The 124,622-nt window shown below is 43.3% G+C and overlaps 2 protein-coding genes across 18 annotated transcripts; both read left to right on the forward strand.

Annotated features, from left to right (window-relative positions):
• Positions 1-2,347: 2,347 nt before the first annotated feature.
• On the forward strand, positions 2,348-100,938 carry LOC138800925 (leucine-rich repeat flightless-interacting protein 2-like). 16 transcript variants are annotated; one of them, XM_069983152.1, is made up of 22 exons: positions 2,348-2,949; positions 71,170-71,256; positions 74,349-74,366; positions 76,940-76,987; positions 77,437-77,481; positions 78,588-78,638; positions 80,126-80,182; positions 81,049-81,111; positions 82,722-82,805; positions 84,047-84,091; positions 84,238-84,297; positions 86,445-86,522; positions 86,939-87,043; positions 87,292-87,327; positions 89,202-89,327; positions 92,012-92,083; positions 92,267-92,437; positions 93,300-93,392; positions 93,629-93,721; positions 94,253-94,345; positions 96,244-96,355; positions 97,183-100,938. In XM_069983152.1, the coding sequence occupies exons 1-22, from the start codon at positions 2,860-2,862 to the stop codon at positions 98,625-98,627; spliced, it is 3,072 nt and encodes a 1,023-aa protein (XP_069839253.1). In that variant the 5' UTR covers positions 2,348-2,859; the 3' UTR covers positions 98,628-100,938. The 16 variants fall into 16 exon arrangements, with proteins under 16 accessions (XP_069839253.1, XP_069839259.1, XP_069839257.1 ...); XM_069983161.1 differs by having other exon boundaries at positions 2,349-2,571; XM_069983153.1 differs by lacking the exon at positions 2,348-2,949 and adding an exon at positions 59,365-59,699.
• On the forward strand, positions 96,547-111,760 carry LOC138800926 (leucine-rich repeat flightless-interacting protein 2-like). 2 transcript variants are annotated; one of them, XM_069983170.1, is made up of 7 exons: positions 96,547-96,637; positions 105,650-105,699; positions 106,684-106,783; positions 107,518-107,592; positions 108,713-108,792; positions 109,157-109,261; positions 110,507-111,760. In XM_069983170.1, the coding sequence occupies exons 2-7, from the start codon at positions 105,670-105,672 to the stop codon at positions 110,615-110,617; spliced, it is 501 nt and encodes a 166-aa protein (XP_069839271.1). In that variant the 5' UTR covers positions 96,547-96,637; positions 105,650-105,669; the 3' UTR covers positions 110,618-111,760. The 2 variants fall into 2 exon arrangements, with proteins under 2 accessions (XP_069839271.1, XP_069839272.1); XM_069983171.1 differs by having other exon boundaries at positions 96,568-96,648.
• The last annotated feature ends 12,862 nt before the right edge of the window (positions 111,761-124,622 follow it).

Consider the following 124,622-nt stretch of genomic DNA (forward strand, 5'->3'; position numbering starts at 1 on the left):
CCAAAAATCTCTTTATGTAATAGTCTCCTAAAAGGAGCGTTTCCCAGCTGTAAGGAGAACTACAAATTACAGCAACTCTTTAATGTCTGTAGTTGCTTGAGCATGCTTTCCAACATAGGGAAAAAGAAAATAGTATGCATATAAGTGATAACAGTGCAGTTAGATCTAGTACAACTCACAGGGGACGTCTTCCCTAATCATAAATGTTCATTCTTATTTGCCAACGCTTTCTTGCTAGATAAATATCTTAAAGCAAATTGCTGCCAATTAGTATATCTTTGAAGGCCAGCTCTGTTTCTTTAGGATATGTTCACACTACGTAATTTTCCGGCCGTAGCGCGTTCCGTGAATAAGCGGCCGGAGGCTTACGTAGTTTGCGTACAATGGAAAGTATACGAAGTACGGCTGCACAGTTCACACTACGTACGAACTTACCCCCGGATCGTATGCGGCGGCATAAAAAATGAACCAGACCATTGTTTGCGGATGAAAATGCCGTAACTTACGCCTGTAGCGTTACATGCGGTCCCGTACGTAGTGGTGATTTCTTCATTTTTGCAGCTTTTTGTGCCGATCCAAAAGGTTCTGTGGGGTGTCCGGGGCTAGGCGAAGATTTCCAAGTAAAAGACCGCTGTCAGAGCGCTACGTAGGGAGCTCGGGAAGCGTAAGTAGACTTCGGGCGTAAGTTCGCGGTCCGTACATAGCTGGCCGCAAGTAGCGTAAATCTCCGGCCGGAGTTTACCGCGTATATGTCCGGCCGCGAAAATATGCGGCCAGACATATACGCAGTGTGAACATAGCCTTATTGTGTATACTAGTCTTCTTCTAGTATACCTTTCTAGAATCTAATCTTCTATTAGTATCCTATATGAGTATCAGTGACTTGATGTGTGCAGAAAGGCATAGGGGATTCCTCTAGGTCCCATATGATTCCTACTGAAATACTCTTTTCTGACATCCCAGAGATTCTGGAAACATGATTGATTTTCCTTTTCTTAGTTTTAATTTTTGTATCCTATGTATAATGCCTATTTCATGCTCAATTTAATGCTACCTGCTATTGCAGGGGTAGGGAACCTTGGCTCTCCAGCTGTTGCAAAACTACAACTCCCATCATGCCGGGACAGCCAAAGCTAAAGCTTGTAAAGAGAGCGCCAATGCTTATAGTACTATATGCCACCCTGCACAATAGAAGAGACTGACTTATATATAATATATATAAATAATAAATATATATATATCACGATTCTATTATTATTTGCAAGTATGGCTCCCTGTTAAACACAGGATACAATACAAAGTCCTCCTGCTCACCCACAAGGCTCTCCACAGTGCTGCACCTCCATACATCTCCTCCCTCATCTCTGTCTACCGCCCTACCCGTGCCCTACGCTCTTCTAATGACTTACGATTAACATCCACCTTGATCCGCACCTCTCACTCCCGTCTCCAGGACTTCACCCGAGCTGCACCAGTTCTATGGAATGCACTACCCAAGACTGTCAGACTCACCACCAATACACAAAGCTTCAAACGTGCCCTCAAAACACATCTGTTCAAACAGGCTTACCAGGTTCCCTAATTTTGACTCAACCCTCAACCCCTCCTCCACACACACACACACACACACACACACACACAGACACCTCCACCACCACACACACACAGACACATACATACACGCGCACACACACACCAAGCATTTAAGCACTTAGACCTGTGCATGCAGGCATTGGCTGGTGACAGGTTCACCCCCCCTTACCCGCACTGCCTTATTTATATAGATGGCCGGACCATAGTAACAATGATGCACTTTGCCCCTCTGCCATTTTGTCTCGCACCCTCTCCTGATAGTGTGTAAGCTCATGCATGCGAGCAGGGACCTCACTCCTCATGTATGGATAATTATATGTATCTCTGTAATGTCGATTTTTTGTCTATGTATGTACCTCCAGAATTGTAAAGTGCTGCGGAATCTGTTGGCGCTATATAAATAAAAATTATTATTATTATTATTATTATTATTATTATATAAATGCACAGATCTGTCTTTATGTTAGGTGGCACAAGACACTATTGGCAGGTAGGTGGTGTGCTCAAGATGTATTTGCACCAGTCTTCAAGGAGCTTCAAGGTCTTCTCATCTATATACGTGTTCTATATGGTACATACAAAACTAGTACATGAATGAATCGGCCAATAGATAACGTGTGAATGTCTGTATAGTGCACATATCCTCCCCCTGCACTGTCATTCATCCACTCCCTCTGATGTCAGCTGCAGAGCTTAGGGGGAGAGAAGAGGAGGTGAGAGGAGGGAGAGAAAGAAGGGGAGTACCCTGCAGAGAGGAAGAACATCTGACCCATTTCCTTTTACAATCTCACTGCTAGGAACAGTAGCAGAACAGGGATAGTGTAACAGGAGTGGGTTTATAGATGGTGTTTATTAGGAGACATGACAGTCAGGTATCCGCATACAGAGCTCAGCAAACACTAAGCACCATCAGCAGGATCAGTGGAGGACACACACTGAGACAAGGACAAGAGAGGCACAAGCACATGTATTCCAGCCGTAAGTACAGCGTATATCCAGACACGCATTGGTGTAAGCAGACGTAATTCCATAAGGGGGTTTGGTGGGATTTCACATTCCAGTTACGCAGGGTACATAGACGCAAACACAGCCTTTAGGTACCTGGGTGAATAGGAAAAATAGATATCAAAATCTGGTGAGAGCCCTCTGCAATGCTACCACTGCTATAGTGGACAGCTCTCTTGCTGAAGGTTTACCTGGAGGAGGCTGCATGTGGAATTTGGATTGATCTCTTCTGCTTTCCCAAACACTGATACCTCTGAGGAAATGGGTACCCAGGGCCCTGGAAGAAAAAGACACCCCAACAGGGAAAAACTTTCCGCCGAGGACCATGCCTTAAATCAGATAGCTCGAGAGGTGAGTGACGGCCGCCATTGATAATAACAGATGTTTATATCATATGTTTATAAATATTAGACAATGTTGTGCAATAATATAATAAAATATTCAAAACAACCACTAAATATATACACCGGGTCCTCATATCCTCTAACAGATAGCGCTATGTAATAGTCATAGCTAACAATATACAACTTTATTTAGAACCTGAGATCACATAGTATACAGCATGCATGCTTGTTCATCTCTGGCAAGTACAGGGTTAAAGGCCATATACCAGGAATGACTGAGCCCCTGGAGAGCTCTTCTTTCTTCCATTGTCACATGTCCAGACTTTGGCAGGGGTCTCTCAGCTGTCATGTCACCTGGTGCTCCTGTCAGGAAATGAGATGCCCCAGGCCTTCTGTCCCCAATAATAAAGCCAAGTTAACTATTTGTTTACTTATTGATAATTACCCACCCCCATGTCTAAAACAAGGCCTGACATAAGGAAGCCTGGGGTCACCCTATTCAGTAGTTACAAAGTTGTTATAGCCTGAGAAATGGAACACAGATGACCAACAATGTGTACTCCCCCATGATGGCTATGTGATGGGCTAGTATGGTATAGATGCTAATAAATCATACTAGTGTCCAGAAGCATTGCTCTAGGTCCACGACTTCTCCTTCTTTGTCATGCACTATATATAAATATATATTTATAGTTAGACCAGATCAAAATGTAATCTAGCGTAGAGAGCTGGGGTATAGAGTGGGTAGCCCAGAACGCTTCCTGCTGGGACATTGCCTAAAATAGCCTTGTGTGTAAAGCCAGCTCTGGGTCAGGGCAGATGGCACACCAGCATCTAGCTATAAACTCTGATCTGTATCATCAATCTGATTTAGTAGCTCTGACAACTTAACTAACTACAGCTGAGTCTTAAGCAGCTGCTACAATATGGAATTAAGACCTATGATCTGATGTTATTCCATCTAGCCGCCATATTCTTTTATATTATAGGATTTATTTTCCTGAGAATTGTGTCGTTGTTCATAAGCTGCATTCCATAAATCCAGTATTAAATAACAATGAGGCTATGGCAGCCCCATGTGACCTCAATACTTAGAGTCCATGGATATGTGGTATTTCCTGTCTACAATAATACACCAGGATAATGCTAGCTCATCACTCTACGTTTCACCCACAGCTTCTTCTTGTCTTTTTTTGAACTTGATGGACTTTCTTTTCCCAAAGTATATAATTTTGTATGTACTTATTGGGTATGAAGGCGTTCATACTGCTCATAGTAAATGCACTAGGGGTGCATTCACACGTACAGGATCTGCAGCAGATTTGATGGTGCAGATTTAAATCTGCAGCAGATCTGCAGAAGATCCGCAACAGATCTGCAGCAGATCCGCAGCAGATTTGATGGGCCAGAGTTAGGGTGCGTGCACACTACGGAATTGCCGCGTATAACCCGCGGCGTATTCCGTCGCTTGTCCCCGCACGTGGCGGCGCGCTTTTCCGCCCATGCCATAGACACTATTCTGTGCACGGGCGGATTCCGTGTTCTGTCAAAAGAATTGACATGTCAATTTTTTTGACGGAACGCGTAATCCACCCGTGCATAGAATAGTGTCTATGGCATGGGCATAAATGCGAGCCGCCGCATGCGGGGACGAGCGACGGAATACGCCGCGGGTTATACACAGCATTTCCGTAGTGTGCACGCACCCTAACTTTGCATTGAATCTGCAACTTCAAATCTGCGCCATCAAATCTGCTGCAGATCCTGTACGTGTGAACGCACCCTAGAGGTGGGAAAGAACAATTTCTAATTTTACATGGCTATAGATCATGTCACTCACTGATACTGTGCATAAGTACATAATAGTGACCTCTAGTCATTGTATGTTATCTGCTTCACATACCAAAGTAGTCCTGGGGCTTCACTAGGTGGCTTTATCTAATAGATTCTCAAAGGGTTGGTGCTGGAATTTGTGAGATTCTCTGGAGAGGTACCTAGGCCTGTACACTGATCGGCAGTAAATGCTAAGCCTTCTATCTAATATAGTGTAGGTCCCCTTGCACTGCCAAAACAGCCATGACAGCCATTGAAGTACCATATAAAGCAGAAATGAACACACTTCACAAAAGTTTATGATTTTCAATTGCTTATGACTTCATTTTTCATTCATATTTTTCAAGGACAATTACATGTCTCGCAATTAGTAAAGTCAATTAAACGTTACATCACCCAGTGGCAAATAGTAGCAGAGTCTTTTAACATGCGTCCTTGTTCAGCTTGTAGCCATCAGGACGCAGTTCCCGGACAGGAGTAGAAGTCCAACTTCCATGAAAAGTATGCCGAGGCTTAGGGCCCTATTACACGGGACGATTATATAAAAATCTCTAGATCGTTTGGATTTAAAGGATTACGTGTAATAGCGGGCAACGATTTAATGACCAACGAGAAATCATTGATCGTTTGATAGAAACTTGATAGACCTATTTGCATCGTTGATCATTCACAAATCGTTCGAACACCGTTCGGTGTAATAACACGTCGTTCGGCTGTTCCAGGAAAGGACGAGTGCAAGAACGACCGTAAGTAATGATCATCGTCCAGGGCAGTGAGGCCGCCAGAGCCTGAGAATGTAAGTAACCACAGGAATAGGAGATTAACTCTTTCACTGCCCTCCATCAGGGCTTTTACATTTAGAAATCCTTACAACTCCTCTATGGCCTCAGACCACATGTGGTATACGACACCAAAAAAATTGCATCAGATCCTATAAATCCCGCAGCCTGCAAAGATCGTCCTCCATGGATTAGACTTGTTTCTCCACTATATTCCACAAATACTTGTTTGGACTGAGATTTTCAGAAGTTGGAGACCAAGTCAACACCTTAAAGTCATTGCCATGTTTCTTAAAGGTGTTGTTCAGGTGTTGTCCAAGATTTGGAAAATAGAGCTGACTTCCTCCAGGAACAGCGCCTGCCTTGTCCTCAGTTTGTATGTGATATATTGCAGCTCAGTTCCATTGATTTGAATGGAGCTGAACTGTATTACCACACAGAACCTGAGGACAGGTTGGAAGAAAGTGGCTAGGTTTCTCTAATCCTGGATAATCCCTTTAAACCTTTCCTGGATAATTTTTGCTGTGTGGCTGGGCATTATGCTGCTGAAAGAGGTGAATGAATGCCACTGCCATGAATGTGTGTACTTGGTCTGCTACAGTGTTTAGGTAGACTACATCCACATGAATGCCAGGTAATAGGGATTCCCAATAGATTATTGCCCAGGGCATTACACTGCCTCTGCCGCCATAGGGCATCCTAAGGGTCCTATTACACAGAGCGATTTTTAGTGATTACGACTAATGATAAATGATCGCAAACAAGATTGTTTATCGTTAACCTGAAATCGTTCACCATATTACACAGAACGATGGTCGTTAGATACTATCGTTATTAAGATCGTTATTGCGGTCGTTATTATGATCGTTTAGGGTGCGTTTACACAGAGAATAGAGAATAGATCCCTGTCTTTCCTTTATAACCTGTTCCCTGTTTATAGTCTGTTCCTGGCCTTGGCTTCAAAGATCTGTCAGATAAATCTCTCTGTGTAAATGCACCATTATTCCTTCTGATCTAAAGGAAAACAATGGGCAATGTGCTATTACACTGAACGATTAGTGAAAGAATGCGGAATTACAGTGAACGATTAGCTATAATTTTAGGTTCAGATCTAAATCAATAATCAATGACATACAAACAATTTTTCAATCGTTGCCTGCAATTACACAGAACGATTATCGTTTAAATTCGAACAATATAACGATTTTTTGCACGATAATCGTCCCATGTAATAGGGCCCTAATACCATCTCTTCCCCAGGTAGGTGACAACATTGCACCCAGCAATCTACATGACCTAAAAGACAACATGAGTTGTGCCACTGGTCCCTAATCCTGTTCCGATAATCATGTGCTAATTGTAGACACTTCTAGCTCTGAACAGGGGTCAGCACTGGGATTGGTGTGCGGCTATGCATCTCCACATGCAGTATTGCTCCACATCTTTCATTGCCGGCATTACCTGAATATAGACATATAGATATAGTATACTATAGCTATATATATATATATATATATATACAAGCCAGACCACTGCTTTTAGAGTAGAGTGGTGGTTGGTAACCTACACAACAAGCTGTCAGGGAGGGAGGGAAAGGGCAGCTTATCATGAGAAGGAGGCAAGTTTACTAAATGAATGTAATTGCCAAATTATATATGGCCAGACGAACCCTACAAATATGTTATTTGTGATGGGAATTCCCCTGTAAAGGGGGTGTCCAGGAAAAAATGCATACTTAGCCGTGCTGTCAGGGCTGCAGGGGACATGACAGTAATGTAAATGTACCTGTCCCACTCTTCCACCACTGCCAGTTTCTGGGCTGCCCACTCTGCACTGCTGTCATTGTTTTGGAAACATCCAATGACGTCCCATTCCCATCGGCATAGAGTGTCCATTTCTGGTGGGAGGGGCACTTCATCAAATGTTTTCAAAACACTGAAAGCGGCGCAGAGTGGACGGCCCGAGAACCGTCAGCGGTGGGGGAGCAGGACAGGTACTACAGAGCCATAAGGATATAGTGTGCCACCATATGGTGGCGCATTATGGCTACTATATCATTGCTCCATACACCCCAGACATTGTGCAGAATAGTAATACCCTTGTTTGTTTAGACCAGGGGTGGGGAACCTCCGGCCCGCGGGCCGCATCCGGCCCCTGAGACCTCCCGATGCGGCCCGCGGCTCCCCTGTGACACGCGCTGCTCTGGAGGAAGGAAGGAGCCGGCGCACACAGCATCCTCTGTGACAGCTGCCGTGCTGTCTGTGTCGGCTCCTTCCTCCTCCAAAGCGGCGCGTGTCTTCAGTCTCCTGCGGGCCGCGCGCGATGACGTCATTTCATCGCGCGCCGCCTGCAGGAGAAGACCGGCACAGAGGACCTGGGAGAGAAGAGGATCTGGGCGGAGGTGAGGTGAGTGGGATGTTTATTTTTTTTTATTTGGGGGTTAAATAGGCTACCAGGGACATGACTGATGGGGGGGGATAACTAGGCTACCAGGGACATGACTGATGGGGGGGGATAACTAGGCTACCAGAGACATGACTGATGGGGGGGGGGGAATAACTAAGCTACCAGGGACATGACTGATGGGGGGGGGGGGAATAACTAGGCTACCAGGGACATGACTGATGGGGGGGGATAACTAGGCTACCAGGGACATGACTGATGGGGGGGGATAACTAGTCCACCAGGGACATGACTGATGGGGGGGGGGGATAACTAGGCTACTAGGGACAAGACTGTTGGGTGTTTACTGGTCCACCAGGCATATGACTGTTGGGGGTTAACTGGTCCACCAGGGACATGACTGTTGGGGGGGGGGGGGGATAACTGGGCCACCAGGGACACGACTGTTGGGGGTTAACTGGTCCACCAGGGACATGACTGTTGGGGGTTAACTGGTCCACCAGGGACATGACTGTTGGGGGTTAACTAGGCTACCAGGGACATGACTGTTGGGGGTTAACTAGGCTACCAGGGACATGACTGTTGGGGGTTAACTAGTCCACCAGGGACATGCCTGATGGGGGGGATAACTAGGCCACCAGGGACATGACTGTTGGGGGTTAACTGGTCCACCAGGGACATGACTGTTGGGGGTTAACTAGGCTACCAGGGACATGACTGTTGGGGGTTAACTAGGCTACCAGGGACATGACTGTTGGGGGTTAACTAGTCCACCAGGGACATGCCTGATGGGGGGGATAACTAGGCCACCAGGGACATGCCTGATGGGGGTTAACTAGGCTACCCGGGACAAGACTGTTGGGTGTTTACTGGTCCACCAGGCATATGACTGTTGGGGGTTAACTGGTCCACCAGGGACATGACTGTTGGGGGGGGGGGGGGGATAACTAGGCCACCAGGGACAAGACTGTTGGGGGTTAACTGGTCCACCAGGGACATGACTGTTGGGGGTTAACTGGTCCACCAGGGACATGACTGTTGGGGGTTAACTAGGCCACCAGGGACATGACTGTTGGGGGTTAACTAGGCTACCAGGGACATGACTGTTGGGGGTTAACTAGTCCACCAGGGACATGCCTGATGGGGGGGATAACTAGGCCACCAGGGACATGACTGTTGGGGGTTAACTGGTCCACCAGGGACATGACTGTTGGGGGTTAACTAGGCTACCAGGGACATGACTGTTGGGGGTTAACTAGGCTACCAGGGACATGACTGTTGGGGGTTAACTAGTCCACCAGGGACATGCCTGATGGGGGGGATAACTAGGCCACCAGGGACATGCCTGATGGGGGTTAACTAGGCTACCCGGGACAAGACTGTTGGGGGTTAACTGGTCCACCAGGGACATGCCTGATGGGGGTTAACTAGACTACCCGGGACATGACTGTTGGGGGTTAACTGGTCCACCAGGGACATGCCTGATGGGGGTTAACTAGGCTACCAGGGACATGACTGGGGGGTTAACTAGACTACCAGGGACATGACTGTTGGGGGTTAACTAGGCCACCAGGGACATGACTAATGGGGGTTAACTAGGCCACCAGGGACAGGCCTGATGGGGGGTTAACTAGGCTACCAGGGACATGCCTGATGGGGGGTTAACTAGGCTACCAGGGACATGACTGAGGGATTAACTAGGCTACCAGGGACATGACTGATGTGGGTTAACTAGGCTACCAGGGACATGCCTGATGGGGGTTAACTGGTCCACCAGGGACATGCCTGATGGGGGTTAACTAGGCTACCAGGGACATGACTGGGGGGGTTAACTAGGCCACCAGGGACAGGCCTGATGGGGGTTAACTAGGCCACCAGGGACATGACTGTTGGGGGTTAACTAGGCCACCAGGGACATGACTAATGGGGGTTAACTAGGCTACCAGGGACAGGCCTGATGGGGGGTTAACTAGGCTACCAGGGACAGGCCTGATGGGGGTTAACTAGGCTACCAGGGACAGGCCTGATGGGGGTTAACTAGGCCACCAGGGACATGCCTGATGGGGGTTAACTAGGCTACCAGGGACATGCCTGATGGGGGGTAACTAGGCTACCAGGGACATGACTGGGGGGTTAACTAGACTACCAGGGACATGACTGTTGGGGGTTAACTAGGCCACCAGGGACATGACTAATGGGGGTTAACTAGGCCACCAGGGACATGCCTGATGGGGGGTTAACTAGGCTACCAGGGACATGACTGAGGGATTAACTAGGCTACCAGGGACATGACTGATGTGGGTTAACTAGGCTACCAGGGACATGCCTGATGGGGGTTAACTGGTCCACCAGGGACATGCCTGATGGGGGTTAACTAGGCTACCAGGGACATGACTGGGGGGGTTAACTAGGCCACCAGGGACAGGCCTGATGGGGGTTAACTAGGCCACCAGGGACATGACTAATGGGGGTTAACTAGGCTACCAGGGACAGGCCTGATGGGGGGTTAACTAGGCTACCAGGGACAGGCCTGATGGGGGTTAACTAGGCTACCAGGGACAGGCCTGATGGGGGTTAACTAGGCTACCAGGGACAGGCCTGATGGGGGTTAACTAGGCTACCAGGGACAGGCCTGATGGGGGTTAACTAGGCCACCAGGGACATGCCTGATGGGGGTTAACTAGGCTACCAGGGACATGCCTGATGGGGGGTAACTAGGCTACCAGGGACATGACTGATGGGGGTTAACTAGTCCACCAGGGACATGACTGATGGGGGTTAACTAGGCTACCAGGGACATGCCTGATGGGGGTTAACTAGGCTACCAGGGACATGGCTGGGGGCGTTAACTAGGCTACCAGGGACATGGCTGGGGGTTAACTACAATAGCAGGGGCACTAGGCGAACAATACCTTGCCTTGCCCTGGGTGCTGCAAACCCCCGCTACTAACTGCCGCGCACGGTATGCGGCCCTCGAATGATTTTATTAATGCCCGACCGGCCCTCGACATGGAAAAGGTTCCCCACCCCTGGTTTAGACAATTATACATGATCATTAAAAACAATGCAAATGTTGTTTGCAGTTGATGACTATTCATACATTACAGACGTCTACTACGCCTTATCCTTTTGCTCTTTAGGTATTAATAGAAGTCTTAATGAGAGGAATAATATCTTGCTGATTGCTTATTAGTGATTTCCCTGTATACACAAGGCTTTGCCGCCTACAAAACGCCTTCACAGCATCATTTACGCTGTATTCTTTACTGCAGTCCTTCAGCTTTACTAGGCAGACTCTACATAGAGTAATGGAGGAAGACCCTGCACATCATAAAAACCCTCAGAGATCAGAATAGAATAAATATATATATATATATATATATATATATATATATATATATATATATATTAAACTTTACTAATCATGTCTTACGGGTCTGGTGTGGGTTACAATCCTCTCATACAGAAAGATTAAACTTTATATAGCGGTAATTTGTCATCGTTTGAAGTAAACCAATTTGTTAAGTGGAGTCTCTTATAGTTATTGAAAGCTATATTGACATTGTCCCAACAGAGCAATACAGTAATGGTACTCCAACTGCTGGAGAACTACAAGTTCCAGAATCACAGCATTTCAAAATCTTTCTAGCACTTGTAGATACTGGCCAGTATACAGCGCTTCCATGTCTGTTCTACAGCTCAGACTGGTCATTTACACTAGTGAATCTGTAGACTTCTAGCCTCGCCAGCTTGTAACCTCTTGGACTAATAAGGTAAATGAGTGGAGGCTGGACATTGAGCTATGCATGGCATGTACTGATAGAGACAGCTGGGCCTCTTGGTCAGTGTGTCCCTAGTGACTAAGCCGTCCTCGGCACATAAGACTTTCTTCTATATACATATATTTTTATACATTTTATATGCTATGTTTTTACTGCATAAAAAGCTTCATGCTTTCCCCTGCGACCAATAATCTTGCAATATCGTTCTTTCAGAACAGTTGTGGGATTTGCCCCATGGTGTTTTTGTTTTAGATTAGAAAAAGCACAGCTACTTTCTTGCAAAAACAGCCTCCCCCCTGTGCTCAGGTTGTGTGTGGTATTAGGCTTCCCTGGTGTTTTCTCATTTTAGTTTATATTAGTACAGGCCCTGCTGTGAATTTACAAAACTGCAAACATAAACTAGACTGAAACATACCATACCATAAAGCATCCATTTCTTGACCTTTCAGTGATCACCTATAGTTTGCTAGGGGACTTTACAACAAGTGGTATATTTACACAGACTGGCCATGTAATGCATGCCAGGCCCTCAGGAGAGTGATGCCATTTTGGCTGCGTTCTGCTCCAGCTGATGGGTATGAATATAGAAATCTGGTTTTAGGGAAAAAAAATTCTATATCACACAATCCTGATGAGAGCAGTCACTTAGTTGCATTATGCTTTAGATGTGTTTTGTAGGGATAATATGGCAGCATTATATGGATTACCGTTTCATTGGTTGGCTGTTGTTAGCAAAACCAGACATAAAGATTGACACATCTTGGCCAATATTTCAATTCTTTATATTCAGATGTGCTGAGTATGTTACAGCGTTATGCTATGTTCACACTTAGTTAAAAAAAACAGCCAAACAGCAAAATGACGACCTCAAAATGACAGCGACATTTTTTATTTTACATAACGGACAGGAAAAACGTAGTGGGAAAATAGCCATACATTGTAAAAGGCTATGGACACTTTTGGACATATTTTTTATTATATTGCATGTAATTAAAGAAATGAAAAAAAGAAAAAAACATCTGGTTTCAACAAAAATGGTTACTGTTTGGCTGTTGTATATCGTATAATACAATGCAGGCTGCTCAATGTCATACAGTGCCGACTATATAAGTGGTGTGGAACCTGCGGTCCTTTAGCTATTGCAAAACTACAAAGTCAGCTTTGACTGTTCAGACATGATGCGAATTGTAGTTTTGGTAATCTGTATGCCACCCGTATTGTTCACTGACGTCTATGGGCACCTCTGTGCTGCAAATACAAACTGTGTAGGTATAGCCCCTACTTGTTTGTGGAACAGATTGTGGCCCTCAAAAGTAAAAGACATGGACATGTGTACGTGGCCATAGGGGTCAGTGGGTCCTACAATGTTTGCACTTGTGGCTTTATAGTTGGGGATAGTATGCAGTTCTTATCATACTTTAAAGGAGAAGTCAGCGAAAATTTTTATTTAAGTATTGTATTGCCCCCCAAAAGTTACAAATCAACAATATACACTTATGGAAAATGCTTATAAAGTTTTTTTTTTCCCGGCACGAACCCGAGTCCCAGAGCTGTGCGGGCTGTGGCTTCTGGAGAGGATGATGGCAAGGAGACACTGAAGGACAGAGGGCACTGGAGGGACACTGAGCATCCCTCTGCCATCATCCTCTCCAGCAGCCACAGCCCGCACAGCTCTGGGATTCGCGTCGTGACATCACCATTTTATCCAGGAAGTGACATCACCATGTTATCCAGGAAGTGACATCACCATGTTTTCCAGGAAGTGACATCACCATGTTATCCAGGAAGGTACATCACCATATTATCCAGGAAGTGAAGCCTTGATGCAGTAGTAAGTGCAGGGAAAAAAACACTTTTTAAGCATTTCCTGTAATAAGCGTATATTGGTAATTTGTATATCTTTTGAAGGGCAATACAATACTTTCACAAAAATCCTCGCCGGACTTCTCCTTTAAGCATAGTACATTGTAGAGAGGGTGCCTCTGTCTGGTTTATGCTGACAGGTTCCCTTTACCCGCTTCCCTTATTTACATAATACCGACATAATTACACAATTCCCCTCATTAAATCCATGATTGCTTCCAATATTTCTCTCACTTTCACTACTGCCAACTGACAACATGTGGAATCACCCACGCTTAGTGTCATATAATTCTATGAAGGGATTGCTATACTGCAGCATTTCTGTATGGGTATCAGGTATGATATACTTATGTCCTAAGCATAAAATTCTCTTTATTTTTAAGTTATCCCCGTCATCTTGACCCTCCCTACGTAGTATAAATGCCCTAATCAGAGACTTATCAAGTAGTTACTTAAATGCCAGGCTGGCACACGTCTTTGCCAGGGAGCAGGTTGCACAATCAGAAACAAATAGGAACAGATGCTTAATCAGAATACAAAAATGCATATAGGAAAATGGCAACATTCCAAAACTCAATGCAGCTTAAGGAGTCGAAACATCACCAGTTTTCTGTATGTGTTTTAGGCACAATAAAATAAAAATTCTGTAGGTATACAGCTGCTATTTTTTATGCTATATGGGAGCGTGGATTATCCTAGTACAGCCGATGTGCGTCACTGCACATTGCTAAAGGTTTAAACTGTAAAAGGCTAGCGAGTAAGTTGTTAAAGCAAATGTACCACTTCACTTACTGAAAAATTTATTTTATACTGATCCGATCAGTGCTGTTGCACAATTCGGCCCACTCTATGCACTGGAGGTGGGCCCAGCATCCCCAGTGCTCTGATATCCCTTCCTCTCTGTGATGCGTCTCCATCAGAATAAAGTCTGGTCGTGTCACTGAGCAGAGGGGATATCGATAAACTGGGGGCGCTAGGCCCACCTCCAGTGCATAGAGTGGGCCAAATTGCAGATTGAGAAACCAGTGCAGGTGGAGGGAACCAGGAGGTGGTTTAAAGAATGGATGTAAGCTCTGGCTTCGACCAGCTAATAAAATTCAGTAAGTGAAGTGATGCATACGCTTTGAGAATTTATTTTACTTATGACTTAGGGTCCTTTCCCAGTGCATTCTCATTATGTCAGTTAATCAATACAGTATGAGTATTCCATATCATTATACATATTAGGCATCGTGCACTTGGCCTGAAGTTCGATACTACAGATTCATAGGCACTAGAGATGAGCAAGTTTATGGTAAGTTCGGGTTGGTGAAACCCCCAATGCTCGGCCATAGGCTGTATCCATGTTTTTCAGGCATCTCTAGGGCTGACCATCTACTCCATGGATCAGGAGTCAAATGCCAAATTTACTGTAAATTTGCTCATTTCTAATAGGCCCTCCATGTGCCGCCTCCTTACTGCACAGTATAAAGCCATCTTCCCACACAGCTGCTTTTTGTCTCAAAAATGGCCTCCCCCCCCCCAAAAAAAAAAAAAAAATAAAATGGCTGAAGCGATAGAACATTTGACGGACCATTCAGTCAATTTTTTTTACACTGATCTTGCTTTTGCTCTGTTCTTTTTCTGACTTTTTAGGGTACGTTCACACTTACCGGATCCGCAGCTGGTTTTCTGCTGCGGATCGGCAGCAGACCCGCAGCAGAATTCATTTAAATAACTGAACACAGCATCAAATGTGCACCATCAAATCTGCTGCAGATCTGCTGCGGATCCTGTAGGTGTGTACGCACCCTTAAGCAATAAAACAGCCATTTTACAGCTTAAAAACCCTCAAAATACTGTGTATGAACAAAGCCTTAGGTCATTCTCTTCAATGTATGGCACCAGTTTATTGAACTTTTTTCAAATGTAGTGACACAGGTTGCAAATCTAAAAATAGGAGTAAAAGTTTTGTTGTTACATTCACACTAGATGGCGCTGTTCCTTAAAGGTTTCTGTAATGTAACAGCTTTCAACAGTTCAAATTCTCTTCCCATGATCCCCCTCTGTTTCCCTTCTGGGCTTCCCCCAACTACCAGAACCACTAGACCTATGCAAGGCCGACCACCTATTCACCTTCCAACACAGGTTGGGGGTAGCAATGCATTTATGGACTCCTCTAGCTACTCACAGGCTGGGGGTGCACCACTTCACTCTACACCACCATAGCAGCTGCCCACACAGAACACTGCAGGTCACTTCATTTCATGGCTGGATCTTCCTAGCCCCAGGGTAAAATAGTAGCCAAAAATCGTGTAAATAGTATAATTAGGGTATACCAACCGTGGGTATGTCACAAACATCCCAAAGTAGTAGCCACTTTACTAGCTGTAATACCAAGGCTAGTCATGACAATGCAGCACAACCACTTTACCAGCAAGGACTCAACCCTCACTATACAGACTATACATCCCCTAATCATCTTCAAACAGGCCTATGCCAGGTGTCCTAGGATCCAATCCACCAGAGCCTTAAAGGAGTTATCCAGCGCTACAAAAACATGGCCACTTTCCCCCCTCTCTTGTCTCCAGTTCAGGTGTGGTTTGCAATTAAGCTCCATTTACTTCAAAGGAACTGAGTTTTAAACCCCAACCAATCTGGAGACAAGAGAGGGGAAAAGTGGCCATGTTTTTGTAGTGCTGGATGACCCCTTTAATAGACCTCTACTTAAGGCTCCGTTCACACTGAGAAAAACTGGCGGAAGGGATTTGGGGATTTCTTCTACCTTTGTGCAAAATTTATAGTACTTGTTAGGTGCTGTTTAAAGTGTTTTTCACAATATGTTAAGAAGGAGACCTGGTTGCGTGCTTCCTCTCTCCGTGCTGAAGAATGGACATGTTCATTCTTCAGCCCAGAGAGATGTGGCACGTGAGCCTCCCATAGACTGTCATTATGACAGGGAGGCTGGCGGGATTTCACGGCAGAATTCTCTGCCAGTTTTGCTAGGTGTGAACGGAGCCTAAGATGGGCACACTGATGTCTCCTTCTTAACATATAGTGAAAAACACTTTAACCAGCACCTAACAAGTACTATAAATTTTGCACAAAGGTAGAAGAAATCCCCAGATCCCTTCCTTTATTAGCATATCATCTTATAAGCCCCTCTAAAAAGCCTACAGTACACAATATGCATTTCACTATGCTGCCTGGTTATCCATTAGTGCCCAATAGTTATTAGCTATAAATAGTAATACATTCTGCTTGTTATATTTTCTATATTTCACTCTATAGCACAGTATGTGTCAGTATTGCATACTTGCTATGTAATGGCAAATATGGCACTGGATGTCTCACAGAAGCATTGGGAAGGGTACATGTTATTATTACTTTTTTTGGTTTTGAGCTAAAAGAAACACTGTGTCTGGGACTTTACTGTAAAAGGACTAATTCTAAAAATATATTTAATTCCCCCCCCCCTTCCTAATCTTGTCTCTGATTTACATGATGACATTTTCTAAATATGAACATAAAACACTGGTTACATAGTCTGCAATACTAAACACAGCCATAACATTACAGTACAAGGTACTTAAAGAGTACCTATCATTAGAGAAAACTTTTGACATGTCACAGAGACATGTCAAATGTTTGAACGGTCCAGGTCGGAGAATTCAGACTGCAACCAATCAGGAGAACCCGCCGGGAGAAGTCACTGCTGCTTTGCACTCCTCTCTTTGCTCTGGATGACTCTATAGACTTCCATTATGCGGCCATCGAGGTCACATAACATTGGATCGGGAGAGAATGTGTTCGGATGTGACTTCTCCCAGCTCTTTCTCCTGATTGGTTGCGGTTTGAACCTTCAGACCCTGACAGACCAAATTTTTTTTACATGTCTCTGTGACTTACATTTTTTTTTTCTAATGACAGGAACATCCAAGTCACAGAGAGGGATATATAGGTCCGTGAGCCTTTGATAGAGAGTGACCCAGTGGTACTATCTCGTATTGTAGAGGCTGGTGGAACTCATACTGCGTTCCGGAAGTAGGCCGGTTGTATTTTCTGGTCACGTGTTGTGAGGTAAAAATAATGCTGTTGTCTGTCTCCCCGAAAATATAGTTTTACTCCTCCCGTGCTGTATGCTAATCAGCAGTAACTAGTCATGTGGGCGGCGTCTCTCCCTGAACTAGTCACAGCTCCCGGGTTGTAGTCACTCCCCTCTGCGATGTAATCCCGCTTCTCTGAGCATGATTCCCAGGCCAGGAGCTTGCTACATAATTCAGAGGATGCCCAGAGAGGTGCAATTACCTCAGATCATCACATAGGGGAGTGACTACTAGCCTGGGAGCCGTGACTAGCTCAGGTAGAGGCGCCGCCCACATGACCAGTTAGTGCTGATTTGCATACAGTGCAGGGAGGAATAAAACTATGTTTGGGGGCGACAGACAATGGCAAACAATGCCTTTTATCTTACAACTCTAAATCATGTGATTGCTTCTTTTTAAGAGAAATATAACAGCAGTAGTTGAAGACCCCCCCCAACACACACACACAAACACTAATAAATGTACCCAACATCCCTTATTGTCTGTCTCAGTATGAATGTCAGGAGAGGCACCAAAGACATCACAAAAACAAAGATGAAGCAGGAACGGGGGGAAGAGGGAAGGGAAAAAGAAAAGTCACAAGATGCATTTAAAACAAAGGAGAAAGAAATAACCCAGTATGTCCAGACAATCCTAACCTACCCCCAAATAGGGACCAACAAGCTCACCAAATAAGCTAATGAAATTGTGAAACCCATTAACTGGTGTCATGGAAACAAAATACAGGTACAAATCTTGGACCAGTCATGTTTTTCCTCTTCCCAATGCTCTGCCATCCATTCCTCAGTAGAAGGGAAGGTATATACTGTATTTCAGTGACTGGGTATGACGCACCTCGCCGCTGTAAGAAGGTGATGTAAGACGCCATTCTTAGCCAGTAATCATGAACAGTAAGGTAACTTGAGGAGTACTGGGAATGCACTTACCAGTGTATGCATGATATATGTCCAGGACCTTACCCCAAAACGAGCCCACCGTGTATAGAACATCACCAACAGCAGAAAAGCATCAACAACATTGCTCAGTAATGCTAGAACGCTAGTTTTTGTAACTTTTCTATTTTGCTTGAGAAGCCAGGGAAAGCCCATAAGACAAGGTACATATCTTCTGAAATTGATTACCGATCAATGGTGCTACAATGCCAAAGAACACAACCGACCCGGGAATGAGCAATAGCGCAGGAGGCCATAATCCAAGCTAGATGCTATATATGAACTGTTTGGTAAATCAGAATTAATGCAAGACACAAGATGATCATAGTGCCGGCAGGACAATGTCCTATCGTTCATACTGGCTTGAAGTGTGTCAGCGTGTCTTTCATCCATGGATAGGATGAATACAATCCCATATCATCCCATTTTAAACCAGTGGTGTCCAGGTCCATGGTTTAGATCTGCATTCCCGAACTTACCTAATGCACCAACTGCAGGGCAGCACAGAGAGGTGGAGCTGTATAACATGTGATCAACTTATTGTACACTGTTCAGAAAGATCCAATTCATTAACCTCTTCACTTTTGTGAAATGTGTAAAAAGTAGGACCTTTGGCTGATGCTTTTGGGCGCCATTTCTTGATAGGACCTTTTGACAGACTATTGGTTGACTGGTACAAGTACACATTAAGGCCTTGTGTTTAATTACAGCGGCCAATCGCATTCACTACCATGTAATCCTGGCCGGACTGTATACACATAGAATACACTCTAGCCGGGAAAACTCACATGTCTATTTTGTGAATAGCGGCTGCACAAAAAAAACTGTGCAGACAATGTAAAGTACGGCTCCGGCCGTACTTTACATAGTCTACTATGGTAAATTAGAACGTGGGCACATCCGAATGTGCCCGCATTCCAGTTCCAAAGAAGTGATGTTCACCCGGCCCATACTGCAGTACTGGCCTGAGTGAATTTTACAGACAGCAGCCATTCTGTGACATGGCCTTGTCACAGAACGACAGCTGTCTGTGAAGTTCACCCCGGCCGGTACTGCAGTATTGGCCCGGTTAACATGACTTCTTTTTAATAGTGGACAATGTAAAGTACGGCCAGAGCGGATGCATAAAATAGAAATGTGAATTTTTCTGTGCAGCCGCATGGAATCCTGGGATTCCATAGTAGTGAATGCGTGTGTGTGAACGAGGCCTAATATTGTGTTTGTAAAACATTTAATATGCATTATAACCATGTACAGTACATACATCCTCCAAGGGTAACGTTTATGACTCCCCATTCACACACCTCTGATGTAGGTCATTGTCCAGCTGACTTAATAGATTTTGAGTCCTTGCTAGGATTTATATCTGTGGACAGATGATTGTAATCATTCAGACATTGTAAAGCAGGACAGGGTGACTTTGGTTAGTAAAGAGTCATTGATACAAGCTTACAGGAACATTGACTCACAGTGAGTAAGAAGTGTTCCAATGAGTCATGTGTGTTACTAATGCATAGGAGATCCAGGTCACAAATAAATAACTTAGGCAACATGTTACTATCTATCATGTCATTGTTCAACAGGGCCTATAGTTGTGAATGCAATGCCGTATAATACAGGTTATGTAGATCATCTAATATAAAACAGAAGTTCATTTGCAAATAGAATTGATTAAAAAAATGGGTCTCTTTAGCCCCTATATACTTGTGTATCTCTATAATCATGATCCTGTAGCCGTACTGTCCTCTAACTGTCCTCTACTTTTTGCTAATGCATTCAGTCCAATGGAAAGGATACAGGACAGAAGCACTATAGGGGTGCACTCAGCATATGGGCTTTGCAATATTTAGCCATGGAGACTATGAGCTGCCATACAAGGGGCTACTTTTGCAGCTTAAGGGCCCGTTCACACTGTGAAAAACAGGCGAAAATTCCAAGCGGAATGCCTGTGGGCGGACTCTGCTCAGGATCCCCCCTGCTATCTGTTTCAATGGGATGCCTTGCACGCCTATGCTTTCCGCTCAAAGAATTCACATGTCATCCCATTGAAACAGATAGCAGGCGAGATTCTGAGTGGAGTCTGCGGGCGGAGGTTCCGCTCGGAAGTTCCGCCTGTTTTCTGTAGTGTGAATGAGCCCTTAAGCTAGGTTCATACACAGGAAAATTGATTTTTTTGTGAAATTAAAACAATATGTGAACAGATAAAAAAACTGCTGTATTTGGCAAAAGCAGGTCGTAAATATCGAAAAGGTTAATTATTTGTATGATTGTAATTAATTACGGCCATTGTTCTATACAGTGTGTGCACTACCAGACAATTTCCCATTGACTTTAGTAGAGCACATTATTTTATTATAAATACAGCTGTATTATGACCTCAAATTTATGGCTGTATTTTTTATTTTATTTTATGGTGTGCAAACATAACCTTACTGTGTGCATGAGGTTTTCTGCCATAAGAAGTAAATAGACACGAGTAACAGCGACATAGTGCTCTTACTAGGACCCTACACAGCAGAATGCTTAGGGGTTGGAGACTGATATGGGAGAATGGAAGACTGCCATACACAATATAATAGCTGCAATGTTAAAGCGACTCTGTACCCACAATCTGCCCCCCCCCCCCCCTAAACCGCTTTTACCTTCAGATAGCTGCTTTTAATCCAAGATCTGTCCTGGCATCCGTTTGATAGGTGATGCGGTTATTGTCCTAAAAAACTACTTTTATGGTGCGTTCACACCTACAGGATCTGCAGCTGATTTTCTGCAGCAGATTTCATTTAAATAACTGAACATAGCATTAAATCTGCTGCAGATCTGCTGCAGATCCTGTAGGTGTGAACGCACCCTCAGGGTAGGTTCACACATACCGGCTCTGCAGCGGATTTCACGCTGCGAGTTTTCTCCTCGCTCCTCATTGAGCCGGGAGCGTCACACACAGCCGCGGCACCAAGCAGGTAATGTATGCTCGGGGGCCGGGCTGTGGGCGGGGGGTAAGGGGCCGGGGCTGCGGGCGGACGGCGGAAGGGGGGGTAAAGGGGCCGGGTCCCATACACGCAGCGGAAATGCAAATCCAGTACGTGTGAAGCTACCCTCAAGCTTGCAGCCCTGTGTCAAATTGGCGTGGCCTAGAGTACCCATGCCTTAGCATTGTGACACCCCTCTGTCCCTCCTTCTCGCCCTCTTCTTCATTAGGAATGCCCCTAGAACAATTTCTGCTATTCATCCCCTGTGTGAGCACGGCACATGGGCTGGATCGTTATGGCACCTGTGCAGTGTTCAGACAAGTGAGGAATAAAAAAAATCATACCCAGGGTCAATCATAATGATGAGGAGGGCTGGGAGGAGGGACGGAGAGGTGTCGCAATGCTAAGGCATCGGTACTCTAGGCCACGCCAATTTGACACAGGGATGCAAGTTTTAAAGTTATTTTTTAGGACAATAACTGCATCACCTGCTGAACGGACCCCAGGACAGATCTTGGATTAAAAGCAGCTATCTGAAGGTACAAGCGGTTTGGGGGGGGCAGATTGTGGGTACAGAGTCGCTTTAAAGGTTATAGGGTGGCATGGTGGCTCAGTGGTTAGCACTGTAGTGGGTTTCCTCCGGTTTCCTCCCACACCAAAAACATACAGATAAGTGAATTTCGAGCACTATTGGGGACAGGGAGCAATAATTGGCAATACTATGTGAAGTGCTGCGGAATCTGTGTGCGCTATACAAATAAAAGCATTAGTAGAGTGTTGTTGTACTGTGTTAGCCATAGAAATCAGTAGAATAGAGAAGAAATCAGGCGATACCTTTTAGAGGATAACGGAGTATATTTGATTGTCAGTTGGGATGGGCCGAAACTGCCGAGGTTCGGGTTCGTATGAACCCAAACGCTCGGCATCAGATTCCCGCTGTCTGCCCGCTCCGTGGAGCGGGTGGATACAGCGGGAGGACCGCCTGGAAAACTGGGATACAGCCTATGCCTATGGCTATGGCTGTATCCCAGTTTTCCAGGCTGTCCTTTCGCTGTATCCACCCTCTCCACGGAGCGGGCAGACAGTGGGAATCATTGCTGAGAGTTCGGGTTTGTACGAACCCGAACCGAACTACGGTTCGGACCATCCCTAATTGTAAGCTTTTGAAAGTTTCTTTCATCAGACATGATGTTATACAAAAAAATCACAGACATATACACACTAGACAGAGATCATCAGACTGAAAAAAATCACAGACATATACACACTAGACAGAGATCATTAAAGGATTTTAGAAACTTTAAAAATAACAAAATGCAATATACACAGGATCTGCTATTTACAACAGGTAAATAAACTAAAGCTGGTGAGGCATGACAAGAGGATGGTAAGCTCTTGTTGCTATCTGATTGTTGTCTGATTAATGGCCTAATAGTAATTAATGGTCTTTATAGCCAGAACAGGTCACACATAGGCCGACATGAAGCCGGCATGGATATTGAGACCATGTTGAAAGGTTTTAAATTTGAGCATTAGTTTATATGAACTAAATAACTATAGACTCTGGAAAGCTTACAATGAAATATACTCAGTTAGCCTCTAAAAGGTATCGCCGGATTTCTTCTCTATTCTAAGTATAAACTGTTTACCCCTTAACGACATCGGGCGTAAATTTACGCCCTCGCAGCCTGGTACTTAACGCACCAGGGCGTAAATTTACGCCCGATGTTTACCCGACCGCTGCGTGTAAAACACGCGGCGATCGGGTAATGATGGCTGCTGTTACTAACAGCAGACCACCATAGCTTGTCGGCACGGGGGGGGGGGGGGGTGATTAACCCCCCCGTGCCGACGATCGCTGTAATTGGCGGATTTATTGAAATCAGCCAACTACAGTGATTTTCCGGTTGCCGGGTCATCGGTGACCCGGGGACCCGGAATTTAATGATGATTGGTGCTGTCTGAGACAGTACAGTGTTTAGAGTGGGGGTGGCCACGGTGCCAGCCCCCGATCGCCGCTATTGGCCGGCCAAGCCCGGCCGGCCAATAGCGGCGATCAAGGTAAAAATAAATATTTTTACTTTGATCTGCACACCTCAGTCGGTTAGCTGAGGTGCGCAGATCAGGTGTGTGTGGTGTGTAGTGCACCATACTCACCTGATTGCGGTGTCTGATGCGGCGAATCGGCGATCCGGTGGCTTCCGCTTCTCTCGGCGTCTTCGTTCGGCTCTTCGGGTATTCGGGAACGCTCGTATCTTCGGCTATTTCCGTCAGGTACGTAGTACTGCCCCCTAGCGGCTGGTTAGTGTATATCATACACTAATCAGTGGCTTTGGGGTGAAGAAATAGCTTTTTTTTTTTTTTTTTTTGCGCCCTTTCGCCGCTGAGTGCTGATCAGCAACTCCGCTTTTTTGGAGTAGGGGTTTCCCCCCCCCTTTTTCCCCCTTTTTCTTCTATATCCAACCACCACTGTTTGCTGATAAGTACCGCACATAAGTGCGGCATTTATCAGCAACTCTTTTTTTGACGTAGGTTTTTTTCCCCCCCTTACTGTGAAAAACACGTAAAACACAAAACAACACACTACATTACCCCACATTACATTACAATACATCTAATAAAGTTTTATCCTACACCACATTACATTTACATACCCCCCATACCTCCCCCCTACCCCAATCCCCGTATAAAAATGTCACAGAAACGGTTTTCGGTGGAAGAGGCGTACGCACTTATTGCCTCTGACACCGAAACAGCCAGTGAGGATGAATGGGGGGATCCTTCATTCCTCCATTCATATCATCCAGTGATGATGATTATCCACCACAGCGTCCAAGGAGGACGCCTCGGGCTGCCCCCTGTCATCACATCCCGCCCCCTGCCCCCCAGACACGTCATCCCATCCCACCCCCCGTCCCCCAGACAGGTGACCCCATACCGCCCCCCGTCTCCCAGACAGGTGACCCCATCTGGACCCCAGACCCCCAAAATCATCAGCCCTGGATTCCTGGCTTTATGGCAATGGCGGGAATCCAGGTTAACCCCACAGGTCTCAGAGAAATAGACTTTTTCAAGCTCTATTTCTCTGATGACCTTGTAAATTTGATGGTGGCGCAAACAAATCTGTACGCGCAACAATTCCTGGCCCAGAACCCCTCCTCTTCTTTTGCTAGGCCCATGGCGTGGACCCCTGTGGATGCAGCTGAAATGACAACATTTTGGGGGCTCCTGCTGCACATGGGCCTAGTAAAAAAAAACACAATGCGGCAATACTGGAGTGGGGATATTATATATAATACCCCACTTTACAGAATGGCCATGGGACGGGTACGATTCGAAACCCTCCTAAAATTCTTGCATTATAATGATAATGCAAGTTGCCCCCTGCGAGATGACCCCTCATATGACCGACTGTACAAAGTACGGCCGGTCATAGAGCACTACTCAGCCAAATTTACTGAGATGTATATCCCAGAGAAATACATCTCAGTAGATGAGTCCCTCCTGAGCTTCAAAGGAAGACTCCATTTCCGCCAGTACCTTACCAGTAAGAGATCACGGTATGGCGTGAAATTCTACAAACTCTGTGAGAGTACCTCAGGGTACACTTACAGTTTTAGGCTGCGTTCACACTACGTATATTTCAGTCAGTATATGTATATTTCAGTCAGTATATTTCAGTCAGTATTGCAACCAAAACCAGGAGTGGATTAAAAACACAGAAAGGATCTGTTCACACAATGTTGAAATTGAGTGGATGGCCGCCATTTAATGGCAAATATTTGCTGTCATTTTAGAACAACGGCCGTTATATTGAAATAATGGCCGTTATTTACTGTTATATGGCGGCCATCCACTCAATTTCAACATTGTGTGAACAGATCCTTTCTGTGTTTTTAATCCACTCCTGGTTTTGGTTGCAATACTGCCTGAAATATACGGACTGAAATATACGTAGTGTGAACGCAGCCTTAGGCTGGGTTCACACTATGTATATTTGAGGCTGTATTTGGTCCTCATGTCAGGTCCTCATAGCAACCAAAACCAGGAGTGGATTGAAAACACAGAAAGGATCTGTTCACACAATGTTGAAATTGAGTGGATGGCCGCCATATAACGGTAAATAACGGCCATTATTTCAATACCACAGCCGTTGTTTTAAAATAACAGCAAATATTTGCCATTAAATGGCGGCCATCCACTCAATTACAACATTATGTGAACAGAGCCTTTCTGTGTTTTCAATCCACTCCTGGTTTTGGTTGCTATACAGCCTCACAAATACAGCCTCAAATATACATAGTGTGAACCCAGCCTTAGAGTATATGAGGGTAGGGACACCCAAATCCAGCCCCCAGAATGCCCCCCCATCATCGGAGTTAGTGGGAAGATCGTTTGGGAACTGATCTTACCACTGCTGGATAAAGGTTATCACCTGTATGTTGATAACTTTTATACCACCATCCCCCTGTTTCGGTCCCTAGCTGCCCGAGCTACTGTAGCTTGCGGCACGATCCGAAAAAATCAAAGAGGCCTACCAAGTCACCCTGTTAGAGAAACGATGAGAAGGGGTGCGTGCAAGGCCTATGCCTGTGAAAACATGTTGTTGGTCAGATATAAGGACAAGCGCGATGTCCTTATTCTGACCACAATTCACAGGAATAGCACCACCCCTGTCACTGTACGTGGTACCACAAACGTGGTGAACAAACCTGATTGTATTCTAGACTACAATCAGTATATGGGAGGAGTTGATCTCTCAGATCAAGTCCTCAAACCATATAACGCCACGCGAAAAACCAGAACGTGGTACAAAAAGGTGGCCGTACATCTGGTACAAACAGCGATGTACAACGCTTTTGTGTTGTACTGATGTGCCGGCCACCTGGGGAAATTCCTTGATTTCCAGGAAGCAGTGATCAAAGCCCTGATATTCGGCAGCCACGGAGCGGGCCCCAGCGCTTCTGGATATGAAGGACCCCGTATCGTACAGGGACAACATTTTCCAGGTGACGTCCCCCACACTGGAAAAAAGGGGAGATCCCAAAAGAAGTGCAGAGTGTGCCACAAAAGGGGGATCAGGAAGGACACCATTTACCAGTGTGACACCTGTCCTGATCGCCCCGGCCTCTGCATACTGGATCGCTTCAAGGTGTACCACACATCATTGGGGTTCTACATTATCTAAATTCTGTCCCTTATTCTTATTTCAGGGGTCACGTTGATCCAGGGATTATTCTGATCGCCATTATGAAGTCGGGAAGGAATTTTTCCCTGTGATGAGGCTACTGTTTTCTGCCTCACAAGGGTTTTTTGCCTTCCTCTGGATCAACACAGGTTGAATTTGATGGACACCTGTCCTTTTCAACCTTATAAACTTCTAATTGGCCCAATACCCCCAAATTAATTAAAATTGTCCCTTTTCCCCAACTAAATAGGCATGGCCCCCATTCCCATTAGAGGATGCCATGATGCAATTAGAAAGCCCCTGTGCGGCCAGGACGGTACAAACCCCCCACAAGTGACCCCATTCTGGAAACTACACCCCGTAAGGAATCTAACAAGGGGGGTAGCGGGGATATGGACCCCTAGTGACGGCCACATTAGTGCTGTGAAAGTGAAAAAAATAGTATTTTTCATCTTCACAGCACATGTTCTACATATGTGCCCGTCACCAGTAGGGTCCATATCCTCACTGCACCCCTTGTTAGATTCCTTACGGGGTGTAGTTTCCAGAATGGGGTCACTTGTGGGGGGTTTGTACCGTCATTTGTAAATGCAACATGGCCTCCATCCTCCATTCCAGCCTCTAAATGGCGCTCTGTCCCTTTGGTGGCTTGCCCTGTGCCCATATGGCACATTATGTCCACATGTGGGGTATTTTCGTACTCAGGGGGAATTACCCTACACGTTTTGCATTTATTTTCTCTTTTAACCCCTTTTGGAAATGAAAAAAATCAAGGCTGAACCAACATTTAGTGTAAAAAAAATTATAATTTTTACACTAAATCATTGATCTAGTCTTTATTTTTTCATTTTTACAAAGGGTTAAAAGATAAAATAAACACAAAATGTGTAGAGCAATTTCCCCCAAGTACGGAAATACCCGACATGTGGACATAAAGCGTCATGCGGGTGCAGGGTAAGCCTCCTAAGGGAGGGAGCGCCATTTGGCTAGAATGGATGGTGAATGCCATGTCGCATTTACAAAGGCCCTGTGTTGCCAAGACAGTGGAAACCCCCCCAAAGTGACCCCATTCTGGAAACTACACCCCTCAAGGAATCTAACAAGGGGTGCAGTGAGGATATTGACCACTTGATGACGGGCACATTTGTGCCGTGAAAGTGAAAAAATGAAATTTTTCACTTTCACGTCACATTGTTCCACATTTGTGCCCGTCACCAGTGGGGTCCATATGCTCTTTGCACCCCTTGTTAGATTCCTTGAGGGGTGTAGTTTCCAGAATGGGGTCACTTTTGGGGGGTTTCCACTGTCTTGGCAGCATAGGGTCTTTGTAAATGAAACATGGCCTTTGAAATCCATTCCAGCCAAATCCAGCCTCCAAAAGCTAAATGGCGCTCCTTCCCTTTGGAGGCCCATCTTGCGGCCGCATGGCACTTTATGTCCACATGTGGGGTGTTTCCGTTTTTGAAACAAACTGCTCTACACGCTTTGAGCTTTTTTTCTCTTTTAAACCCTTGTGAAAAGGGAAAAAATCAAGTATAGACCAACATGTAGTGTAAAAATTTTTAAAATTTTTACACTAAATCATTGATCTAGACTTGGTTTTTTCATTTTCACAAGTGGTTAAAAGAGAAGAAACAAAACAAAATGCGTAGAGAAATTTCCCCCGAGTACGGAAATACCCCACATGTAGACTTAAGGCACTAAGCGGCCGCAAGACGGGCCTCCAAAGGGAAGGAGTGCCATTTGGCTTTTTGGGGCTGGATTTCGGTAGAATGGATTTCGGCGGCCATGTTGCATTTAAAAAGTCCCTGTTCTGCCAAGCCAGTAAAAAAAACCCCACAAGTGACCCCATTATGGAAACTACACCCCTCAGGGAATGTAACAAGGGGTGTAGTGAGCATATGGACCCCACTGGTGACGGGTACAAATGTGGAACAATGTGGCGTGAAAATGAAATATTACATTTTTTACACTATAATGTTGGTCTAGCCTTGAATTTTTCATTTTCACAAGGGGTTAAAAGAGAAAAAAGCCACAAAATGTGTAGAGCAATTTCCCCCGAGTCCGTAAATACCCCACATGTGGACATAAAGCCCCATGTGGGTGCGGGGCAAGCCTCCGAAGGGAAGGGGCGCCATTTGGATTTTGGAGGTTGGATTTGGCTGGAATGGATGATGAACACCATGTCGCATTTACAGAGCCCTTGTGCTGCCAAAACACTGGAAACCCCCCACAAGTGACCCCATTCTGAAAACTACACCCCTCAAGGAATCTAACAAGGGGTGCAGTGAGGATATGTACCCCTGGATGACGGGCATATATGTGCCGTGAAAGTGAAAAAATGAAAATTTTCACTTTCACATCACATTTTTCTACATTTGTGTCCGTCACCAGTGGGGTCCATATCCTCACTGCCCCCCTTGTTAGATTCCTTGAGGGGTGTAGTTTCCAGAATGGGGTCACTTGTGGGGGGTTTCCAGTGTCTTAGCAGCACGAGGGCTCTGTAAATGCGACATGGCCCTTGAAATCCATTCCAGTGAAATCCAGCTTCCAAAAGCCATTTGGCGCTCCTTCCCTTTGGAGGCTCGCCCTGCACCCAAATTGCGCTTTATGTCCACATGTTGGGTATTTCTGTACTCGGGAGAAACTGCACTACACGTTTTGTGTTTTTTTCCTTTTATCCCTTTGTGAAAATGAAAAATTGAAGGCTAGAACAATGTTTTAGTGTAAAAAATACATTTTTCTTTTTTCACGCCATATTGTTAGGAAAATCTGTGAAGCACCTGTGGGGTCCAAATGCTCACCACACCCCTTGTTACATTCCTTGAGGGGTGTAGTTTTCTAAATGGTGTCCCTTTAGGGGTGTTTTTTATGTTTTGGATCCCCAGAGCCTCTGCCAACCTGAAGTGGTACAGTCAGAAATGACCAAATATAACGGAGCCATTGAAATTCACTAGGCACTCCTTTGTATCTGAGGCTTGTGGTTCCGTCAAACAATGCATTAGGGCCACATATGGGGTATTTCTATAAACTGCAGAAACGGGGCAATCAATATTGGGGTGCATTTCTCTGGTAATAAGTTTATAAATATGAAAAATATTGGATTACAATAAAATCTCTGCACAGAAAATTTTAATTTTCAAATTTCTTACACACTTACACAGTTTCTGAAATGGGGTGCTTTGTGGGGCTTTCTAACATACAGGCCCCTCAAATACACTTTAAACCTGAACAGGTCCCTAAAAATATCTGATTTTGAAATTTTACTGAAAATTTCGAAATTTGCTGCTTATGTTTTAAGCTTTCTATTGTCTAAAAAAAATGAACCATAGTTTATTAAATGCTGCCAACATAAAGTAGACATGTTGCTAATGCTATTTAATGTATAATTTATGTGGTATAACCACTTTCTGTATAAGCAAAAAAGTTTCAAAGTTGGAAAAATGCATTTTTTCACAATTTTTCACGTTATTTGGGGTTTTTTCATAAATATTCGTTATAAATATCGACTCCAATTTACCCGAAATGTAAAGTACAATATGTCACAAGAAAACAATCTCAGAATCAGCCGGATAGGTAAAAGCATCCCGAAGTTATTAATGACTAAAGTGACACAGGTCATTTTCATAAAATGTGTCTCTGTCAATAAGGCCATTTCAGGCTCTGTCCTTAAGGGGTTAACCATAATATTTTTAAAAACCTTATATTATTAAACACACACAATAGCAGCTTGTCCCAGGTTATAGAAAATGATTGCTAATCGGACGCTAAGCTGATTGCTTCTACAATTGTACAAATAATCCCTAGCAGACAGCCTGGATTACAGGTTGTTGTTGTGAGTTGATCCACCCTGAGCGGCATCTCTCTGTATGCCGGGAATGTGATGAAATCTGCACAATGTTACAGCAAGTCATACTTTTCCCTTGATTCCTGATCAAGCACAATGGCCTGCTGGTGTATACTGTAGCTTGTATACATACATCCATCCATATATTCTTTTTTGGACAATTTCTGATCGTGTTGTAGCAGTTTTTAATAAATTGAACAAATTATTAAATTATTAGACCAAAGGAACTGCATCTTCAATACAACCATGAGACTTCCACAGGGGGGCTGTGTTCACACTACGTATATTTCAGTCAGTATTGCAACCAAAACAAGGAGTGGATTAAAAACACAGAAAGGATAATAATAATAATAACACAATGTTGAAATTGAGTGGATGGCCGCCATTTAATGGCAAATATTTGCTGTTATTTTAGAACAACGGCTGTTATATTGAAATAATAGCAGTTATTTACTGTTATATGGCGGCCATCCACTCAATTTCAGCATTGTGTGAACAGAGCCTTTCTGTGTTTTTAATCCACTCCTGGTTTTGGTTGCAATACTGACTGAAATATACGTAGTGTGAACGCAGTCGGGGGCTATGTTCACACTACATATATTTCAGTCAGTATTGTCGTCCTCATATTGCAACCAAAACCAGGAGGGGATTAAAAACACAGAAAGGCTCTGTTCACACAATGCTGAAATTGAGTGGATGGCCGCCATTTAACAGTAAATAACTGCTATTATTTCAATATAACAGCCGTTGTTCTAAAATAACAGCAAATATTTGCCATTAAATGGCGGCCATCCACTCAATTTCAACATTGTGTGAACAGAGTCTTTCTGTGTTTTTAATCCCCTCCTGGTTTTGGTTGCAATATAAGGACCACAATACTGACTGAAATATACGTAGTGTGAATCAGCCTAGCAGATTTGAAGTTGCAGATTCAATACAAAGTAACTCTGGGCCATCAAATCTGCTGCAGATCTGCTGCATATTCAAATCTGCGCCATTAAAATCTGTTGCAGATCCTGTATGTGTGAACGCACCCTTAAGGGCCTATGACACGGGTCGTTAGAGGAGCAAACGAGCGCTCTCGGCGCTCGTTTGCTCCTCGTTCCCCGCTCGCTGCTGCCGCCGCTATTCAATGCGGCTGCAGTGAGCGGGTGAGTGCGGGAGGGGGCGGTGGGGAGCTGCGGGGGGGCTGCCCAGGGGATCGCTGATTGTCCAGGCAGCCCATAGGATATAGCAGCGTCTGCTGCCGACGCTCCTATTCAACGGAGCGACGGCAGCAGATTGCTGCTATATCAGTCGCTTGTTTTTCAACATGCCGACATGAACGAATACGGACGATAATCATTCCGTGGAATAGGGCCTTTAAGCTATGTTCACACTACGTAAGTTCCGTGGAAATCACGGCCGTTGTATCAACGGCCGTGATTTCCACAGAACTTACAAAGTGCTGTAGGCTGGAGGAATCCCTGCCGGAGAGTATACACATGATATACACTCCGGCCGGGATTCCTAGCGGCGCCGTAGTTCAGTGAATATCAGCCGCAGAAAACCCTGTCAGTGCACACTATGGAGTGAGCGCCTCTGGCCGCATGCTCTGTAGTGTGCAGTGGGGAGTTCTGATGCCGGTGTGCACGGATGCGCCTGCATCAGAACTTAGCGGCGCTAAAGATCATCCAGCTGGTATTGGAACGGCCAGTCTCCTACATAATGTGAACATAGCCTTATATAGCACTTACAATAAAAAGGGAAATTTATTTTTTTCATATAAAATCCCATAAGGCTATGTTCACACAACATTTTTTGGCAGTTTCGCGAACCTAATGTAATTAAAAAAATATATATTCATTAAAAACGTAAAGGGTGACATTTATGAAGACCGGAGTACATAAGGCACCTCCCTACGCCGGGGTGTAGATCTTGGTAAATCAGGTGCAAGAAAACGCCACGCCTCCTCCCCACCTTACCATGCTTCCCCCTCCCCACCCACCCATTGGGCTAATGGGGGATACAGCAGGCGTACACCAGGGAGAAGGGGGAAATCTGTGCAGGATTGTTAAATGTCCCCCATAATGCTCAACAATTGGGAAAAAATCCTTTATAGATAGTTGTCACATACTGGTAAGGACTTGATAAAAGTCAAATGACTCAGGGCTCTGTTGCTGGTATATATAAGGATACCATCAAAATGTATTCCAATATACGTATACCGCACCACAGCCATATTACAGTTTTATAGACCAAACAGAACCTGAAACAATATGTAATTTTATACCAAAGTGTACACAAAAAACACTGATTCTCTCCCAGAAACAATGTTACTAAGGGAGAAGACCTATGTATATATAGAAAAACAATAAATGTCTGAAATATATGGGCCCACCTTTAGGGCCCTATTACACGGGACGATTATCGTGCGAAAAATCGTTATATTGTTCAAATTTAAACGATAATCGTTCTGTGTAATTGCGGCAAGGATCGAAAAATCATTCGCATGTCGTTGATTTAGAGCTGAACCTAAAATTATCGTTAAGCATTCGCTAATCGTTCGCTGTAATTCCACATTCATTTGCTCAGGTTCCGCATTTTTTCACTAATAGTTCAGTGTAATTGCACATTGCGTATTGTGCCGGGATCAGAAGGAGTAAACTATCATAATACCTATCGCAATAATCGTAGTAACAATCGTATCTAACGATTATCTGTGTAATATGGTGAACGATTTCAGGTTATTGATAAACAATCTCGTTTGCAATTGTTTATCGTTAGTTGTTAATCGTTAAAAATCGCTCTGTGTAATAGGACCCTTTGTATCCATATCCATCAAGGCTAAAGGCTCAGTGTCCACCTCTGGACTGCTGCTTGTGGCTGCTTGAGGTGGTCGCAAAGCCAAAAACAGCAGTTTTTTGCAGGTTTATGCATAAAGGCCCTATTTCATGGAACGATTATCGGCTGTATTCGGCGCATATCGGCCGTTACAGCCGATAATCGTCCCATGGAATAGAAGGCAACGATCATCCAACATTGTTCATATCGGCTGATCGTTGCGTTGTTTGTCTTTCAAACATGTTGAAAGACAAACGACTTCTGCCGTCGATCCGATCTGCTTCCGTCGCTCCGTGGAATAGGAGCAGCGGCAGCAGACCGCTGCTGTATGCTTGGGCTGCCCGGACGATCTAGCGATCACCCGGGCAGCCCCTTGGCACCTCCCCGCAGCCCCTCCTGCACTCACCCACTTGCTGATGCTGCGTGGAATACCGGTGGCAGCGAGCGGGGAACAAGGAGCAAAGCTCGTTTGCTCCTCTCAGTCGGCCCGTGGAATAGGGCCTTAATTCCCCTAGAAGATATTGGGGGTTCTGTAAACAGCACAGCACTGCTATTACACTGCTTCCATAAATCAGACATGCATATGCTAACAGCCTGTCCTGATAACCAGAGTAATACAGCCCTTTACATGCAAATGTTATAATACATGAAAAGGCATCATCTGTATGCAGGGCCGGCCTTAGGGGTGTGCGACCTGTGCGCTTGCACAGGGCGCATCTCTCCTAGCCCGCTGGGGGGCGCTCTGGCAGACAGTTGCACACCTAACTGTCTGGCAGACAGACGTTCTGTCTGTCTAAAATGAATAGAAAAAAGGTCAGCTCACCAAAAATGTAGGTAATGCGTGCTGCTGTAATTCCCCAGGACTGGAGCGCGTGGAGCAATATTGCGGGCCGTCTCCCGTGTAGACTTAAGTAAAAAAGATGATGGCTCCCAGCTCCGTAAAAGTATATTTAACTTTATTGTACAAGCATCTTAAAACAAAAAACAATCAGGCTAAAAACATAAGCGCCGACGCGTTGCAAGGTTATACCTCTTAATCATGGCAGTTCAAACAATATAATAGCCTCCTTTTTATAGGCAAGATGCTAGTCTCCATACCATGGACCGCCTCCCGGGCGTCACCTGTCCAAGGTGGAGATCACATGACTTTCTTTCAAAAAGGGGGGAGGGAGGGGAGACCTGAATAGGATCATGTAAACAGTAATACATTTAATATATATAATATAAATCCGATTTTAGGTTAAGACCTTTTGGATAACGTGTATTTAAATACAAGATCCAATAGGCTTCTCTTTTTCTTAGGATCTGTACCCAGTCACCTCCTCGTGACGGTTTATTAACCCTTTCTAAGGCACAGATAGAGAGGCCCATAGTATCCCCTCCATGACATTCTCTAAAATGTCTGGACAAACCTGAAACTGATTTATTAGTGCCTAACCCACTATGTGCACGAATGTCAGCTATGTGTTCGCTAATCCGTGTCTTAAGCATCCTTTTCGTTGACCCAACGTATTGTAACTTGCACGATGTGCATTCTGCCACATAGATGACGTAAGTGCTGGCACAATTAATAAAGGATTTGATATTGAATACGTGTCCCGTACTATATGAAGTTACTGAAAGTTGTTTTTTATTTGTAAATTTACATAGAGGGCATCTTTGTCCTCCACATTTGTGGAAACCCGTTGTCGTCAACCAGTTCGTGGTCTTTCTAGGGGCATTTATGGTATTAAGATCGCTTGGGGAGAGTATATTACCCAAGGTTTTGCCCCTTCTTGCCACGCATCTCACTCCTGTAGAGAGTAATTTTTCACATTTAGGGTCTTGAAAAAGCATGGGAACATATCTTTTTATAATATTGCTTATTTGTCCAAATTGGGGGCTGTAAGTTGTTGAGAATGTGAGTTGGTTGTCCCTAGATGTATGGGCACCATTCACATTTTGATCACTATTGTTTCTGCTAATCCTCCGTTTTTCCCTATCCTCCAGGTGGTATGATCTATTATGTGATTCAGCCACCCGTCGTGCCCTTTCAATGATGGAGGTATTGTATCCTCTCATTCTAAGTCTGCCGGTGAGTTCCTTAGCCGCTTTCTCATAGTTGGCATCTGTGGAACAATTTCTGCGAGTTCTAATGAACTCCCCCACCGGCAGATTTCTGGTGACATGACTGGGATGACTGCTACTTGCCTGTAGTACACCATTACCAGATGTAGGTTTTCTATACAGGCAAGTAGAAATCTGTCCATTGTTCAGACTCAGTTTCAGATCCAGGAACGCAATGGATTCTACATCAAACTGGTGGGTAAATTTTAAATTAAAAGTGTTGCCATTAATATATCTAACAAAATCGAGTGCATGCTTCTCGCCTCCACGCCAAACCAGGAGGAGGTCGTCAATAAATCTGCCGTACCATAAAATACATTGACTGTACGGATTATTAGAATTGAACAAAACGACCTCCTCCCAGTAAGCCATAAATATATTGGCTAGTGAAGGCGAGAAGCATGCACCCATCGGGCAACCATTAGTTTGCAGAAAGAAACGATCTCCAAAAGAAAAAAAATTATTTGTGAGTAGGAATTCTACCACCAATATCAGATAGTCACATAATGTTTTGTCATATTTACTGTATTTATGTAAATGGTACTTTAGAGCCACAATGGCCATGTCATGGGGTATGCTCGGGTAAAGGGCTACTACATCACATGAAAGCCATGCCCCTCCCTCCATACATGGTAGGTGTTCAATCGCTGCCAATAGGCTTTTACTATCTCTAATAAAGCCTATTGTTCTTTTTGCTAATGGTTGAAGATATCCGTCTGTCCATTTACAAAGGCGTTCCAAGAGAGATCCAATGCCTGCTACAATAGGGCGAAATGGAGGGGGAAAGACCCCCTTATGTGTTTTGGGGAGTGCATGAAAGATGGCCATGACAGGGTATTCAGGAATGAGATAACGTTGTTGTTTAGAACTGAGAATGCCTAACTCAACTCCTGTATCTACTATACTTGTGAGTTTTTTAGTTATAGTGCTGGTGGGGTTAGAGATTAATTCTTTATAGGTCAATGAGTCAGATAGAATTTTTTCTATTTCCCTTATATACAAGCCATGATCTAATACTACTACAGACCCACCCTTGTCTGACCTGCGTATCACAATGTTAGAATTATGTGACAATTCACACAGTGCCTGTCTTTCCCCCTTGGTAAGGTTATCTCCATTGATCCCCAAACCAGACTTATTTTTGAGAACAGTGAGTTCCTCCTCTATTTTATTTTGGACAATATCCATGATTGGTGCCCTGGAATTAACTGGATAGAAGTCTGGGTTGGGGATGGCAGAGTGAGGCAAACTTCTGACTGTGTTCCGATCACAAAAGCCCTGAGCTTTTAAATCCAATAATGTTAGCACAGACATTTGCTCACAAAAAGACATGGATAGGGGTATATGATCTTGACCTATTTCATTTAAATTATTCACATCATTGGAAAAACCTCCCGTGGCCTCCTCTTCATTATAAACATCAACATCTATCTCCTCGTTCCCCAAAAAGTGTCTTTTAATTGTTAGTAGACGCATAAACTTATTAACGTCCTGCAGGGTATTATAGAGATCAAAAGTCTTAACAGGAACAAAGTTTAAACCTCGTGACAGTACCTTGATATGATCGTCCTGTAAAATGGAAGCAGACAAGTTGTAAACGTCCAATGAACCGCTGGTCTCTAGTGTCTCTGTCTCCTGGATGGGTTTTCGCGTCCTGTGTTTTCTCCCCGCCCTCCGGTGGGGTTTTGTACGTTTTTTGGAAAAGTATTGGTTTCCTGGACTCGGGAGCGAGTGTTCGGGGGATCCTGCTGAGTATAGTTAGAGCGGCCTCGCCCTCTAGATTTCCTCCATTTAGGTGGAGCATGGTGGTGCACAGGTGGAGGTGAATCGTCTGGTTCCGAATAGTCTGTTTGTGTGTCTGACGTGTCTCCGTCTGTTGTATTGAACGAGACATTCTTGTGCATTTTTTCTTGCGAAGATTTTTTTAGGATAGATTGTAAAGTCCTTTGTTTCCTTCTTTCCTCCCACCATGTATACACCATATCAAGTGAGTAGTCCTTAGAATCCCGCTGGAATTTAGCTTTTTTGGTTTCAATAATTGAATTTTCAAATTCCGTCAGATTTTTATTTGTTTCAGACATTAGGTCCTCATAATTTTGTTTTTCTTTAAACTGTTGTAGTGTATCCTCTATTTCTTTTATTGTTTTATCCAGGGTTTCCAATTTAGTTTCTCCTTTGGAGATTATAATGTCCATTAATGTAAATGAGCATACAGATAGAGCGTTATTCCACTCCACAACATAGCTCTCTCCTTCTTGTGCGTTCGGTGGTTTTTTAACACGTAGACCACGGGGGATCATTTTTCTTTCCATATATTCCTTTAACGTCATAATGTGCCACCATATTTTTAATTGTTTCATTTTAGTTTTTTCAAAGTTCCAAATAGTTTTTCTCATTTCATCATTGGATTGGCTGGTTGCACCTCCGGAGAACACGTCCGCTATTTTTTTGCGGCGTTCCACGTTGTCCAACGGTGTTTGTGAAGTCATTGTAAGATAGATTTGTTTTATTTATTCCATATGTTAATTTAATGGGGATATCAGCTGCAACACTCTGTAACGTGGAAAAATCCTTAAGTATTCATTCCAGGTATGGTGTGCACGACATACGGCAGTATACAAAATGAATAGAAAAAAGGTCAGCTCACCAAAAATGTAGGTAATGCGTGCTGCTGTAATTCCCCAGGACTGGAGCGCGTGGAGCAATATTGCGGGCCGTCTCCCGTGTAGACTTAAGTAAAAAAGATGATGGCTCCCAGCTCCGTAAAAGTATATTTAACTTTATTGTACAAGCATCTTAAAACAAAAAACAATCAGGCTAAAAACATAAGCGCCGACGCGTTGCAAGGTTATACCTCTTAATCATGGCAGTTCAAACAATATAATAGCCTCCTTTTTATAGGCAAGATGCTAGTCTCCATACCATGGACCGCCTCCCGGGCGTCACCTGTCCAAGGTGGAGATCACATGACTTTCTTTCAAAAAGGGGGGAGGGAGGGGAGACCTGAATAGGATCATGTAAACAGTAATACATTTAATATATATAATATAAATCCGATTTTAGGTTAAGACCTTTTGGATAACGTGTATTTAAATACAAGATCCAATAGGCTTCTCTTTTTCTTAGGATCTTTACCCAGTCACCTCCTCGTGACGGTTTATTAACCCTTTCTAAGGCACAGATAGAGAGGCCCATAGTATCCCCTCCATGACATTCTCTAAAATGTCTGGACAAACCTGAAACTGATTTATTAGTGCCTAACCCACTATGTGCACGAATGTCAGCTATGTGTTCGCTAATCCGTGTCTTAAGCATCCTTTTCTTTGACCCAACGTATTGTAACTTGCTGTCTGCCAAAGCGCCCCCCTAGCTGGTCGCCTGCCCTCCCTGCATAGTGCTTGGTTTGGGGCGCTCCTGAAGCCAGACTAGGGACTGGCAAACTAATGTTCCGGGTACGTCCCAGTAAGCTCCGCCCCTCGCCGACAAGCCCCGCCCCCGGCGCCCACCGCGGGTGGCTTACTCACTCACTCATTGCCACAATGCAGCCTGCTCAACTGTGTGCCGGACTGTGTGTGTAAGCTGACCATTTTAGCACAGGCCGTGCTTCCCCATCAGTGTGATGACCTGTAACCTCTGCCAAGCCCTGTGCCTCCTCCATGCTCTCAGCAATTCCTGCAGCGTCTAGCATCCTGTGCCCCTGCTGTAAGCCTGATGCTTCTTCTATCTATCTATCTATCTATCTATCTATCTATCTATCTATCTATCTATCATCTTCTATCTATCTATCTATCTATCTATCTATCTATCATCTTCTATCTATCTATCTATCTATCTATCTCCTATCTATCTATCATCTTCTATCTATCTATCTATCTATCTATCTCCTATCTATCTATCTATCTATCTATCTATCTCCTATCTATCTATTATCTATCTATCTATCTATCTCCTATCTATCTATCTCCTATCTATCTATCTATCTATCTATCATCTATCTCCTATCTATCTATCTATCTATCTATCTATCTATCTCCTATCTATCTATCTATCTATCTATCTATCTATCTATCTATCTATCTCCTATCTATCTATCTATCATCTATCTCCTATCTATCTATCTATCTATCTCCTATCTATCTATCTCCTATCTATCTATCTATCTATCTATCTATCTATCTATCTATCTATCTCCTATCTATCTATCTATCTATCTATCTATCTATCTCATCTATCTATCTATCTCCAATCTATCTCCTATCTATCTATCTATCTATCTATCTATCTCATATCTATCTATCTATCTATCTATCTATCTATCCCATATCTATCTGTGTATATTTTATCTTCTTTCTCTCTTTCTTTCTATCTCTCTCTCTCTCTCTCTCTCTCTCTCTCTCTCTCTCTCTCTCTCTCTTTCTCTCTCTCTCTCTCTCTGCAGAGTCTGTATACACTGTGGCAATATACTTCATGTACACTGTTCTGACCCTGCTGCTGTGTATACATGCACTGTCACAGTATATATGCAGACACTGGCATCTCTTCTCTCCTTGCCTAACAGTATAACAGCTAAACAGTGCATAACTACTATCCCCAGCATACCCCAACAGCTAAAACAGTGCATAACTACTACCCCCAACATACCCCAAAAGCTAAACAGTGCATAACTACTACCCCCAACATACCCCAACAGCTAAACAGTGCATAACTACTGCCCCAGCATACCCCAACAGCTAAAACAGTGCATAACTACTGCCCCAGCATACCCCAACAGCTAAACAGTGCATAACTACTGCCCCCAGCATACCCCAACAGCTAAAACAGTGCATAACTACTGCCCCAGCATACCCCAACAGCTAAAACAGTGCATAACTACTGCCCCAGCATACCCCAACAGCTAAACAGTGCATAACTACTATCCCCAGCATACCCCAACAGCTAAACAGTGCATAACTACTGCCCCAGCATACCCCAACAGCTAAACAGTGCATGACTACTATCCCCAGCATACCCCAACAGCTAAAACAGTGCATAACTACTACCCCCAACATACCCCAAAAGCTAAACAGTGCATAACTACTGCCCCCAGCATACCCCAACAGCTAAACAGTGCATAACTACTGCCCCAGCATACCCCAACAGCTAAACAGTGCATGACTACTATCCCCAGCATACCCCAACAGCTAAAACAGTGCATAACTACTACCCCCAACATACCCCAAAAGCTAAACAGTGCATAACTACTGCCCCCAGCATACCCCAACAGCTAAACAGTGCATAACTACTGCCCCAGCATACCCCAAAAGCTAAACAGTGCATAACTACTATCCCCAGTATACCCCAACAGCTAAACAGTGCATAACTACTATCCCCAGCATACCCCAACAGCTAAACAGTGCATAACTACTATCCCCAGCATACCCCAACAGCTAAACAGTGCATAACTACTATCCCCAGCATACCCTCATAGCTTAAACCGTGCATAACTACTACTCCGAACATACCCCAACAGCCAAAACAGTGCATAACTATTACTATAAGTCCAAATTTACAGATTTTTAGTGAAATCACATCCCAGAAAAAAAATTCAAAAAGTGATAAAAAGGTCACATATATAACAGTCAGCGGGGGGCAGTGGGGGTTGTCTGGGGGGGTGGGAGGCTGTAATATTTAGTTTATGTCACTATTAGGGGGTATCAGCAGAGGCGGGGGGGTTGGGCGCCAAAAGAAAGTTTCGCACAGGGCGCCATCTACCCTAAGGCCGGCCCTGTCTGTATGAATCCGTACAATGTAACTGCAACTCTGCATAAAATTACCTATAGAGTCACAATATAGATTTCTTTGTATGCCATAATACAGATGTGTAGACGAGTCTATAAACTAAGCGGAACGTGATCAGGACAGATTTTTAGCCCCGGGCTGTAAACTAAATACATAAGCAGAAATCTACCCTGATAATCTGAGCGTGAACATAAGAACCTTTGTTCTGATTGAATATAGGAAAGAATTATAAGACGTACAAATCATCAGCCTTTCCGCAGTGTGAGATGCAATAGAAAGGTTAACAGCCTATAAAAGCTGCACAGGCACATCACAGAAATATTCTACAATGGCCACGTTCCCATTCATGCGGTCCCTGGTGGATTGTTCTAATCTATAGGTCAGCCGGTCTCTGCTGCTGCTCTTCTTCCTCCGCCACAGTGTATACTGCAGATACAGGACAGGAGCAGCAGAGACTTGTACAATCTGTTCCATTTCTGGCTTATTTGAAGGCTCATTGGGTTGTTTATGGGTGAGATTAGCTCCTTCCAGACGAGTTCATTTGCATTTTGCTACTTTCATGGATGTGTCCTTCTAATGATACTAGAATCTCCTGGGTCACATCACCAGCTGATATCTTTAGAGCTTTTTGGGTTGCTCCCTCGTAATAGTAATTGTAGCTAATCACCTACGCGACTCTCTTATATCTACATGGCAACATATCCTCTATTCAACCCCTTCAGGACCAGGCTAATTTTCGTTTTTGCGTTTTCGTTTTTTCCTCCTCGTGTTTAAAAGGCCATAGCACTTGCATTTTTTCACCTACAGACCCACATGAGCCCTTATTTTTTGCACCACTAATTGTACTTTGCAATGGCAGACTGAATTTTTGCATAAAATACACTGAGAAACCAGAAAAAAATTAAATGTGTGGTGAAATTGAAAAAAAAAAAGGCATTTTTTTTAATTGGCGGAGGATTTGAGTTTATGCTGTTTGCCCTGGGGTAAAATTGTTAAAAAATTAAACGAAAATATTTGTTTCTTTAAATTGCTCTATTACCATGCTTTTATCCTTTGGTCTATGGGGCTGTGTGAGGTGTCATTTTTTGCGCCATGATCTGTACTTTCTATCGGGACCTTACCATATGCAACTTTTTGATCGCTTTTTATTACAAATTTTGCCCTGTAATAAAAAACTTTTTTTTTTTTTCTACACACATACTAGAAGTCCCCCCTGGGGGACTTCTAGTATAACTGCTCTGATCTCTCATTGAGATCTATGCAGTAAAGATATACTGCATAGATCCATCAGATCAGTGTTCTATTGCTCTCGGCTGCTGCAGCCAAAAGCAATAGAATGCCGAGCCAGGATCAGCACCATTACGGCGCAGACCCCGGCCGTGTAAAGATGCGGGGAATGCAGCTGTCAACTTTGATAGCTGCATTTAAAGGGCTAATTAGCGGGGATAGCGGACTGCGCCTGCTAACAGTCGCAGTCCCAGACTGCAGATAGCAACCGGGATCGCGGCGGTTCAGAGCAGGGTCGACACGCGACCCCTCTCTGAACGCCCCCCACCCACATGAGGACGTACAGTTATGCCCTCATGCGGGAAGGGATTAAAGAGGATTTCTGGTAAATATAACACAAAAAAATAATTAAAGGGGTACCCCAATATCAGGTAAAAACATGCTGCAGAACCATATAGCATTGTTTGCTTCAGTTCTGAAACCACCACATTCATTTTCTTGTTGCTCTGTAATTACCCATCCTATGTTAAATTATCACCGTACTTACTGGTTGAGCAGTTGCTTAGTACTAGAATTCCCAAAATGCACTGCTTTCCCTCAGCTGTTCATCACAGCCCTCCCACCCTGTCTACCTTCCTTCCCCAACACTCTTGCAGTTCCCTTTCCAGAGCTGTCTCAGACATTGCATTACACAGCATAAGTGTGCAGCAGCTGTATTCATTTCCTCTCTGCTCCTCTGCCTGTAGCACTGCTCAGCACAAAGCAGCATGCTATAACCACACCACATTATTCCCAATAAAAGTTTATATGTGTATATGATAGGAAGATGGTGATGTAGTCTGTAAGACTTGGTAAGAGGTGGAGACATTATATGGAGGATGGGGTTTGAGTACAGAGACGAAATCCAGCCAGAACAGAGGTGAGGGTAGCTGGAGAGCAGGTAAGTAGAAATGAGCGAACCCGAGTATGAGGCATTTGATGACCTGTGGCTGAAGTTGAATGAGGCCCTACGGCTGCCTGGAAAACATGTATAGAGCCGTGTTTTCCAGGACTCTCTAGGGCTGCATCCAATGGTAGTCACATGCCCCATGCTTGGGTTTGCTCATCTCTATAGCTAAGACAACACCACACTGAAAACGATAGTGCTTCCTGTCAGAGGTGACTACAGCAAAAATGCTAAAGCCAATACAATTAGTGATAACATTATATTAGTTTTATGTCTCAGGATATATTTAAGATATTAAAGGGGTTCACAATTTTTTTCTTTCAAATCAACTGGTACCAGAAAGTGACAGAGATTTGTAATTTACTTTTATTGAAAAATCTCAAGTCTTCCAGTACTTATCAGCTGCTGTATGTCCTACTGGAAGTGGTATTCTTTCCAGTCTGGAGAGCAGGAGAGGTTTCCTCTGGCCATTTGCTACGGCTCTGGAAAGTTCCTGACATGGACAGAGGTTGCAGCAGACTAGACACCAGAACATTGTGTCTAACTGGAGAGACTACACCACTTCCTGCAGAACATCCAGCAGCTGATAAGTACTGGAAGACTTGAGACATATTAATAGAAGTAAATTACAAATCTCTGGCACTTACTGGAACTAGTTGATTTGAAAGAAAAAGACTTTTGGTGAACTACCTGTTTAATGTTCTCAAATACATGGGAAATACATGTTATTCTGTCTTCTATGTGTTTAAAGCTGACCATACAGCTCTGTCCTAAGAGATTGTTCGTATGAATGACCATGAAAACAACATGCCGGCATTGCCAATAACTTTTTTGGCAGAGGTATCTTATGTGTATGTGTATGACCACTCTAATAAGATGAGGCAGAAGATTGCTGCCACGCTCTACTATACAATATAATGTATGCCACAGTACATGGCCACAGTACATGGCCAGTGATGGTGGTTGTCGTGACACCAGTGCTAGTCCAGCACACAGGTGTGATGTTGGTACCTGCTTTGTGTTAAAAGTCGGGGATAAACCAAGCCCACGCTGAGAACCACTCTACAAGGTGCAGGGCAGTATCCCGACATACAGAGGAACTAGCCTGGATAGAACAAAAATACCAGAAGGTCTACGTATTCTATCTCGCAGTGCAGGTGAAACCGGGACACCCTCGGACACTAAGCTTCACCCAGGTAACCACGGCTGAGGCTTGTATCACCCTATAAGGATGGGAAGCTCGACACTAGGGTAGAAGGTGGTCAGACCTTAGTCTAAACCCGGGTACAAGTATTCCTCTCAAGTCTCAAGTATTCCTCTAAAGCTCCAGCAGGGCACAAGTACTACATTGAGTTGGGACTCCCTTGACAACCTCCTCTCCTCTATGCTGCTCCACTCTGTTCTCAATTGTACAAGCACAACCACAACTACCTCTGCCGTATTTCACTCTTTCAAGTATTTCCGCAGCACAGATCCAGTTAAGCACTAAAGTCTATTTGCTGCTAAAAAGTCTTATATTATTCAGAGACTTCACAGTAAAGCTGGATAAGAATGACGCTATACTTCCTCCTACCAAATGACTACTTCCTACAAGGGTGTATAAGAGACCCTGTGAGTGGTGGAAAGGAATGTGTACAAAGAAGCAGGGCCGATTCTAGGTTTTCTGCTGCCTGAGGCGAAACCTGAACCTGGTGCCCACACTGCCTCATTCCCCCCCCCCCCCCCCCTTAGCCTATTGAAAATCTTAATTAAGGTGTGTGCACAAAACCTGCAGCTTATAATAATAGGTGCATACTGTACACACAATCCTGCTCCACCATAAAGCACTCTGTCCCGACACAGAAAAAGTATCAAAGTTTCCAATTCTTCAGGGGCAGTGATCACTTGTAAAGTAGTGACGTGTGATGCATATAACAATACCTGCAAAGTGTCTGCAGTCCTGACTTCCATGCTTTCTACATCTGTGTCCAGCTATCATCTGCAGGTCATGGGGTCAATGAGGTCAGTGGTGTATAGCAGACAATATAATTTATGGCCACTCCATAAAATCTGCCGCCCCTACAAACAACTACAAAGCTGCCGCCCTGAGCAATAAACTCATCTCGCCTCAGAGAGATGAGAAGGGAAAGGATAGGTCAGAAAAGAAGAGGCTCTCTATTGGATAATAAAAGTACATAATATATAAGAAATAGTAACCCTTTGTTAGCACATAAGCGCATATACATAAAACATTGGCATCTAGTGGCGAAATTACAAAATACCTTCATCACCACTTAGCTTTGAGAAAAGAGCTTTTGCGACAGGTGGTGGGACACCCATGGTGGGGCACCACACTTACATTACACTGGAGCAGATGTATAGCTTCAATGTAGGACATTGTAATGCTATACAGTGGCACATGTTGGCCATAGGCTACAATGTAAAGAGAACTAATTATACTGTGTGGTATACATTCTATTCTTGTGGCCCGCTGTATACAAAAGAATTGTCTGCTGTACTTTTCCTAAAAAAAAAAGAGTTGATGCAAACCGTACAGAAGCCAAAATCTTTTAGCCTTGGTCAAGTAAATAGGGACCCTAGGGTTACATTTGTCATATGTATCCATAGCTTCCTTCATGCATATGCTAAATGTCCTGACATAATGACATGTAAACAGAGCCTCATTGCTTCATAGGCAGCTCACAGCATCTACAGGATCATATATGTATCTGTTAAATTTGCTTTTGGATATTTGGCCACTTTCAGGTCAGGATCTTAAACTGTGGCCCCTGGCACACATGCAAAACTAGCGCCAAACATAACTGGAGCTGGCTATGACAACAGTAGATCCCATCATGTATAATCCCTTTAAGTGGATTTCTCGGTACAAAAGTACAGCTCCTCTATGGACAGTACTGATGCATGCAAATCTGCATTCACTGAGTTCCTAAGGCCCTATTCCTATTTGAATGCTTAGTATGAGTTGTTTGTTGTTTTTTTTTATTGTTTATACTAATAAGGGATGTCCACATGAGAGGGATTATTCTGTGTGACAGCAACAGTGGTAAAAAAACTGATTAAAATACAGAAACTCCAGCTTTCCCAGCATCTTGTACTTAGTATAACGGAGGTCACCCAGCTTTCCCAGCATCTTGTTCTCAGTATGATGCTGGTCACCCAGCTTTCCCAGCATCTTATACTCAGTATGATGGAGGCCACCCAGCTTTCCCGACTTCTTGTACTCAGTATGATGGAGGTCACCCAGCTTTCCCAGCATCTTGTACTCAGTATGATGGAGGTCACCCAGCTTTCCCAGCATCTTGTACTCATTATGAAGGGGTCACCCAGCTTTCCCAGCATCTTATACTCAGTATCATGGAGGTCACCCAGTTTTCCAAGCATCTTGTTCTGGGTTGTGTTGTTCTGTTGTTGTGGGTCACTGAGCTTTCCGGCATCTTGGTCCCAGTATGATGTGGGTCACCCAGCTTTTCAAGCATCCTGTACTCAATATGATGTGGGTCACTGAGCTTTCCGGCATCTTGGTCTCAGTATGATGTGGGTCACCCAGCTTTTCAAGCATCCTGTACTCAATATGATGTGGGTCACTGAGCTTTCCGGCATCTTGGTCTCAGTATGATGTGGGTCACCCAGCTTTCCAAGCCTCCTGTACTCAATATGATGTGGGTCACTCAGCTTTCCGACATCTTGGTCTCAGTATGATGTGGGTCACCCAGCTTTCCAAGCATCTTATACTCAGTATGATGGTGGTCACCCAGCTTTCCTTGCATCCAGCATCTTGTACTCAGTATGATGTGGTCGCCCAGGTTTCCCAGCATCTTATAATCAGTGTGATGGAGGTCAGACAGCTTTCCAGCATCTTGTACTTAGTATAATGAAGGTCACCCAGCTTTCCAGCATCTTATACTCATTATGATGGAGGTCACCTAGCTTTCCCAGCATCTTGAACTTAGTATATTGGAGGTCACCCCACTTTCCCAGTATCTTGAACTTATGTGTATGGTCCTAACTGTAAGGTCCATACAATGAAAAAATATTGGGAAAATTCATTAACAAAAAAAAGTCCACACAGATGACAAGCCACTTCCCTGCAAAACACACCCACAGTACACCACACAAATGTAGGCAACTATGTGTCTAGATACACATGAGGCCTGGCAGATCCTGTATAGCAGTATGGCAGTGCATGGAGACTGCATGGCTCTGTACTGTATGGTTTGGCCCTGTGCATTAGCCCTGTAAATAAGCACACAGAATAAAGGTAATGGATCTAGGTATATCAGATAGGGACAATTAAACATGCTGCATATTGTATGTGCTGGCTATAGTGAAGCACTGGGAAATATTTATGATGCCGGCCTGTGAGAAGCAGCTAGCCGGTTTGCACCTGACGGGCACTTTATAGCATAACAGCTGTTGACCTCGAACTGGATAAGTAACCTGATTCTTTGAACTGCATGAAAACCTGTCCAAGAGTGTTGGCATCAAGCGTGATGTCATGAACAGATCATCTTGCATTGAGGAAAGTAGCTTCATAGTACAAGATTGCAAACCATAGACTGCTTTTCATGTCCAGGAAAAAGGCAACATAAGGTTAGAAACATAATACTTGTAAATAAGCTTGTGACTGCAACTTCTTCACACGACAGATAAGAATTACAGCTGTGTGAGTGTACGCAGAACATACATTGGTTTTAGCTAATAGTAGTATACAATCACAGCCATTTCCTATGTAAAAGGGGTTTTACAGGATTTTAGCATTGCAGAAAATTATATTATGGCAAAGTGAAAATGAGAAATGAGCAATAGAAAACAACAAAACAAAAAAAAGTCATATCATATTTAACACCTGGGGGATGCATATAATGCTGGCCTGGGCTACACAGCGATTCCTAGTCACACAATCAGGAACCACCATGTAATGACGTCTGGTCTTGCAACTCCATCACTCACACAAGTGAATGGGGTCATATTGCGGCCATGGCCAAGACCCCGCAGAATGCGACGTGGAGGTTTCTGTTTGCATGACCAGGCCACGTTCACATGTATATTTTCATTAAACAACCTGTAACCACGGCCATATTTCAATGACAGAGGCCTCAGCGGCATTTAACACACTGTATTTACTCCGGCTGGAATTCCATGCAGCCGCACAAAAAACTGGCATGTCAATTTTGTGCAAAATTGACAATTCAGACAATGTAAAGTGCAGCTCCGGCCGTACTTTACATTGTCTGCTATGGTTAATTGGAATACGGGCACACGCGGATGTGCCCGCATTCCAATTCCAAAGAAGTGGAATTTACTGCAGTACCAGCCGGAGTGAACTTCACAGACAGCGGCTGTTCTGTGACAGGGTCGTGTCCCACAATGGCCGCTGTCTTACAGCATCTGAAGGTGGCCTAATAGTAGATGGGAAAAGTGTCCAAAGATATATACAGTAGATTGATATAATAATACAATCACCAAAAAAGACACAGCTGTATCTATGATACATGCTACTTAAGATAAAACTTACCTTATACAATATTGAGTTGCTAATAAACTGTCATCAGAGGGGTGCTAGAGAGTCACTGTGCTGGATAGAGATTCAGTCCAAAATACACTTCTTGCAAAATACAGGATATTTATGCATTTTCTCCATGACATGGCTGCCCAAATATTTTAGCCGTTTTATAGTTTTCTATAGGTAAATTGATATGTTTGAGCTAGGTGGTGACACAAGCTTCTTAGTGTAGGGCCACTATTAGGCTATGTTCACACACAGTAAGAGACCGACCGGGTCACGGAACGGCCGGTCTCTAAAAAGATCATCCCGGATGATCTTTGCAGCCGCAGAGTTCTGATGCGGACGAATCCGTGCGCACCTGCATCGGAACTCCCCACTGCACACTATGGAGTGAGCGACCGGAGCCGTCCGCTCCACTGTGTGCATTGACATGTCAGTTTTCTAAGGCGCCGCGAGAGATCCCGGCTGGAGTATATACTATGTGTATATGCTCTGGCCGGGATTCCATAGAAAAAAAGGCAACATATCTTTTCGTAAAAAGGACAGCCATTGTTGCCGATTGCAACAACGGCCGTACTTTTACGAAAAGATACGTAGTGTGAACATAGCCTTACACTGTATAGGATTGTGCAGCAGAGGGCTCTTTCTTTTAGCATGGGCCTGATGATACGTCAAAAGTTATTCTTCATGACAGTGACTCTAATACACAGGCTGATTATCACTAACCAGTGTTACTAGGAGTGCATATTTAGCCCATAATCGGCCTGTGTAAAAGGACAAGTGATCTTTTGTGCGGCCAGTAATTTTTATCAGCCACGTATCTCTCTGGGTAAACGGGAGATGTGCAGCTGATAACAATGCATGCCAATGACTGCACAAACAATACAGTGATTCTTCATGCAGCCCAGCCACATGATTAATTGTGCATGTAAAGCGCTGTGAGCGCTAATCGGCCCACATTTGCGGCAGTACATGGCAGCATATAGCACTGTGTAAAAAGGCCCTTAGAGTAGAATTATCAATGTCAAGTTGGCTGGTTGCATCAGAATTTTGAGTCAGATTTTGGCACTTTTTTGGCCATTTTTAGGTTTCTCCAGAGATGTTCGACTGGGTTCACATCAGGCCCCTGGCTGGGCCACTCAAGGACACTCACATTGTTGTCCTTAAGACAGTCCTGTGTTGTCTTGGCCGTGTCTGCGTGCTTAGCATCATTGTCTTGTTGGAAGCGAACAGGGGCAGTAGATGTTGAGACCCCACCAATTTGGAGAATGATCCATGAGGAAGTGCATTTCACTCCCCGGACTAGAGAATCTGGTTTATTACAGTCCGAGAGTCCTTTAGGTGATTTCATATGCGGCTTTCATCTATCTTTTACGGAGTAGAGGCTTCTTTCTGGACAGTCTGCCATGACGTTCAGATTGGAGGCTTTAGTAATTGCTGTCTTTCTGGAAGTTTCTCCAATCTGTGCTCAGGATCTTTGGAGCTCAGGTCAGTGACCATTGGGTTCCTGGCCAGATCTCTTACCAAGGCCCTTCTCTCCAGGTTACTTAGTTTGTGGGGGGTATTTGTCTCTAGTAAAAGTCCTGGTTGTTTCAAAAGAATTAAGAACGGCACTGTGCTCTTGTGAACAGAATTTTTTTGGACCCTTTCCCAGATCTGTACCTCCATACAATTCTGTTTCTGAGCTCTATAGGCAGTTCTTTCCTCCTCGTGGCTTGGTTGTTGCTCTGATGCATGGTCAGCCGTGAGACCTCATATAGACAGTGCTGTGTCTTTCCAAATCCTGTCCAATCAGCTGAATTTACCATCATGATGTAGAAATATCTCAAAGGTGATCAAGAGAATTAGGAGACCCCAGTAATAAGGAATGGTATACAGGGCTGTATTAACAGCTGCTGCTGCCCTGGGCACTAGACCTGAAGACGCCCCATCTTCACGCAGCTATTGGCGATACCAGACCTGACCAATACCACCATACCCCCCACCCCCTGGAAAAGACACCAGATTTACTGGCAAGTCTGAACGGGAGGAGGGAAACTAAAAAAATAAAACCAAAAAAAATATTTTTTTCTGTCCCCCTGCTCCCTGGTGCTACCCGCCTGTAAGGTGCTGCCCTAGGCACCGGACCACGGGTGCCTAGTGGTAAATACGGCCCTGATGGTATATTATAAATGATTAGTACATTTGTTAAATTTATACTGAAATTACAAAAATAAGAGAACCGTGTAAGGTAACGCATGCATATATGAATATGGAAAGTCAATACTGATACTAATAAAATTATAAATTTTCTGCTAATTCCATTATTTAAAAAAATTCTGGACTCCAAAAAATATTAAATATTATTAAAATCATACTGTTAGTTTATTAGGCAAGGCATAGCAAGCGGCATATCTACTGATGTGAATTTAGGAGTGTTTTATGTTCAGACTAGGGATGGTCCGAACCGAGTTTGGCTCGGGTTCGTACGAACCCAAACTCTCTGTAATGATTCCCGCTGTCTGCCCGCTCCATGGAGAGGGTCGATACAGAGGGAGGACCGCCTGGAAAACTAGGATACAGCCATAGCCATAGGCTGTATCCCAGTTTTCCAGGCGGTCCTCCCGCTGTATCCACCCGCTCCACGGAGCGGGCAGACAGCGGGAATCTGATGCCGAGCGTTCGGGTTCATACGAACCCGAACCTCGGCAGTTTCGGACCATCCCTAGTTCAGACATTTTATTCCAATTAATAGAGTTGCTGTTGCCTGAATATTCACAGGACGGTGGAGAACAGCCTGATGTCACTATGTTACTACAGTATCTTTGCTATTACTACTTACTTATTATACATGAGCCATTTATGGAGTCCTAGTTGGATATTTGGCTGAGTGACTCCGCAACTCTCATCACTGATAGTACAGTAACCATTGAATTTTTTACATTTTACATCACTTCCATACTTTGCGCATTGAACATGTTGCAGACACGCCAGATAATCCAAGAAGGGTTAAATCTGCTGTCACATGCCACAGCTAGTTAATTCTTCCTGGAGTATTGCCAGCATAATCTGTCCCTTGCAGTGCCAGCGGCTCAGAGCTCTGATCTCGCTAATGTTTAGGAACAGCTCCTGACCTGGCCATATACGGTCACACACATGACATCATGAGACACCACTATGGAAACACTGTGACCTCATACACAGCAAAAATGTTCCCTTTACAATGACCAAATGTAACTGAAGCCTGACAGGCGCATAGAACAATTAACATTGAAACAATAGTCTAATAAATAGTCTTATATAGTCATACATAACCTGGGTGCCAAATCCCTTAGACATTTGTCATTGGGAAGATCACTATGTTCCACATTGTTCTAACAATTCTCTTAGTTTTTTCTGCATATGATGTTCGTGAAAAGGGATCGTAATGGCCGACCGGAGGAGCATTTACACGTTCTGTCATTACTGTATGTTTAAATGTTTGCACTACTGTACTGATAAACCTGTGGAACATTGCTGCATCACATCCAGAGCACATCTCTCGTATTAACCGGCCGTGCATAGAACGGATGAATGCCGCCTAATAGGAAGCCTCAGCCAGAAAGATGATGGGGCTGTGCTTTGGTTTTCCCAAAGAGCCCTCCCTTCTTGCCCTGATAATAACAATCAGCCGACATCATGCATGTAAGCTGATTGTTGCCTTTTATTCTGTATTTACATGGAACGATTATCGTGCCAATTTGCATGACAGTCGAATTCGAACGATAATCGTACGTGTAAACGCAGCGAACGATCAAACGACGAGCGGGAAATCGTTCATTTTGATCTTACAACATGTTCTAAAATCGTTGATCGCAAAAAATTCGCAGATCGTTCCGTGTAAACAGTCGTTCACCGATTTTTCCTATGTGCGAGATAGGCTTAGGCGATCGCAAAACGAAATTTCCGTGCGATATATCGATCAGTCTAAACGCTGATATAAAAAAAAAAACGTTACTTCGAAATCGTTAATCATACGATCGGGCAAATTATCGTTCCGTGTAAACGCAGCATTAACAGTAGCTATTACACCAAGCGATTATCGACCATAACAGCCGATAATCAGCCGGTAATCGCTTGGTGTAATAGGGCCCTTGCAGAGATTGCACAGATTTTAGTTACAACTTACACAATTTTCCTGCATAAATGATAGTGAAGCCGCACGATTGTGGAGGCCCTGTCCTTCCTGCTAACTTGCATAAAATGAAAAAAAGTTTTTTTTTAAAAAAAGTGGCGTGGACACCACAAAAAATTAGAAGTGCTAACATTATCATGCTAAATTTATGACATTACCCCAATCTGCACCCAGTGATAGGCCACTTTCACATGGCAGCATTTTATATCAGTATTTTTAAGGCCATGTTCACATCTCGCTAATGATGCCATGTTCACATCTCTAATGATGCCATGTAATAGACTCTGGAAACCGAGTTCCGGTCTAGCTTATAATAGGAGGTTGCATCTCGGGCCATAGTTCAGAAATCCTGCTCCAAATGATAAAAACGTTTATGACAGAGCTCAGCTTCACTCCATATATCATATTCTGCCCTCCATAATGACCTGACTAGTTAGTTTTGGATTGTTTGATACTTGTAAATAATCATTTGACTATACACAGCCAATATTTTCCAGTTAATATTTATGATTTTTTTTCTATTCAAATACTCTTCTATGTTATTATACGTAGACACATAAGTGTCACTGTCAATTTTTTTGTTTGTTTTTTTGCAGAAGTCAATAGTACAGGCGATTTTAAGAAACGTTTTTATTGGGTTTGTTAGGCAAATATGCCATTATCTGCATTCAAAAAGACTTTCCCCAGGTCCCCCCCCCCTTCTTCTATCTCATTCACTGCTTAGAATCAGGAAATCTCAACTCTTTTACATCAGTCGGGCCCTGTGTAATCTATGGAGAGGGGAGGAGGGAGATTAGTCACCAGCAAAAAACAAAGGATTACACAGTGGGAGCTGAGTGAAAGCCGGTATTCAGAGGTCAGAGAGGTCCGTGTTGACTTCAGAGGAGATAGCCCAGTGATGTAGCCTTAAATTATCTCTTTGTTGTCCTGTTTTGGTGCCTCATCTCCCTCCACCCCTCTCCTCTCCATAGAGAACTATGAAGACGGGGGGGGGGGGGCTTCAAACTGCTTTTTCATGATAAAAATGCATTTTTCAGCTAATAAACCTAATTACAAAGTTTCCTAAAATCGCCTGCACTATTGATTTCTGCACAAAAAGAAAATTAAACGACAGTGACACTTTAACATATCTCACAGGCATAAGAAGTCCTGCATGTCCGGCTCTAACACTGACACAATGCACAGGAACCAGTGCGATTTTACCGCCACAGTTTTGTGACCCTGATGTTTCCTTATGGGGGAAAATGTACAAAAATTGTCTAACAAATTCCCCTAGAAAAACATTGGGGTCAGGCGGCAGTCTCATCCTACAACCGAATATCATTGTGAAGCAACACAATAGATGGAACAAAGGAACTGTTATGATTGATCCTAATGATAGTATGTTTCTGCTGACTTCTGTGCCATATATATTCTGTACATGGGATATCTGGAGGAGCCTACACTTTCCTTCTCCTCCCTGCTGGCTTGTCAGGAGGCACATGTAAAAATAGCCAGGGTGGGGTGTGTGCGGGAGGGCGGCCCTCTGCCTGGCCCTCTTATAAATAGATTACTTAGGCCGGCTCCATACTGACATACAGTAGTAAGGTACACTGTATAGCTCTGAGTACAGGATCACATAGAAGCAACATGACACCCAAGGCCCAAGATAAATGCCACAATGCTGAATACCTAGAATTATAATGGGTTAATAACTGAAATCAAATAAGTAGATGCAAACTACTGCAATTAAGACTGGGTTCACACTACGTTTTTGCAATCCGTTTTTTTCATCCGTTTTTTGCAAAAAAAAAACAGATGGAAAAAACGGATGCATGTGTGTGCATGCATTTTTCCATTGAATTCCATTACAAAAAAAAAAGAAACGGATCCATTTTTTTTTACGTACACAAAAACATAGTCAACCTAATTGTGTGTCCTTTAAAAAAAATGGATCCGTTTTTTTTTTATCATGGAATTCAATGGCAAAACGGATCAAAATGGATGCACACACATGCATCTGTTTTTTTCATCCATTTTTTACAAAAAAACGGATGAATAAAACGGATTGCGAAAATGTAGTGTGAACCCAGCCTAATATGAAGAAAATGATTTGCTACAATTGGAGTGATCTTTGGGATGGAGGAAGGCTACCAGGCACTAGATCAGGGATAGGGGAACCTTCGGCCCTCCAGCTGCTGCAAAACTACAATTCCCAGCAAGCCTGGAAAGCCAAAGTGAAGCATGATGGGAATTGTAGTTTTGCAACAGCTGAAGGGCCGAAGGTTCCCTATCCCTGGACTAGATTAATACAATATATGGATCCTCGTTGGAATCTATACTGCAAAAGAGCCAATTCATGTAGACTTCCTTGTCCTACTTATGGGAATTATGCTGGCTGTGTATAGGCCGACAAGGTACTAAGACTCCAGCCTCTCGCTTCCCTTTACTCCAGGGATAGAGAACCTTCGGCCCTCCAGCTGTTGCAAAACTACAATTCCCATCATGCCTGGGCAGCCAAAGCTGAAGCTTTGGCTGTCCAGGCATGATGGGAATTGTAGTTTTGCAACAGCTGGAGGGTTTACCCCATTACATCAGTGCCCTGGACCTCTGCTGGATACAATCCAGGGCGCCATATGAGGCAGGCATCAGACCCAGCTACTAGTGACAAGTGCACAGGTCAGCCACATGAAGCTGTGAGGGTCTCTGACTATCATCACTGGACACTGCTTATATAGCACAACCGCTTATGGCTATGTTCACACGCTGTACAAACAATGGCCGTTCCGCCACAAATTTCCGTCGTTTCACAACACCTACACCCAGAATCACAGCGGAACGGCCTTTGTTTGTACATAGTGGGAACACAGCCTATAGGAAAAGAGCAAAATGTAGACAAAAAAGACGCGTGATATATCATGACCCAACACAGTGTACTACGGCCTTAAAGTGTCCAAATCATTTCAAAACCTAAATCAACAGTAGATGTGATATAAAGCAAGTTTGCCGTTTACATGTTTTTATTTTTTTATTAATTATCATGGAGAACACGACACTTCCTGCGTTCTGACTTTTTTTTTTTTCTTCAAAGGCGGAGATTTATCAAACATGGTGTAAAGTGAAACTGGCTCAGTTGCCCCTAGCAACCAATCAGATTCCACCTTCCATTCCTCACAGATTCTTTGGAAAATGAAAGGTAGAATCTGATTGGTTGCTAGGGGCAACTGAGCCAGTTTCACTTTACACCATGCTTGATAAATCTCCCCCTTTGTGCATGACTCTCTGTACTGGCTGGGACTTCATGTGTTTAGTCTCTTTTTTCCAACCAGCATAAAACTATAAAACTTTAGAAGACTGGACCTGGATACACGTAAGTACAGCTTTGTTTTACAGCATGATAACAAAAAAAAATAATAATAGTGAATGTAAATGGCAAACTTGCTTTATATCACATCTACTGTTGATTTAGAAAGTTATAATGACAGGTACACTTTAACCCTTTAAGGACGGGGCCAATTTTCGTTTATGCCATAGCACTTGTATTTTTCTACCTAGAAACCCACAGGAGCCCTTATTTTTTTGCGTCACTAATTGTACTTTGCAATGACAGGCTGAACTTTTGCATAAAGTACACTGCGAAACCAGAAAAAAATTCAAAGTGTGGTGAAATTGAAAAAAAAAAAAAAAGGATTTCTTTTATTTGGGGGTATTTGTTTTTATGCCATTTGCCCTGGGGTAAAACTGACTTGTTATGCCTGTTCCTCAAGTCGTTACGATTAAAACGATATATAACATGCATAACTTTTATTTTATCTGATGGCTTGTAAAAAATTCAAACCATTGTTAACAAATATACGTTCCTTAAAATCGCTCCATTCCCAGGCTTATAGCGCTTTTATCCTTGGGTCTATGGGGCTGTGCGAGGTGTCATTTTTTGCGCCATGATGTGTTCTTTCTATCGGTACCTTGATTGCGCATATACAATTTTTTGATTGCTTTTTTTAAAAAAATTTCTGGATTTGATGCGACCAAAAATGTGCAATTTTGCACTTTGGGATTTTTGTGTGCTTACGCCAATTACCGTGCGAGATCAGGAATGTGATTAATTAATAGTTTGGGTGATTACGCACGCGGCGATAGCAAACATGTTTATTTATTTATTTATTTTTATTTAAAACATGGGAAAAGGGGGGTAATTCAGACTTTTATTAGGGGAGGCGGCTTTTTACTAATAAGAACACTTTTTTTTATATATACTTTTAGTATATACACTTTGATCTCTCATGGAGATCTTTGCTGTATAATTATACAGCAAAGATCAAAGAGATCGGCACTCGTTTGCTTTCGGCTGCTGCAGCCAAAGACAAGCAAGTGCCGAGTCGGGGTCGGCGCCATCTTGGAGCAGACCCCGGCCGGCACCACCCACGGAGATGGCTCCGCCCGGGATCGCGGCAGTTCAGAGCGAGGTCGCCGCCCCCCTTTGAACACCTCCTGGGGACATATGACATACGGGTACGTCATATGTCCCTGAGAGGTTAAAGCAGTTATCCAGGATTAGAAAATACACAGAAAATTTCTTTATAAACAGCGCCACCCCTGTCCTCAGGTTGCGTGTGGTATTACAACTCATCTTCATTCACTTCATTGGAACTGAAGTACAAAACTCACTCCCAGACTGAGGACAAGAGGGATCCTGTTTCTGGAAGAAAGTGGCCATGTTTTTCTAATGGTGCGTTTACAGAGGCAGATTTATCTGACAGATTTTGGAAGCCAAAACCAGGAATGGATTTAAAAAGAGGAGAAATCTCAGTCTTTCCTTTATGACCCGTTCCCTGTTTATGGTATGTTCCAGTCTTTGGCTTCAAAAATCTGTTAGATAAATCTGCCTGTGTAAACACACCATAAAGCTACGTTTACACGGAACGATAATTCGCCCGATCGTACGATTAACGATGTCGGAGTAACGATTTTTCATAACGATCAGCGTTTAGACGGTACGATATATCGTACAGAAAAATCTTTTGCGATCGTTTTAAGATCGCGCGCCTGCAGCCCGGCCCCCTCTCATCCGCAGCCCGGCCCCACGGTCAACCGCAGCCCCCTGCGCTGCTCCGATCGCCACCCCCGCCGCCCCGGCCACGAGCATACCTTACCTGCTCCGTGTACCAGGTGTTCGAAATCCCCGGCTCCCCTCTTCAGTGCCTTGATTGGCTGAAGAGGAGCCGTTTGAAATTCCCGACTCCCCTCTTCAGCCAATCAATGCACTGAAGAGGAGAGCCGGGGATTTCGAACACCTGCTACGCGGAGCAGGTAAGGTATGCTCGTGGCCGGGGCAGCGGGGGCGATCGGAGCGGTGGTGGCGGGGGTGGCGATCAGAGTGGCAGGGGTGGCGATCGGAGCTGCGGTGGTGATCGAGCCGGCGCAGGGGGCTGCGGATGAGCGGGGGCCGGTCTGCGGCCGGCCGGACTTTCACGCGACGGCTGTTTACACGGAACGATCGGCGAATTTTTTGCGAACGACGATTTAAGAACAAGTTAAAAAATCAAAATGAACGATTTCTCGCTCGACGTTCGCTGCGTTTAAACGTACGATTATCGTTCGAATTCGATCGTTATCGTGCAAATTCACACGATAATCGTTTCATGTAAACGCAGCATTTAGTCTTTACAACTCCTTTAAATAGGCAAATGCACCTAAAGGCCTCTTTCACAATATGTAATTTTGATTAAACAACGGCCAATCACATTACATACTATGGAGTCCCAGTGGAGTGTACACACACTGTAGTATGTAAAAGCTTCAAAACTGCAAGCAAAGCCCAGCTACTCATAAAACACCTGTAAAAGTAAAACAAACAAAAAAAGTTCTTTACGGCAGAAAAAGATCCAAAAATAGCAAAGAAAAAAAAACATAAAATGGGAGGCTGTGCTTTATTTCTAGAAGTATGAGTCCCATAATACCGCACGGTGTGCACTGCCCTATACTAGCTTATGGCGTATGCTTACTACAATCGGATACTTTTTGGGACAAAATTCGTCGTTCAGAAAGCCGCGGTCACTACATTTGTCGCACATGCGGTAAAAGCTGCAGGAAGCCGCGCACATGCCGCAACTGCGAGAGCAAACTACTGAGCAAGTTGTGTCCGAGCTCCCCCGCGTGCAGCTGCGTCTCCTCCCGCTGAGCACGGCGCGGTACCGCAGCTCCCGGTAGCTCCCCGGCTCTGGCGGCCGCAGGTTGTCACAGGCTGCCGCCTCCCGGGAGGTGTGATGTGAGGGCTCCAGGGGGCGGTGCTGAGTCACACGGAGGAAATTACCGCCCGGGCTCAGTTCCTGCACCTCCCTGCACCGTCCCGGTCACTGGTAACCTGTGCAGCCGGTCTGGGGGAGCCCGGGGAGAGAGCACAGACTACGAGCCCTCCACCTGCCGGAGCCGGCGGCACCGGGTCACTGCGGAAACCGCTGAGAACAACGCGCTACAAGTGTGAATGAGCGGCTGGGAGGGCAGGAAGACGCGGACATGCAGGATATCGCGGACTGCCTCAGCCCGGAGGCGCAGAATGTGGTAAGAGCCCGGCCTGTCACCGGGAGGGGGGCTGTCACTGGGGGGCTGTCACCGAGCTGTCTGTGGGGCCAGCTGTCTCATCTGCTTCAGGGAAAGCCGACTGAAACCGATACTGCAGCTGCCAGTGGCTGTCACCCAGCTTTCCTAGAGTCCTGAGTGGCAAAGCTGCTAGTGACATACAGTAGGTCTCTATAGGGTGCACTGTATCTATCCTATTGGGAATTGCTATATTAGTCCTATATAGGATAGTGTATTGGACCTGTATGGGTGCACTGTAGTATCCTGCCACACCTGTAGGGCTTTGCTGTATTGGTCCTATAGGGGGAGCACTGTATCAGTCCTATATAGGGTACTATATTGGACCCATAGTGGTGCCCTGTATTGGTCCTCTAGGGGGTGTGCAACATTGGTCCTAAAGGGGAGCACTGTATTGGTCCTATAGCAGGGTGCGCTGTATTGGCCCTAAAGGGGAGCACTGTATTGGTCCTATAGCAGGGTGCGCTGTATTGGTGCTACAGGTGGGTGCGCTGTATTGGTCCTATAGCAGGGTGCGCTGTATTGGTCCTATAGCAGGGTGCGCTGTATTGGTCCTATAGCAGGGTGCGCTGTATTGGTCCTATAGCAGGGTGCGCTGTATTGGTGCTACAGGTGGGTGCGCTGTATTGGTCCTATAGTTGGGTGTGTTGTTTTGGCCCTTTAGGGGTGTATGCTGTATTGGTCTTTAGGGGTACTGTTTTAGCAGCTCTGCTTTTACCTAACATGATCTGTCACATGTATGAACAACCCCCAGAATGTTCTTTGTATGACTTTCCATTCAGGGTCACAGGAAAGCTGAGTGACAGTCCCTGTGTAAGGTTTGATACAGATTGCATTGTGTGTTCTCAGACTGATATAGACTTAGAGGGGAGGTTTAGTACAGCCCGCTCTGCCCTCCCCCATCACTTTCATAGTCCTGTTTCCTCTGCCTGTTTGGAGTTTTGTCCTGCTTCACCTGGGCAGCTGTATAAGTAACTGTCCCCCTTACTGCACGCTGGGATATTTCTTCATACAGGTGACAGGGTGGATGTTGATTTGGAGGACACAGGTGGGGGTGACCCCAGGCCTCCTCACTGTAGGGGGTGGTCATAGTTTCTCTGTCATAGTGTATCCACCCCTTGTGGTTGTGCTGAGTGTCTCTTACCTCACTGCAGCTCTCATGGTTTGTGTAACAGGAAGCTGTGTGTGCAGCAATGTGCCGGCACAGGATAAGCTGCTTCTGGCCTGGAGCCTTCTACACAATACAGAATCCTCCTCCATCCTCCATAGATTCTCATAGCATTCTCTATACCTACTTAATGAGATCACATTTTTAAAAAGTTTCTTAAAAAAAGTTTGCTGAGAGTTTCATTATGTTGCAAGGTTCCCCATCCACCCCACCTGCAGACTCTCTTACTATAATTAACATTACCAGAGTATTTCTATAACCCCAATATACTCCTCCGCTATGACAATCAGTATCTGTCACTGCTGAAGCTACATAGTAGTACCACAGTAGTACCAAGATACACGGGTAAGCCCCAGTAGTCGGGTACTGCCCTGTACCATGTATAGGTAACACACTGACTACTATCGCTTCCTGTGCTAGGCTCTGTGGTTAAGGACTGGGAAGGGGGAGTGGATCAGAGATATGCTAGGTTCTAGGGCACTGCCATAAAATCCAGGATACTCTTACAGAATCCCAAGCACTTGTTTGGAATGGGGGGTGGGCAGTCTGAAGTCACATTCCAGCAGTCACACACAAACAAGAGCTGTACGTCTGCCATAGAAGTTACAGAAAGGAAGGAACACGCTCTCTCTGCCCCTATATGTTAGTGATCATTGGGGTTGTCATCACCCAGACCCTCTCCTAACAATCACAGGGCAAAATTATCCCTTAGTACTGTCCAAAATAAAACTAGATGAGACAGGCAGAAACTGCGCCAAGGCTAGGGGGCCACACTAAATAACTACAGCTTGCTACATATGTTAAAGGGGTTATCCAATTCTACAAAAACATGGCCACTTTTCCCCCTACTGTTGTCTCCAGTTCAGGTGCGGTTTGCAATTAAGCTCCATTTACTTCAATGGAACTGAGTTTCAAAACCCCACCCAAACTGGAGACAACAGTAGGGGGGAAGTGGCCATGTTTTTGTAGCGCTGCATAACCCTTTTAAAGGGGTATGTCCACCTAAGGGCTGTATTACATGGCACAGTCTATGGCTGGGTTCACACACAGTATATTTCAGGCAGTATTTGGTCCTCATGTCAGGTCCTCATAGCAACCAAATCCAGGAGTGGATTGAAAACACAGAAAGGATCTGTTCACACAATGGTGAAATTGAGTGGATGGCCGCCATATAACAGTAAATAACTTCCATTATTTCAATATAACAGCCGTTGTTTTAAGATAACAGCAAATATTTGCCATTATATGGCGGCCATCCACTCAATTACAACATTATGTGAACAGAGCCTTTCTGTGTTTTTAATCCACTCCTGGTTTTGTTTGCTAAGAGGACCTGACAAGAGGACCAAATACTGCCTGAAATATACTGTGTGTGAACCCAGCCCATAGGAGGAAGCGAGCGCTGATCTGTCAGATTTCTCTCTGTGCTATTACACACACAGACTGCAAGGGAAGGGGGAGTTTGGTGCGGGGAGCTACGGAGGGGCTGCACGGATGATCCTCAGATGGTCTAGGCGGCCCATTGAAGTCAGCGGAGGTCTGCTGCTCCTATTACATGGAGTGACGAGCAGCAGACCGTTGCTATTGTAATCGTGATTTTTAAACCTGTTGAAAGACAACAATAAGCGGACATCGTGCATATTGGTTAATCGTGGTCTTTTAATAGATGCTATTAAAGTACGGCCAATAATCGTTTGGTGTAAAAGGGCCTTTTAGTGTTTGATATCCTATCAGTAGGATAGGGGATAACCTGCTTATTGCTGGGGCTCCCCAATTTGCAGAATTGAGGTAAAATGTGTGGCCACTATTCCATTCATTTTCTTTGGGGCTTCTAGACGGCAGATTGGCGGCAGATACAAAGAAACTGGTTCTGAAACCAAAATAATGGTATATTCTGGTATTTAGGAGCATTTCAAGCCTTTTTATCCCTTGTATCCCGGAAGGAGTCTGTTTCCGTAGACTTACAATGGAGGCCATCTCCTGCAGCGAGCCAGGGAGAGTCCTCCTGCCTATCTATGCATGGTGGGAGTGTGAACACCTAGACCAGGGATGGGGAACCTTTGTATATTTTTAACCATTGGTGCTGTAATGTTTGTATTGCACAAGGAATTTAACTCTGAAAGGTTTCTCGCACCTATGTAATTAGTGAAATCACCTGTGTATTCTGCATTTATACCTAGTAGGAGGGTTGGGCTGTAGTCTGTGAGCAAGGGCGCATGCGTCACCAGAGACTGAAGGGTGTACTGCACGATGGTGTGATTTGTCCTGTTTTTATGTGAAATTGAAATAAAGCAATAGCAGAAGTTTTACTCACAAGTGCTGGATCAAGTTGTTTCTTCTGGATGGGGAACCTTTGTCCCTCCAGCTGCTGCTGAACTACATTTCCCATCATACCTGGACAGCTGAAGGAGGCTTGGCTTTGGCTGTCCAGGCTTGATCGCAATTATAGCTTTGCAAAAGCTGGAGGGCCAAACGTTTCCAAGTCATGACCAGACCAATCAAACTTTTGCTGTGTTGCATAGTGAGGCCGGGTTCACACGCTGTAAAACACCGGCCAGGTCACAGAACGGCCAGTGTCAGTAAAGATAATCCCTACCGGTACTGCAATAGAAAGTGTGACCCAAGCAGCATTTTTCATTGTGTGAGCTGTCAGGGTTGTGCAGCCACTATTCAATGAATAGCAGCCGCACAAAACTGACATGTCAGTTTTTCCTGTGGCCTCTAAGGATCCCAGCCGGAGTATATACTGTGTGTATACACTCTGACCGGGAGTCCATTGACTGCAGTGTAACATAAATTTTCTATTAATCACAGCCATTGTTGCAAATCGGCAACAACGACCATGATTAATAGAAAATTTACATTGTGTGAACTTTTGCTACGTTTACACGGAACGATAATTCGCCCGATCATACGTTTAAATGATGCCGGAGTAACTTTTTTTGTTCATAACGATCAACGTTTAGACGGTACGATATATCGTGCGGAAATTCGTTTTGCGATCGCTTTAAGCCTATCTCACACATTGGTTAAATCGGCGAACGACTGTTCACACAGAAAGATCTGCGATTTTTTTGCAACGATCAACGACGATTTGAGAAGTTGTTGAAAGATCAAAATGAACGATTTCTCGCTCGTCTTTTGATCATTCGCTGCGTACGATTATCATTCGAATTCGATCGTTATTGTGCGAATTTGCACGATAATCTTTCCGTGTAAACGCAGCATTAGCTTAAATCTCTTCCAATAGTGATAACTCAGTGTATTGGTTTCTCCTGAAGTCTTCCTCATTGCGTGACTGCTGTCAGGTTTAATCTTGGCATGAATCAACTATGTACAAGACACAAAAAGAAGCCAACAGTTCTTGACATTGTGGTATATTGAGTTGTGTGTTGTATTAGCTGTATACAGCCTCCGCAGGGTGACGGTTGGCAGCACACATGTATGAGCTGTCTCACCGCTGTGCCCGGCAGGGTGGAGCGCTGTTTAGTTTTTGCTTCTATGCAATGGCTGAATCACTGTAGTATCTTGGCTAGTTTATTATTATTAGTTAGGTATGTATAATAACTATATGGCTGATGGAAGGGGAACATTGCTACAGTGTATCCAGTAAACAAAGCGGCTTGCTCATAGACATAATAGTTGTCAGTCAGGTTCGTACAGGTTTTTAACAACAGTCTCTCCAGCCACTTGTTATGGAGTCTTTGTCTCACACTTACGTATTTGTTGGCATTAACTTATACAACATAAAGTATCAGTATGTGTGACTAAAGTATTGTCACAATTTTGCTTTTTAAGTACAATGGAGTAACCTATGACTTATTCCAAGCAGCAGAGCGTCATGAATGCAGGACACAGGAGCCCGGATAAGTAGGTCTACTTAGTGTCCAAAATGTGACAAAATGCCGTCCCCATGGTCATACTATGTAGCGCAGATCCAAGGCTACCCCTGCAATATCTTCCCCCTGTTTCATTGCCTACTTTTATGGCGTTGGAGAAAAATGCCATTTGCATGTACTGACAATCTTGTAACTAACACAGCAAATTTGCAGTAGAATGTCTTGGATCTTCACAAGGATTATTTCTTCATATGGATTTTTTCCAACGCGTGTAAGGAGGATTGCGAAAACCCCTATAACATATACCATGGAATATTGAGGAAAGGGGTTTTCTGGGACTTGTTAAAGGGGTTATCCAGCAAAAATCTTTTTCTTTCAAATCAACTGATATCAGAAAGTTATATAGATTTGTAATTTTATGTCTATTAAAAAAATCTCAAGTCTTCCCATACTTATCAGCTGCTGTATGTCCTGCAGGAAGTGTTTTGTTTTTTTTTTTGTTTTTTTTTCCGTCACAGTGCCCTCTGCTACCACCTCTGTCTAAGACAGGAGCTCTGTCTCGGTTTTCTATGAATCCCCATAGAAAACCTCTCCTGCTCTGGACAGTTCCTGTCTCCTGCAGGACATACAGCAGCTGATAAGTATGGGAAGACTTGAGATTTTTAATAGATGTAAATTACAAATCTGTATAACTTTCTGACACCAGTTGATTTGAAAGAAAAAGATTTTCGCTAGACAACCCCTTTAATAGATAGAAACACAGTCTGAGAAGAGGCTATCAGTGGCATCAGTGTATCTGTCAGTGGCCTCACACGATGTGACTTAAAGTCCCCACAACTATCGGTAACTGCATGGTGGCATGGTTTTGGCCGCAGTGTGGAAACATAGCTTCAAGCACCCAATGGCTGTATACCTGCCTGTACTGCTTCGATAATTCTTAGTCTCCTGTCCTCCCCATACACATGAACGTTTGGCACAACCCAATGTTTCTATGTTCTCCAGGAGGAGGGGTAAGCGACAGCCAGACTGCTCTGGTGGCGGCATATTTCCAGTTGTCGTCCCCTTTGTTCTCTGTCAGTAGAGACTCGGGAGCCCCCCCTATACACCACATATACTGAAAACCAAACAAAATGCCAGTGACTGGATTGAGCTACATTGGTATAAAGTGTATGGGGACCTTATGGCAAAGCCATTGGACCCAGACGTATACTGTAAAGGGAGCATGAAGCCTTGGTTCTGTTCATTGGATAGTGGCTGGGTTACTGCAGCTCGGCTCCCATTGATAATACTAGAAGACCACACATACTACCATATTTCTGCACACTGCATATTATTGGGTTTTTTTTGTTTGTTTTGTACAGTCACTTAACAGCACAAAATATTTTTTTCTAGAGTGTATTTTCATTAGTTCAGAGTGACTCCTACACCACTGTGATAAGAGACCCCATCATGCTTTATAATACTCAGTGGCTCAACCTCAGCTATTGTATCAGAAAATGGCATACAACCTACAAAACATTGGTGGACTCTCCACTAGATTTATAAAGCAATGTGGAAGGCCCCTTTAATTTAGTCTCCAGTCCTGAACTATTTTTTTTTCTTACTAGTCAACAACAAAAACTTAAATAGAAATCTATATAAAATAACCTAGAAAAATAAGGGGTCTGCAGCATGTTTCCTGTGTGCTTTGTCCTGCACTGGGTTTGCTGTATTCTGTGACATGTAGCCCATGTTTGGTGCAGTGTTCAGGAGGTGCAGCGCTCAGTAGACATTGGCAGCCGTCCCCTCCATTTGTATTTTTGGGCGGAGGTGGAAATAGTTTATCCTAGCAACTTAAGTGCTACTGTAAAACTCCAGTCACATGGTGCAACTTTCTTATCTCCTGAGTTGTGACTTTTCTTTTTTTCCCCCTACATATTAAGGTAAAGGATATGTCACAATGACACATTCCACAGAGTCGGGGAGGACCCTCTGTTGTATGATGATGTATGGGTATCAGTTGAAGTACATTATATTAGAAAAGATTACAGCTGAAAGTTTAAAGGGGTATTCTGCCCAAAAAAAAGTTTTCATATGTTGCTGCCCATGGAGATAACATAAGTCTCCACTGTTTGTTATGTCCACTTCTGAGACGGACTCATCTGGGGTGACAGCCCGCTCAGCCAATCAATGACAATACAGCGCTATGGCCAGTGATTGGCTGAGCGGGCTGTTACTCCCAGATGTGTCTTAGAAGTGGAGGCTGGATCACTCAGCTGAGAACCCGAAGATGACATGGGAAGACACTGGGGAAGCACAGAAAGGTAAGTATAGCCTTTTTGTTTTGTTATCCTCATGAGAAGCAACATATGAAAAGTTATTTCAATATTCCTTTAAATCAACGCCTATTTTGATCCAAAGTTGAGTAATTCAGCCATTGCATTCTGCTTCAGTGTCATGTATTCATGTGTGCCAGATGCACCATAGCATAAAAGCATTAAAGACCCCAAGCATACTTTGTGTTGTAGTGCAGACCTGCATGAGGTTGAGGTGTCCCAGCTGTGCGTCTGTGTATCTGTTCCCCATCAGAGCGGGCAGTACCAGTCTCCACAAACTGGATTAATAGTGTTTGGATTAGAGGTGAAAATAATCAGTGATGATTTAGGCCAGCGTTCTCCCACCTCTGGGCCTTCAGCTGTAGTTTTGCAACAGCAGGAGAGCCACATGATGGGGAACATTGTTTCAGAATAAGGAAAACAAACAGCACCATAGCTGATCTCAGTTTACGTATGGTATTACAACTCCTGTCCATTCACTTCTGTGGGACATAGCTGAAATACTTCAAGAGGGCAAGGGTGGCGCTGTTTAACAAATAGAAGCAGCTGTGTTTTTTTTTTATAATCTTGAATAAACCCCCTTTAAGGCCATGTTCACATGGGGTATGAACATCAGGCGTGTCAAGCAGCCAATGTCTGCCATGAACATCACTTGATTTTAATTTGAATGTGGGCACATCCAGGTGTGCCTGCACTCCAATTTGCCATAGACCACTGTGTAAAGTACAGCCAGGAGCCGTACTTTACACTATGAGCACAGGTTATTTTTAGGGCAGCTCTTCACAGAACAGCGGCCGTACAAAATAGACCTGTCAATTATTTTGTGTGGCCACAGAGAACAACAGCCGTAGGGGGAGATTTATTATGGTGTAAAGTGAAACAGGCTCAGTTGCCCCTAGCAACCAATCAGATTCCACCTTTCATTTTCCAAAGAGTCTGTGAGGAATGAAAAGTGGAATCTGATTGGTTGCTAGGGGCAACTGAGCCAGTTTCACTTTACACCATGTTTGATAAATCTCCCCTATAGTGTATACTGGGTTGTATACACTACAGCCATTGTTCCATATACTGTAATGTAATTAATCACTGTTGTTTACTGAAAAAATATATTGTGTGAATGTGGCCTAAGGGTGCGTTCACACCTACAGGATCCACAGCAGATCTGCAGCAGATTTGATGCTGTGTTCAGTTATTTAAATGAAATCTGCAGCGGATCCGCAGCAGAAAATACGCTGCGGATCCGGTAAGTGTGAACGTACCCTCATTCTGATTTTGGATAGGCTGAAATACAGTACAGCCAAAATGGCTGCCACTATACCATCACTCAGCATACAGTGACAAATATGCCTGGAGATAGATCTATAACTTTACCCAACTTTCTCAGAATCAGACATAACCAAATAGTTGAGAACAATTGTGATCATGGAAAAGAAGATGAGAGCTGAAGGACCTTCTATATGGCTATACTATATCTGTGCTATACCTCTATTACGTAGTACTGTTACAGGCATACAGGGTGTCAGCAGTAGCTGTGTCATGGCAGATGGTCCCCCCGTCACTGTGCTTACAGTGCTGCTGCAGGGTTGCCACCATTATTCAGAGGTTTCCTGTGTTAGTAAAACGTGTATGTTAAATGAGTCGTCTTCCTTCCTATGGGCGTCTCTGTGAGCTCTCAGGGGCGTCTCCCAGCGTGTCTTCCTTCTGTGTTCTACCTTGTAGAGGTTTATTCTTTACTGTATAGTCTATACAAGGCTCATGATCCAGTGAATGAATGTGCAGTAAAAGGAATGATGCAAGGGTCTTGACACGTGTGTGTGTGTGTGTGTAATATATATATATATATATATATATATATCTTATGGTTTTACAGGTGCCCTCTTTAATCCAGTGAATTACTTTCAGCATTGTCGGATAACATCAGTGCTATGTATTATATGGTTATCCCACGTCACAAACTAAAAATCCCCTATTACTCAGATTTGGAAACTTGGCATTGAGGACTTCTGTATGGTGGATGATGAAGCAAGGAGTACCAGCCTCTTCCCTTCCTGCAGTTATTATACATCTGCACATTTAGTTCCTGCTTTGTGACGAGGGTTTCCGATACCCCATTCACTTGCATTGCACTGTAGTTTGCTGTGGATATTCTGCCCTAAGGGAATAGCTGTTGCTGTGCATAACAATGGGGAATTGGAAATACCCAGCAGCGGTACAAGTGTACCAGTATACCACTACTCCTGGTAAAGGAAATGATTCTGAACATACAAGTAGCCCAAAAGCACCGGGTCACCTGCAGCTGTGTGTTAGTAGTACAATAGGACATGGTAGTATTATCCTCCTTTTATAGAGCTGATGTTTCACCTGGGATTGACAACTCCATAGATTGCTATACAGCAGACACTGTGCATAAGCTGAGCCTATTCCCTGGTATAGTAGTGGGTACTGTGCCAGCCCCCTCGATACAGGATCACACAGCTGAGAAAGGTAACCTGTCACCACCTAGATGCTAATAACGTATTACACTGCAATATTGTGTTCTGCTGATGTGGAGATATGTATTGCTGTGTCACAGGTGTATATGCCCCACATACTGAAGGAAGTATGTGGGGCATATACAGTAGGAAGCCTGACAACAATGAGTCCCGGCATGTGACATGGCACTACACATAACTCTATTCGCTCCTCTATGGTCACATCTATACACCATTTAATGGTCTCCTATACAGTACTATTAAAATTTGTAGATGATGAAACAGTTTTTATTATTGTTGTACAATCAAAGACCCCAGTATGCCAGTGAGATCTGTCACCTGCTGCTGAGGTCTGTTGTGCGATTGATCCAGTCTGATTTCCATTTTTTTTGTATTCTTATGATGAAACAGAATAAAAAGTTAATGTACAATGTATGTGTCAACTTCGTCTAACGGTATGTTCACCTGGGAAAAGGTGTAGAACAGGGTGCCAGCCTTAAATCTCCCATAGACATCAGGGGAACTTGTTTTTTGTTTTATTAATGGAAGTGAATTTAAAAATGGATCAAAATGGATGCACAGAATTGCATCCGTTTCTCCATCCATCCATCCATTTTTTATTTTATTTTTTTGCAAAAATGGATGAAAAAAAACTGATTGCAAAAATGTTGTGTGAACCCCACCTTACCTGGCGGGGTATATGGATCGTATATATGGATCATGTGCTATGGAACGGACTTAGGAACTCCCAACATCATCATTTATTATGATGCCGGGAGCTCCAAAACTGTTCAAATCTTTGCATTAGTACAGTAGCACAACGATTTAAACATTTAGCTTCATTGACAGGTCTTTCCATAAACTCAAAGCTAGAGAAGACCTGCCAATCAAGCTAAGCCAGGCAGTGGAATGCAGGGTATTATCCTCCTAGACATTTCACTGGTGCTGGGCTTGGTGGTAAACTACATAGTTCGGAGAGATTAAAGCGAATGTACCATCAGGTACATTGCATAGTGTTGCATATCAATAGTACGGCCCGGTCTATTACTGAGCACCGGCCTGGGTACACGATGGTACATCCCCTTAAGCTTTCTTCCATACATACTATTTCTATATGGCCATCTAGTGTGTATAACTAGCTGTAGTCTGCTCTGTTTATAGTAGAAATATGCTTGGAACACATACAAGTGTAATAATCCAAGAAAACTCCATGTGATAATGTGTTAATAGGTTTGGCGCTTGCTAGTCCACAGATAGAATAAACTTGCTGGTCAGATTTCTACCACATTATTGTTGTCTATGCTTTTTTATGCTTTCTATGAAACTACTTTGGGGATATCAGTGATGTATACAGCCATATTTTGCATCTGGACCATAATACTCTTGCCAGAAGCTGGTCACAGTTTTTTACGTCTTTCCACATCACCAGGACTTTGACTGCTGATTCTCACACAACTGCGGTTCCATTACTGACCCCCTCCTTAGTTCATGTTCACACTGTAATTTCATTTCCACTGCCAGTGGCAGACAACTGTTCCTATATATCTTTCTGGTGTTATATGCAGAGCTTCATTATGCTTCTACATTAAGTATATTGTATAGAAGATGTTTTAAGATTTTTTCTATTTCATGTTTCCACAGGCAGAGGCGCGGTTGGCAGCCAAGAGGGCAGCACGAGCTGAAGCCCGAGAGATTCGTATGAAGGAACTGGAGAGACAGCAGAAAGAGGTGATAATATATACTACTCATGAAATCATCACTGGTTGTACACTGAGGATTATAGGAGGCATAGCTCTCAGGAGGGCAGATGGGGTGATGGCTCTGGGCCCACTAACGTGGTGGGTACATTGAGAGAGCAAAATCTAGGTGGCCAGTGCTGCAGAGACAAGTCTTCATGGTGGTCTGTTATGATTAAAGAAGAAAAGGGAAAGTGAATAACTCCAGTTGGAGAATTTGCCCCCTATAATACCTGTATTTACCTGCATTGTGATCACTTATGTAGAGCCCCTGTTGTTTGGATGCCCTTGGCAGTTTTACACACACGTTATCCAGATAGGGACCTACTTTGGCCTTGGATATGCTTTGTGCTCTCTGTTTAGTGCGGAACTCCTACCAATCAGCTGCAAACTATAAGGGAATGTATAGATAATCCAGAATGTTGGCGTGTATATAAAGTTCTTAAAAGCTACATTAGTGAAGCAATAAACCAGCACATTGCTGTTCATTTAATGCCAAGTTCTAAGTTGGTTACTAACAATACTACCTTTGGTATATCATTGGCAGTAGGCCTGTACCTGAGGGGGGAGTGCATTGTTACTTCTGCTTTTTATGAAATTAGGCAAAGAAAGATGCAGTAGAAGCTGGAAATGTTCTCTCTGATGTCTGACTATATTTATAAAGAATCCGTTTTATGTCCCTTTTTTATGTTTTATCATAATGTTTCATCCTCCGGATAAGTTTTCAATTTGTAATAGGTGGAATGCTTACACTTGATACCTAGACCATCTGTTTATGGTTCCATTCATTGTGTGTTGTGGTCTTCGTGGTTCTGGCAAACAACTTATTATCAGGGTGCTGGGCACCCCACTGATTATTTAGTGATGGTCTATATAGGCCAACTATAAAAAAAAAAAAAAAAAAAAAAAGAATCCCTTTGCTGTCAATGGCTAGTTCTACTTCCTCCTTAAAGTGTCACTGTCGTTATAATTTTCAAAATCTGAATCAACAGTAGATGTGAAATAAAGCAATTTACATTAATTTTTTGTTAGTTACCATGCTTTAAAATAAAGCTATACTTACTTGTATCCAGGTCCATTCTCTTGAAGGCAGCAATTTAGTCTTGTGCTGGAACTCCTGGCAAGTACAGTGTGTCACAGCTCAATGCGTCTGTCAATCAAATGGCGGTGTTCTCTGTGAGCGCAGATGTCTGGGATTTCCTGCGTGTGGTATTTTTTTTTTTTTTTCCCCAACCTGCACAGGCTTTGTTGTAAAATATGATAACTAATAATAATGAATGTAAATTGCAAACTTGCTTTTTTCACATCTTCTGTTGATTTCAATTTTAATGCTTTAAGTTAGGACAGCGACACTTTAAGTATTAAGTGGTACTAAAATCTTCTGGAAAGTGCTCTATATGCCTTCTTGACATATTTCAGTACTTGGTCATAAAGTTAATGGCAAATACTGGAATGTTATGGTTTGTTTACATGTCTTAAGGAGCTCCTTACCTTTATACAGCCTTCCAGAACCAAGGCTTATCTGTCTTATCACTTAAAGGAGAAGTCCGGCCAAGTACTTTTATTTTATTTTAAGGCAGGGGGGGGGGGCACATCAAAAAAATCTGGTATGTTTAGTTTTATCATTATATCCAATGGCTTTTGCTCATGTAGTGCGGGGACTTATGGGAAAGCATGAATTATATAAACGCCTGGGTGATAACACAGCGTGACACAACCTGTTGTGATATTCTGTAGTGGTAGCTGTATTTCTGTTCTGTCCTGTGGCTGTAATAGATATATACTTCTACATATACTTGTAAAGAAGATGCGATTGTTCCTGCTGCACAGCTAAGCGTAAGCCATTAGCAGGATCCCTGTGTACACACAGACATAGGGGGAAAGATACCTGTCTATATTTATCTTCTGTCTATCCAGCGCTACAAAAACATGGCCACTTTCTTAGGACCCTATTACACCAACAGATTATCTGACAGATTTTTTTAAGACAAGAGGAGAAATCACAGCCTTGCCTTTATGACCTGTTCTCTGTCTATAGTCCATTCCTGGCTTTGGCTCAAAAAAAAATCTGTCAGATAATCTGCAGGTGTAATAGGGCCCTTACAGAGACACTTAACTCTTAACACTTGTCTCTAGCTTGGGCAGGGTTTTGCTACTTAGTTCCATTGAAGTGAATGGAGCTTAATTGCAAACCGCACCTAAACTGGAGACAAGAGTCGTGTTGTCTCTGTAAAAAAAGTGGCCATGTTTTTGTAGCACTGGATAACCCCTTTAAGATCAAGGGTCGCTCTTTCTCCACGGCACAGAATGGTCCGGCTGTTCTATAAGTCCACCCAGCAACATTGTAACATGGGACTCCTTATGACCAGATGTCGAGAAACTTGTACTGTACAATACGTTCTATAGTTAGGGTAATCTGAATACAGTATGTGTTGTTATGCCAGATCCAGGAATAAGAAACACTTAACTCATTACCTGCCCATAAACAGGAAGGCCGCTAAGTGTTGTCACATTGGAGACGATTGTAATCAGGTTTACTGCAAAACTGGAAATGGAGATTTTGGCAGGACGGCCTCTCCTGCCCTTAGCCCCAAAGCTCTGGTTACTTGTAAGAGGAGTTGTCAGCACAGTCTGGTGGTGGGATACTCCAGGGTGGTCACGTGCCAGCCTGACCTGAGTTGTACTCTAAATGCTGCCAGTCCTGCCTCTATGAGACTCGGGCTGCACACTGTCTCCTGCCTTGGCTTACATATAGAAATGTCCTAGGGCTTCAAGGAGAAGCTTTACTGTGTGAGGTTACATCATGTAGTACACATATTAACACTGAGGGATCTGGTAATGGAAGAACGCAGCTTTATCTGGGACTTAGAAGCCCGGCCCTTCTTGTCGGCCCCATTGTTGGTGTAATGTATTAACTTGTTTTAGATAAGGCATGGCAAATACTGTGACGCCATTCGGCGTAGATTTAGCCTGACCTTAGCTTAGTGGTTAGGTGTCTCTCTTTTCTCCATCGTGTTTTCTATGCTTGCTGCTTCTCTCCATTTCTGACTGTCGCATTCTCTCTTTTTCCCCTCTCTCGTACAGATTTACCAGGTTCAGAAGGTAATGTTAATGACAATTTCTTCACCAAATTCTTTTATTTCCTTCTTTGCAGCCGTCTGTTTGTATCCTTGTATGTGGACTGAGTGTCCTTGTGTGAACCTTTCCCAATATCATTATTACAGATGCATCCCCTGGACCCCCACAATCCTAATAAAACAGGGGTGTACAAGTTTTCTCTAAATAATTTCTAGTCATCCTAAAAAAGTTACCACCTCTACATAGGATATGTGACAAGTAGCTGATGGGTGGTGATCTGATCCCTGGGACCTTCAACAAGAATTGGGGTCTCTTGTTATCTGAATGAATGGAGTGGCAGGATTGCCAAAGATATTCAAGCACTGTCGTCAGTAGGCCCATCATGCAGCTACTTATCAATTATTCTGTGGGTAGGTGATAGGTTAAAATCTTTGCAAAACCCCTTTAATTCCTCATACTTGTCAAGATATTAACATGCTGTCAGTGAATTTACACTTGTAGGAATCAAACCTGTATATAGCTAGTCCTGCTATCAGCTGAGAGGGGGATACTACCCTGTTTCCCCAAAAATAAGGCATAGTGGAGGATTTACAGGTTAGCTTAAAATAAAGCACCCTCCGAAAGTAAGACCCCCATGGGAAGGCGGTTGGTTTTGTCTGGTTATGCTGGTTTGTGATGACAACTACTATCAGTATGTAATAAATGTTCTCAATTCTTGTTCAACAATAAGTGTGAAAAAATAAGACATCCCCTAAAAAAAACCATAGTGCATCTTTGGGAGCAAAATTGAATATAAGATACTGTCTTATTTTCAGGAAAACCTGGTATTCGATCTAATCTAGTTAAAGCTAAGGCTACCTTCAGGTTATGTTCACTCGCTGCAGATCTGTGTATCTTCCCATTGAATTAGCAGTTTACACTGCCCTTATGTGTTAGGAAAGCTCCCAGCACAAACATATCCATAGACCCCTGTGAATCTGACCGTAGCCAGGAGTGTCCTTTTGGCCTCTGTCAGATAAATATAGGTCAGTAGAGCTTTTATTTTTCGCTGTGAGGAATATAACTATTCCATACAAAGACATGCAATAAAATATCATCAACCGCAAGGTATATACTTCTGGAAATAATAACAGCCTTTCAACAAAGGAGGCCATTGTGTGCCTGTCCAGTGGTATGTGTTAGAGATATACATTGGGAACTCCTCCTGAATATACTTCTGATAGAGACTGAAAAGCCTAATGTAAGAGGAGCCTGTGCAGCCTGGAGTGCAGGATGAGACATTGTAGCAACCAGAGAGACCTGGGGATATGTTACTAATGTATTCTAGCTAGGTGGATGCAATACTATCTACTATCTACAGATGTTAGGCTGCATTCACACGTTCTGTGTTCCGCACGGAACATGGACGTGGAATGGCTGTAACGGACTTCTTCCCCTGTAATTAGATGCTGGGAGCGGGGGAACTGTATAGATATGCGCCACACTGTAATGACAGTGCCGCGTGGCTGATTCATTACAACACAGCGCGTATCTGTACAGTTCCCCCGCTCCCAGCATCTTATCACAGATGCTGCCCAGCACGGGGGAGAGTCCGTCGTTCTGTGCGGAACACGGGAGGTGTGAATGCAGCCTTAGTAGGAGCAAGCTGTATAAAGGTTTCCAGCAGGTAAACAAGTGTCCTCATTCACTCACAGAAAACGAGAAAACGTATATCTTGATATGGTAAGTTATTAGAAAGTGGCATAACTTGCCTCTTCCAAAGGAACCTTACGGGTAGAAGTGCCCATGGTTCCATAATAAGGACTCTAAATATCCCTGCATGCCTCCATTCAGGATTCATGTAATTCCTGTTTAACTTCTTTCAATGCGAACATACACTCTAACACAGGGGTGGACAACCTGCACTACTTCAGCTGTTTCATAATTACAATCCCCATCATGCCTGGACACCCTTTGGCTGTCCAGACATGATGAGAATGGTAGTTTTACAACAGCTGGAGGGCGGCAGGTTGTGCACCTATGCTTTGATGTGTGAAGCCTGTTACATTTTAGTGATGGTGTGACCGGTTCTGCTGCAGGTGGCCCCTCCCTGCCATAGCATGCACTATATAACCTGACTCACTTATTTAACCACAGATTTTATAGCAAGTTAAGATAGGAGCAGATTTTATTGTGTCATAGAACGCATGCAACTAAGTGCAGATGGTTCTGAGACACGCATTAAAATGAGATTTTCCATTTAGGGCCATTCACCTTCACATGCAAGTATTAACTGTTCAGCTTGGACGTTCTGCGAGACTCATTGGTCTGCATAAAGAATATTGTCTGATAGTATGATGAAGTCTATATGCAAGTTCAGTGTAGTTATTTAGGTAACATGATCCTGATAGATACATTATTCTTATTTAGTGGAAAACCTAAACACCTAGGTATATGTGCACATAGAATATACATAATCTCAGGACAAAATCCATCTCCAGCTGGCAGTATTATCCATCTGTATGCTGACTACATAGCGGTCAATCAGTGTTATCCATGACTTATTCTGCTCAGTAGCTGTCCTTCTAACCTGTCTTCTTTTTTTCTTCCTCCCTTAGAAATATTATGGTTTGGATACCAAGTGGGGTGACATTGAGCAGTGGATGGTAGGAGTCCTTCAGTGTAGTCCCAGTATATTGTGTGTGTGTGTGATCCTTCTGTCTCTCTTTATTTTGCAAAGTGCAGCCAACATTAGGGGCTATGCCTCCTGCCACATACTACACAGTGATACATTTTAGGGTCACACCTGCATAGTTTTTTGCTCTTGTTTGTGCATGCTGTTGTAAAGTAACCCTTCAGGTATATGGACATTTCCAGACAAACCATTACAGCGTAAAGCCCCAGAGTGTATTGTAGAATTGGCTGCCTGATGGGGAATGCACATGAATTTCGTACCAAAGAAGTAGTGATACATCCTTTTATTTTGTATATCACCTACCTGTTATCAAAAACCTATCTCCTATCCTGTTGCCCTCTTGTATTCTTGTTGTCCTCTCTTCGCTTCTTGAGCTTAGCTGCTTCATGTTTGTCTCTTGCTCCCCCAATTCATTTCCAGGAAGACAGTGAGCGGTACTCGCACAAACCACGGAGAAACCTCCAGGTCAGTTTTTCACCTAGTTGTCGTGTTTCAGCCCACAAGGACTGTTTCCTGATGGATCATTCCCATAATGAATGTGATAATGCTGTGGCCCCTGTATATGGAGCAGCATGTACTGTATAACGCTGAGTAATACCTTCTGCGGCCTAGTCATTGATTCAAAAAATAATATTCATTCTTCCATTCATTCATTACTGACTAATCTTACGGACATGTTAATATGGCTATCAGTCTGTTTACACCCAATATAACAACTCTAATAGAAGGCAATCATGTAAACCATATTGGCCCATAACTACACGATTTATAAGCTAAAAACATCTCCTAAATATTCCAAAAAATACATTGTGGGTCAGGTCATCCAACAAATCCAATCTAATAAACAGTTGTCTTGATGATACTGGGTCTTTTTAAAATAATCCTGAATTCTTGCAGTTTTTATTTTGTCCACTAAGCCACATAATAAGCTTTCAGTTCTGATAACTTTCAGCAGTCTCCTCCCTATCATACACACAGGATTGCAATGGAAGGTGGCATATGTCTATAACACAGGATCCACCAGTCACAATGGTGTTCACCCCCCCCCCCCCTCCTTTGCACACGTTGCAGATGGTGCCTATAATATTTTCCTCTAGAAGTCAATGAGTCCCCTCCAGACTATTTTGTATGGTCCATCTTTCTAAATGCTGGTAACAAAGCAAAGCAAAAGCTCCAGCAATATGGCCACACCATATAATATCTAGGTCATACATTACTTTTAAGAGGATTGTTTGGGTCTCTGCTTTACAGTTTAATTTATTTTTATCCCTTTTTTTGTCAATTTCTTAAAGTTGTCAGCATTTTTAGCATCCAAATGTAAATTTTAAAAAATATATAAAGAATATCGGGGAAGAAGAATCTATATATAGTTTTTAACAACTGGGATTACTAAGCGTAAGAATACGCTTTCCCTATATTGAATGTATACATATATTCTTGTAAGCCATCTATTTGTAATGACCCTGGTTTACTACAGAGATTAAATCTAACAAGAAACGCAGCTCTTCAGTGATGTCTTTTTGCTTGTGCTCTGTCTTGCTTATTTCTATTTTCCCTCTACCTTACTGAAGGCTTCCGATGAAGATGATGTTATGTCTGTGACTAGCAGGAGCAGCCTGAGGGTCAGTAACCTGTGCTCGTCCTGGCCTTGTAACAATATACAGTACTCTGCATGCATACAACTCACTCACTGTGTGCTGGGTGTTTGTTTTTGTACTAACTTTTAACCTTTTAGTTATAATATGATTGTATATTATTCAGTTATGAGTAAAATCTAAGTAGGATGCAGTTTGGTAAAAGCACCAGCAGCAGAGGCACACCCTGTACTTGCCTATTTCTAAGCACTCAGTTCATGTCATGTGGATTGTGCAGAAAGTCACAAGATGAATATCCAGTTATGTGACCTCATGTATACAGTTAATCACTCTGCATGTTTGGTGCCATCGCCCTAATATATTCATTAAAACAAAGGTCTCACCCTAAATGTAAGAGAATTGCAAAAACCTATTCCTTTTATTATAGTAGTATTAAATAACCCCTAAGCTATGGGTCTCCTTTACCTGCAATTTGCCATCAACTGCTTTTTGTTAGGGGAAATCTGTCTCTAGTGATAGCTTGATCAGAATAGAACATGGGAAGTGTGGGCAGGGCTTATCATGTGCCATGTGCAGGAGAGTCGGATAAATTCTGGGCAGTGTACCTGCAAGCAGAGCCATCTCCAGGTGATCCACTCTGTTCCTAAAAATAATTCTAGCTACAGCCACAAAGATCAGGGCAGCTGTGTCTTGTGCTTACTGTAACCACTTTCTTTCTGTAGTGCAGTAGTATCTTTCCTTCTGATCACATAAAACCTTCCAAAAAGGGCATCAGTAACCCCTTCTTCCTGCACATGCCATTTCTATAGTACTGTACCGTGTAAACCATCTGCCAGCACAATGCAGCCTGTTTGGTACACTTTCACCAGTAATATGTCACTATGTTAATCTAACAAAACGTGCAGACTTTTAAAAATCTGACATGTAGACAAATTTCCTGTATAGTATTGACAGACATGTCCTGGGTCTTAAGGCTGGATGTAAAGCAATACAATCCCCTAATACTTTATATACTTTAGTAGCCAATAAGGTAAAACTACAGTGCAGCATGTGCATGTTTAGCTAGCACTAGAGATGAGCGAACCGGGGCTGCTGAACTTGGATAAAGCTCTAAGGTTGTCTGGAAAACATGGATACAGCCAATGACTATATCCATGTTTTCCACATAGCCTTAGGGCTTTATCCAAGTTCAGCAGCCACCGCTAATCAAATGCCGAAAGTTCGGGTTCCGATCGACTCGAGCATGCTCAAGGTTCACTCATCTCTAGCTAGCACCTACTCTTTGCTGTGGCTCATACAGAATTGTCACACAGCCCACCTCCTCTATAGTGACTTTTCCTTATTGCTCTGTTGATTTAGTTCATTTACCTACAATAAAACTCTGCGTTTGCAGCCACATTGTTTCAGATCTTATTGTTTTGACTTGCCCGCTTGTCTTGCTGTGTGCAGGTGTGTGTTCTGCATGCTAGGCCTGCAAACATATCACTCAGCCCTTCTTTCTCTTTTTCTAACAGACCAATGGTTACGAGGATGAATTGCTTGGAGCAGCTCAGTATAGGAAATCCAGCAGGGTCAGTGGAGAGCTGAAGATTTGCTTGGGTTATGTTCACTTACATTGAGGATGGTGAAATCCTAATTCAGCTATTTGTTTTGAGGCCTCTGTAACACTTGATAAAAATACCACATACCTATCTTAAAGAGGTATTCCGAAGTAATATAACATACCCTCTATCTGCAGGATGGGGGCTTAGCTTTAAATCAAGGTGGGGACTGCAATTCCCAAGGATCGTGCCCTGGTTGTTTGTTATGAAAGGTGGCTCCATTCATTGTCTATGAAGCTCAGCTACTTTTGGCAGCTCCTTAGATAACAAATTGAGTGGTAGCATGCTTGTGTAAGTCAGCGCTTAGTTTATAACTAAGACCATAATGGGACCCATCTGTAATCTGACACTTATCCCCTAACCTGTGGATCGTTGATAGGTTATGCCAACTCGGAATACACCTTTTAAGGAACCTGTCAGTAATGGTATGCTGCCTTCTCAGGGGGCAGCACAACGTAAGGACAGACCCGCTGTTTTCACCAATATATCCCCAATGCTGATTTGTGCTGCAGATTTGGAAAATTTTAATCCGCTACCAGGCAGCAAATAGCCTGAGAAGAGTCATTGTTGTCTGAGAAGAGTCACCGAGAGAAGAAACCTACAAATTATAGGGCAAGGAATGAGCGAAAATTCTCCAGATCTACAGCACGCATGGGCAAGGGACAAAAGACTGAAAACAGAGTGCCTGTCCCTATATTATGATGGCCTCAGCTAGGGCAGCATAACAGCTGCCGGATGTCCTCTAAATGATTAATAATAAGGCCCCTTATGTAATACTGTGACCACAACTCTGTGTATTGGTTAATGTGAGTTGTGGTCTTTTGCTTTACCTTCAGAGCTCAACAGGCAGTGGAGACACCATCCCTTCTTCCCGGGGACCCCCCAGGGATGAGTCAATGGTTGGTTCTGTGTTTTATCTGACGCTGCGTGTGGAGCTTTTATATGGGGAACCCTTTAACAGAACGCCTTTATGTGCAGAATTATAATATGATTAATATATGTTTATGCAATATGTTTGGGTTGACAATATATTAATACTTTGCTGCCGTAACCACAGTTTAACTTGCTTACTCTGTGTGGCCATAGTAAGAATGATGGACTTGCAGGAGTATCACAGTATTATTGCTGTGCAGGCCAGATACTATATAAATACTTGATGTGGTTGTTCTTGTCGTCTGTAATTGTGTTGTGTACATGGTTATAATTGTTTTATATCAGGCTGCATTCAGCCATTAGAGAAATGCTGGTATGAGGCCAGTATCATGGACGGACCATCCTTGTAGTCCAGCTGTTACTCAACTAGAACACCCACAAGAGACACTGAAATACTTTGGTATTAGCTCAAATACTAAATGCTTTGCAAAATTTATAGGGAAAGGGTGTTTCTTCTTATGAGCTAATGTGGCCTTTATCAGGCCAACTTCTAGCACTACGTTATCTACCTGTTTTAGTTCTGCATTTTCTGTATTCAGTTGCAATCACATTGATTCAACACCACCACCCAATAGATTAGGATTAATAGTCAAATTCAAAATCAAGGTTTCTCCCAATTCAACTCAACTTGTCAGAATCATTAAACCTCTTTATGACGATTGTCCCAAGGCCTTTTTCTCACGCCCCGTAATCCACAGACCATGCAAAGCATATTAATGAGGGTAGTTGGTACTAAGCGTCTCTCTTGGACTAATATAAAACTAAATATAGTTGTATTTATATAATGTTCTTTTAGTTTGCTGTTGCTAGTGCTGAATTTGGCACATACTGCGAGGGTGTCGCCAAGCATGTAGTTTTATTGAAAAGTCTCGTTTGGAATGCTGAACCGCCCTCTAATGACTGTGAATTGCTCTAAATTGATTTTAAACCTCTAATAATTCAGGTAATACTTAAATCTTCATTTGAAGTTTTTGTTGGAATAACACCTTGGTATTCTATAGGGGAAAATGGGTCGAACTCCACTGCCCATTTGCATTTTCACTGGCCATTCCAGTGTTTGGCAAAAGTAATACGCCACTTTTTTTTTTTTTTTTTGCTGTTAAACATACTGGGCCATAACAGACCCCATCAAAGACAGTGGGTAAAATGAGTTTGTGTTTGACCCAGTTGGAAAGCGCGTCTGCCATAGCACCATGGTTTCCATCGTGTTCTGCTTATACTCACAAGATGCTGAATTAACCATGAACGTCTGTCAGACAAATGAAGGCACTGTCCCTAAGGCTCCACATTCTAGCACATTGTACATGCAATGAATGTTAAGAGTTGCAGGGTACATTTAGCAGCGACTGATGGGGGGAAAAACAAACAAGGAACATCATTGGTGGCACAAACTGCATAATATGATATCACATTTACTTACAGACAATAGAGACTGACTGGTAACTTGCATACATACATTGTTCTGTGATGCATTGCATGTCAGTGTGCTTTAGAGTTGAAAGGTTAACGCTGTCTCTGCGGTATTGTCTGTGAACAGCTTCCATCTTTCATGCTTTTTCCTGTCTCCCCTGTGTAGAGCGCTTATTACTCTGACCTCAGCCTGGCCAGTGCTCCTCTTACAGCCAAGTCTCTGCAGCAGTCTGTACACAATGGAAGCCGGGTCTGTTCCTTTCCGCTTGCTTCTCCTCATTTCTGGTTGGCTTCTCAATAGTGCACTATTTTACCTATTGTAATACCTGTGTGGGTACAATACTGCGCAGTAGTGTGATCAGACGACATGTTGCAGCGTATGTACAATGCTTATAGTTCATGGATTGATTAAATGTTTGTAAGCCATAGGAGTAAATTATTAAAAACAATGGAAGCATTTGCATTTATTTCATGGTCTCCATGGTTATAGGCCGCAAAGACATCTGTAAATGGGAGTATGATTGAAGGGTCAGACTTCACAGGGTTTGTTTGTAGTCTGTTACCATGGAGACACACTGGTTTACCTACACAGGAAGATTTTTAATAAGACTATATGCACATGCTTAATTTTAACTTTTTGTTTATTTTTGTAGACTCCAGTTGATGTAATATCATGTAATAAAAAATTAAGAGACAAACTCCTTTTTGGAACATTGTGCAGCTTTCACTTTGTTTAGCTTAGATGAAGGGAATCTGTTTAGCACTGGTTGTATTGTATCCCTACTTAAAGGGGTTTTCCAGTGTTTAAAATATATCTATTTCCCGGGCCATGTAAAATTATATAAACAAAAAACTATACTTACCTACGCCAGTCTCTCACTGGTCCCCCATAGCTTTCGCTAAGCAGCTTCTGGTCCCTTGATGCTCATCTTTCTTCTGCCTCCATGATGAGATTATGGAGCAGGACCTCCCCATCCAGCTAATCACACAGAGGTGTCCAATCTCAGCTAGTAATTGCCCGAGCAGGCAGAAAAGACGAGCAGTGAAGGATCGGAAGGACAGAAATGGGAGCAGCGGTGGACTATATATTTATATTTATATTTATTTTTTTTAACACTGTTATGCCCCTTTAACTTCCTTAAACTATGGTGCTGTGTGTTCAGTTAAGTATATCTGCAGGTCATCCAGGTGTTACAGACTGAGTAGATACTTCTCCATGGATATTTACCAAGCACCCAAGCATAGCATGATTATAGAAGTCTGTTCTTCATGGATCAGATCCATGCCCATTTCTCTGGGCACCCTCCTTTATTGTTAGCATCCCATGTTGTACTGGTGCAGCACGTACCGTACGTTGCTGCACTGAGCGTACTATTATCATTGTATGTGATGTCTACATTTATACTGAAGCTCATCCTGTCATCACTGACATGAAGACAAAAGTATTTTCGTCTTCTTGGCTCACTCTTTCATTCTTTTTCTTTTTTCCAGCCATCACTATTGAACTGCAACTCTCTACCCTCCAGATCTCAGCGGGTGGGTCGATTCTCAGTCAATCCACTTAAATTCTTAGCTTGCTTTTGCCTGCTTTTAAGTTGCATTATTCCACTTGACTATTCCTTATCTTTTTATTATTGCACCCCAGCTGACTATCTGCTTTCTGTCTTCTCCTTGCCTGGTAGGGGTCTCTATACGATGAGGGTGTCACCAGTGGTAGCCGTCGATCTTCGAGTTCACGACCTGTGAGATTATTTTCTTTGCTTGTGTTCTTCCTTTATAATAATCAGTATATAATATAGCTAATTTCTGATGTATCTTTTATGTGTTGCATTTGTGAACCTGTTGGATCTTGTAATTCTAGACTATAGTTTTATAAATCCTCTTCTGGTCAGCTGTTAACCTATTGCTAGCCCAGGCAGAGCAGCATCAGTATCAACCATAAACATTAGATAAGTGTCAGCCAAACATGTCAATTTTGGTGTGACCACCCAATCATCTAATAAGTCTTGTGGCCTCCTGACTCTCAATGTTGCAGATATTGTGTGCCCAATCCTTGTGTTCCTACGGAAATAAGCTGCCACCAGAGGTAGCTTCATGCCTGGCTGAGCATGCACATGTATGGTGAGTCAGGAGAGAGTACAGTCAGCCAAACCAGTATTCAGCTGACCATGGTCTTATGTGTATGACAGCCTCAGAATAGAATATCCCAAAACAGGTCATGTAGAGCAGCGCTTCTCAAACTTTTTCTATTGGAGACTCACCCAACAGACCAAGGCAATGCCTGGGCCTCACCAGACTGACCAAGAGGATGCCTGGGCCTCACTATCTGTGGTGAAAGTCCATTTAAAAGCTGAAAATAATGCTAGGGCTCCTCTCACCCATCTCCCAAGCTCTATATACCAATAAAGCAAGTACAAAATAAGTTAATAATGTTTCTAAAATGGAGATTTTTGCCAACAGCAAAAGGACTGTGCAGATCATAGTCACTGTTGTGAAAACTGGCTCCTGAGCTGGGCCTCACCAACAACTAGGGGGCGCCTCACTGGTGAGGCCCGCCTCACAGTTTGAGAAGCACTGATGTAGAGCATATATGTATAGCAAAATAGCTATTATGTGAAATTCATATAATTTGACATCTGATTATCCAGTACTTGTTTCTAGCATAGATTTCAATATAATGTATAATATCAGAAGCAGAAAATAGATAATTATCTAGGTTTAGAAAAAGATGGCTGCTATATTCCAGAAACAGCACCTTTCCTGTCCTCAGTTTGGGTGTGGTTTTGCAGCTCAGTTCTATTATACTAAACTGTAATACCACACACAAATCTGGTAGATCTAAAGCCAGCAGGATTTGACAAATGACCGGTATGAGATACACCTGTTTTATTAAATTACTCTCACTGCATTTAGTGTTTTATTTAGGATTTTCTACCTGAAAGCTCACTACAGGTGAGTTACATTTATGTGTCTTGCACTTATAGGAATCCATTGATGCAGGAATTGTAATGCACTGTAGTTATTAGTTTGCTCTCTGCCTTAGCGTGCATGTAGTATTGAAGATTAACATAATCCTGCAGCTAGAGAGACACTAAACCCATAGTCTGAGCTCATTGAGAAAAACGTCCACCCCATGATCTGTCTCACTGCAGAAACCTTTTTCTACATATGAGAATCAGGTCGGGCTATGTACACTGCACAGTTTTTGGCCTGTGTTGTGTTTTGTTTTTTTCTTGTGTAAAATTTACCCAAAAAAGGCAATTTTATGTCCAAAACCAGTCATTATCATCATGGAATTTAGTGGTAAAACATTTGTTAATTAGTCTGCAAATATTACAGATGTAAAGCCAAGTACAATGGGTTTCTTTTCAGATAGCCTCATAGTTTTTTATGTAGCCACAAAAAGTCTAAAAAAAACTTTAATAAGCTCAAAAATGGCTAAAAAAGGATGAAAAAAGTGACATGTGGCAGTGTTGGACCTGATCAGGGGACTTGAGAACTGCAGGGCTAAGACAGCTCTGCAGTTCCCAAAACAAATGTTGGTGGCAGCAGAGAGGCCTGTACTGCTGCCAGTCAATGGAAATTAATGTATAAATAAAAGTTCTATTACAAAGTCATAAATCCAAATCGCGCAGCCCTGTATTGTAAAAGATGTATTCCTGAGAACCTTTTGCCCATTTGACTATTTTTAGCCTGCCTTGTGGTTCCCATGGCAGGACTAGTTGACATTGGTGAATAGAGAGCAGGATAGGTATAAACTGTGTGTCAGGGGCACAGCTTTTCTCTTTTCAAGCATCTTTATTGAGATTCACTCTGTCTTATCACTCTCCCTTCTTTTTCTCTATGAATATTCCTTTCCTTACACTTCTCTGACGCATGATTATGGAAGCCCTCCGAGTACAGCTGTTACCTGGGCTCTGGATCTCGTGCCTCCTCTCGTGCCAGCTCTGCCCGTGCCAGCCCAGTGGTGAGGACTGCTCTTACTCTGCCCTTCCTCTCACATCACATCATGTTCCTGCAGTGTTTGCTTGTATTTGTCTCCTGTAATATATGCTGTTGATGTTCCATAGACGAGGAGTTGCCTAGAATTGTTTGCTATGATCAGCGGCTATATTTTTTATGTAGCAGATTCTTATTAAATGAATGTGGGGATTTTGTTTTGTTATGGTGCAGCTCTTGTGCCACGTCCCTATGTAGTTCTGATTAAGCTAGAGCTACACAGCGATGTCATTTGACAGAAAAAAAGTTGTAAAAAAAATTAGCCAAATTGAGATTTGAGGCCTGCAGTCAAAGATTGACTGTCATAGGTTGGGTTGTTATGTTACACCTCTGGTTACCACTGATGGCGCTATACATAACAGCACCCGTTTCCTCTCTAATCAGTCTTCAGAACCCACGGGCCCACCTTTATTTCGCCGTGGGTCTGCCAGTGGCAGTGTCCATTCTCAGAGTCATCTTGAAGATGTGTCTGTTACTTCCGGAAGCAGAGTGAGTGGACGTGTGGGCATGAACCGCTTTGTGCCGTGGTCACTTATTAATCTCTATGAGATTTCTAACCTTAATCTTTTATTTTCTTGATGTAAAATAACAAATTGAGAACTGGTTCTGTCTCTTTAACAAATATTACTGCCTCAGGCTACCATAACAGGACCATATAAGTTTCCTTAACTAACGCACCAAGGACTAAACCATTTCTGTCCCGAGTTTAACTTCTGTTTTGTTTTTATACTTTATAGATTGAAGAAAGACCAGACAAAGACTTTGCAGAGAAGGTGAGCTTCATTTCATTCACACATTGCCAGATCTATAGCACAGAGCTGGGATGGACCTATTTTATGTAGTTGCCTGTATTCATTGGCTGGGGACCACAACGTTAGACTATACACCTTCACAATTATTCCACAGTTATTACTCCTGTCCTCCATATACATATAAACGTTCAGTGCAAAAGTTGATATGTTTTCCATGAGATGGCGAGAGGTAAGCCACAGTCAGATTGGGCAAAATTTAAAGGTGTAATCCGGAGAAAAAAAATTTTTTTAAATCACCTGGTGTCGGAAAGTTACACCGATTTTGTAAACTACTCCTATTTAAAAATCTCAAGATCTCCAGTATTTACCAGCCGCTGTATGTTTTGCAGGAAGTGATGTATTCTCTTCAGTCTGACACGCTGCTTTCTGTTGCCACCTCTGTCCATGACAAAAACTGCCCAGAGCAGGAGCAAATCCCCATAGAAAACCTCTTTTGACATTTCCTTTCACGGTCAGAGGTGGCAGTGGAGAGCACCCTGTCAGACTGGAAAGAGAAAACTCCACTTCCTGCAGGACATACAGAAGCTAATAAGTACTGGATGACTTGACGTTTTTTAATAGAAGTAATTTGCAAATCTGTATAACTTTAACACCACTTGATTTGAAAAAGATTTTTTTTTTAATCTGGAGTACCCCTTTAAAATCTTAACAACGTTGCACTGAATTCTTTCAATCACCCGATTACTCCCTAAATGCTAAATTCAGCAGCTGTCATTTTGCTGCAGTAGGGTGCCATTCCTTTATATAGCTGGTAGTTCTGCTGTTCTGGGAAGCAGGTTGTACACTGCAGATCAGAATGTACAGAAAAAAAGAACTGGGCTGTAGAATGAGAAATCAGTCCAGGTAAGAAGCTGTTTTAGGATGCTAGTGCAGGCAGCTGCATCCTAAATGTCTACCCCTAGACATCTCACATTCAGCATGTATAACTGGGAGACATGCCCAGATGAGAGTCTGAAACTAGGAGCAGGTTGTAAGCTAGATGAAATTGAGTGCAACTTTTCAGCTTAAGGTAGCCACATAGGTGTGTAAGGCATACATAAGCTTTGTCAGCAGTTTTTTTTTTTTAAGTATAAACTGTAAAAAGTCACTAAAATAGGGGTTTGTACCCTAAATCCATAGATGCCAGTCTTATTGCAATCCACTGTTCCATCGCTGAGAAGCGTTCCCCTGGGCTACAAAAGTACAGCATAGTTCAGCCTCTTCACTCTAAACTTCTGTCCCATGGACTTTATCCCCCAATCTGCATATTAATTCTAACATTTATATCTCAGTGCTGGAGCACAGGATTGCAATAAGAGTGGCATCTATGGATTCAGGGTAAGACTGGGTTCATACTGTGGTTTGCAATCTATATTTTCATCCGTTTTTTTTTTTCCTTTCTTCCAAAAACAGATGAAAAAATTTATGTATTTGTGTACATCTGTTTTGATCCGTTTCTCCATTATAAAAAAGAGGAGGATCAAATGCATTCTTTTTTTTTAATTTTTTTTTATTTTTTTTAGCGTACACAAAAACATGGTCGACCAGGTTTTTGTATGCACTAAAAAAAATGTATTTTGATCCGTTTTTTGATCAGGTTTTTTTTTTTTTCATGATGAAAGCAAATAGAAAAACAGATTAAAACGGTTGCACACACAAACATCATACATGGCTGAAAGAAACGGAACGCAGTGTGAACCCAGCCTAGGAAGCCATTTTGCACATCACCTTTGTTTATGCAGAAAAGCTGCTCACACAACTACTTTTTAGCTTTCTCTGGCAAATGATTGAATTATAACATTCTGCAACAGCTGTAGAATCTTACATCAGCAAATGTATCTTACCATCTGTTCCAGAGTGGCCGACCAGCCTCTAGCTTGTCTGCGGCAACTCTTGCTTCGTTGGGTGGGACGTCCTCTCGTAGGGGAAGCGGAGACACCTCCATATCTGTAGATACAGAGGCATCAATTAGGGAAATAAAGGTGAGTGTGCAAACACAGCAACTATATGTACTTTGGAAGTGTTGTACCCCTGGGAATTGACACTGTGCCATATATAAAGCAATGTCTTCCACCTTTTGTGAGAGTGGAAGAAATTTTTATTTTGTGACCCATTTGTTCTAGAACCTGTTTATGCTTGTTCTTTTCCCCGCCTGACTGTCATAGTTCAGTTTTTTTTCCTTTTTAAATTCTCAGGTTACCTAAAAAAACTTGTTTTCCCGTGAAGGTCTCACACCTGCTGCCTTTGTTTTACATATTTTGCTACTTTCTTTATTATTCTGTGCAAGCTTCTTGACTCGGATGAATTGTTGCCTTAGTCATAATAACAGCTCAACCTTTATATCATAAACATGCTGAACAATGCAAAGAGTTGGTGCGCAAATTACAGCACCTGCAAGAGTTGGATAACATAACTAGAACACCCCTTTTTATGTAGCCAAGTTGAACTCTTCCTGACACCACTGGTAATGACCCCTATTTTTGTTTAAAGTGTCACTGTCGTGAAATTTTTTTTTGCAGAAATCAATAGTCCAGGAGATTTTAAGAAACTTTGTAATTGGGTTTATTATCCGAAAAATGCATTTTTATCATGAAAAAGCAGTTTGAAGCTCTCCCCCCTGTCTTCATTGTTCTCCTATGGAGAGAGCTAAAGAAAAGACCAAAACAGGACAACAAAAAGTTAATCTACAAATCCCTCACCCGTTATCTCTTCTGACCATCACCAGTGACCTGTCTGAGCTCAGATTACAGCTGTCACCCAGCTCTGTGCCTGTAATCCTCTGTTATCTGCTTTCTGCTGCCGGCTAACTCCCTCCTTCCTCCTCCCCCCTCCCCTCTCCCTAGAGCAGACAGGGTACGACTCCTGCAACAAGTCACAATTTTCAGATTTTTTGGAGTGGATGAAAAAGAGGAAGGAGGGGGGGACCTGGGAAAAGGCTTTTTACATGCAGATAATGGCAGATTTGGCTAATAAACCCAATTACAAAGTTTCTTAAAATCGCCTGGACTATTGATTTCTGCAAAAAAAAAAAAAATACGACAGTGACTCTTTAATCATGTAGCTTATATCACTGTTGATAAACTTTAGTTTACTTTAACGCCCCCCAAAAGTTATACAAATCACCCATATACACTCATTGCCGGAAATGCTTATAAAATGCTTTTTTTCCTGCACTTACTACTGCATCAAGGCTTCACTTCCTGGATAAAATGGTGATGTCACGACCCGACTCCCAGAGCTGTGCGGGCTGTGGCTGCTGGAGAGGATGATGGGAGGGTGATGCTCAGTGTCCCTCCAGTGCCCTGTGTCCCTCAGTGTCCCCCTGCATCATCCTCTCCAGCAGCCACAGCCCGCACAGCTCTGGGAGTCGGGTCGGGACATCACCATTTTATCCAGGAAGTGAAGCCTTGATGCAGTAGTAAGTGCAGGGAAAAAAGCACTTTATAAGCTTTTCCCGTAATAAGTGTATATTGGTAATTTGCATAACTTTCGGGGGGCAATACAATACTTTAATAAAAAAATTTGCCGGACTTCACCTTTAAGGTCTCCTGTCCTTTTTTTTTTTTTTTTTTTTTATCACATCTGAATATGCAAAGATCAGCAAAACATCTACAGACAGAAGTAGCTATGGTCAAAAGTCTAAGCTTGACACAAGGGGCAGAAGAGCACTGAATTATAGTGAAAAAACGAACTTCAAGTTTCAAGGGAATCTGTCGCTGTAATTCATGCTTCAAACTGTTACATAGTGGTTAGGTCAAAAAGACACGGTACCAGTGCAAAGATACAAATAGCATTTCCCAAGCTCCCGATGTGCAAGTGCTGGAGCACTATCCCTGCTTGATTGTCAGTCAGCTGGAATCTGAGCCTTGGCTGACAATCAAGCAGGGTCAGGGATGGGAGGGGGAGAAAGGAGGTTTTACAGCCTGCAGCACTTCAGGAGCATGGGAAAGCCTCTGATTCTTTGTAATGAGGAATAATGGCATTTTTCTAGGTTCTGGACAGATAAATGAAAGGTACCACATGTCTTGTTGAACTAGCGGCTCTTAAACAGTGTCAGCAGTTTGAAGCATGAATTGCAGCTGACGGATTGTATTGAAAGACAACCGTATATGAAAATCTCAGGTGTACATTGCACAAGGATTATGTTAGAGGAAAACAGTGCGTGTACAGAAAACAAATATATGTAGCCACTGGGCAATGTTGGTTATTTGTTCACAGTTATATACTTCATTATTATGATTATCACCGTTTCTTATGGATTCTGTTATAGTGACTGAATTTGGTGTTTGTCTGTAGTTTTATGTCTTTTACATAAACCCCTAATTAGAATGTGTCTTGGCCTGGGATCCTATCCCTTTCTTTCTGAAGTCTTTTGTAACCACAGCAAATTTATAGGTTAGGAATATTTGAAGCATTCTCCTTTAGTCCTGATGTCATTCCGGATTAGGGAGTGCCTGGACTATGTAGGTCTTCAGTACTGGCGGAGTCCTGTCCCAGCTGTGCACAGCTGTTTTACCCCCAATCTGCCACTGGTCAAAGATACATATGACGTTCTGCTTAATCCCCAGTAGGAACACTACATCTTATAAGACGTGTGCTTTCTTCTGTTTTATTTCTTTCTTCGGTCTGCTGCTTTATTCCTATGCATTCTTTGTCCCTCTGTCAGGAGATCAGTGAGTTAAAGGAACAGATTGAGGATGTAGAAGGCAAATACATGCAAGGGCTGAAGGAGATGAAGGTACCAGTCTGTGTGACACTAACCTTTGTCAGGGCGTGTGCCGTGTAATCCTGCTGATCTATTTAATGTTCACCTGATATTCCTGGACTACTAATTTGTTTTTGCTAATAGCCAAAAATTTTATTCCTCTATTTAAATATTTTTTATTTCATAATTTTTTTTTATGCTTTTGTTGTTTTTCAGGACTCCTTGGCAGAAGTGGAGGAAAAGTATAAACGGTCTATGGTGACAAATGCCCAGTTAGACAATGAGAAAACATCTTTGCAATATCAAGTGGACACTTTACGGGAGGTTCTGCTGGAGATGGAAGAAGAACTGGCCGAGTCCAGGCGTCAGTATGAAGATAAACAGAAAGTAAGTTATGGCACCTGCTTTAGAAGCTTTTTACTTGGGAGAGATAATAATGTCGTAGCTGTTGCAGCAATCAGATGATCTAGCTTTCCACACTCACGGCAAGCAGCTGACTTTCCAACTTTCTTTGTTGTGTTTTTAATGTGTGTTTTCTGTTTTGATTGCTTTGAACTCCCATGTATGTCAATGAGAACACTGATCAAAAGATAAAAATGCATAAAAAAGCACAACTACAAATACACTGCCATCTTCTACTGCATATTATGGAAGCATGTTGAATACATTATCAAGCTATGTTCCCATGTAGTATTTTTGCTCAGTATTTTGCAATTAAAATCAGTATTGAAAACACAGCTGGCCGCCATTTAAGGGCAAACAATTGCCCTTATTTTAAAACAACAGCGGTTGTTTTGAAACAACGGACGTTATTTGCCATTAAATAGCAGCGATCCACTCAATCTCAACAGTGTGTGAACTTAGCCTTTCTGTGTTTTTCAATCCACTCTTGCTTTTGGTTCCAAAATACTGACCAAAAATACTGTGTGTAAACATAGCCTGACATTTTATTTAGCCATAGCTGCATCTCACTTAATGACATACTGTATATAACCAGATATAAGAATGGTATCTAAAGATTTCCTTGGAATTACCTAATGCTATTAGTCACTGTTTTCAGCTGAATACATCTTTTAGAAAATGTATTTAAGCCCTTTCTCATTTCTGTGTTGTGTAATTTCTGAATCTCATTGTTCACAAATGATGAAATAAGTTCCCTATTATTTACATAGCTGAGGTTACCTATTCGTACTTGCATGGTGAACGTTTGTGGTTTCTGTATGTTTAATGCTACTTGTTTTCTTGGTAGGAGTGTGAGCGGCAGAAGCACGAGCAAGGCGTCCTCCGTTTCCAGCTAGCTGAGATGAAGGAGGCTTTGGAGCAGAGGGAGGCCCTGCTAACGGTGAGAAGGAAGGAGACGACTGGAGAAAAAATGTCACATCTCATTTTATTCTTCTGGTTAAGTTTTCTCTGTCTTCCTGAAACAATTGTATTGTGACAGAATTACAGAGTGACATGGCTGTCAGTGATGGCCCAATGCTGATTTTCAGTGTCTTAGCCAGTCTTTTCCTCTTGATTTTTCTTCAATTTCCTGTCTTTTTTGTCTTTCTATCTCTGCTGCCCTTTGCCGACCATTAGGAAATCCGCCAACTGCAACAGAAACAAGAAATCAGTGACCGTGAGATCTGTGACCTCAAGGAAACAATAGAGTGGAAGGATAAAAAAATAGGGGTATGAATCCTTGTTAAGGATGTCTGTACTAGGCTGAGCAGCCACTACAAGAAGAGGGAAATTGCTTAACAGGAAGGATAATAAATTCCCCAAAGTAGAAATAGTCTAAACCGTTGGTGGATGAGTGTAAAAAATATGGTGGGGAGTGATAAATGTAAGGACGTATGTATTAGAAATTTACAACAGTGTATTTTGGGACACTTAAGGCCCCCCATAAACTTTCATTAACTACTAACCAGTGCATACCAGGAACATCCAGTCTTCTAGCCATCACAATTTGACTTCATCACTCAGTTATTTAGTTATTGTCAGGAATGGAGATATGCGACAATTTTTGCTAAAGGGAAAAACTCCCCAAGACTCCAGTGACCTTAATGCCTTACAAAAATACCCAGTGTAACAAATATCATCGGATGTGCAATACCTTACCCTTTAAACCCAGCGTATACATTTACATAACATTGTCCATATACAATTTCTATCTTCAGTATCATCTTTCCTTTTCTTTCTTTCTTAACTCTGGAAGTGCAGGCTCTAGAGAGACAAAAAGAGTTTTTTGATCCTGTTCGGACTGAGCGAGATGCCCTCAGGGAAGAGGTGACCCACTTAAGGGAGGCATTAAAGGTACAATGGATGTAGTTTTAACCAGTGTTTTCCTTGTATATGTATAGTAAATAACACCATCTGTCATCAAGGACTGTACAGACCGCTAGAGGTGTCCATGCTGGTGGCTTTTATGTGCGTCACCTGTATTTGCCATAAAAATGCAGCTATTAAGCAGTGTGCAGTTTTTGCCATGTGGTTTGCACATGCAATAGCTAGTGTGGCATAGCAGCTGTATGTGTAGTCTGTCTGTCATCTATTGCTTGTTCTATTAACACAGTTGTGTAGCTTGTTTTTTTTCTAGTCTATTGCAGTAGTAGTTCATTACTTATCTGTGTCAGTCTGCACTTTCACTAGAATATAAAAATTGCCACCAGATGGCACAGCTTTAACTTGCTGCATAAAATATGCCTTCAGAAAGGGGAAACCGGTATACTAGAGACAAGTTGACCTTTAAAGAGGATGTACCACCAGGTACTTCCTCTTTATCCTGAAGCCACGGATCGAACGGCACCGGCACGGCGAAGCCGGTGCCGCGGTCCATTTTTCGGTCCGCGGCCCGGTTCTGTGCACGGCGCTGTTCTATGCACCAGAACCGGCCCGTGCTGAAGCACTGGTGGTAGGCCGGGCCACCCCCAGTGGGAGGGAATTCCTTCCCCTGTATGACGCGGCTCCATTCATTCTAAGGGAGCCGCGTCATGGAGGGGAGGGAATTCCCTCCCACTGGGGGCGGCCCGGCCTACCTCCAGTGCTTGAGAATCAGCTGGTTCCGATGCATGGAACAGCTTGGTCCGGAAAACGGACCGCGGCACCGGCTTCCCCGTGTTGGCGCTGTTCGATCCGTTGGTTCAGGTTAAAGAGGATGTACTTGGTGGTACATCCTCTTTAACAAGAAATGTCTTGTTTCATTCCATCATAATTCACAGCCTTTCGCATGTATTGTTAGCAGCCAAAGAAGTTCTTCAGAGCCAACATAGGATAAAACGAAAAAAAAAAGTAAAATAGCAATAACAACTACTGCTTCTAAATGTATGTGGTGCTTAAAGGGGTTGGCCACTTTATGGTAAAATTGTTCAGTGTACCGTACTAGTAAGTGTACACACTGTATATACTGACAGCAGCTCCCTGTCTACCTCATAGAGCTAAAATCAGACTCCCCTCTTCCAGGCTGTGCTGCCCTGCTCTGTGGTGATTCTGTCCATAAGATGGCCGACATGGAGGAGCATGTGACCATGCCCCACCCCCAGTGTGATTAGACATATACAGGCTCAGTGGTGGCCACTGGGGGCGTGGGCATGGTCACATGCTTCTCCATGTCGGCCATCTTATAGACAGAAACACCACAGAGCAAGACTGCACAGCCTAGAGGGGGACGTGTGATTTTAGATCTATGAGGTACACAGAGAGCTGCTGTCAGTAAGTGCAGTGAGTACAGTTACTAATACTGTATACTGAACAATTTTACAATAAAGTGGCCAACCCCTTTAACATAAGAAGCAATGACATTTTTTTTTACTGTTTACCGGAGATTCCTAACCTAAATTTGTTGTAGAAAAACAGGTACCAGGTGACCAATCCAGGGGATGAGGCAAAGGCAGTACCTAGAAAGAGAGCTGAGGTCAGGGTTAGCCAGGGACAGTAGCATGGTAAACATGAGTGAGGACAGGAATGAACCACAATGCATTGCAGAATGACTTGCTTTTGGCCATTCCTCTTCCGATCTGGGATACGGCAGAGGACAATATGAAAGGAAGGGTCCATCAGCAGGAACTACTTCTGCTTACCAGGATGCAGTGGAGGTGCTATGTGATGAAATATTATGTTTAATAAAGTGGAGTAACTACCTGATGGAAATATAGTATCACTAACGGCATCCAAAATATGACTTGCTAACATATGGTTAATTCTCTTACATTTAGAAAAATGGCATTGCACTCGACTCTGACAGTACCCTGAATGGCGACGCCTCAATAGAACACCATGTAAATTCTGACGGTCCCCCTGATCCTCCAGTTCGGGCAGTGTCAATGGGTAAGTGAATGTGTGAGCTATTCTCTTTCTCTTCTGTCTTTCTGGCAACAAACTCTGAGCTGCGTGGCTTTCCACTAACCCTGCATGCTGTGCTTTGTATAACTTCTGCAGCCTGTTTCCTTGTAAGGGTATTCCTCATCCATAACAGCCTCCCTCTTCCAAAGCAAAAGTAGACTGCTGTATAAAGGCGAGCTAGACTATAAAAAAGATAGCAGATGTAGACCGCAGCACTTGCCCCATGTAGTGAAGATTTTCACACCTGGATTGAGCTACATTCATCTGGTAAATATTAGGTGTGTGTTTTTTTTTTTTTTTTTTTTTTATTATGCGCAGAATGTAATACAGCTTATTATGGAAGGAAAGCAGTCTTGTGTGTAATGCATTATGGGCTATACATAGGTTATAATCTTGGGCATTAGCTAGAGAAAATCTAGCCTTACTGCCTTGTTTTGTATGAAAAGTATTTATTGTGCCTTTTATATACTAAAGGAAATCTCCTATCACCATTGTGGTTTTTAATCTAGTTACAATACACTAGAGACAGACTATTACCACATTTCTATTTCACAGGTCTTGCTGGTGGTAGCAATAAAGTCTATTGTACCTTTCAGGATGCAGAGAATCTGCTTTGCTGTATGTTTCTTCTCCTCAGCAACCATCCTGGCTTCAAGCGGTGGGTTGTATTTCTCTGCACTATCCAACCTGTTGCTTTTCTGCCTAATCTTGAGCGAAAAACATTGACTTCCTGTCCTCTTTTCTGACCTCTGGGGATGTGGCTTTAGGAAAACTGGTGGATGCTTCATTTTTTTTGTCCATGGTTTTTGTAGGAAAACCAGAAGGAACAGTGGAAAGAAAGGAGGCCATGTCAATGGTTGGGGAAAGTCCACCTAGGACTGAGCAAGATAGACAGGAGATTGCACAAGATGCTGAGAAAGAAATGAGTTTGCATGCAGAGGGTGAAGATGTATCGCACAAACACAATGAGGAAGAAAATAATAGTGGCACAAGTGTGGAAAGCAAATCTGTTGAAGTCTGTAGCCATCACAAATCTGAAACCAGTATGGAAGAGCAAAAGGAAGAGCTAGGAAGCGAGGAAGATAAGGAGATGTCTGGTTCTGAAGTTGTGGAGAACATTTCAGAAGTAGATGGTGAGAATACAGTGAAGCGGAGTGATGTAAGCCCATCTGGAAGTGAAGTTTTTCAGGATGCTATAGATTTTGTTGAGACTCCCAGTACAATAAATGAGGTTGATGAAGACGTCACAAGTGTGAGTGATCCTTTAAAAGAGGAACCTAAAGTCAACCAGCCAGAGACTGTCGCTAAAGCAGATGATCAGTGTACCATGGGAGGAGCGCCCGAGGAAGGGGCTGAAACTACAAATGAAAATACTGCCAACATCTGTGAGAATAATGAGAGTAACATTTTGGAGGGTGAACAGGATAGTAATAACTCAAGCAGCAGCCAAGAAGATATTAGTACAGAAACATCTGAATATACAAGTAGTAATGAGAATATAGCTCTAGAACAAGAAGTACCAGTTGTAGAGGAGCTTAAACCTCTGCAGTCTCAGGAGCCAGAATCTGGGTCTGAGACTATTAAGGAAAACATGGGCCAAAGTAAAAATGATGGAATATCGTCTGCCGCTGAGAACACCGGAGATGATGATGATCAGAGTAAACTTGTTTCTGCAGATGAAAAACCATCCCCAGACGCACTAATAACAAGCGATGACTTAGCTGCCCAGGTAGGAAAAGAGGAAACATCAGATGTTTCTGAGTCTTCCGCTGTTACTGAACGAAAAAGCATAACTGAGGATGAATCTATAAAGGACCATGTAATCCCAGAGGACAGTTGTAGTCAAGATGAGCAGGAACCTGTTCAAGAGGATGAAAGGCAAGGGGATGTGTTGAAAGGTGAAGAGCTTAAAGTAGTGGACCAAAGAGAAGAAGACACATTGTCAGGTGACCTAGTTAGTGGTAACATCAAGAATGAAACTAATACAGTGGCAGACAAGGCTGAAAGCCCAAAAGAAAGCGTTCCACCTGAGACGTTCAGCAGTGAAGGAGAATCCACACAAGAGGACGAAGAAACAGATGATGATGATGGTACCGTGCGCAGTGAAAAGTACACTGGAGAGAGTGAAATACCCCATGCATCTCTAGGATCATCAGTGGACGGACAGTCTTTGGAAGATATTCGCATGGAAGATGGCTCAGAGAAGAGCCCTAGGAGAGGAAAGGGCAAAAATAAAGAAGACTGTGTCCTTTCCTGATGAAATGAATGTATGGTATTCCTCATGTTCTGTAGACGTCTGCGTACTGTACGAAGTTTATGCTTTTGCACTAGTACTTCTGTCAATGGCTTTCAGAGGGGCTGCATGTCATGTTACTAAAATACAGGCTGGATTTTTCACCCACAATATACCTTTTTATATACTTATTGTACGCTCATGTTTTAGCCGTTGTATTTTGGGGGGCGAACTTCAAGTATTTAGATACTGTAGAGCAAGGCTGCCCAACGTCTTCTACTAGGACCTCACCATTGGTGGAAGTCTATGCCAACATTTAATATGGATCTGCATTTATCTAACATTAGTCTTTCTATCCAGTATAACAATAAAATAAGCACATGAGTGAGGCCGGCCTCACCGCTTAGATCCAATCCTGTAGAGATGCCCAAGAGGAATACTGCCTCAGGCAACATTTATTATATACATAACCAATAGAAGTCACTTCCATGGTGCCTGGTTACATTTGCACTTCCTCTCCTACCTGTCATTACATATAAATACGTCTATTATACCTGTGTAGTTTGCCCCATCAGACACATAGTTCTGGGTTAAAACCTTTATAATTTATTTAAGTGCCTATGCCTACAGCGCTGTTCCTTTCAATGGGATCTTTTTCTTTTTTTTTTTTTTAAACCATTATGAGAAGTTCCTACTTTTCCACTCACATCATGATTTTTAGGGTGTTTTTAGAGATGCCACCTTGAGTTTTATCATAGAAAATGTTATTTATTTCTCTAGTCACTGGAGTTCTTTGATTGGATGGTCACATTCCATGTAAAAACCTGGCATGAAGGCTCGAGAAAGTAGCCATGAGAATATCATTCCTTTTTGTTTGTGTTTGTCCTATATGTTTGTAGATCCATGTATAGGTGTGGTGACCCTTTGTGCCTATAATGTGTAAGTACTAAAAAAAAGTATGCCTCAATGATCCATTTGCACAGCGTTTTTGACAGGTCTAATAAAACTGCACCTTCCTATCGTGAGAAATTATGCAAAGTCTGTCTGTGTGGGAATCCGCTAACGGTAAGGGTTGCATAGTAAATGCAGGCAGTTTACTATTCTTGGCAGGCTGGTTTTGCAGAGTTACACTTAAAGGGGTATCTCCATCTGGACATGTCTTATATGTCCTGTAGACTTCTTAGAGATCTAGGGACGCCCTAAAAAAGTTACACTGTTTCTGCAACTTACACTAAAGTTTATAGTAGTAACGTAGATTGTGTAAAACACACACTTTGTTTACGCCCCCCTGACCATCTTCGGCGGCTACAGGCACCCTTGTAGGGGCCTAGGAGAGCACCAGATCTCCAGATAGATAGGGGTTCACCTCTGGTACCTACATCTATTGGACACATATTGGCTAATCTTGTGGATAGGCCATAAATGTTCCCCCAGTTGGGAATGCCCCTTTTAAGCTATGAGGAGTTGTATATCAACCACTTGACTACTATATGCTGCTGCTTTGTCATAGTTTACCAACTTCAGCACAATTTTCAGCTAAATGTTATTACACCACAACACATAATCCTATAACTGAGTAGCAATCACACACACATCCATCGTTCTGTAGATCACTGCCTTTATATCCTAATACAAACTGCTATTACCGAGTTGTTGTTTTTTAATAACTTTACACCTGCAGTCCATGATTATAGCTGCAATGCAGTGTACAGTAAAAGAGCAGAGATGAATGGAAGGTAATTGAACTGTTATAGGCAGAAAGTATTTATTTTCCTAGATGGGTTCACCTTATGTAAACCTGCTTACATTGTGAATACTAGAAAAGAAAGTTCAAGAGGAAACACTGCCCTGGTTGTACACTGGATTAACTTTTACAAGTGTTGTATTGCCATCATGTGGCAGATCATGGACTGTTCTGTATCACCTGAAGTCATCCTCATCAAAAGTATGTAATAAACCCTGCTTGGCTTTTATGCATTAGCCTATGCCATAGAGCTATATATTAAACCTTAGTCATCATACATAACTATAATTTGTGTAGCTTTACCATAAAGATATTCTACGCATTATGTACTGTGTGATTGCTACTCCACGGGAAGGTCTGCTATGTATTTTGGCTGTATATTTCTAGTTAAGACACATTTGCATTGTCCAAGCCAGCATTCTGGGATAAACCGGCTTTGCTTTACACAACAGGTATAAAAGCAAAAAGTACTGTCACAAATGTTATTTTCCTGCTGAAAGTAAATAGAGAAAAAAAATCTGGGAAGAAGAAGATTGTTTAAAAGTTCTGAACTGTATATTGTGGAAATAAATTTTATTCTGGAAAAACAAAGCATTTCCTGATTTATTTACTTTGTGCAAAAAAATTATTTTTATCCAGGTCAAGGATATCTTAGGCCTTGTTCTGTGTTGGATATTGCTTTAGGATCATCCATTACAAATTCCATCTAAAATCTCAACCAAGATAGTGTGCTGTTTTCTGTTATGGTAAAATGCCAGGCACCATGATGGAAACCCAACAGACCCCTATTGGTAGTAATGTAGTCAGTAAGTTGTCACCAGTGTGCAGAGTGCACAGGTTCCAGTGTCACCATTTTTTTTCTTTATTGTTCTCTCTATCGACATCATCTGTCTGTGCACAGTTGAATGACCGCCATATATACCTTAGGGCCCTATTCCACTGGACGATTATCGTTTGCATAATCGTTAACGATCTCAAACGACCGCTATTGCGAAAGACATAAAAACGTTTTCTCATTTCCATGGAATGATAATCGTTACTTATGATCTTAATTGTGATAGTTTTTCTTCGCTATTTATTCGCTATTGCGTTCGTATCTATTGCGAACGACCGAACAATGTCTTATTCAATGCGAACGTTTTGCGAACGAGCAACGATAAAAATAGGTCCAGATCTTATAAAGCGATCAACGATTTCTCGTTCGGTCGTTAATCGTTAACTGCATGTCAACCGAACGATTATCGTTTAGATTCGAACGATTTAACAATAATCTGAACGATAATCGTCCGGTGGAATAGGGCCCTTAGAGTCGGCCAGCTTTAGGTTTAGACTTCCTAATAAATTAGGATGTTTTGTGCAGTTAAAGAGACTGTGTGCGTAGTTTCAACTAATAACGCTTACTGCTCTGTATGGACACCTTCACACTGGTGTACGACAGCCTCATTTTTGTCTACATATTATAGCGTCACGTTCAGCCTTACAATAGGCTCGATGAGCTGATCCGACAGCTGTTAATGGTCAGGTCTGGTCTTGTGGCCATAATACAGATGCAAAAATGTGGCTCTGTGAGATGAGCCTACTATGAATATCACCTATAAAGATTGAAAAGTAAGCGTGGTCTCTTTTTTTGACTTGTAGACAGTTCCAAAAGTAAAATGTTAATAGGCTGGACTCTTACTAGGATCGCATATGGCTTTTTTTGTCTCAAAACCGCTGTGGCCAGATGATAGCTGAAAGTCCAATAGGGAAAAATAAAACACAATACTTGCATGACGTTGTTTGCTTTGGTGTTTTCCAGTGCATTTGCAGTGTTTAATTACAGCAGGCTATACATTTAGGCACTAGGTTTATGGTGCCTTAAATGAGGGCAGCATAAACTAGTGATAAAAATGCTGAACAGATTGGTGTATTACTTACATCAACAGCTGTTGTAAGTAATACACCAATCAGCCGTTCTCCTAATATGCAGGAGAATAGGATTCTTGTCACACCCCTATCCCCCTCCAGCTGCTGATTGACAGTTGACTTCCTATACACAGCATGGATAGACAATTGCCAATCAGCAGCTGGTGGGCTGAGTTTTCTCCTCATGAATATTGAGGACTACTGTGCTCACGCTCATAATGGAGAGGACTACTTATTGTCGATGTTATTCATGTCATGCAGCACAGATTGTCCCTTAGAAGTCAATTAGAGTGTCTGTAGTTTAGGTGGATCCTTAATTTTTACAGGTGAAACGTCCGCAAAATGTGAAAAAAATATGGATGAGTAATCATTATAAACCATTCCCACTTATTTAAGGATCATCTTCAACTTTTTTGCTGATTCACCAAAAATACGGATTCAGGCTATGTTCACACTACACAGGCTGAAGGGATACCAGCCGGAGAGTATACACATGGTTAACACTCCGGCCGGGATCTCTAGTGGCGCCGTAGAAAACTGACATGTCGGTTTTCTGCGGCCGCTATTCATTGATTAGCGGCCACAGAAAACCCTGTCAGTGCACACAATGGAGTGAGCTGCTCCGGCCACTCGCTCCATAGTGTGCATCAGGGAGTTCTGATGCAGACGTGCACGGATGCGCCCGCATCAGAACTCTGCAGCTGCAAAGATCATCCAGTATCGGCTGGGATGATCTTAGCTGAGACCGGCTGTTCCGTGACCCGGCCAGGTCATGGAACGGCCCGGTCTCTTACCTAGTGTGAACATAGCCCAATTTTAATCAACAAGAAAGAAGTCCGTGGCACTCGATCCCATAAATGAACAGTTCTTTATTTATTCACAAGTATAAATGCAATCCACTATTAAAATTGTGTGCACAGAAACGCATTTCGACGTCTGTCTTTTTTTACAGCCTATACACAGATTATAGCCTAATTTTGCATGGATTGCGGACAATTGTACACATTATATATATGGTCCTGAAAACTATTTAACTTGTATATTGACCTGCATAAGTTAATCCAGGCTTCGTAAATGTGAGCCTTTGTCCAGCCATGTAGCAATCACAATGGTGTATGACCTGTGACATTACAATTATCAGGGCTTTGTTTTGTGATGAATAATAACTAGAGATGAGCGAGCTGGGTTTGGGTTCAAGTCCATCCGAACCCGAACGTTCGGTATTTGATTAGCTGGGGTTGCTGAAGTTGAATAAACCTCTAAGGTTGTCTGGAAAACATGGATACAGCCAATGACTATATCCATGTTTTCCACATAGCCTTAGGCTAGGTTCACACTGCGTTTTCAGCATCCGTTTAACGGATCCGTTTTTTTTTAACGTCCAGAAAAATAGGGTCAGCAACGTTGTTTGGTCCGTTTTGGTCCGCCAAAAAAACGGATCCGTTTTTTTTTTTTTATAATGGAAGTCACACAAATGAATCCGTTTTTTGCAATCCGTTTTTCATGCGTTTTTTTCAAAAAACAGATGCGTTAAACGGATGCTGAAAACACAGTGTGAACATAGCCTTAGGGCTTTATCCAACTTCAGCAGCCACCGCTAATCAAATGCCGAAAGTTCGGGTTCGGATGGACTCGAGCATGCTCCAGGTTCGCTCATCTCTAATAATAACCTGTATGAACAGCGGCCATATAATAACTTAAAGCAGTGGTTTAAAAATGTGATTAAAAAAATTAACATATGTTAGTAAGCACTCTATGAATAAGCCTTGTTAGCTGAAAGACGGACTCGATAGCCATTCTAAACTACAGACCTGGAGGCCATTCAGATTGTCGGTCGCTATACAAGGACCCCAAAAACGTAAAGACAAGTTTTACACAAAACGTCACCACAATTTATTGCTAGAAAACACAAAGCAAAACCTTGCCCTGAGGACTCCAGCATGCAGGCACAGATTGGTACCAGGTCCATTGTTAATGCATGCTACGTAACTTTACATTAGTGCATGTACAATGCTAATTCTGCCCCTTATGTGTATCTGTGCATATAAATCAGAAATTGTCAGTTTATAATATATCAGGAAATACATTAGTGTCATAGCCTTTTACTATGAAAAATCTTTATAAACTAAAGCTGCCACAACAATACACAGAAGAAACGAAAGATGCCGCTCATTGTGTCTAATATCAGACCGGTTTGTAAATTGGTGGCTGATGTAAAGTTGACTTGTGTGTTGGGTATCTGTATAAAGGTTTATTGTTATGTTACATACATAAAAGGGTTTTTCTGGGACATTGACATTTGTGGCCTATCATTAACATGGGCTTTTTATATCGGATGAGTGAAGGCTCTCCTACCAAACAACTGAAGGAGTCATGACACATTATATATATATATAGAAATCACCTTGATACGGGCTCTGCCCAGTATTGCTACTCAGCCCAATCTACTTGAATGGTACAAAGCCTTACTTCAGACTGCTGCTATAGGTTATACAGGCCTATGCTCCTCCTTGGTGAGGGTGGGGGGAGCCAGCCTCGACCCGAAGCTGGATATTGGTAATCTATCCTAAGAGTAGGAAATAAATATTAATGTCTCAGAAAACCCTATATAAAGGGAATCTATCAGCTTCTCTATCGTGCTTAGGGCTCAAGTGTCAAGGAGGCTGTGTGAGCTGCAGCATGCACCCCTCTTCCCTCCTCTGCTTGCTTTGGCTGGTTGACATGCACCACTTCAGTGCTGAAAGATGATCCCTGTATGTCATTCAAGATAGGAGAGGGAAGGAGGAGGCATGCATGCTGCATTTGGCACAGCCTTTTTAACACTTTAGCCCTAAGCATGATTTGGAGCTGATAGATACCCTTTGAAGGGGAACTTTGGCAGAATTTTTTTCTTTCAAATCAACCAGCATCAGAAAGGTATACAGATTTGTAATTTTACTTTTATTTAAAAATCCCAAGTATTCCAGTACTTGGCATCTTCTGTATGCCCTGCAGGAAGTGGTGTATTCTTTCTGTTCTGAGACAGTGCTCTCTGTTGCCACCTTTTTCCATAACAGGAATCTCTGTAAAAAACCTCTCCTGCTTTGTACAGTTTCTGTTATGGGCAGAGGTGGTAGCAGAGAGCTCTGTCATACTGGAAAGAATATACCACTTGTTGCTGGACATACAGCAGCTGATAAGTGCTGGAAGACTTGAGATTTTTAAATAGAAGTAATCTACAAGTCTATATACTTTTCTTACACTGGTTTATTTAAAAGAAAAGAAAATGTTGCCGGAGTTCCCATTTAATCCTTGTAGATGCTGTGTTTACTTTTTCCAAATTTTCCGCTCTCTTCTTTCACACATCTTGACTTTTTCCTTCTATCTTTGATTTGTTTTCTAAACTTTCTTCTCAAAGAGATCAGGCTGAAGAAGCTTATGGATGAGAGAGAATCCTTCTTGGAGCAGGTAATGGCAAACAGCTACAGTAGGTGCTGAAATGGGTTCCTCTAATTCTATTTTGTCAGAACCTAATAATAATTTTGTTTATATAGTGCCAACATATTCCATGACACTTTATAATTCTGGGGGTACATGTGGAGGAGAATTTGAGACTGACAATCCCAACACACATCTCTCTCTCTCTCTCTCTCTCTCTCTCTCTCTCTCTCTCTCTCTCTCTCTCTCTCTCTCTCTCTCTCTCTCTCTCTCTCTCTCTCTCTCTCTCTCTCTCTCTCTCTCTCTCTCTCTCTCTCTCTCTCTCTATATATATATATATATATATATATATATATATATATATATATATATATATATATATATATATATATATGTGTATATATATAATGTGTGTATGGATTTGATCAAATGCCTGACCCCTTTCAGGGAGATGACAGAATGAATGACCAAGGTAGTCATACGGCGTTGGGGTGGACAGGCCGGGGGACCAGGAGGCATGTCGCAGGGTGGGGCGGACGCGGAGCGGCACACCTCCTGGCAGGCATACGACGTTGGGGCGGATGGGGAGCACAGAGGAAAAGCCGGGGGTTGCAGAAGGCATGTCTCAGGGGAAATGAGCGGAATGGGGAGCAAAGCGGAGGCGATCAGGCTGGGGGGAGCAGAGAGGCGATACAGTAAGCAAATTGTATGTTGCAGGGGGAAATGATAGAGTTCATTCCATCATTTCCCTGAAAGGGATCAGTGATTTGATCAATTCCCTAGGGAACTGATGGAACAGCGCAGTCATTTCATCATTTCCCGGGATTTGATCAAATCCCTGATTCTATCATTTCACAGTAACATATATATAAGTAGCTCAATACACAAGAAGCTAGTAGCTGCTGTTCACACTGCAGTCAGCACATTGTATGACTACTCTTCTATTTTGTGATCTGTCAAACCTTGTGCACGATTCCTGCCAATATGCCAATCCTGAATATTGTCTTCTCTCAGATTAAGAAGCTGAAAGGCCAGCTGGATGAGAAAAGCCCCAGGAACAGAAGCCCAGAAAATCTAGACAGTGAAAATTTGGAGAATGGCACTGATGTGCAAAGTGAGCAGAATCTAACCTACCCTATCTATATAAATGTGGCTCCAGGATACTAGAGCGTTTGGTACATGTGTATGTTCACCGTGAAGAACGTTAACTCACTAACTACCCGCATGACTATGTAGCTGTATACAACCATACATGTCATAACCATACATAACAGAGCTGTAAGATTTTTTTTTCTTTAACTACATAGCAAGCCTAATAAAAACACATTGGGATGGGAGTTAGTAAGTTGGAGTTGATTAAAAACTGCAGTAACAAATTCAGCTCTGCTACATCTGTATATCTAAGCGTCTATGCAATAGCTGTTTATTTTTCACCTGGGATGGTATGGGGGACTTTTTATAATCTCACAGGTAATTTCTTGCACAAAGATTAATATAAATGCTAACAAGTGAATGATGTACTGATAACTTGGTCACACTACTGTATAAATCACATTTCATGTTTGTTTTGTGAGTTCCGGCCCTTCACAGTACAGTGACTTGGAGGCAGCCCCTGGGACATGACAGAATGCTGTAATACAGACATTACCAGGTCCCCTGCATGCAGTGTATAGGAGTCTGTGGTGTCATTCACTTGAAACCTACACATAAAAATTAATTAATATACTTGAACTTACTTATGGTTTTCTCACGTCTGTCAGATGGCACAGACCTTCACTATGACCCAGTCACAGCACTGGATATCATATATAGCATTCATATTGTTTATTCATACTCCCACTATTGTAGACATATGTAGATCTACACAGCTCTGCAGATCCAGGGAGGCAGTGACGCCATCAGTCCAGGATACATTTTTGACAGGTTTGTTTTAAAATTTGCTAATCTTAGTTCCTTCCATGTAGGTGTATGTGTATATAATCTCACACCAGCTTTGGGCCTTTTGGAGCCCCTTGTAGCAGGATTCGAGAAGTACATTTACAAAAAAAAAAAAAAGAATTAAGATGATGAGAAACAATATTCACCATTGAATGGGTGCTGCATTATAAAGATGTCAAAATCTTCTGCCATTTTATTGGGGTTGTAGTGGTTGCAAAATGTTTGAGTATAAATTGTTAAGCTGCACCTACATCCTTCTCAGATCCTAGACATGAATGGGAGCTTAGAGAGCATTCATGTCCATTCTTGCAGCCTCTGAAACTTCAGGTAATCTCATTACTGACCCAACCATTTAAGGGAGAAGTCCCGGCAAAGCAAATTTTTAACAAGTGTCGGGAAGGGGGAGTATAAAAGAAATAACATGCACTTACCTCCCCGATCCAGCACTGGTGGCTGTGTACCGCTGGGGAGGTAAGAGCATGTAATTTATTTTATCTTCCCCCTCCCCAGCACTTGTTAAAAAAATAGCTTTGCCTGGACTTCTCCTTTAAAGGGGTACTCCGGCTCTGATTAAAAAAAAACAATCAATCGTAAACATAGTTTTTACATTTACCATCTCTCTGGAGTCTGTCTCCATTTGAATTTTCCACTGTTTGCAGGTCCCTGAAGCTCCAGTTGGTGGCTTCATTTTTCTTTATTTCCTAGTTTGGGCTTTCCCATGATGCATTTTGTCTCCTGTGATGTCTAACTAACTCAAAAACTGTTAGATGGCTTACATCTTGTTCAGCCAATCAGAGCTGAGCAATCTGTGTCATCTGACAAGGGGAGGCTGGCCTACAGGGCTTAGACCCGCCTCCCTCTTGATGTCATTGTCACAAAATGGCTGCCACAGAAAAGCCTGGGGTCAACAGTCATTAGGTAAGTTTACTTCACTTCCTGGTGGGGGGTTAAGGGGGAAAAAGATAGGGAAGGGGGCAGATAGGTGATTGAAGCATTTTACAAAGTTATATAACTTTGTAATGTGTTTCAATTCCTGGGAAAAAGCTTTTCGCTGGAGTACCCCTTTAATCTATAAGAACGCTGACACTGTTATTTTATTTTTTAGGAGATGCCAATAGACAAATCAGCGATCTCAAGTTTAAACTCACCAAGTCCACACAAGAGATAACTGCCCTAGAACAGAATGTGAGTTCCTACACTTATTACTGAACGCTATAGAAGGGTAATTTCCATAGACCATAAAAAAGGTGTATTTTATTTCCAATTCTGTGATACCTTGATTTCCATAGACCCCAAATAGGGGGTCTCGGACTCTTCTGTCTTCATAATCCTACATTTATCTCCTGTAGAGAAAGGGTTAGCAAAATTACACTTTCCTAGCTCAGATGGATCTGGAAAACATTCGCAAAAAAAACAAACTTTTTAGTTAATATGTAAATTAGCCAGCTTGGTGCACTGGGGGTGAGACATGGGTAAAATATAAAGGTGTAAAGGTTTAACTTTACTATTTTGGAAATGCTTTTATTTATTTATTTTTTGCTATTTTCAGATTATCCGACTTGAGAGTCAGCTAACCCGGTACAAATCTTCAGCAGAAAATGCTGAAAAAGTAGAGGATGAATTAAAAGCTGAGAAGAGAAGACTACAGAGAGAGGTGAATACAACATGTCTCCATAAATCCATGAATTATAGCTTAGGTTATTATTATATATAATATAAGGCTACATTCACATCTAGGCTTCACCGCCATCATGCCCAATATCCCTGCCTACATCAGTGCCATAGGCCCCACCCACTTTATGATGTCATTGTTGGCTAAGACCTGCCCACTCAGACATCATCTGAATGTCCTGACCTAGAGGCCCAGGCCCTGCCCCCTCTGATCTGGCGATCACACAGGGGGTGGGGCCTATGCTTCTAGGTCAGCCTACTCCAATTATGCCGCTGAGGAGACAGGGCCTAATTGCCGATGGCGCCACTGAGGGGGCGGGTTCTGCATTGTCGATGTAGGCAGGCATATGGGATATGATGGTAGTGCCTATACGGAACTGTCCACCAACAACAACCTGCATTTTTGAGGGGAAATACCATTAAGAAATCCTTTATACAGTAAGACAGGAAATGTCCAAAATATATAAGATGACTCCTGGTGTATAAGACGACCCCTGACTTTTGTGAAGATTTTCCTGGGTTAAAAAGTAGTCTTATATGCTGGAAAATACTGTAAATAAAATCTAAATACAACTGTAAGTTTATGTGAAAATAATACAATGCTTGAACAGATGAAAAAAAAAAAACAGCCATATTTTACAAAAGCAGGAGGTAAATAATGAGCATGCTTATTATTTGGATGGTCATAATCAGTTTACAGACGTCCTTATATACGGTGTGTGCACTGCCAGACAATATCCCATTGACTTCACTGGATTAATAGATCCATATATTAAACAGAAAATTGCAGCCATTCTTTTTGTTTGTGTGTGTGTACAGTATGTATGTATGTGTATATATGTATGTATGTGTATATATGTATGTATGTGTATATATGTATGTATGTGTATATATATGTGTGTGTATATATGTATATATATATATATATATTATTTTTTAATTTTTTATTTATTTTACCGCTTGTGAACATAGCCTAAAAGTCCAGAAAAACAGTTTTAAATTTAATACACTTCTAAATTGCGCTATGTTAGTACGATTTCCAACAAAAATGCAATTTCATGGAAAATATACCCCGCATCCAGGGTCTATTCGCCTACAGAGCTGCAGAGGTCTCAAAAGCCTCCAACACAGTTTCTCCTGCTTTTTGGTATCTGCATTGTGGTGATTTCTGCTGTATGTATAGTCTCCGTTCTCACTCTTCACTGTCTTCTTATTCCTTTGTTCATAGCTTCGTGCAGCCTTGGATAAAGTTGAGGAGCTTGAAGTAGGTAACAGTCATTTGGTCAAGCGACTGGAGAAGATGAAAGCCAATCGAAGCGCCATCTTGTCTCAGCAGTGAACCCTTCTCATATAGTAATCTATGAACTGTGAGCAAATAGAGAAGGAGCACAGGGTGTGCCATTTGCCCAAGCTTCTGTTTCTATTGAAGTATCAGGAATCGGCAGTATGTACTATATAAGCCATGCTGCATAATGGAGGTGGCTCTTTTTTTTTGCCAACACATCATCAGTTCTATCTTCTCCCTTCTAGGAGAATTATGATGGTCTGTCTCCTTAGACACCTCCAGAATGGGAGCACACATGTATGCTGAGGCAGGTAACTCCAGCAGCAGTGTGGGCCAGAAATCACAGCCTGGTCACCTGGGGTTGTGTCCTGTACATAGGACTCTCATGGCAAGCATCTTATGTCCCAGAAAATCAGCATATTTCCAAACCAGCTACCATGTTTCCCATTAAGAAATGTATTTAGCGGCATAAAGCCCTAATTTGTGGCTTGATAGCACTGAACCAATGCTGAATTTTGCTGCTCCGTCAAAAAAGCACAATATAAACTGGGTAAAACTTATTGGATTCTGAAATGGGGCACAGCTGTGCCGTACAGAGGCAAAAGGGCTGCCATCCTGCATGTCTGTTGCCTGCTTCTCTTTATAATCCTCCTAGAAGAAGCAGCGACTTGTTCCCTCATTGCTGCGGAGGAGCAGGTAATGTGCCTCCTGGTTAGCCTGACTATGGACTATGGAGCAGTGACACCAAGCAGAGACCAGCACCTCTCGCCTAGCAGTGATCCCATGCTGGTTTCCTATTGTTGTATGCAGTGTTGTCCATAACCCGTACGTAACATATAAGATGCCCTCACCTGCCTTGAGCCTTTTTCAGACACTTGGAATGTTTTGTCTTTGGGTGGCCCTTACCATGATATTGCAGAGAAGAGCTGGAAAAGGAAGTCACCCAAAGATTTCTGAATGTGAGTGTGTTTGTACAAGTGTGTTATTCATTTTCTGGACTCACAAGCCATTGGAGCACCGACTTATGTGGTATGATGTGTGCATTCCCAATGCCATACATTTTTTGAGGAAAGTGGCCTTACTTGACCGGACTCTACATGAATGAGCATGAAGCTACAGACCTATCACATCTTCACTGGAGTTTTCTCTTTCAGGTTTAATAATAAAAAAGAAAAACTGTTTCACTGAATAAAGAGGAGGCTGAAATCTTGGAATGGCAGATTTTCTTTTTTAATTAATATGGAAAATGTACGCTATGTATGGAATATACACAAAATACATTAATTTGGAGAGGCCTACTTAACTACACATGAGCTGCAATATCAGACGCAACCCATAGACAGATGTGGTGCTGTAAAGGATACTCTGCGACTTCTTGTATCACTACTTATTCATTCTAGCCATCAAGTCACAGTAATTACATATCAGCAGCACTAGAGAAAGTTGCTGTATAGCCCTACCCTTAAAGGAATATTCCCCTCTAAATGTATCACCTATTCCACCGGATAAGGGATAAGCTGATCAGTGATCATGAGAATGGAGGAAAGGTGTACCCCTGAATGAATGTACAGCGCCACCACGTGTGCTTTCCAGTGTTTAATTTTTTATAAGGAGTCAGAACATTATCTCCATTTTTGTATCATCTCCACTCATCAGCTAGTTAGTTGGCATGCATATATATATATATATATATATATATATATGTATGTATGTGTGCATATATATATATATATGTATGTATGTGTGCATATATATATATATATATATATATATATATATATATATGTATGTATGTGTGCATATATATATATATATATATATGTATGTGTGCATATATATATATATGTATGTGTGCATATGTATATGTATGTGTGTGTGCATATATATATGTATATGTATGTATGTGTGCATATATATATGTATATGTATGTATGTATGTGTGCATGTATATATGTATATGTATGTATGTGTGCATGTATATATGTATATGTATGTATGTGTGCATATATATATATGTATATGTATGTATGTGTGCATATATGTATGTATGTGTGCATATGTATATGTATGTATGTGTGCATATATATATATGTATATGTATGTATGTGTGCATATATATATGTATGTATGTGTGCATATATATATGTATGTATGTGTGCATATATATATGTATATGTATGTATGTGTGCATGTGTGCATATATATATATATATATATAATGTAGATGTAGATTTTTGTTTATATCTGACAATCCCTTTAAAGCTTGTTGAAGTTAAAGGGGTTGTCCAGCGAAAATCTTTTTCTTTCAAATGAACTGTTGCCAGAAAGTTTATATAGATTTGTAATTTACTTCTATTAGAAAATCTCAAGTCTTCCTATACCTATTGGCTGCTGTATGTCCCGCAGAAAATGTTATTTTATTTTCAGTCTGACACAGTGCTCTCTGCTGACATCTCTGGCTGAGACAGGAACTGTCCAGAGCAGGAGAGATTTTGTATGGGGATTTATAGAAAACCGAGACAGAGTTCCCGTATCGGCCAGAGATGTCAGCAGGGAGAAGTGTTAGTCTAAAAGAAAACAACATTTCCTGCATGACATGCAGCAGCTAATAAGTATGGGAAGACTTGAGATTTTTTTTAATAGACATAAATTACAAATCTATATTACTTTCTGATATCAGTTGATTTAAAAGAAAAAGTTTTTCGCTGGACAACCCCTTTAAGGGCTGAAACTTGTGTTCTGCCCCGTTTTTTTTTTTTTTTTTTACGATCGTGTCTGTGTAGTGCTCACTTACCAGCTCATTGCCCTGTAGGATGACATTCTGTCCCAGCTGTGGTGCCCACATAAACCCGGTCTCTAACCAGCTGTATCTTACTGCTGTTTTAGAAAGACTGGAAGTCATTGCTCTTCTCTATGGGACACTTAGGGAAACAGAGCATTGACTTCTGGTCTCTCCAAAGCAGCAGTAATATCCAGCTGGTCAGAGACTGGATCATGTGGGAACAGCATCCTGCAGGTTAATAAATGCCAAGCCGGGACATGAGCGGGTAAGTGAGAACTGCACAGATACGATCAACGGAAAAAGAAAAATAGGGGGCAGACCACAAGTTGTGGCCACTGAAACTGTTTCCTGCAGGAGTAAGGAGCAATGGATGGGAGTGGGTAAGTGAGCATGACCCCTACAGAAAAAAAGGGGGGAGGATAGTGCTTGTTTAATTTTTCAAGTTCTATCCCCAGCAGTGGCCTCTTATCAGCAGTTTACATTAGATGAGCCTATGCATCTAGGCCAATGGAGACAATCAGGGCTGTGGAGTTATAAATTTTATCAGGCACGGCCCAACCCCTAATGGCCATTCAGACACCAGGGGAGTTATTTATCAAACCAGTGTAAAGTAGAACTGGCTAAGGAGCAGTTCTGTGTAATGTCCTACATGATTCTGGGGTGACGTCTGAGTGAATAAGGCAAAGATATAAAGCAAATTCTCCTCTTTGTGTGTGGATGCAGCTAGTCTCCAGCCACCACCCTCTGCTCAGCCAGTCAATGACCCACCACCCCCTGCCCCTCCTCCTCTCAGACACACACGCAGCCTTCTGCAGTTATACCACACTGAAGAAAAACACACAGGGGCACATTTGATAAATACGCTGACATATGCTATGGAAAAGGCAAAATTCTGCCCGATGGGCAGATGGGGAGGCATGCGCTTCATACCGAATCATATTACATAAGATCATGTGATAGATGTTACATCCAGAGGGACATCAGCGATCCTCATACTTATAGTAAATATTTACTATATAAAAGCTAGGTTATGTCTGCTGAGTAAATAGTATTTGTAGCGTCATCGCTAATAATTTACAGGATATTTGTCTTTATTTCGATGGAAATTTTGGGGCTGGCAAATGTTTGTAATACTGTTTATGCTTTAATCAAAGAACAATACCATGAATGTCCGGACTTTACAGTTTCTACACAGGTGTGACTGCCACCTAGTGGCGCTCACTGGGCACTATTTCCTGCCCAAGAAACAGCTATTTTAGTATAGGCCCTATTATAGCCACTTATAGAATTAGAGGCAAAACAAATTCAGAATGGCCGAATAAAAAGAATTGTGCATTTATTATTATAGCCATAACATTTGCCATTACACGTGGTGGATTATGATTTTAGGTCAGGACCTAAAGACACAATTCGCCGATGATTGTTGTCATCGGCTGAGGGCCCTTGTTCTTCTGATTGGTCGCAATCTGAACATTCAGACCCTGATTAATCAAAACTTTTGACATAGTCCCCACCAGGGACTTAAGATTCTGCCACCTGAGGAGAAAACATCCATCTCGCCTCATGGCAGATGTAGCGCTGAATAGTACTGATATCAACTATGCAGCAGATTCCCTATGTGTGACCCTAAAGATGAATGGACATGGAGAGAAAGGAGATGCTGCACCTCACACCAATGGTTGACACTAATGCCTCTCGGCTACATTTAAAAACCAACACCAGGATATTGGTATATAATTTAATCAAACCATATTGCCTCATGTACCATGTGCAGGTCCCCTGATTCACATGGGTCTTTACACCAAATCAACACTGTGTCAGACAGCGACCGCTAACCTTGCAAAGCGAGCGCAAGCAGTGTCGGACTGGTCCTCCTTGGGCCCCTCCCCCACTCCCACTGCCTGTCCAGCCATAGGATGATGCTGCCTGTCCTCAGTGGGCCCCAGCTGCAGCAGGATAAATACATGGTTTTCCCGGGTCTTCCCGACTCTGAGGAGACAGCCCCGGCAAAACCATGTCCCGGGAAGCCCCGCCCCCTTCCGGCGTTCGCGAGGCTCAAGAGGAACCTTACAGGTGAGGTAACTATAGTTGTATTTTGTTTTAAATACAGATTGAGGGGCTGGAGAATGACAAGGGAGGTACTGGTATGCTGAAGGATGATGAAGGGGCAGGAGGATGAGGGGGTACTACTATGATGATGGAAGGGTAGGAGGATGAAGGGGGAAGGAGGATGATGGATGAGGTAGTAATATGATGGAGGGGCAGGAGGATGAAGGGGGAAGGAGGATGATGGATGGGTAGTAATATGATGGAGGGGCAGGAGGATGAAGGGGGAAGGAGGATGATGGATGGGTAGTAATGTGATGGAGGGCCAGAAGGATGAAGGGGTAGTAGTATGATGGGGTAGGAGGATAATGGATGGGTAGTAATATGATGGAGGAGTAGGAGGATGAAAGGGGTAGTAGTATGATGATGGAGGAGCAGGAGGATGAAGGGGTAGTAGTATGATGATGGAGGAGCAGGAGGATGAAGGGGTAGTAGTATGATGATGGAGGAGCAGGAGGATGCGAGGGGTAGTAGTATGATGATGGAGGATGAAGCGATAAGGCCCTAATCCACGGAACAATTATCAGCCAATATTGGCCGCTATGGACGATAATCGTCCTGTGGAATAGAATGCAACGATCAGCCGACATCGTTCATGTTGGCTGATCGTTGCAGTCGCTTGTTTTTCAACATGTTAAAAAACAAGCCACTGATACAGCAACGATCTTCTGCCGTCGCTCCGTTGAATAGGAGCGTCGTCAGCAGACGCTGCTGTATCCTATGGGCTGCCTGGACGATCAGCGATCACCCAGGCAGCCCCCCCGCAGCTCCCCGCCGCCCCTCCCGCACTCACCCGCTCGCTGCAGCAGCATTGAATAGCGGGCGGGGAACGAGCAAACGAGCGCTGAGAGCGCTCATTTGCTCCTCTAGACGGCCCGTGGAATAGGGCCAATAGTAGTATGATGATGGAGGAGCAGGAGGATAAGAGGGGTAGTAGTATGATGATGGAGGTGTAGGAGGATGAAGGGATAGTAGTATGATGATGGAGGAGCAGGAGGATGAGAGAGGTAGTAGTATGATGATGGATGATATGGTCAGTAACAGTGTGATGGTATGTTGAGAGGTACAGTATGGTAATAATATATATATATTAGTTCTGTTCTGGGGTCAAAGCTCCCTCCCACAAAGCATTCAGTGTACAATGTACCTAAGCCCCTCCAACTACAACAGCTGCAGGCACTACAACTCAGGGCCGGCCTTAGGGTAGATGGCGCCCTGTGCAGAATATTCTATCGGCGCCCCCCCCCCCCGGGTGATTGTAGCCCATCCCAAGCCTATCTCTAGGAGACACACACTGTATATACTGCTTACACCAGGGGTGGGGAACCTCCGGCCCGCGGGCCTCATCCGGCCCCTGAGACCTCCCGATGCGGCCCGCGGCCCGCAGCTCCCCTGTGATGCGCGCCGCTCTGGAGGAGGAAGGAGCCGGCATACACAGCATCCTCCGGTGTCTGTGACAGCTGCCGGATACAGGAGGATGCTGTCTATGCCGACTTCTTCCCCAGCAGAGCGGCGCGTGTCTTCAGTCTCCTGCGGGCCGCGCGCGATGACGTCATTTCAGCGCGCGCCGCCTGCAGGAGAAAGACTGGCACAGAGGACCTGGGACAGAAGAGGACATGGGCAGCGTGGGAGCGGAGGTAAGGTGAGTGGGATGTTTATTTTTTTTATTTGGGGGTTAACTAGGCCACCAGGGACATGCCTGATGGGGGTTAACTAGGCCACCAGGGACATGACTGATGGGGGTGATAACTAGGCCACCTGGGACATGACTGATGGGGGTTAACTAGGCCACCTGGGACATGACTGATGGGGGTTAACTAGGCCACCAGGGACATGCCTGATGGGGGTTAACTAGGCCACCAGAGACATGCCTGATGGGGGTTAACTAGGCCACCAGGGACATGCCTGATGGGGGTTAACTAGGCCACCAGGGATATGCCTGATGGGGGTTAACTAGGCCACCTGGGACATGCCTGATGGGGGTTAACTAGGCCACCAGGGATATGCCTGATGGGGGTTAACTAGGCTACCAGGGACATGACTGATGGGGGTTAACTAGGCCACCAGGGACATGCCTGATGGGGGTTAACTAGGCCACCAGGGACATGCCTGATGGGGGTTAACTAGGCCACCAGGGACATGACTGATGGGGGTGATAACTAGGCCACCTGGGACATGACTGATGGGGGTTAACTAGGCCACCTGGGACATGACTGATGGGGGTTAACTAGGCCACCAGGGACATGCCTGATGGGGGTTAACTAGGCCACCAGAGACATGCCTGATGGGGGTTAACTAGGCCACCAGGGACATGCCTGATGGGGGTTAACTAGGCCACCTGGGATATGCCTGATGGGGGTTAACTAGGCCACCTGGGACATGCCTGATGGGGGTTAACTAGGCCACCAGGGATATGCCTGATGGGGGTTAACTAGGCTACCAGGGACATGACTGATGGGGGTTAACTAGACCACCAGGGACATGCCTGATGGGGGTTAACTAGGCCACCAGGGACATGCCTGATGGGGGTTAACTAGGCCACCAGGGACATGCCTGATGGGGGTTAACTAGGCCACCAGGGACATGCCTGATGGGGGTTAACTAGGCCACCAGGGACATGACTGATGGGGGTTAACTAGGCCACCTGGGACATGACTGATGGGGGTTAACTAGGCCACCTGGGACATGACTGATGGGGGTTAACTAGGCCACCTGGGACATGACTGATGGGGGTTAACTAGGCCACCAGGGACATGCCTGATGGGGGTTAACTAGGCCACCAGGGACATGCCTGATGGGGGTTAACTAGGCCACCAGGGACATGCCTGATGGGGGTTAACTAGGCCACCAGGGACATGCCTGATGGGGGTTAACTAGGCCACCAGGGACATGACTGATGGGGGTTAACTAGGCCACCAGGGACATGACTTGGGGGTTAACTAGGCCACCAGGGACATGACTTGGGGGTTAACTAGACTACCAGAGGCATCACTGGGGGGGTTAACTAGGCTACCAGGGACATGACTTGGGGGTTAACTAGACTACAAGGGGCATCACTGGGGGGGTTAACTACAATAGCAGGGGCACTAGGGGAACAATACTTTGCCTTGCCCCGGGTGCTGCAAACCCCCGCTACTAACTGCCGCACACAGTATGCGGCCCTCGAATGATTTTATTAATGCCCGACCGGCGCTCGACATGAAAAAGGTTCCCCACCCCTGCCTTACACAGACAGATACAGTCACTTATACACATACAGACACACGGGGGAGGTTCATCAAACATGGTGTAAAGTGAAACTGGCCCAGTTGCCCCCGGCAACCAATCAGATTCCACCTTTCATTCCTCACAGACTCTTTGGTTGCTAGGGGCAACTGAGCCAGTTTCACTTTACACCATGTTTGATGAATCTCTCCCACAGTGTATATACTGCTTACACAGACACAGTATATATATCCTGCAAACACAGACACACATACAGTCACATATACAGATACACACCACACATACCCACCACTGGGAGTTGTTGTTGTCCCACCAGAGCCGCACAGGAGCATGCTGGGAGTTGTTGTCCTACCACACAGAGCCACACAGGAGTATGCTGGGAGTTGTTGTCCCACCACACAGAAGTATGCTGGGAGTTGTTGTCCCACCACACAGAAGTATGCTGGGAGTTGTTGTCCCACCACACAGAGCCACATAGGAGTATGCTGGAAGTTGTTGTCCTACCACACAGAGCCACATAGGAGTATGCTGGGAGTTGTTGTCCTACCACACAGAGCCACACAGGAGTATGCTGGGAGTTGTTGTCCTACCACACAGAGCCACATAGGAGTATGCTGGGAGTTGTTGTCCTACCACACAGAGCCACACAGGATCATGTTGGGAGTTGTTGTCCTACCACACAGAGCCACATAGGAGTATGCTGGGAGTTGTTGTCCTACCACACAGAGCCACATAGGAGTATGCTGGGAGTTGTTGTCCTACCACACAGAGCCACACAGGAGTATGCTGGGAGTTGTTGTCCTACCACACAGGGGCATGCTGGGAGATGTTGTCCTACCACACAGAGCCACATAGGAGTATGCTGGGAGTTGTTGTCCTACCACACAGGGGCATGCTGGGAGATGTTGTCCTACCACACAGAGCACTAACACACACAGAGCACACACAAACTCCACTAACACACACAGACAGAGATAGATAGATATACTCCCAGTCACACTGCAGTAGTGGAGGATGTCTCTGCCCATGAGGAGAAGCAGGTAGAGCCGAGGATCACACTGCTGATGTCTCCGTCGGGGGAGGGGGCGGGGTTATGGGCCTCTGTGAGCTGGGAGACGTTGTGGGGGGCGGGGATGGGGGCCAGGCTGCAGTCACATGTCCGGGGAGAAGAGCTTCCTCGGATGCTGTGCAGAGGCAGGGGAGGGATATATGGCCTCAGGGGAATGCAGGTGGCGCCCCCTTCCTGCCGGGAGTGCACAGCGCCCTGTGCGGCCGCACTGCTCGCACACCCCTAAGGCCGGCCCTGCTACAACTCCCAGCATTTACTGATAGTCTGCATCCCTCAGGATATGCTGGGAGTTGTAGTACATATGAGCTGCCACTGTAGAAAGATATAGTGCTGGACCATGAGGGCTGATGGATGTAACAGATTACGGCCACCAGAAGCTTCTGCACAACAATCAATTATTAAAGGTTTGTTCTGTCTGAGACTACAACTCCCAACATACCCTTCATTAAAGCTTCATGAGTGTAGGGTATTCTGAGAGTTATAGTTCGACTGAAAACATGTCATTCACAAGGGAGTTGTCGCAGAACCAGATGAATCCAGGATAGGACCAGGTCAGTATGTTGCTTTTTACAGATTCTTCTTTGGTGGGCCCCAAGGATCATTTCCTCTGGTGGGCCCCAGGTATCCCAGTCCGACACTGAGCGCAAGCAGGGAAGGGAGGCCACAGAATGGCCCTGCAACTCCACTGTCACAGGACCAAGCCCCAAGGCTAGCACTCCTCCTGGTAAGACCCATGTGACCCCAATTAGCAGGATGCACCTGTGCACACATAGTAAGTACCTCCTATTTCTCCCATTCTACCTCCGCTGCAGTGGTGAGTGGTAAGACCTTGTTCACACTTGAGTTGCTTGGTGGTCGCTTTCTCCACCGGCGGCGCCTGCAGGGTTTTGGGGGGCCCTTGGGGTTTGGTCCTGTGACAGTGGGGTTGCAGGGCCATTCTGTGGCTTCCCTGCTTGCGTTCGCTTTGCGGAGTTGGCGGTCGATGACCGACACAGTGTTGATTTAGCGTAGGGACTAATGTGATCCAGGGGACCTGCACGTTGTACATGAGGCAATTATATACCAACATCCTAGCGTTGGTTTTTAAATCTATCCAAGAGGCATTGGTGTCAGCCATAGGTGTGAAAGTGCAGCAGCTCCTTCTCTCCATGTCCCTTAAGCTGAATGTTTTTTTTTTTCTTACTGAAAGGAAACAAGACAACACGTTTTAATTATGAATTTATTTTTAATTCCTATAACTAACTGCTGATCCAAAAGAAGGCAAAAACCCTAGACACATTCGGTAAATTTATGTCACAGGGAAAAAATTCCTTCTCGATCCCAGTAAAAGGTGATTGGTTTAAGACCCTGAATCAAATCTATTAAAATTTAGATTAGTTATATTGCCACAATACAACAATATGAATAATACTTATCTTTCATACTTACTACTTTTGTTTTTGTTAGCAGTATTGCCGTAGGTGTTTTATAGGCAGAGAAATGGTAGCAGGATTTTCCAGTGGCTGTCCCTTATCTCTCTCATATGATGGTTGGCTAAATGGCGAATGAACTGTTGCCTTATCCTGCTTATTATTTTCTGGTGGTGGAATTTCCTTGTTGCCGTTTCTACCGCTTTCTTCTTCGCACCTTTCCTACTTCTTTCTTCAAGGCTTTTCACTTTTTGTACATTGTCATGGGGGCAGCCATCCTGCCTGAGCTGTTTTTAACAGTCATTAGTTCCATGCTTTTCAGCCAGGTTCATGGACATAGATGACAATAGAACAGGGGCGTTGCTAGGGTCCTAAAACATCTGGGGCATGGGCCCCGAGCTGACTTCTGCACTGACGTTACACACATATACACACTATATATATATATATATGTGTGTGTGTGTGTGTGTGTGTGTGTGTGTGTGTCTGTGTGTGTGCATATTTACAATATACTACTGTACTACTGTACAGTAGCTTATAATATGACATATTCTGCTGTTTCTGAATGTTTGTTTCATTTGTTTTACATGTTATTCAGAATAATAAATCATTATTTTTGGGTTTTGGGGTGTGGAACCAATTGTCTGCATTTTTATAATTTCTTATGGGAAAATTTGCTTTGGTTTAAGAATGGTCCCAGAATGAATTATGCTCATAATCCTAGTCACTACTATATATGTATATATATATATATATGTATATAGTGGTGACTAGGATTATGAGCATAATTCGTTCTGTAATCCATTCTTGTAAACCAAATGATTTATTATTCTGAATAACATGTAAAATAAATGAAACAAACAATCAGAAACAGCAGAATATGTGATATTATAACTTACTGTACAGTAATGGAGAGGATGGGAAACACAAGGGCTGACAGAGACTGCAGGGAGCATGAAGAAATGAGCAGGGCAGATGTGGGTACAGTATAGCAGCACTCTCTGTCTGGGGAGAGAGGGGTTACAGCTATGGAGAGATTACCTCCACAGTCCTGTCCCCTGATGTAAGCCCCAGCCTGAAGTGGATCTGCTATGATTTGGAAGGTGAGGGAGACTTCCTGGGTCAGAGTACAGGGCTGTAGACCACGCTATGCAGACCATGCCACTCCCCCTCCCACCCAGTACAGGGAGCTCTTAAACCAAAGCAATGCTCTCAAACCAAGTCACAATTTTGAAAAACTGTGAGCTCTTAAACCAAAACGCTATTAAAACCAAGGTAACACACAAAGTCCTCATGTAGTATTTGGCCCCCTGTGCAACACACCCTATATAGTATATGCCCCCCTCTGCTGTGCAGCATCTCCATATGGAATATCCCCCCTGCTGTGCAACATCACCATATAGAATATCCCCCATGCTGTGCAGCATACCCATATAGAATACCCCCTGCTGTGCAGCATCCCCATATAGAATTCCCCCTGCTGTGCAGCATGCCCATATAGTATACCCCTCCTGCTGTGCAGCATCCTTATATAGAATAGACCCCCTGCTGTGAACATTCCCTTATAGAATATCCCCCCTGTTGTGCAGCATTCCCATATAGATTAGCCCCCTGCTCTGCAAACAAATATAGTAATAATGCTCCCTGCTGTGCTATCCCACATTGTAAAATGCCCCTACTGTGCCCCCATATAGTAATATTACCCCCTGTGCCCTCCATATAGTATTAATGTCCCCTGCTGTGCCCCCATATAGTAATAATGCCCCCTGCTGTTCCCTCCATATACTAATAATGCCCCTGCTGTGCCCCCATATAGTAATAATGTCCTCCTGCTGTGCCTACTATATAGTAATAATGTCCCCTGCTGTGCCCTCATATAGTAATAATGCCCCCTGCTGTGTCCTCAATATAGTTATAATGTCCCCCTGCTGTGCCCCCTATATAGTAATAATTCTCCAGCTGTGCACCCAAATATAGTAATGTCCCCTGCTGTGCCCCACATTGAAAAATGCCCCTACTGTGCACCCATATAGTAATAATGCCCCTTGCTGTGTCCCCCATAGTAATAAGGTTCCCCCCCTTTGCCTGCAATAAACCTGCCCCACCACCCCACCTGACCCTCCCTACAGACACTATCCCAACTGACCCCCCCTATGCAAACTATCTCACTGACCTCCCCTACACACATACTATCCCACCTGACCCCCCCCCCTACAAACGCTATCCCACCTAACTTCCCCTACACACACTATCCCACCTGACCCTCCCTATACACACTATCCTCACTGACCCCCGCTACACACACACAATCCCACCTGACCCCCCCCCCACACACACACACACACACTACCCCACCTGGCCATCATCCTCTCACACAAACACTTCCAACCCCCCCATCCTCACACACACTGCCAACTGCCAATACTGGTGAGTATTGTAAAGCCCCCCTACACACACTATCCCCACTGACTTCCCCCTACACACACTACCCTATCTGGCCACCATCCTGCCCCCCACACACACCCATCCTCACCCACACTGCCAACACTGGTGAGTGCTGTGTTCAGTCATTTATATCAAATCTGCTGCAGATGCGCAGCATAAAATCCGCTGCAATCACTACAGACACCACAGGAAGTCTCAGCCTAGTTTTAGCCCCAGTGATGAGAATGAAAATTGCAGGATTATTTTATAATAGAGATAGCAAAATGAAAAATGAGAAAAACATTTAAAAAATTCTTTAAAAAGTATAAGCTTAACATAAAAACATTTTATAAACAATATGTCATTTTCTGATGACACATTCCCTTTAAAGAGAACCAATCATGGACGAAAGTTAAAAAATTTTTATTCCCTAATTAGATGTAAATCATCATTTTATTAACATTTGTAAATATAATTCATTATTTTTATTGTCACGTTTTTTAATTATTCACTTTTTATTTTCCTGTCTCGAGCCGGCTCTTTTCAAAAGAGCCGGCGCGAGACAGGAAACTCCCGTCATGCAGAGCGGCAGGAAAGGTTCCCATGATCCTTTGCCCGCCGCTCCGTTAATACACAGTGATCTCGCGCTATACAGCGCAAGATCGCTGTGTATTTTCTAGTCCCTCTTCTCTAATCTATTTATGAAGATACAGACTGCCTCTGCAGTCTGTATCTTTATACTTTACCTATCCTCTTCTTCGGTGCAGCAAGGCCGGCGCCGCCATCTTGATTACGTCACTTGCGTTCCAGCGGTGGAACGCAAGGCCCGTAATCAAGATGGCGGCGCCCGGCCGTGCGGCACTGAAGCAGAGGATAGGTAAAGTATAAAGATACAGACTGCAAATACAGTCTGTATCTTCATAAAGTCTATCTATGAAGATACAGACTGCCTTTGCAGTCTGTATCTTTATACTTTACCCGATTCTCTGTTCCCTGGCTGTTCCGGCGGCGGCGCCATCTTGATGACGTCACGCTGGAACGCAC

Source organism: Dendropsophus ebraccatus, chromosome 9 (genome assembly GCF_027789765.1).
Source record: "Dendropsophus ebraccatus isolate aDenEbr1 chromosome 9, aDenEbr1.pat, whole genome shotgun sequence".
NCBI classification, from domain to species: Eukaryota; Metazoa; Chordata; class Amphibia; order Anura; family Hylidae; genus Dendropsophus; species Dendropsophus ebraccatus.

Coding starts and splice junctions, on each gene's coding strand:
- LOC138800925 (XM_069983152.1), top strand. CDS start 2,860: ATGGGTACCCAGGGCCCTGGAAGAAAAAGACACCCCAACAGGGAAAAA. Junction 80,183..81,048: donor AGTATAGGAAATCCAGCAGG/GTCAGTGGAGAG, acceptor CTTTACCTTCAG/AGCTCAACAGGCAGTGGAGA. Junction 89,328..92,011: donor CATCAATTAGGGAAATAAAG/GTGAGTGTGCAA, acceptor TCCCTCTGTCAG/GAGATCAGTGAGTTAAAGGA.
- LOC138800926 (XM_069983170.1), top strand. CDS start 105,670: ATGGATGAGAGAGAATCCTTCTTGGAGCAG. Junction 106,784..107,517: donor GAATGGCACTGATGTGCAAA/GTGAGCAGAATC, acceptor CCACTATTGTAG/ACATATGTAGATCTACACAG. Junction 108,793..109,156: donor TAACTGCCCTAGAACAGAAT/GTGAGTTCCTAC, acceptor TGCTATTTTCAG/ATTATCCGACTTGAGAGTCA.